This window comes from Lissotriton vulgaris, chromosome 1_1 (genome assembly GCF_964263255.1).
Source record: "Lissotriton vulgaris chromosome 1_1, aLisVul1.2, whole genome shotgun sequence".
NCBI lineage: Eukaryota > Metazoa > Chordata > Amphibia > Caudata > Salamandridae > Lissotriton > Lissotriton vulgaris.
Genome location: NC_141685.1, coordinates 163,226,095 through 163,370,273, shown reverse-complemented (window position 1 = coordinate 163,370,273; position 144,179 = coordinate 163,226,095). Strand labels below are relative to the sequence as shown.

The 144,179-nt window shown below is 48.0% G+C and overlaps 1 pseudogene; it reads right to left on the bottom strand.

Annotated features, from left to right (window-relative positions):
- Positions 1-54,772: 54,772 nt before the first annotated feature.
- On the bottom strand, positions 54,773-124,024 carry LOC147737982 (uncharacterized; annotated as a pseudogene).
- Between the last annotated feature and the right edge of the window lie 20,155 nt (positions 124,025-144,179).

The window sequence follows — 144,179 nt, the reverse complement described above, 5'->3', positions numbered from 1 at the left end:
GACTTTCGGACCACGACGACATACAGGGGTCAATGAAGTGGCAGGCCTTCCTCCAGAATTTTCACACGAAGCTCCTCACGATCATCAGGCTTTGGACCGGTACAGCTGAAATCGCCCCATGTTGGGCGCCAAATGGAAAACCGGGTTATTTAGAACCCAGCCGTGCCAGGGGACACACCCGAAATCTCCGGATTCACCTGTCTCAGAGTTACAGAAACGCGGCAACTTCTTGGTGACGTCAAAAATCAATTTATTAGCTGCAACCAGTAACAGAGGTCCACGAAGTACAATGGCTGTATATTCTTAGGCGACTGCTCAAACTTACAAAGCAAGTCATCCCTTATATACCAAATATTGTGCTTCAGGCAAACATTCCTTATTTACAGTTGACCAATCCCATGTGTACACGACAAAAGCATTGCATGACGAACCCACATTTCATTGTCCAGCCCACCATTAATTAATCGGCAAGACCCAACACTCTTCATCAGATAAACGGACGGACCCCTAATAAAAACGGGCACCTCCTCATCGTAACCAGGCCATAAAGAAAGGAGCAGAGACAGGTGTGAGTAAGATTAGCCATAGTTGTGTGCAATATTGGGTTTATGGTAGGCTGTGCCTTGATCCTCAATCTCGACCAGCTGCTGGTAAAGGAACTGGCCTAACAGGTTTGGCTTCGGGCAACGGAGTCAGCTTGCCCAGGTCACACAGAAGTCAGCTAAAGGTGTACGTGTCCCAAAGACTCGTTCGGCCTTAGTTATCGGCCTATGTGAGGGCAACCACAAATTCCTGTACATTTACATTTACATGGTGATCTCGTCACTCGAACATGACGAAAGCACTCGTATATATTATACTCGCCATTTTCGGTCTGCTGATACCAAAATCGTCATGATACGATGATGTTTATGAAACGGGTCCAGAATTCACGGAACCTCACAGGGGTCACACTTCCTCCACATCACCAACGTCTGCAGCATAATACCCCCGCAAGGGCGCTGGAGGGATTCAGATCACTGTTGAAGTAGCATGTAGGTGCTGGATGTCCCGCCGGCCGCCATCTTAGGGTCAGGCAAGTGGTGGATTGTGCACCACGTCCAAGAGTGGGCTCAAAACTGCACAGGACGCCCCAGCATACCTCCGGGCCCCCTCTGCTCACAAGGGAGAGTGCATACCGCCGTTGAGCTGACAATCAGCCGCCGTCGCCGCCGCTGTCACCACTCACCGGTCGTGCCTGCCGCCAACTTGCCTCCGGAGACCCGGCGATGACTGGAAGGGGAAAAAGCAAGTTAACGGGGCTTCGAGGACACTGTAGGAGCCCACCAAACTGTGCCCCTATATTTTGCCGGCTCGTGGAGGATCCCGGAGCTCCGCTCCACCCAGGATCGCCGTCAAAGGAGCTTCAGAAGCGCAGCGCGGACGGGGAGCCGAAGCAGGTCACGTCTGCTCGGCCATCTCGCCCGGCCACGCCCTCTGAGTGCCCGGCCACGCCCTCTGAGTGCCCGGCCACGCCCCCTGAGTGCCCGGCCACGCCCCCTGAGTTCTGGCAACGTTTTCCTGCCTGTTCTCATGCTTGTTTGTTATTAAAAAAAATTGTTATGGGAAAGCGGGACAAATAACGGGGGAGTGTATGTTGGAAAACAGTAATTTAATTAGAACACGAGCAGCGGACGGACACTAGGGGAGAATCAACAGATGCCAGATTCCAAGGGCAGACTGACGTGATGATTAGGTGATGTGCCGATACAAAATGGTGGTGGTGAATGATGATTAGTGCTCAGGTGGTGACAATATATGGTGTGGATTGGAGGTACGTTGTGGATTGTGGAGTTGAAACATGTTGTTTGGTGTGTAATTAAGCAGTGTGTTTTAGAAATGTGGAGTTGAAATGTGTGGCCTGGAACTGTGGTGTTGAGTGAAATTATGCTTAGGCAAATTGGGTCATGGTGTGGAGTGCATTTATGTTGACTGGTGGTATGTGGTGTAGAGTGCATTTATGTGGAGTGTATTTATGATGCATTGAGTACAGTGCAATTATATGGCGTGTAATTATTTGGCACTGAGTGGTATTATATGGAGTGTATTTATGTTGCATTGAGTAGAGTGTTATTATGTCGTGTAATTATGTGGCACTGAGTCGTATTATATGGAGTGTATTTATGTTGCATTGAGTAGATTGTTATTATGTGGCTTGTAATTATGTGGTACTGAGTGGTATGTGGAGTGTATTTATGTTGCATTGAGTAGTGTAATTATGGGCGTGTAATTATGTGGCACTGAGTGGTATTATGGGGAGTGTATGTTGTATTCAGTGGAGTGTAATTTTGTGGCATTAATTGGAGTGTATGTTGCATTGAGTGCAGTGTGATTATGTAGCATATAATTATGTGGCACTGAGTGGTATTGTTTGGAGTGCATGTTGCATTCAGTAGTGTAATTATGTGGTGTGTAATTATGTAGCACTGACTGGTATTATTTGAAGCATATGTTGCCTTGAGTGCAATTTAATTTGTAGCATATAAGTATGTGGCACTGTGTGGTATTATGTGGAGTGTATAAATGTTGCATTGAGTAGAGTATACATATGAGGCATGTTATTATGGCACTGAGTGGTATTATGTGGAGAGTTTTTATGTTGCATAGAGTAAAGTGTAATTATGTGGCGTGTAATTATGTGGCACCGAGTGGTATTATTTGGAGTGTATGTTGCATTGAGTGCAGTGTAATTATGTATCAAATAATTATGTGGCACTTTGTGGTATTATATGGAGTGTATGTATGTTGCATTGAGTGGAGTGTAAGTATGTGGTATGTAATTATATGGCACTGAGTGGTATTATGTGGCAGTGAGTGGTATTTTGGGGAGTGTATGTTGTATTCAGTAGAGTAAATATGTGGCGTGTAATTATGTGGCATTGAGTGGTAATATTTGGAGTGTATGTTGCATTAAGTGCAGTGTAATTATGTAGCATGTAATTATGTGGCACTGAGTGGTATTGTTTGGAGTGTATGTTGCATTCAGTAGAGTGTAATTATGTGGCACTGAGTGGTATTATTTGGAGCGTGTGTTGCATTGAGTACAGTGTGATCATGTAGCAAATCGTTATGTGGCACTGAGTGGTGTTGTGTGAGGTGTATGTTGCATTTAGTAGAGTGTAATTATGTGGTGTGTAATTATGTGGCACTGAGTAGTATTTGGAGTGTGTGCTGCATTGAGTGCAGTGTAATTATGTAGCATATAATAATGTGGCACTGAGTGGTATTATGTGGAGTGTATTTATGTTGCATTGAGTACAGTGCAATTATATGGCGTGTAATTATCTGTCACTGAGTGGTATTATATGGAGTGTATTTATGTTGCATTGAGTAGAGTGTTATTATGTCGTGTAATTATGTGGCACTGAGTCGTATTATATGGAGTGTATTTATGTTGCATTGAGTAGATTGTTATTATGTGGCTTGTAATTATGTGGTACTGAGTGGTATGTGGAGTGTATTTATGTTGCATTGAGTAGTGTAATTATGGGCGTGTAATTATGTGGCACTGAGTGGTATTATGGGGAGTGTATGTTGTATTCAGTGGAGTGTAATTTTGTGGCATTAACTGGAGTGTATGTTGCATTGAGTGCAGTGTAATTATGTAGCATATAATTATGTGGCACTGAGTGGTATTGTTTGGAGTGCATGTTGCATTCAGTAGTGTAATTATGTGGTGTGTAATTATGTAGCACTGACTGGTATTATTTGAAGCATATGTTGCCTTGAGTGCAATTTAATTTGTAGCATATAAGTATGTGGCACTGTGTGGTATTATGTGGAGTGTATAAATGTTGCATTGAGTAGAGTATAAATATGAGGCATGTTATTATGGCACTGAGTGGTATTATGTGGAGAGTTTTTATGTTGCATAGAGTAAAGTGTAATTATGTGGCGTGTAATTATGTGGCACCGAGTGGTATTATTTGGAGTGTATGTTGCATTGAGAGCAGTGTAATTATGTATCAAATAATTATGTGGCACTTTGTGGTATTATATGGAGTGTATGTATGTTGCATTGAGTGGAGTGTAAGTATGTGGTATGTAATTATATGGCACTGAGTGGTATTATGTGGCAGTGAGTGGTATTTTGGGGAGTGTATGTTGTATTCAGTAGAGTAAATATGTGGCGTGTAATTATGTGGCATTGAGTGGTAATATTTGGAGTGTATGTTGCATTAAGTGCAGTGTAATTATGTAGCATGTAATTATGTGGCACTGAGTGGTATTGTGTGGAGTGTATGTTGCATTCAGTAGAGTGTAATTATGTGGCACTGAGTGGTATTATTTGGAGCGTGTGTTGCATTGAGAACAGTGTGATCATGTAGCAAATCTTTATGTGGCACTGAGTGGTGTTGTGTGAGGTGTATGTTGCATTTAGTAGAGTGTAATTATGTGGTGTGTAATTATGTGGCACTGAGTAGTATTTGGAGTGTGTGCTGCATTGAGTGCAGTGTAATTATGTAGCATATAATAATGTGGCACTGAGTGGTATTATGTGGAGTGTATTTATGTTGCATTGAGTGGAGTGTAAGTATGTTGTGTGTAATTAAGTGGCATTGAGTGGTATTATTTGGAGTGTATGTTGCATTGAGAGAAGTGTTATTATGTAGCATATAATGATGTGGCAGTGAGTGGTATTATGTGGAGTGTTTGTTGCATTCAGTAGAGTGTGGTTATGTGGTGTGTAATTAAGTGGCACTGAGTGCTATTATTTGGAGTGTATGTTGCATTGAGTGAAGTGTTATTATGTAGCATATCATTATGTGGCACTGAGTGGCATTTGGAGTGTATGTTGCATTGAGTGCAGTGTAAATATGTAGCATATAATTATGTGGCACTGAGTGGTATTATGGGGAGTGTATGTTTTATTCAGCAGAGTGTAATTATGTGGCGTGTAATTATGTGGCATGTAATCATGTGGCACTAAGTGCTATTATTTGGAGTGTATGTTGCAATTATTGCAGTGTAATTATGTAGCATATAATTATGTGGTAATTATTGTGATACCCCAAAGCGGACTCCATCTATGCATGCACCCAGGATCTGGGGACAACACCCTTAATTCTGCTCGAGTTTAGCATAGTGCAGAACACAAGTCACCTTAAAAAATAACACTACATCACAATGCAGTAACAATAGACTTCTGTTCTGTTCCCTGAACCCAGACACCCCTCCGATCACTTATGGACTTTCCTTTACCTTTTTTTTTTATAAACTTTATTTTGACATTTTAAGGTACATTACATTGTTAAAGAGAGCATTGATGCGTACACAGGTCACAATCCACAGAGCAGGCATGTATCAGTTGGCTCATATCATAGAACGTTGTAAACAAAAAGGAATTATCTGAAGAACAGCAATTAGTCCGGCAGTATATGTGATAGTTGCGCATAATATATTCCAATTTCTCATATCAAGAACTCATTGACCCCAATGGGGACTTGACATCAGTGAACAGATCCAATGGGTGATGCCTGTTGCATTACCCCCCCAGGTCACACACCCCAGTAGAACAGTGAGAGCAGCATCCGCCTCTGCGGTATGTAGTTACATTTGCCTGGGAAAAGGGCATTCCGGGGTCTCATGCAACCAATAAGACTCACATGGTCAATCCCCGCTTACACCTCAGCGCACCAGTGGAAAGCTTCAGGTTGTTGTCTCAGCTGAGGCGCCATCATGCACCTGAGCTAAGTAGCATTGTACTGGGGCCCATATGTCCCTGGGCCGTGAGGCAAGTGGCAGCAGTTCAGAGTATGCATGAAGCTGTTCCTGGCAGTATGTAAGATCGTGAAGCCAATCCTTGAACTTAGGTGCTCTGCCTCTGCCCCATCGGCACGCCACTCTACGTTTGTATCAAGAGGGCTAGGGCAATAAATTTGCGGTATGTTGCTTGCAGGGGCTCCACATATCCCAACAAAGCTAAGACAGGAGAGGGGTCTAGTTCAACATGAATCATTTTAGATAAAGCTGCGAATACTTGACCCCAGCACCGCTGCACCTCCCCGCATCCCCACGCTAAATGTAGAAAATCAGCCCCTGGGGCGTTGCATCTATCACAGGTGTCAGTAGCACGAAGTTGGAATCTATGCATTCTAACCGGGGTGTAATATAGTCAGTGTATGTATTTATAATGGAGGATCCTAAACCTGCTGCTGGCAGAAATGCGCTCCGTCTGCTGGAGACAGAATCCCCATTGTTCGTCCGTTAGCGGAGTGTCTAATTCCTGATCCCATCTCAGCTCAGCAGCCAAAGTTGGGTAGTCTATGTGTGTGTGTACTGATCTATAGAGCGTAGATACAAGTTTAAAAGGGGTGTCATTTTGAAGTAAGAGCTGCAGTGGAGGGAATGTCGGGGGCTCGTTTGGGAAGTCAGGTGTGAGGGCTTCGAGACCCTGACGCAGTCTGATGTATAGGAAGACATCTAGTGGGGTCGGTTGCATGCTCTCATATAGGTGATCCATAGATCGGAATATGCCATTATGATATAGGCCCCCCCATGTTGTGACGTGTAGTTTAGATAGCAGTTTGCGAAAACCAGCTTCTTGTAGCAGGGGCAATCTCGGGTGGTAAACCAAAGGCAGCAGGGGTGCATATAGCATTTCTGCCTCCATCTTAGCAGTAAGACGAGACCACGCTGTGACTGTGCTCATTACTGTCGTAGGTGTCTTATCTCTGCCTGGTACCAGGGCGAAGAGTGTTCCTTCTATGGGAATAGGATGGACCAGCCAGTGTTCCTCAGCTAGTTGGGGCATATAACGAGGTTGGTGCACCCAGAAGTAGGCATAATGGGCTTGAGCTGCTTGGTAATACAATTCAAAATCCGGTACACGAAACCCACCCTGAGCATAGGGCCTAATCAAGGTTTCCCACTTTAGGCGAGGCGACTTCCCTCCCCACACAAGTCTAATGAGTTCCGACCGAAGTTGCTGGAAGAAATATCTGCCAGGGTAGAATAGGATATTAAAAAAAAGGTATAATAACTGGGGGAGAATCTCCATTTTAATTAAGGACGTCCTACCAGCTAAAGAAAGGGGTAACGTGATCCATCTCGTTATGATATCAGTGATGCGCATCATAGCTGTGCCATAGTTAGCTCTAATTAATTCATCCCTATTCTTCTCAATGCTGATGCCTAGATATTTAAAGTCTCCTTTGCACCAAGCAATAGGGTAGTCAAGCCCGAACTTAACCGTGGACGCCGTGAGTGGGAATATGCACGACTTACCCCAATTAATTTGAATTCCAGAGAGTCTGCCGAATCGTATAAACTCTCTGAGGATGGGGTTTAAATTGTCGTACGGATTACGCACATATAAGGTGATGTCGTCCGCATACATGGATATCAGCAGTTGACGCTGAAAACAACGCAGTCCCTTGTCTTTGTGATGTTGCCGCAATTTTGCAGCCAGGGGCTCTGTCGCTATGGCAAATAGAAGCGGCGACAGGGGGCACCCCTGTCTAGTTCCCCTGGTAACCGTGAATTCCGAAGAGAGTTTGCCATTAATAAGAACTCTAGCTACCGGTCGTTCATACAGGAGCCGAATCCATGAGATGAATATCGCTGGAAAACCCATCCTCTCAAGTACACGGAATACATAGTCCCATTCCAGGGAATCAAAGGCCTTAGTGGCATCGAGAAATACGGCAGCCATAGGTAGGTCCTCGTGGACCGAATCAAGGACAGAAAAAAAGGTACGCAAATTATGCGAAGTGGCCCTGCCAGGTACAAAACCACATTGGTCAGGCAAGATTAGGGCTGGGAGCAAAAGGCTGAAGCAAGTCGCTATAAGTTTTGCAAGAATTTTCACATCACAGTTCAGGAGGGAGAGGGGCCGATAAGAGTCACACTTAGTCGCAGGTTTCCCGGGCTTTAGCAGTGATGTTATAAGCGCCACACGCATAGAGGGTGGTAAGTGGCCAACCTCAAGAGCGTCTTCGTATACCTCCTTCAGCACAGGGGCCATAAAGTCTATGTAAGTCTTGTAAAAATCTATTGGGATTCCGTCTAGTCCCGTAGCTTTCCCGGACTGCATGCTCATGATAGCATCACGCACTTCATCCACCTCAAAAGGGGCACTTAAGAACGCTCTTTGTGCATCACTAAGCCACCCAAGGGAAACGTCAGCCAGATAGTCTTGCAAGCATAGGCTACCAGTTCTAGTGGAGGTATACAATGAGCTATAGTGCTCCACAAAGATATTGAGGATCCGAGCCGTGTCTATACACACTTCCCCGGTTGGGTCCTCGAGTTCTAGGATGATATTAGGTGTTTTGGCCAGTTTCATTGTCGCAGCCAAGGCCTTACCTGGCCTCTCGCCCTCGCCATAGCGCCTAGCGGCCCAGTATTTGCCTCTAAATTTTGTTTCTCTGGCAGCCTCGTCAGTATATTCAGAGACCTTTTCGCGGATAGTCAAGAGGGTAGCATTGTCAGCGTTCCTAGCCAATGACGCCACAAGGCGTGTAAGATCTGCCTCAAGCGACCTCAAACGTGTCAAGATACTCCTTAGAACTCCGGAGCCTTTGGCAATGCACAGCCCTCTCAAAGTTACTTTAAACGCGTCCCAAATGGTTGCAACGTCAGCGACCGAGTCTTTATTTCTCTGAAAAAAATCTAGGCATTCACAGTGTAATTCTTCCTGGAATACCCTGTAAGCAGCATCGTAGGTTGCATCCGCCATGCAGTTGTGGGGGGCCTAGCTCAGCTGAGCGTAACGTGAGTTTCACCGGCGAGTGGTCAGAGTACGTCCTGGGGAGATGCAGTGCTTTAGTAAGTGAAGTAGAAAGCTGCGGTGTCAAAAATATGTAGTCAAGCCGTTGCCAAGAGCGTGCCTGTGCCGTGAAGTGTGTACCTTCCCTGGAGCCCGCGTTTAAATGCCTCCAAGCGTCTACTAGACTATATTCAGTGAGCACCGATGATAGTGTCTCCCTTGCCTTAGTGTAATGGTGCGGAGAAGGAAGAGACCTATCAACTGTAGGATCTAGAGTAGTGTTGAAGTCACCTCCCCAAATAATGTGTTGAGGACCTGTCCCCACGACTGTTGCCCACAGCTCTGTGAAAAAGTGCGGGTCATCAACGTTGGGGCCGTAGCAGCATACCAGTGCATTGCCATGTGCCCCAATCTACCCCACATCATACAATATCGCCCCTGGCTATCCACTCTCACCCCGGTCATGGCAAAGGGTGTACCTCTTTTCACAAGTATCGCTGTACCCCTAGCATGAGTAGAGTAGGATGAGAACACCGTGTGTATTGCCCATCGGGAAGCAAAAGTGTGGGATGTGTGTGCCTTGAGGTGGGTTTCCTGGAGAAGGGCGATGTGCACCGAGTGACGATCTAAGTATGATAGTGTGTGACGTCGCTTCCTAGGGTCTCCCAACCCCCGCATTTTCCACGTTAAAACATTTAAATCAGCATCACCCATGGAGAGGCAATGTTTCAAAAATTAGCAATCGATGTGCTAGGAGCCAAAGGGTTGTCAGTCCGGGTCGTGAATGAATATACATGTCAATAGAGGCCCGTGGAATAATGCTCGTGTGTATACAATGCCGTGCGAGAGAACATTCCCGCAAACAATCCGCATAATATCCTGTCAGAATCAAACGCAAGAACACCTTGAAATTTTGGTCAGTTAATAACATACTCCAACTTGTAAACATCCCTCTCAACTTGCCCCGCCTAGGGATCGCCATCACCATATTAAAGTAAAGCATGTCAAGCATTTGAATAGAAACAATGCGGAGGCGATAAAATTGCTCCCTGTTCACATTGGTCCCAACCCACCGCCTCCCACTGAAGCAACCCAAACTTGCCAGAAATCCCGTCCCACCCACCTCACACACCAAAGAGTAACCATCCAAACAGCTGCAAGGCAGCAAACATATCCCAGGGGGTACACCCTATGGGGGTCATCAAGGGAGGCACAGAGCCACTCCCCACAACCGCGCCCTTCGTCCTGTACGGCCTGAGGCGGGCACGGTCAAGGAGGGGGGGTTGGTGCCTGAAGTATAGTACCACCAGCATACCAACACTCGTCCACTGTGCACCAGATCGACAGCAGTGTACATTGTGACGGAAAGTAGTTCACCAGTCTGAGGATGGCAGCAGCGGATCAACAAGGCACCAAGTCGATCGAGCCCGTAGATTAGCCATCTCCAGTCAGCGATTGGGCATCTTCCTGCGGTATACCGTCAGCACCCCTGTGACCGGAGCGCGCATGGCGCAGAGTTTTCAGAAAATCGTTCACTTGTTGTGGGGTTGTAAAAAAATGTTGCTTGGCTTGGAGAGTCACCCGTAGCTTGGCTGGGTACAACAAAGCATAATCAATTTGCAGGTCTCGCAGTTTCCGTTTGACATCAATGAAGTTACGACGTTGTTCTTGCACCACCGGCGTGAAATCTGGGTAAATAGAGAAGTTGACCCCCTCATATGATAAGGTGCAGTTGGTGCGTGCTGCCCTCAGTGCTGTGTCTCGATCTCGGTAGTTGAGAAGCCGCGCAATGATGGGTCGCGGGGGAGCTCCAGGTTTGGGCTGTGGGCCTAATGAGCGATGCGCTCTTCTACGATAAATTGCTTGGAGAATGCGTCAGGACCCACAGCCGCCACAAGCAACCGCTCCACGTACTCCTCCATGCGCCCTGTGTTGGTGGACTCCGGCACGCCCACCACGCGAATGTTATTTTGACGGTTTCGGGCTTCCAATTCCTCGTTCTTAGCCGCAATAACTCTAAGGACATTGTCCATTCTGGAGAGTTGCGCCTTGTGAGAAGCTGTGGTGTCATCAGTGGTGGAGATACGCCTCTCCGCTTCGGTGATGCGTTCCTCATGAACATCTATTTTCTGCGCGATGGCGTCCATCCTAGAGGAGATCCGATCTACCTTATCCACTATGGTGGCAATCCCTTGTCGCATCTCCTGCATCAGTTGATGCTTATCCGCTGGCGCCGAGGCAGAACCTGCACCAGATGTCGCAGCGCCGTGGGGATCTCCTGTGTCCGACGCATTTTTCAGTCCTTTCTTGGGGGCCGTAGAGTCGAAGGATAACTTAGATTGTTTGTTATCTGGCTTTCCCATGGCTGTTTTAGCACAATCACTCCCTGTAGCGGCAATAATTGTGTCCTAGCACAGCGCAAAACAGCAGGGTCTCCGTGCAAGCAATGTGAAGAGGGGTCCAGGCCAGGTACAGCCAGCGCAAAACGTCAGCACTGAGGGTGGGGAAGCCGTATATGTATATGCAGGGAGGCTTAGCCAGTCACAGCTATGTGAGGTGCAATAACGATATCAGTAGACAGAAGAAACCAGCGGGACAATAAGCAAAATGTGTCCCGGTGAGGCAGGTAGCAATGGAGTCCCCAGTAGTGCAGTGCAGGTCTCGCAGGGCCAGTAGGGTTAAACTCGGCTGGCACCCGCAGTAGCCTTGGATACGCACACAAGTATGAGGGGAGTGCAGGTCATGCACCGCAGGCCAAGAGGATCAGCGCAAGCCTCCAGCAGTCAACCCCAGCTCCAACAATAGTGACCGGCTCCAAAGCGCTCTCAATATAGAAAGCCCAGTTTGCACCTTTCAAGCGCACCAGGCTTCAGGCGAGCCGCACCTGCGTGATAGGCCAGGCCAGATATGCCGGTCCGTCGCGCAGCCCAATCAAGACGTGGAGGGCATAAGGATGACACCTAAGTGGCCCACAGCAGTGTAGAAGCAATAGCCCAGGTGATCTATGCGGGCACCGCTACAGTACTCAAAATGCAGTGGGCAATTACCGTGCAGGGAGTTGCAAGCTGTCACTCTCCAGTGGGCAAGGCAAGGGGTCTCGTCAAGGACGCGATGCGGCAGCAATGTTGGGTTTATTTCATTTACTGAACTGACTGTGTTTTTACAGAATACTAACTCTGGTGTGTGACTCCTTCTGCTGCGGCACAGTGACTGAATCGAATAATTTGACTCGATTTACAGTGAAATCAAACCAAATGCGTCTAATTAGTAAACGTGAGAACTAGAGAGAGAGGGGGGCTTAGTTCGAATAAAGGACAAGAGATGGGAAGAAATAAGAGAACATTATAAGGAACACAGAAGAGCAGGTTTAAGGAACAGGGTGGAAGAAAGGGTGAAACCAGGGTAAAAAAGATTGCCCCTTGAGCATCAGTTTCAGGAGCAAACTCAGAACTTTTAGAAGCTGCAGCGTCCCGCGAGTGGTGCGCGCGCTCGTGTGAAATCTGACACAAAACAGATGGCACACTGCGCGTCGCTGCTCGTAACCGCAAGCCGTAGGCCTTTTCACAAGCTTCCAGAGCGATTCCAAGGGGTTGTTTTTCTAGAGCAGCGCATGCACACATGGTTTCAAAGGTCAACGCACATCCACTGTGTCATGGTTGACAGGGTACCAGTGGATAGTTTAAAAACCAACAGCGTCAGTCCCAAAACCGGGAGTGATCCAGTAAGAATACTCCTACATTTATTCCCCTTTGCACATCACTGTTTGATACTTTAATTTAAGTAGGGAACAACATGAGATATCCCTGAACATAATGGTGCATATTACTCTGATGATCAAACGACCTGTGAAGGCGTGCTTGAAGCAACTTTTTCTGTCACACTCTACTGACTTTGAAAATAGTGAATAAGAAACACCTCAAACTCTAGGACGAAAACAAAGGATGTGACTGGCAACAAAATTTTTTCTAAAAAGAGAAAGGAATGAAGCACATTGGCTGCCACCAGGGCCTGATCTTATTCCATGCTCTTGGCTTATGGGCAACATCAGAGGAAGAAGCTCTGAAATACTTGATGGCCTAATGATGCCCGGACAATAACTTTCAAGTTTGTTAATCCAGCAAGCAGGACCGGAGGAAAGGGCAAGCAAAAATCACCCTCCACCAGACAAAGTGATAAGGGCAAATTAGTAAAAGAATGATTGGCCACCAGAGGATGAACGCCGACTCACTGTCCTGCCACATTTCCATTGACAGAAGGGACGGATAGCCTCTTCCACATCAGCACTTCAGACACTGTCCTGTTGTGTTTGTTTTCTTACGAGACTCTGGCTTAGGATGCCCTTTTAGTGAATTACATTTCAAAACTTCAGCTATTTGTTTAGTACGCTATAAAAACCACTAATAAAGTAAAAATCGGTATCAACCAAATACTCCCTTACAATGTATCCCTACACTTCAAATATACAATTTTAATTGATTTACAGTACAGAAAAGTGAAAGTCGTAGATGTTTGAAGTGGGGCACTTTCCTTTTTAGGTCTCACTTACCAGACATTGCTGTTGCGAGTCTATTGCGAGTAGTGCGCATGCGCTGATGTGAAAACTGACACAAAACAGATGGCACACTGTGCGCTGCCGCTCGTGACCGAAAGCGGTAGGCCTTTTCTCACGCACAAGGGCGAGAAAAGTCGACAGCAATTCCAAAAGGTCGTTTTCCTTGACCTAAAAAGGGTGCCCAGACATAGGCGGTGAGAGAAACCTAGATGCTGGAAGTGATAGCCAATCCTCAAATACATCATCTGGGAGTGACATACAGAAGACAGGGTCGGAAATCCCGTACACTAATAGGTTTCTATCACTGGTGGAGTTGCTGGAGGAGGACACCGAAACAAGGCCTAGGTGTCACCCCCCCACATCAAACACAGCATCTCGAGACATGTATCCTAGAACCAGATTGTAGATCTACCAATGTTCCCCAAGAAATACTTAGCCTTATTAATACTTTCAGACTAGAGGTCGAGGATATGGGAACCATGCTTGAGGGTCTTATTTCCCTGGTAAATCAGCTATTGAATAAGGACCCTTCCTGTCCCTCTCGCCCTGTACCCACTGACTCTACATCTCCTCAGGTGGTTTATCCAGAGTGGGAGATACCCACTGTAGGTAAAGCTCCCAAGTTGGCATCTTTATGCAAGCTAGCCCCTACAGCCATGCCACGTGTAGTGGTTCCAGCACCCTCCAGGACCGAATAATTAGCTCTGTAATTCGCGAAGACATCTCAAGGGCTTCCAGACTTACCTCCCGAACCCAATCACTAGATTGTATTGAGCTTACACTGAATGAGGTTGAAGTTGCGGAAAATCTTCTTTCCCTGGAATATCGTACTTGTCCCCAGAAGGTTCCTCGATCCAATTGAGACGGTTCTTACCAAGCAGTGCGTGCCACCAAACACTAGAAAATACACTCTCTGGGTTTAGAGGCGTTTCCTCTCTTGAGCATAATGATTGACTGCTTTGTAATACCCAGAACAAACTAGATGGTCTTTTTGCTCCCCATATGATTAAGGAATACCCTCTCTTACCCTTAGCTGGTACTCAACTTCCTTGTCTTCATCCAGGAAGGGAGGCTACTGCCTCTCGGGAAGCACCATCCTTACCTGTACGAGTATCGGGCCCAAATGATGCACTTATTGATGTTACAAGCGGACAGCGGCTACATTCACCTGCTACCCATGGGACATCCATGTTATCCTGGAATGTAGCAGGATTGAAGACGAAGACCGTCTCCCCTGATTGGTTCTCTTTTATTGATCAGTTTGATGTCTGTTGTTTTCAAGAAACCTGGGCAATAGACCCCCTATACTGCTTAGGTTTCTTAAATGACTATACCCCTGAAACATGTGTGGGTAAGGGTCGACCCTCAGGGGGATTGGTAATCTAGGTGCGCCAAGCTGGCGGTTTTAATATGGAGGTCCTTGAAACACAGAGTAATGATATCGGTGCGATCAGGTTGAAGTGGGGCCAACAAGGGTTGTGGACTTTTCTAACGTTTATGCCAGGGGCTCAAAGGGGAAGAAGTCGGACGTTATAGCGGCTTTGGACGACTTATTAGATCTACACTCCTGTGGTTCAAACATTCTGATCGCGGGGGATTTTAATGTGACTTTTGAGACCCTCACTCTTGAACATTGTTGTAGGAAGGTGTCATCTGACTGCTTGGTTGCCCCCACTTTTTACCTGGTGTTTTGCTGGTTTTTGACTTAGTTTGGCTGGGATCCTGCTATTCAGGATCCCAGCCTATCTGCTTTCTCCCTAAAATGGATTCCATGTACAATAGGTACACTCCAGTTTGGTTACTGGGATACCCTTGTGAGTCCCTAGTATATGGTACAATAGGTACTAAGGGCATAGGTACCCCAGAGGCCTACCAGGGGCTGCAGCATGTATTATCCCACCCCTGGGAAGCCTTCCAAAATTACACCACAGGACTGGTGGCGCAGCCTGGGTAAGGTGGTGCATGCACCCTGTACTGAGATATAGGTTACCTATATCTACTTTAAATCACTTCACATAGAGACCTATCAGTCATTCCTATGGCAGGCCTTATCAATCCTGAAGGTAGGGTGCTTGATTTCATGTGAGAGGGTGCCTATGCATGAGCAGAGCCCCTCTGTAGCCTCGTAACCTATTCTCTGGGGCTGTTCTGTGATGCAGCCTGACCATATACTCTTAAGTGCATTATATCCTCGCAGTAAATGCTAACTTTGGGTTGGCTGCACGGAAACATGTTGTGTTTGGTGTAAAACACTTTTGAATCCTACCTCCCCGCCAGTCCTGGCGGCGGGGGTAGAATTCCACCCTTTTAGAGGGAGAAATATGTACACACCGGTCTACCCGATAACCTGTTTAAAGAACCCTGGCATCACAAAATGGATGCTGCAGTCACATACACAAGTCTGGCCTCCTGCTGCTGACCGAAACTCTGGCAGGTGAGGCCGGGACAGTAGGTTTCCTGTCACAGGGAGGTGTAACCACCTCCCAGACAGGCCTTAGGGAATTAGGGTTGGGTGGGTGCACTCCAGGAGTACTTTGAAGTCTGCACTGGGGGCACATTTGGTGTCCCTGTGCATAGTCCAGTTCAAACCGGTTGCACGGGGCTATGAGCCCCTGCTCTGGCAAGAAACTGGACAAAGGAAATGGGTGTAGCCACCCCTCTTTCCAAACCCTCCCTTAGGTTGGTCCCCAAGAGTTAGTCCAACCCCTTTCTTACGTATAAGTAAGGAACCCCTGGTAACAGGACTTTAGATATCCCTGGATGAAACTCTGCAACTGAATCCTGGAACTTCGATGCTCTACTTAAGACTAGAGGACTGAAGAAATCTCCCTTGGGGTCAAGGAGTGACTCCCCTGCTTGGCAGGCACCAACGAAGCATTTGCCGGTCTGTATCTCCGAAGCTCCCGATGGACTCCGAAGTATCTGCAGCCCAGGAAGAGGATTTCCAGACTTCTCAGAGGTCGACCCCAGTCCCCAGCAAAGCCGAGACCTGCAGCCCTCGTGAGTGACGTGGAACCGGAACATCTGGACACCGTGCACATTTGCAAGTGCATTGACTTCTCGACATCTCTTGAAGTCGTGCTTTAGGTTACTTGTAGCCCTAGCCCCAAGCACCATCTGCACTGAAGATTGTGGGCCCACACTCCATGAGTGTTCCGTGGGCCTGCTTCTTGCATTTCTACTCGAGGCTCCTTTGCGATCCCTAGTCCGTTGACTGGTGGGTCCCTGTGAAGTCAACTCTGATTTTCCTTGGGCTTCTCTGATTGCTTTAGATGTTCCTTGACTCCCCACCAAGTGGTGAGTCCCTTGCACCTTGCTGGCCTGCACCAAGTATCTTTTTCCTTTCTGCGTGGGTTGCTGTTACCAAGACTTGTTGGGTCCAATCCGGGCACTGATACCGCACCACTCGACATACTTCATGGGACAGCACAAATTTAGCTCCTGGTTGTCGTTGACGCTGCTTGGTCCTCGTGGCTGAAGAGTCAAGCTTCACCTCCTTCACCTGAAATCACCCAACATCGGTGGGTATCTGCCTATCGTGCCCCTGGTCACTGGCTAGTGACCCAGACTCTGTCCCCTCTGCTTTCAGGTTCTTCTCATCTTCGATCCAGGCTTGGATCACTGCGGACACTTTCCACTTCGACTGCAGTAGTACTTTGCAGCAGATCACCATTGGAAACAGCGACGATTCCCGACACCTAAAGATACCTATGCACCCGGCTTCCCTGGGTGAGGTAACTCGAGTACTACATTGCTCCTGTGGGTGTTGGCTTTAGAACCCCTTAAGTCTAAAGGGGTTTGCTCAAAGTCCCCCTCTAAGTGTCCCTTTTCTTGAAATTTCCAACCACGACATTCCCCATTGAAGTTAACGGAGATCCGTGGCTGTGTTCAGACACTGCGCGTGATCCCTTTGGGTCCCCTGCATCACTACCTTGACTGGTTCCTGGTGGCCCCAGCACTTCTACAGGCTCTAGGCCTTGTGTCTATCAAAGTTGTGGTTCTTATACCACTTTATTGATATATGGTTTGGTACGCCCCTAGGGCTCAACATATATTGTGTTAATTTACTGTGTGCTATTAAGTTTTCTGTATGTACTTTTGCCTCTAGCCTCATAAAGAGACTAGAGGGATGTGTTTAGAATAAATACATATATTTTATATATATTCCTTGTGTGGTTCTCCTTTCATTTGGTCATTCACGAGATTATAGACTGGTAAAACAAGTTGCTTCACATTCCTCCAAGACTTAGCCTGAAGGCTGCTCTCCATAGCTACCACAAGGATAGCTTTCAATAAAGGTTGTCTGTAACCTATCATCAATAAGGGTTGTTTGGACTGGTGCAAGGTGCAAGAATAATGGATAGCTACCACAAGGATAGCTTTCAATAAAGGTTGTCTGTAACCTATCATCAATAAGGGTCGTTTGGAGTGGTGCAAGGTGCAAGAATAGTGGACAGAATATGCCAGGCCAACTTCTCACATATTAATTCAAGTCTTGTTAAAGCAGGCACAACAAAATGCACAGCATTGACGCCCTTCTTTTGTATTTGCAACAGCGTGCCATGCGCCCTTCCACTTTAATAATGCCTGTCGCTTATTTGAAATGCAGTCCACACAGCACTCGTGGGACGCCGCTTATTTGTATTTGCATCGCCATGCAGGATTTCTCTTTGGTAGCGGCTGCCGCCCCGCACAGCATGCGCTTCCTGCAAGTGCTGTGTGGGGCGGCGGCTGTTCTTGAAGTGGGAGCGCTCAGGGCCCGCTACAAATGCAAACAAGCGGGCACTATTGCCCAATTAATGGATAACTTATCCTACACCTTCGTCAGGACCTTAAGTATTGCTACTGCTCTCCTTCCCATTGGTCAATGTTAATTCACATCACATACACACTACTGCACTGCATTCACGATTCCCACATAATCGAGTACTCGCATCTAGAGGTCCAAATACAGTCAGATGCGTTCACCCAGTACTTCATTATCTGTGGACATGACCATACTGTATAGAAGAACATAGCCCATGCCAATGCATGTTTTCGCGACATGTTTGTCTTTCCTGGATCAGTCTTGTGTATTATTTTGAGTGTGCCATTAATGCAGTGAAATCATAACATGTTTGAGGGCAGTGTCCCGCTTGTATCTGTGACTTACAACCATAGTCCCTTCCTCATTCCCCCCTCACCATCAAAATAATTTTTGGCATGTCATCTTGTAGTGTTCTTTAGTGTCTTGAGACCGATCCGCTTGACATAGGCAGATCCAGTATGTCTGTGAGGGTGCTTGTGAACCAGGTGTCCCTCAATGCTTGTGGTTTTTCCTGCCTGTGACTGGAAGCATTTAACCTGTTCAATCCTGGGATTTGCAGTCCAAACTCTGTAGTTTTTCCCTTCCATTCCCCGTGACTATCAGTTTTTCCCTCTAAATGTCTCCTTTGCTCTGTGCTAAGACCAGCATGTTAAGCAGTGCACCCCCAGTGACCATTTTGTGATAACAAGTAAGTGAAACCAGCCCCCCTTCCCCCATGAGACAGCAGTAATCTGCCGTAAGATGTTTAAACTGTGTTTAATAGGGACTGTGCACTCGTTTTTTGGCCAGGAGAGGGAGTAAAGTTTTATACAAATAGTGTTGTTAGAGGACAAGTTTGTTAGGGCCTTACCTGTAGAAGTACAAAGTGTGGATTAAGCCTTTCTGTCTCCTAAGAGATTTCTGAATAGAGGAGCAGCTTCTAACTCCCTGGCCAGCAAACCTTGTCTGAGGTATCTGGGACCTAATATAGTCTGATAATGTTTGGTACATGTGTACACTGATTGGTGGTTGTATCTGATGTTTCTATTGGATTAGGGTTAGTGTCTTCATTGGTTGGGTATTTGAGGGTTCTGTTTGGTTTCTGGGTCTGTGATTCAATCAATATAGGGTTGGGGCTAGGGTTAGGATTTCTATTGGAAGTAGGGACTAGGGCTTCCTGTGTTATTTGTTGTTGGGACGGGGGCTAGGGTTAGGCCTTTAATTGGAAGTAGCGAATAGAGCTTCTGGTGTGATTGGTTCCTGGACTAGGTGTGGGACTAAGAGTAGGGTTAGGCTTTCTATTGAAAATATGAACTTGGGCTTCCTGTGCCATTTGTTGCTTGGACTAGGGTTGAGACTACTGGTAGGGCTAGGGCCTCTATTGGACGTAGAGATCAGGGTTTTCTAAACTGATTGGGTGCTTGGACTAGGGTCATGATTGGCTGGAAGGTCCTGGTCTCCAATTGGTTCTAGAGTTTAGAGTTAGTGATGTTATTGGATAGTGTTTGGGCTAGGGTTCCCAGTGGCTGAAGGGGTCACCTGACTACTAGGGCTATAAACGGCCAAGGCTTAGGGCATCTCCGCTTGGGAGTCGGAGCTAAGGATGAAGAGGACATGGGTGAGTGCCTGTTTAAACCTGTTAGAGACTGGCCGGGACCAGTGCCAGGAATGCTGGCCATTCATTAATATCCACCCTACGTATTTGTCACTCTGTATATATACATTTATTTTCACTATAGATATGTGCCTATCTTTGTGTATTGCTTTGTATAAACATGTACAATATTTATGTTATAAAACAACAAAAAAGACAAAAATCATCTTTGGTCTACATGTACTTGCTTCCATTGTGCATCTATGTACCTCCATGTACTTGGATCTATGTGTCTGTTACTTTTCTCCTTAAAAAGCATATCCAATGCACTACCCTATTTCTCAACCTGTACCTCTATCAATATCTTTAATCTGCATATACTTACCTCCTTTATGCATCTATATACTTTCAATTTACTTATGTATCTATATATTTATCACTTTCTTCTAATTTAGCATATCCAATGCACTACCCTATTTCTCAGCCTATACTTCTCTCAATATATCTTCTAGCCCAACTTTCTGACTCATTTCAAACTTCTTTCTACTACTCTTTCCAATTCACTACCCTATGTCTCACCCAATACATCTATCAATATATCCTCTACACCCACTCTCTTTTATCCTGATAGAAGGGGCGATCTCAGAGGGCCAGGTTGTGCTCACCTGACCACCCCAGGACCCACCTCTCCCACAGATATTGCTGAGTCTTATCGTGGGGCCCTCGGGGGCTGGCTGTGCGTTCTCAGGGTTCACCCTCTCGGGGGTGGCCACCCGGGCGGCCATGGACCGAGTGCTCATACAGGCCCATTCGGGCAGGCCCACCATCTCCAGGTGGGTTCTTCGTTCTACCCGCTTCCACGGGGAGCTCTCCAGATCGCTGCCGAGCAGGCAGTCCACGGGCATGCCGGTGCGGACCGCTACTCGTAACTCCCCGGAGACGTCCCCCCCACTCGAACGGGACTTGAGCTATCCGGCAGGTGCAGACGGAGTTGTCAGCTGCGATCACCCTGCAGGAGATGTGGGGAACAATTTGGGCTTTGGTGACCAAGTGACATTTTACTGCGGTGATACTGGCCCCGGTGTCTCGGAGCGCCCCTATGCGGTGGCCATTGACGGTCACCTGTTGTCGGTACTTCTGCGTGTTGTCTGGCAGGGGGGCTCCCGGGACCATTTTCCTATCACCCAGGGAGACTAACATCATTGCGGCGGGGTCACCCCCCTCGAAATCCTCCTCCCCTTCCTCTTCTAGGGCTACAGAGGCTATCTGGCGCGCTGGGGGACCTGCAGAGGCGGGCTTCTTGAACAAAGGGCATCGGGGTCATTGGCGTAATGCCCTGGCTGTTGGCAATGGAAGAAGGCTTGGCTGACTCGGGGTCCTGGCTTGGCTGGAGGGAACCCTGCGCGCGCTGTGGGAGGGGAGGTGCCGGGCTGGTGTCTGGGGGGACTGCGCGGGGACTCTACCTGGGACCCCCTCTGTCTACTCTGACCCCCCTCCCCTCTGGCGGGAAGATCCCTGTTCGTTTTGACCAGAGTCTCCCCCGGGCCCCCGGGGGACTCTGGTGCTCACCCAGCGATCGGCCTCGACAGCCAGGTTCCGGGGGTCAGCCAACTTGCTGTCCAGGAGGTGCTGTCGGAGTTCCACAAAGCAATTTGTGGACAAATGTTCATAAGCAATGAGGTCGATGAGCCCCTCGAAGGTGGACACTTTGCTGCCCTTGATCCACCCTTCCAGGGCCCGGCTGTAGAAATTCACGTATTCTACCCACGTGGTGCCGGGGATCTTTTTGCAGTCTCGAAACCTTTGTCGGTACATTTCTGGGGTGAGCCCGTACCTTGTGAGGAGGGCCTCCTTCATGTGGCTGTAGGATGTTTGCTCGGAGGATGGTAGGTCGAGTAGGGTGTCTCTCCCCTCGCTCAGAAATCGATCCCACAGCCCGGCTCCCCAATCCGTCCGCGGAACATGGTGGGAGGCCATGGTGACCTTGTAGGCCTTGAACCATTGCTGGATGTCATCGTTCTTATAGTACTCTTTGACCACATCCTTGGAGATGTGGACCTTGGGTTCCACCAGGGGAGCGGCCTCTCGGGCCCCCGATGTTCGGTTGTCTTCGCTCCGGGCCTTCAGTTCGATCTACTTCAGGCCACGCTCGTGCTCCAGCTGGAGTCTTTTCCCTTCGTGTTTTCTCTGGAGTTTCTTCTCCTCCAGCTCTCCTTGCAGCCGCAACTGCTCGATGGCTAGCTTCTTCTCGGCCAGCTTGAGTTCTCCGTCTATCTTCAGATGGGCTAGTTCCAGCTCGTGGTTTTGATCGCGTTCTCGGTCTGTCATCTCCTCTGGTGACAGACCCCTCTCCGTGCTGAGACTCCGCGTCGGGGACTCTGCTCTCTCATGCTCTGGGGCGCGGGTTTCGGTCAGTGGCCCTCCCTCTCCGCCGTCTTCTGTCGGCGGGGGAGGATGTGCTCCGGCCTCCACCCAGGCTGTCAGGGCTTCTTGAAAGTCTTCTTTGGTGCTTAATCCCGTTGTCGGGATATGGAGATCTTTGCAAAATTGCTTCAGTTCCCGGTGCGTATAGTCTTCCAGAAGCTCCATCTAGAAGGTGGTCTTGTCGTTCGTGAGGCTCATGGTTGTTCTTCTTTCGGGTAGTGTGTCAGTACTGTACGATCCCTAGACGTAGGTTCTTATCGCGACGCTGCCACCAATGTTAGAAGGGGCGATCTCAGAGGGCCAGGTTGTGCTCACCTGACCACCCCAGGACCCACCTCTCCCACAGATATTGCTGAGTCTTATCGTGAGGTCCCCACCGGGGAGGACTTCGAGTCTAGGATCGTACCCACTGAGCTCACACCACACTTATGAACGGACACCACAACGTTGAATGGCAGTAACAAGTTCTTTATAAGCAGTAAAAAGAAAGTAGCACTCTTATGTACAAATGATCGAGGGATCACAAAGTCTTTGAGGATTCGGGAAGAGGGAAGCGGGACAGTCTTTAGCCTTTGGGCCAGTACGAAGCGTACCCTGCGCACAGCTCTCAATCCTCGAGCCGGGGGATACGGGAGATGATGAACGTACTGGCTGCTTCACTCACGTCGAGACGGGTCAGGTCGTGATGGTAGCGTCGATGGTCCAGCCGGACCAGAGTACTCCTCGAGCCGCGACTAGGTCAGCAGGGCTCGATCCGGAGAAGTTCGTGAGGAGCCGCGACAGCGTCAGCAGGGCTCAGATGGTTACAGGTTCAAGCTCGAGCCGGGACAGCATCAGCAGGGCTCCGAGGTCTTTGCAAGGTCGAGCCGCGACAGCGTCAGCAGGGCTCCGATGGTTACAGGTTCAAGCTCGAGCCGCAACAGCGTCAGCAGGGCTCCGAGGTTTTTAGCTAGGACGAGCCGCAACAGCGTCAGCAGGGCTCCGAGGTCTTTGCAAGGTCGAGCCGCGACAGCTTCAGCAGGGCTCCGAGGTCTTAGAGAGGGCGAGCAGGGACAGCGTCAGCAGGGCTCAGGTGGTTCAGTTCCTTGTTGCGAAGAGGGAGCCGCGACAGCGTCAGCAGGGCTCGGTGAGGCAAGGTTGAGTTCTTCTTAGGATCAGCCGCGATCAGATCAGCAGGGCTTCCAGGTCCAAGATACAACTGCCTGCTAGTTGTCGGGCGGGCCCTGATATAGTCCATTGGCCCTTTGATGTCCGGACCCTCGCAGGCGGAGGTCTCATACCTTGGGGGCTGGTCGTTGGCGAGGTCCGGCGGTTGGCTCTTTGATCTCTTTGGAAGATGCAACCGGGGATTCCCAGACGCCAGCGTGTCTGGAGCCAGCCCTCGGGTAGGCCAGAGGGGCAATCGAAACTGGCCCACAGGGGGAGGCCAAAGGTGTGATAGATACCAGTCTCTCAGGGGAGGCCGGAGGTGCCATCGAAACTCCCTGGCTTATCTCACTCGGGGAGCCCTTTACCCCCCAGTCGGGACTGGCGCGCCTTTGGAGTCTGGGTTTTGCTGGGGCCGGGGTCACGCTAGGCCCATGGAGTCAGGGATCTCGGGAAGGGAAAATGGCTGCCGGGCCTTGTGGGGCATGCAGGTTTAGGCGCTCGGAGCCGGGAGTGGGACGGGATAAGCGGGGCTGGTCGCCGGTTACAGAGTCTGGGCGTACAGGGAGCAGGGGGTGCTGCGCAGGGAACTCAGGGGGCAGGGCTACGCTAACAGGGTGCGGAGGAACAGGGCCGGACCACACCACGAGGCCGGGTCCAACATATCCCAAACCCCATACCACTACTATGTTTCACACAATAATCCTCTCTCCTACTCTATCTCACCTTGTATCAACAGACACCTCTTTTACTATACCGATCCCCCAAAAGAAACCTTTCTAAACTCTCCCCTCTGACTCTTCTCCTCTAAAACACGTTTTACTCATCCAAAAGCCTCCTCCTACTGCTATGACCTAAAAAAAGAAATCCTTCACTCTTCTATCCCTCCACTATCCTTTTCAATCAAAATAACAGACTAACATGTTCACTTCTCTAATTCCATATTCCACCATATTAATTCACCACTAATCCTTTATGTGTTCCAGAGTAGTGTGCTACTGGCCATCAAAGCGTTTCAACACCTCATCAGGCTTACAAGCGCTATATAAATGCAAACAATTTTTCCTTTTTTACCTCTCCCCAACCCTTCTCAATCCAAATAACTGACTAACATATCCACCACTCAAATTACTTCATATTTCACTATACTAATTTTCAACACTAATCCTTTATGGGTTCCTGAGTAGCCTGCTACTCGCCAGAAAAACGATTTAACACCCCATCAGGGGTAACAGGCACTATATGAATGCAACCCTTTCTTTCCCTTCTATCCCTCCGCTATCCTTCGCACTCCCAATAACTGACTAATATCCACCACTCAAATTACTTTCATGTTTCACCATACTAATTCACCACTAATCCTTCATGACTTTCCGGAATAGCATGCTACCCGCCAAAAAAAGCGCTTCAACACCCCCATCAGGGGTTAGAAGCGCTATATAAATACAAACCTTCTTTCCTCTTCTATCCTTCTGCTATCCTTCCGAATCCAAATAACTGACTAACATATCCACCACTTAAAAGTTACTTGCATGTTTTACTATACCAATTCAGCACTAATCCTCTATAGATCCTGGAGTAGCTTGCTACTCGCTGAAAAAGCGCTTCGACGCCTCGTCAGGGGTAGTAAGCGCTATACAAATGCAATTACAATACAATACAATACAATATTGTGATTTTATTCAGATGCTGATGAGCAATGGGAGATCTTAAAGTTAGAACTGCCACCAATTAAAAAATGGTCTGACATGGCAATCTAAATCAATGTCACTTATCTAGAGAAGGGACCACAGCCGGCGAATGTCAGATCCACATCCGATAGGCATGGAGCAAATACTTTCAACAATGGCAATTGAGCTAGTCGCATAGACTACTTATTAATCAATCTGCGACTGTGGCATCCCTTAAGGGATATGGTAGTAAGAGAGCGACCAGAGAGTGACCACAACTCCCTGTGTGCAACTCTTGATGTGTTACCACAACGGGAACACACGCGATCAGAGAATAATTTGCTCACAAGGATGTGGTTCCATCAAACGACATGAGACGCCTAAAATGGGCAAATATACTCAAGCACCCCGAAGCTTTAGCTTCAATATCCCTAGACGTTGAAGGGCTGATTTCAGAGTTGGAAGTATGCATGCTAAACTCAGCGGCTCTTGACCCGGTGATCGGTACCCATGTTAGCTTTTTTGCAAAGCTACGCACTTATTTCATTAGATGCCATAAGGCTAAGGGAGTCTATCCTAGGAAAGGCCCACAGTGGTTCAATATGGAATGTAAAGAGGTGCTTAGACAACTAGGAGCTGCAATTAAAGAGTGAAATCCCAGTGCTGTACGGCAACTAAGGTATAATTACCGAAGAGCACAAGTTAAGGCAGAAAAATCATGGGATGAGGATAGATGGCAGGAACTCAAATTAGCGTGCGTAAACAAAAATCCCAAACAGTTTTGGAACATAGCTAAGTGGGACAGGGGTGGCCTGCCAACCTAGCCGCAAAACCACGTTTCACAGGAGCATTGGGTCACTCACTTTAAGCCTCAATATGCACGTAGCTTAGGGGAAGGGACAGTAGAGAAGCCCCCATGCCGGTACTAAACAGGCACAGTTTCTGAAGATGCTGAAGTTAGTCTGGCTCTGGGGGCAGTAACAGGAGGTAAAGCACCGGGCCCAGATGGCATTCTGCCAGACATATTTCGGTATGAAAAATCTAAATGGTGCCACTACAACGCGATGGTGGCTAACGCAATTGCGCAGGGTGCCCCAGTTACTGATTTGTGGAAAGGGGTGGAGATTATCCCCGTTTTTAAAAAGGGGGATAAATCCCTGCCAGGCAACTACGGGCTTATCAGCCTGAGAGACTCACTCCAAAAGATAATTCTGCATCTAGTTTTGAACAAACTGCAGGATTGGGTGGGAGAGACAGATAGCTTATCTCCTCTACAGGCAGGCTTTAGGGCGTGTACTAGTACCATTGATCAGGTATTTCCTTTTATTATGCTCTACTGGAAGACTGGTCTTGAACAAGGGTAGCCTTTATGCTGCCTTTGTGGATCTTAAATCGGCTGCATGCTGAAGTGCAACGGAGGGCAAGAACAAGAAGGTTGGGCTTGGATGTGTCCCAGAGTAATTACCAGTGGCAGAGATGAACTCAAACGTTCCACCCATCATTTTCCGTATTCATAAATATGCCAGGTGTTCCCAGATGTGGGTCCCGTGCTCGCTGCAATGCTGGAATCAATCCGCACCCTATAGTCAGGACCCAGATGTGGGTCCTGTGCTCGCTGCATCACTGGAATGAAGCCGCGCCCTATAGTCAGGACCCAGATGCGGGTTCAGTGCTCGCTGCACCGCTGAAATCAAGCCGCACCATACAGTCAAGGCCCAGATAGGCTGAAACCGGTCTTGGGTTGGTTGAGTTCCGGTTCAGAAAAGATCTGCATTGGCTCTTCAGGCTGGACTGCTTCTATTGGAAGGAGTCTAAAGCTGATTTCCTGTTTGAGGTGGCATTCTGGGCCAACAACCAATTGATCTCCCTCTTCTGCTTGGCCTGGGGAGGACCTGGACGTAAGCCGGAGTCTAGTGAGGATGAGGATGTGATAAGTGCCTGGTATGGACCAGGACATGACCCCGGGGCTTGTGAGGACCAGAACCTGAGCTGGGCCTTGTGAGGAGCAGAATGTGAGCCAGGGCCTTGTCTGGACCTAGACATGAGCTGGGGCCTTGTGAGGACCTAGACGTTAGCCGGGGCCTTGTGGGGACCCGGACGTGAGCCGGAGCCTGGTGGACCAGTACGTGAGCCAGGGCCTTGCGAGGACCAGGACATGAGCCGGGCCTGGTGGACCAGTACGTGAGCCAGGGCCTTGCGAGGACCAGGACATGAGCCGGGCCTGGTGGACCAGGTCGTGAGTTGGGCCTGGTGGACCAGGACATGACCTGGGGCCTGGTGGACCAGGTCGTGAGCCGGGCTGGTGGACCAGGTCGTGAGCCGGGCCTGGTGGACCAGGGCCTTGTGAGGACCAGGATGTGAACCGTGGCCTGGTGAGGACCTGTTATGTTCCATATAGGTACCCATATATAGGTCCGGGTAATATCATATACTTCACCTTTTAGGATTGAACCTTTACCTAGTTCAAGTTCTGGGTGCAGCAGGAGGGTTTTTCCCTGAACAATAGCCTCCTATAACTTCATCAATGGACTCATACAGTATGAATGAATATTCATGAGGGTTCTTGGAAACCAGGTAGAAGCTACACCACCTGCATAATATCTATGTACAAGGTTCATCCCCTACGTCATGCTCAAATTAAAAAATGGCTAATACAAGGGACAAAGAAACACTAGATAATTTTTGTATAAATACAGCACATCTTACTGAGTTAAGAGAGAGGAGATCAGGACTTCCATGCCGACACACTGCCGCGAGAAGCTGAGGTTCCTGCATGCAGACACTCCAGCTCGCAGTGGTCTGAACATCCCTTGCGGGTTGTCCAGTTTGAGACCAGAACGGGGGTCCCACCCTCTCTCAATTCAGGTAATGGGGTTTGACTTATCGTAGGAGGATTCTTGGCTCAACACCTACACACATGCAAGGTACACTTAGGTACATCTAGATAGGATTGCATCGTAGGACTACACATTTTACTGTCCTGTAATTTAAATACTTGTATGCATTCGTGATTTTAGCAGAATGGTAGGAATCTATCATCCTTTTACGTTTCTAGTGCTTCTAGTTATATATATCCTCTACTGTCTATTGATTGTCTCAGCACATCTATTTTACACTAGAATAACGACTGTTCATAAAATACATATTGAAAACATCCCAACCGTTTATTCTGTGTATCTATCTGAGAGGATCAGAGTTGTCATGTTTGATAGTTGCCAGAAACTCTTCCCTCCTTGGTAAGAGGAGTTTCCATTGGCACTGTGAGCTAGCTGGTATCACGCGAACAAACCAGATAGAGGTGTCCAGAATCAGTCTGACACCAATCCTATAGTCTATGCTGTCTAAACGCACAGAACCCATGTGACAAGCCAGGACAGGCCTCTATGCCTACACCCCTGGACAGACCTCACCTCTGCACCCCTGGACAGACCTCCCCTCCTCTGCACCACTGGACAGGCGTCACCTCCTCTGCACCCCTGGACAGGCCTCACCTCCTCTGCACCCCTGGACAGGCCTCACCTCCTCTGCACCCCTGGACAGGCCTCACCTCCTTTGCACCCCTGGACAGACCTCACCTCCTCTGCACCCCTGTACAGGCCTCCCCTCCTCTGCACCACTGGACAGGCGTCACCTCCTCTGCGCCCCTGGACAGACCTCACCTCCTCTGCACCCCTGGACAGGCCTCCCCTCCTCTATACCCCTGGACAGGCTTCACCTCCTCTGCACCCCTGGACAGGCCCCACCTCCTCTGCACCACTGGACAGGCCTCACCTCCTCTGCACCCCTCTGGACAGGCCACACCTCCTCTGCACCCCTGGACAGGTCTCCCCTCCTCTGCACCACTGGACAGGTGTCACCTCCTCTCCTCCCCCTGGACAAGCCTCACCTCCTCTGCTCCCCTGGACCGGCCTCAGCTCCTCTGCACCCCTGGACAGGCCTCACCTCCTCTGCACCCCTGGACAGACCTCACCTCCTCTGCAACCCTGGACAAGCCTCACCTCCTCTGCACCCCTGGACAGGCCTCAGCTCCTCTCCTCCCCCTGGACAAGCCTCACCTCCTCTGCACCCCTGGACAGGCCTCTCCTCCTCTGCACCCCTGGACAGGCCTCACCTCCTCTGCACCCCTGGACAGACCTCATCTCCTCTGCACCCCTGGACAGGCCTCACCTCCTCTGCACCCCTGGACAGACCTCACCTCCTCTCCTCCCCTGGAAAAGCCTCGCCTCCTCTGCACCCGTGGACAGGCCTCTCATCCTCTGCCCCCAGGACAGGCCTCACCTCCTCTGCACCCCAGGACTGGCCTCGCCTCCTCTGCACTCCTCTGGACAGGCCTCTTCTCCTCTGCACCCCTTGGACAGGCCTCGACTCCTCTGCACCCCCAGGAGAGGCCTCACCTCCTCTGCACCCCTGGAGAGGCCTCACCTCCTCTGCACCCCTGGACAGGCCTCTCCTCCTCTGCACCCCTGGACTGGCCTCGCCTCCTCTGCACTCCTCTGGACAGGCCTCTCCTCCTCTGTACCCCCTGGACAGGCCTTACCTCCTCTGTACCCCTGGACAGGCCTCTCCTCCTCAGCACCCCTGGACAGGCATCGCCTCCTCTGCACCCCTGGACAGGCCTCACCTCCTCTGAACCCCTGGACAGGCCTCACCTCCTCTGCACCCCTGGACTGGCCTCACCTCCTCTGCACTCCCCTGGACAGGTCTTTCCTCCTCTGCACCCCTGGACAGGCCTCGTCTCCTCTGCACCCCTGGACATGCCTTGCCTCCTCTGCACCCCTGGACAGGCCTCGCATCCTCTGCACCCCTGGACAAGCCTCTCCTCCTCGGCACTCCTGGACAGGCCTCTCCTTCTCTGCATGCATCCCTGGACAGGCCTCACCTCCTCTGCTCCTCTGGACAGGTCTTACCTCTTCTGCACTCACTGGACAGGCCTCACCTCCTCTGCACCCCTGGACAGGCCTCACCTCCTCCTCACGCCTCTGGACAGGCCTCACCTCCTCTGCCCCCTGGACAGGTCTCACCTCCTCTGCACCCCTGGACAGGCCTCTCCTCCTCTGCACCCCTGGACAGGCCTCTCCTCCTCTGCACCCCTGGACAGACCTCACCTCTGCTGCACCCCTGGACAGGCCTCTCGGTGAAGGATTTTCATTAAGGACAGAGGAGCCTAGAGTTCATTCCACCCCATACAGCGCCTCTGACTCCGCCCTGAGCCTCGGGGCGCTATGCACAGGCCCCGAAGAGAGACACTGCTCCCCTGAACAGGCCTTTCCTCCTTTGCACCCCTGGACAGGCCTTGCCTCCTCTGCACTCCTCTGGACAGGCCTCTCCTCATCAGCACCCCTGGACAGGCCTCTCCTCCTCTGCACCCCTGGACAGGCCTCACCTCTGCTGCACCCCTGGACAGGCCTTGCCTCCTCTGCACTCCTCTGGACAGGCCTCTCCTCCTCTGCACCCCTGGACAGGCCTCGCCTCCCCTGCACCCCTGGAAAGGCCTCTCCTCCTCTGCCCACTGGACAGGCCTCACCATGAATGCCAGGGGGAGGGGGTGGGGGTGATGGGGGGGAAATCTGATCCATGGATTGATAAATTGCAGCCAAGTGAGTTAGCAGCTCTCCTACCTGAGCAGAAACCTGTCCAGGCCCTCTCCTCCTCCTGTGGGCTGAGGGGGAGGACTGGAGGGGCAGAACTGGGGTCTGTAGATGAAGGTCGCTGCGGACAGACAGGGCTCCTCCCTCCTCTGCAGCAGGCTGGACACACCAGGAGAGGCCGGAGGGATGTCAGCCCCGCTGCTGGTGCTGTCTCTGCCGCCGCTGACCCGGAAAAGGAAACCCTTCCGCTTTCATACAATGTACAGCTCAGTGGGTTTTATCAGCATGCGAGGAGCGCCCTCTGGTGGCCACAGACGGAACCACCGCCTCCAGGTTGCAGCAGGGAAACAAGCTTTGGTGACTGTAAAGACCTGTGTTTTTAAATGTCACAGAGGTGTGGACACACACAGACCATGTAAATAACAAGGACCCCCTGTTCAGAAACTTAATTCACGGTACAGGGAAATAGACAGTGTAAACAAATTGGCAGATTATCAACATAAATCAAGGGAGAAAAGTAAGGAAGACACCAAACTAAGTCATTAAAAAAGTATAAAGTCTCATTTAATTAATAAACAAATGTTCATATTTAAAAACAATTAATAAAATGCATAGATTATACACAGTGAATCTGTTACAAAAACAACTAAATAATACAGAACACAATATATCCCATAAAAAATTCCTATAACATAACATATATTTGTGGCAAACAGATGGTATTGTTCAAACAATACCATCTGTTTGCCACACTGTCTTCCTTACTTTTCTCTCTTGATTTATGTTGATAATCTGCCAATTTGTTTACACTGGCACTCACAGTCCATGACAGGGTCTTGTATGGGAAACAAGCATTGGCGCCTGCAAAGGAACAGACATGACATTCATGAGTGAATTTAAATGACGACTTGTATTTCATTCAATGTGTGCAATGTAGACACAGCTGCTGCAATGAGACTGGGCAGCATTTCTAAGGCTCCTGTTCCTGGGGGTGATTTTTTATATTTGACAGGGCCGTGAATCCCCAAACTTAATCATAGCTGCCAAGGCTTCAGATTGCTGTGGGTGACATTTTCATCATTTCCGTGAAATTATGAGTGACATTTCAATGACTATGAGTGACACTGTCTTGCAGCGTGCAAAATCAAGAAATGAAGATTAGAGAAACAGATAAATATCAGAAATTACCACCATTTGAGCAACAAGAAACTCTAACAAAGTCCTAAAACTGCAGCAAAGCACCAGAAATGGAAGGAAGGGCACTAACCGGAGACAGACTGCATGACTGCAGCTCTCAGAGACAGACTGCATGACTGCAGCTCTCAGAGACAGACTGCATGACTGCAGCTCTCAGAGACAGCAGCATGACTGCAGCTCTCAGAGACAGACTGCATGACTGCAGCTCTCAGAGACAGACTGCATGACTGCAGCACTCAGAGACAGACTGCATGACTACAGCTCTCAGAGACAGACTGCATGACTGCAGCTCTCAGAGACAGCAGCATGACTGCAGCTCTCATAGACAGACTGCATGACTGCAGCTCTCAGAGACAGACTGCATGACTGCAGCTCTCAGAGACAGACTGCATGACTGCAGCTCTCAGAGACAGACTGCATGACTGCAGCTCTCAGAGACAGACTGCATGACTGCAGCTCTCAGAGACAGACTGCATGACTGCAGCTCTCAGAGACAGCAGCATGACTGCAGCTCTCAGAGACAGACTGCATGACTGCAGCTCTCAGAGACAGACTGCATGACTGCAGCACTCAGAGACAGACTGCATGACTACAGCTCTCAGAGACAGACTGCATGACTGCAGCTCTCAGAGACAGCAGCATGACTGCAGCTCTCATAGACAGACTGCATGACTGCAGCTCTCAGAGACAGCAGCATGACCGCAGCTCTCAGTGACAGAGACATTTTCCCCCTGAAATAAAACCAAACACATAAGTCCATGGAAAAAGCGAAATATCAGAAATTACTACGCCCTTTAAAACAGTAATAAGCTTTAGAAAGACGTTCAAGCTTCTACAAAGCCCCTGAATTGCAAACTTACTAACCTACAGCCCCTTTCTAAGATGAATGTTACTGGAAGGGGGCCTGCTAGCAAAAGGCATATGTTTTAAAACTCACTATTCACAGGGGAGAGGGTCAAAGAAATGATACAACCCCACCACCCCGAACCCCCTAAGGCAAAGTATACACACAAGAAGGGGTGGAGAGATTAGAGTACACGTGTAACAACACGAGACAGAAAAAAGAAATCTGTTTTGAAAACTGCCCTCACCCACACACAAAAGTGTGTGACATGCTTCATCATCGAGTCTGCTTTCAAAACGCCCTGGTGTAGCCACACTCAGGCCGAAGCATAAGGGAAGGGGAAAAACTAATAATGTTTTGAGAACCTAGTCTTCTCTTCTAACACGACCCATCCTCATTCTTTTTAATCCTGGTTGTGGAACCTATAAATAAAGGTTTCATTGGTATCCACAAACCAGTTTTAAAGCACTTTCCCATTAACTGCACTTTGTCTTATCACCGTTCCCAGTCACAGGGTGATATTCACTGTTCTATCACTCGGTTTGTTACATTTGTGTTGTGTCTTGTCATTTCTCAATATTTTATTATATTTTATCCCCTTCCCTTATGCTCCACCCTGAGTGTGGCTACACCAGGGCGTTTTGTCAGCATGTTTTAAAACTTCATGGGATATAAATTGCACACAGATGATCAATCATGGTAATTAAGAAATCATTTTTAGAAGCATTAAATGTGAACTGTAACTCATCCAAGCATGTTTTTGTTTTTAAGAGACCACTTCTCCCTTTTCCTTCTTCATACTGCTTTTCAATAAAGGTTTTCGTTTTGGCATTTATAAAAACAGAAGAGTTCAGGTCTTACAAGCATTATTCTGCTCAGGCCGCATGTGGAGAGCAGTGCACGTGCACACTCCAGTACGGATGACAGCGCTAGGTCAGGTGTAACATGAAAACAAAGTACAGAACTCCCATGATCGCTTTTAGGTGACCTCGAGACGCCACAATGTACTAAAGAAACAGCCCATGGAAAATAAAATGCAATAGTTTTGACAAAAACGCAGTCATGTAGCTAAGAACCAGAGTATGTGCAAAACAAGAGAGGTTCTGTATTAAATACACTCGTATCACTGCTAAACAATTCCCAAGCAGGCCTCTGCAACAGGTTATGAAATAATTGCATAACATTATGATGTGAATGCAGAGCCCGCACACTGCCCAGGTGAACAGAAGGGCCCTGCACACATTTGTTTTCAAAAGTTGGTGTCAAGGAGAGCTACTACATAGAAACTGTGCACATGAGCTGCGCTGAATTAAGTTTGCTAGAAGAAACCAAGAGAACCCGTTTACTAAATAGATTAATTCAGTCTAAAAACAAAGCTACATTGGCACAACTTAGCTGAATAGCTTAGACAATTGGGACAAATGAGGCCTCTGTCTTTACAACAACGGAATAAAACACCTGCAATGTATTCGCATGTCTTGTAAAAAAAAAAAGCTCTGTCACACACGCTAGTTACATGATGAAAGAGAGCGCACAACGGGAACGTCGTACCACACATAAATCAAGGACAATTAGCAACTAAAGACATTTTTACTTTTTAAGGACGCTACAAATTGAAGATCTTTTCCATTCTTATTGAACGATGCCACTCCAGTAAGCAAAAACATAGCCGGGACTGCATAGAAGAGTGATTCGCTGTGAATAAGCAGCACAACTTTTTACTATTTAGTACAAACAATTCAGGTCACAAACTGGCACTGAACGTATTAGGAACGGCAGCACTGGCAGCGCGCTAGCGCTATTAATAAAATGTAAAGTACATTTCGAAGAAAACATACCTCTCAAGGAGCAGCAATTGTACGGGCCGGACCTCGCCGCAATGACTACCTCCGACAATCAACTCTCTCCCGCTGCTTTGCACCACATCAGGGTTTGCATTTCTCTGCTGCTTTCTTGTTCACCTCCCCTTTCAGGGGCTCACTCATAAAACAAGGAAAGAAGCAGGTTGTAGTCACAATAAAGTCATGAGACAGAACCATCGGGTGTGACCCACACATGGGTCTCTGACTCAGTGGATGGGGTCTGATGGAGGGGGTATTTCACCCACACAGAGCTCTCTCACTCAGTGGATGGAGTCTGATGGAGAGGGTATTTCACCCACACAGGAGTCTCTCACTCATTGGATGGGGTCTGATGGAGGGGGTATTTCACCCATACAGGGGTCTCTCACTCAGTGGATGAAGTCTGATGGAGAGGGTAATTCACCCACACAGGGGTCTCTCCCTCAGTGAATGGTGTCTGATGAAGAGGGTATTTCACCCACACAGGGGTCTCTCACTCAGTGGATGGGGTCTGAGGACAGAGGGGGTATTTCACCCACACAGGGGTCTCCCACTCAGTGGATGGGATCTGATGGAGGGGGTATTTCACCCACAAAGGGGTCTCTTACTCTGTGGATGGGGTCGGAGGATGGAGGGGGTATATCACCCACACAGGGGTCTCTGACTCAGTGGATGGGGTCCGAGGATGGAGGGGTATTTCACCCACACAGGGGTCTCTCACTCAGTGGATAGGGTCTGATGGAGGGGGTATTTCACCCACAAAGGGGTCTCTTACTCTGTGGATGGGGTCGGAGGATGGAGGGGGTATATCACCCACACAGGGGTCTCTGACTCAGTGGATGGGGTCCGAGGATGGAGGGGTATTTCACCCACACAGGGGTCTCTCACTCAGTGAATGGGGTCTGAGGACGGAGGGGGTATTACACACACACAGGGGTCTCTTACTCAGTGGATGGGGTCTGAGAATGGAGGGGGTATTTCACCCATACAGGGGTCTCTCACTCAGTGAACGGGGTCTGAGGATGTAGGGGGTATTTCACCCACACAGGTGTCTCTCACTCAGTGGATGGGGTCTGAGGACTTAGGGGGTATTTCACCCACACAGGGACGGTGTCGAGGGTGAGGTCAGCGGAGCTGAGCTGCAGTTCGGGGTGTAGAAGCTGAGTCGTCTGTTGAGGTACGCTGGTCCGGTGTTGTGGAGTGCATTGTATGCGTGGGTGAGGAGCTTGAAGGTGATCCTCTTGTTGATGGGGAGCCAGTGCAGGGCTCTCAGGTGGGATGTGATGTGGCTGTGGTGGGGGATGTCGAGGCTGAGGCATGCAGAGGCATTCTGTATGCGTTGAAGTCTTTTATGGAATTTGGCCGAGGTTCCTGCATAGAGGGCGTTGGCGTAGTCCTGCCTGCAGGTAACGAGGGCCTGGGTGACTGTCCTTCTGGTTCCGGTGGGGATCCATCTGTAGATCTTGCGGAGCATGTAGAGGGTGTTGAAGCAGGAGGAGGATACGGCGTTGACTTGCTGGGTCATTGACAGCGATGAGTCCAGGATGGACCCCAGATTGCTCGGGTGGTCAATGGGAGGCGATGAAGCTCCCAGTGTGGCCGGCCATCAGGTGTCGTCCCGGGCGGACAGGGTGCAGCCGTCTTATCCGAGTTCAGTTTCAGACGGCTGTTTTTTATTCATTCGGTGAGGGCCTTCATTCCTTCGTGGATGTTGGTTTTGGCAGTGGTGGGGGCCTTGGTGAGAGAGATGATCAGCTGGGTGTTGTCGGCATATGAGATGATGTTGAGGTCATGCGATCGGGCTATGTGGATGAGAGGTGCCATGTAGATGTTGAAGAGTGTCGGGCTGAGGGATGATCCTTGGGGTACGCCGCAGACGATATTGGTGGCTTTAGATCGGAACGGAGGGAGTCAGACACTCTGGGTTCTGCCAGTGCGGAAGGAGGTGGTCCAGTCCAGGGCTTTGTCGTAGATCCCTGCGTTGGGGAGGCATGTGCGTAGGGTGTGGTGGCAGACGGTGTTGAAGTCAGTCAAAAGGTTCAGGAGGATGAGGGCCGCAGTTTCTCCATTGTCCAGCAGGTTCCTGATGTCATTGGTGGCGGCGATGAAGGCAGTTTCGATGCGGTGGTTGCTGCGGAATCCAGATTGGGATGGGTCCAGGATGTTGTTCTCCTTGAGGAAGAGGGTCAGTTGCCTGTTGACAATCTTCACAAATGACTTTTGCTGGGAACGGGAGTAGGGAGATGGGACAGAAGTATTTGAGGTCCTTAGGGTTCGCCTTGGATTTCTTGAGTAGGGCGTTGATCTCTGCGTCCTTCCAGCTCTCCGGTAAGGTGGCGGTCTCAAAGGAGTTGTTGATGATCATGCCGGAGATGGGGTGCAATGGTGGAGCTTGCTTTTGTTGAAGATGTGGTGCCGGCAGGGGTCTGATGGTAAGCCGGAGTGGATGGTGTTCATGATTTTGATGGTGTTGTCGTCGTTGACATGGGTACAGGAGAGCAGGGGGTTGGTGTGGCTGGGGGCGGTGAGTTGGAGGTGTCAGTAGCTGTTGAGGGGGCCTGGTTGTTGAAGCTGTTGTGGATGTCTGCGATCTTACAGTGGAAGAAGGTGGCTAGGGAGTCGCATAGGTCTTACGATGGCACGATGTTGTCAGGATGTTGTTGGAGTTGGAGCTGGGGTTGGAGAGTTCCTTCATGATGTTGAAGAGCTCTTTGCTGTTGTGTGCGTTGTTGTAAAGCGTTCCTTGAAAGAAGTCCTTTTGGCAGTTCAAATGAGTTGGTGGTGTCTGCGGATGGCACTCTTTTGGGCTGCATTGCTGTCCGGTGTCTGTTCGAGGTGCCACTTCATCTTGACCCTTCAACAGGTCTGCTTGGATGCCTGGAGGTCGGCGGTGAACCAGATGGCTTTTTTGTTGGTGCATCTGTTTGAGGGTTTCTTGATCGGGGCGAGAGTGTTGGGACAGTTGTCAATCTATTGCCTGAGGTTGCGGGTAGCAGTATTGGTGTCGGTTTAAACAACAAAAAAGAATCAAGGGTACAAGGCAATATGACCGCACCTATCTACAATTTGGTCTCTTGTGTACAATGAGTATGGGTGCAAGAACCTGAAGCCACATACCCCTAGGCTTCCCAGGGCATTCAGCCCAAATTTCACAACAAAACACAATGGTTCAGCACTCCACAGTGAATAATAATGAGCCAATAAATTTTGAAGAATCCGTTCAGTAGGGCTTAAAAAATTATTTTATTCTTATTTCTTCATGCAAAGCGTAGCCAACGCGTTTCGTCCCGAGGACTTCTTCAGGGCTACAAAATTAAATATACAGAAATATACATATTACAAACCACTATTTACAGATAAAAAACAGATATTTTAATACTTCAATACACCATAACTTCAAAATACATGATTACTTAGTACAAGTTAAAAAAATGAGACTTTTGCATTGTAAGCGGAATAGAGTCACCTACTAGACGGATTTCCTTACATGTTCATATTCGTTTTACAAAACACATCAGAGCACAGTGATATTTCAGAATTTAACAGAAGGAGAGAAAGAGAGCCTATTTACATATTTCTTTGTCTTTACATTTCCAATGGGAAGCAGCTAATCATACATATGTATGTTATGTTTACTTATCAAGTAGATACTATGTTGAATTTTCTAAGTTATTCTAATTTCAGATTTTTAAAACATTGCTTACCAAAGGTAGTGAATAGATGTCAACTGTTGATTTTAACGACCAATAGGTGCATTCACGGATGTAATGGTTCAGAGACGCAAAAGTGTGCAGGGATGGCCACCTAGTGTATAGAGAGGAATGTTCTTCTTACTCATACTGATATTTTATGGACATTATGATTGTCCCAGTATTCAACACTAAGGTTTCTACATACCGTGTCAATATGTTATTTGTACGTCCTTCGATTATTTGCTTCAATATGTTTAGCAACAACGGGTTCCTGGGATTGTTCAAGGTTTCTCAACCAGTCATTGTGGCGCTTGTAATCCCCCTTTGTAAAAGGATAAATAAATAAAGTCGTGTATAGACTTGTTTGCATTATATGTCCTACACATATTTATGTTAAAAGCATAGAGAAGGACTGAGCCACCAAACGTGTGTTGTTACCCATCACGTAATGATAAGGATCAGGAAATACCAGATGTAGGGTGCACTGCTCCTTCGTGCATCCATGGACAGTCCCAAGAGCCCAAGAAACCCGCGATCAAACAAGGGTCCCACCAGCGGCCACAGAGCATATTACGTGCTCCACAGCCGCCGGCGGGCGGACCCGCATCAAAACATGGGCAACCAAGCTCCAGGAGATCCCCGGGTGCACCAATTCGCACCGCCCTCAACTAGTATTTCACTGGTCATGTTTTCAATTCCAGAATGGCCGCGACTTACAAAACGATCATAAAATATAAGAAGCCCGTGCTCAAACAACCACTTATAAAAGTGGTCCAAATCAGTGGGAACACTCAGTGTTAACAGAGTTGTGTTCCAAGACATATCGCTTTGCTGTGAATCAAGCTCCGTTCGTAGTGACATTGGTTCTAATTTGTAACCCCGAACCTGCACATAAATGCACGTTAAAGTCAATTCTAGATAAAAAATAGAGTACCAAAGGAAGCAACTATTTAAACAGGACCGTTGGATTCCAAAGCAATAGGGACACCCAACAATGAAGCAAAGTGCTCCCAAGATTGGTTCTATTTCGTAATATATAATGCTCATGGCAAAGTTAAAGACTAGTCTACTATAAGTGGAGCCTGTTTTAAGTCAAAATACATCCCAACCCTTAAGGTCCTCACTTACTTAAAAATAGTGTCATCATCCTTCGCACGTCACCGCTTTCAGGAAAAGTCGATACACACTCATCTCAGTATCGCAGGTTTAAATATCCCGCAATTTGCACTCAGCTGTGATTGATCAACTTCCAAGTGGTAACGAGACCACTCGATTAGAGTCGCCATCTTGAAGTCGACATATATACATGTAGTACGATTAAGGCACACAAAATAGATGTCATTTAAAGAGGTTAAAGGGAACGGTTCATCAAGATTAAGTACTTTTCTAAGTTAGGAATCAAGGCATGTCCGTTGTATACAAAGGGAAATGAACGTGTAACTAAGTCCAATTTATAGCGCCGTTTTGGAACGGTCAATCATTCTCTGTATTAGGAAAAATAAGGAATAAGGAAAAATTCTTCAAAATGTATTGGCTCATTATTATTCACTGTGGAGTGCTGAACCATTGTGTTTTGTTTAGTATTGGTGTCGGTGGTGTCAGTTGGTGGGTTTCGGGCAAGGGTGGCGATTAGCTGGTCTTTGGTGACTTTTGCTCCAGCTGCAGCGTGGGGTCCGTTGTGTGTGGTGGTGCATGGTGGGTTTCTTGAAGGTGAAGTGGATGCAGCGGTGGTCGGTCCAGTCGAGTTTGGTGGTGTGGTTGAAGGTGACATAGTTGCTGGCGGACAAGATGCTGTTGAGCATGTGTCCGGCGGAGTGGGTGGGAGTCGTGACTAGCCGTTTGAGTCCGAGGTTGTCGAGGTTGTCGAGCAGGGTGGTAGAGCTGCTGTTGAGGTGGAAGTTCAGGTCTTCGAGGCGGATGTAGTCCGTGGATGCAAGGGCATGCGTGCTGACGAAGTCGGGGATGGAGTCGCTGCACTGTGGCCGGGGTGCCTGTTGGCGAGGGTTCCTCTGATGGTGGTATTGGGGTCGATGTGGATCTGGAAGTGCTGGTGTTTGGCGGCCCTGAGAGTGTCGGCGGTGCTGGTCAAGATTCTGAGGGTGTTCCTGTGGATGATGGTGATTCCTCCTCCTTATCTGTTGGTACGGTCCCTGCGGGTGATCTAGTAGCCGTCCGGGATGGCTATGGCGATGACGGGTGAAGGGGAGGGGTTCATCCAGGTCTCCGTCAGGTAGGTATTGTCCGTAGAGAATGAGTCAGGTAGGTCCCAGAGTGCAATGGCATGCTTGCGGAGCGGGTGTTGAGTAGTATGCATCTGAGGTGGTGGCGTATTGAAGGCTGGTGAAGCTGCAGCTCCGGCAGGAGAAGGATCCTTGGGTGCGCATTGGGGTGGCCAGGAAGCAGGTGTATAATCGATCGATGTTGAGTGCATGGAGGGTGCTGGTGTTGTAGTGGCGTTCGGGGGTTGCCAGGTGGTCTGGCGCTGGGTGCGGTCCAGCGCAGGCAGGTTTACATTTGGCATGCTTTCGGTACGGCCGCCATTAGAAGGGGAGGTGGGAGGGAATAGCAGGGGAGTAGCAGGGGACGCATCGGCGGGAAGGGGAGAGGAAGGCTGGAATGCTGGAGAGCTATAGAGCGAAAAATGGGGACAGAAGCAAAGAATACAAAAAAAAGGAATACAACAGTGGGCACAAAATAATACAGCAGCAGAATACAAAAAAGTAATACAACAGTGGGTAACAGATACCGCAAAAATTAATACAACAGCAGACAAATAACAGGGAAAAAGGAACAGAGCGAACACACAGATACTTACGGCTCACCACTGGGCCACCAGGGATGAGGGGAAGGTGGGAGCCTGCGGGTGGAGGAGGATCTTGAACTCGCAGCAGAAGCGAGATCAGGGACATGGGCACAGACAGGTAGAGCTGTGCGGCGTGGGGAGCGACCTGCCTGGATCAGGGTCAAGGGTCGCTCTTTTATCTCACTCTTGATTCATGGCTCTTTAATCCACCACTAGCCACTCTCGGCTCCTTTATCTCACTCTTGATTCCACCTCGTGGCTCTTTAATCCACCCCCAGACACTAACGGCGCCTTTATCTCGATCTTGATTCCACCTCATGGCTCTTTATTCCACCCCCAGACACTCTCGGCTCCTTTATCTCACTCTTGATTCCACCTCATGGGTCTTTAATCCACCGCAAGACACTCTCGGCTCCTTTATCTCACTCTTGATTCCACCTCGTGGCTCTTAAATCCACCCCCAGACACTCTCGGCTTCTTTATCTCACTCTTGATTCCACCTCATGGGTCTTTAATCCACCCCCAGACACTCTCGGCTCCTTTATCTCACTCTTGATTCCACCTCATGGCTCTTTAATCCACCCCCAGACAATCTCGGCACCTTCATCTCACTCTTGATTCCACCTCTTGGCTCTTTAGTCCACCACTGACACTCTCTTCATCTTTATCTCACTCCTGTAGGTCCCTGCATTCTCGCTTTGGCACTTTTTTCATCTTTCTCTTCCTCTTTCTTCCCGCTTGTGTGTTTTTCACTCCCTCGTTATGGGTCAAAGTCTGATGAGGGAAAATAAGTGCCGGCCTCCAAAACGAGAGTGCAGATGGGCCCCACCTGCGACCACCGGCTCAAATTAAGCTTTAATCAACATCTTACCCCTTGGTTGATAAATGAAAGAATTTAGGGCAATCGGGCGGGGTAAGGGGAAGAAGAAAAACAGGCAGGAAGGAGAAGAATGAAAGGAAAGAAAACACAAAAAAGAGAATGCTGAGGAAGAGAATACACGCGAGTCACTCCATGACCACATCTCCTCGACCCGCCACTGTGGACTTCAGATACAGCGAACGTCTGCGTCTTAGCTGTTGCTTCTTGCTCAAACGCAATGGAGGTCTCATGATCCTACGGGTGGGGTAATTTGGCCTGGCTCATGGTGGTCTAATGATCCTACGGGTGGATTCCTCCGGTCTTGCTCATGGTGGTCTCATGATCCTACGATGGGGGGGGGGGGGTAATCAGGTCTCGCTCATTGTGGTCTCATGATCCTACAGGTGGGTGGGATAATCTGCTAAATTCTGTGAATAGATTGAATCAAGTGTGATTGTTCGATCTTTGCTTTTTAACTGTATTTTCCAAATTGTCGAAGTCGTGTCAGCAAATGTCAAAACTGTACATTTCTGGTTAATGAACCGTTCGTGGAGAGCGGCGGCATCCACACAGTCAGAGTTGGTATTTTTCAGAAATCAGTCTACAGCGAAGCATTGTTTCTGGTTACCTGCTGTTCCCCCAGGTCCCTGGTCTACTAGTTTGGGCATACCTCTGTACTCTGGATAGCATCACTTTGTTTACTGTGCGGTAACATGGACTTCCCTCCTCCACACCTCCACTAAGCGCTATTGCATGGATTCAGAGGAAAGGAGGGATGGCCAGTTCAGATGTTCAGTGCTTCAGGGTCTTTAACAGCTTTATTTAGCACCGTAATGACTCTTGGTTTGGTTCCAGAACCATGCAAGTCTTCCATATCTATGGTGATTCACGAGAAAGGGGGGCAAGATGACCCCTCCAACTATCAGCTAATTTCCTTCCTAGACAACATCAGGAAAATCTTTGGGAAACTCTTACAGTCACGACTCGAGACCTGGACAGAGGAGAACTATATTCTCTTTAAACTTCAGGCCGGATCCTGAAAAGGCCAAAGTAGAATCGACCCGGCTCTGAGGTTGTACATGATCTGTATGAAGTACGTGTCCCTGGAAACTCCCCGCTCTTCGTGGTCTTTGGAGACCTAAAAATAGGATTCTATTCTGAAGCCGCTCCATCCTTCGGAGTCTTCTGGAGGAAGGAAGTTCCCAAGCAACTATTTGAGTATCCGAAAGGATCTGCCCCGCGGCAATCATTCCAGAGTAAGATTCAGTGTAAAAGGAGAATGCACAGAGAAGTTTGAAATAAACATTGGCGTTGGACAGGGTTGTGTACTTGCCCCAGCTTTATTCAACATTCACATCAATGGAACTGATTCTCTCAGGAATCTTGGTCTCCATGTTCCGATATTGGAGAAGGAGAATATTCCGATCCGCTGGTTGCAGATGATACAGTAATATTAGCGCATACTGAAAAATCAATGCATCAACTTTTGGAAGGCTTTGAGCTATTCTCTAAAGTACAGAAGTTAATAATCAATAAAGAGAAAAATATATGATCATTAATCCTAAATCAAAGTTATTGTTGACATTCAGGATTGATAGTAAACCAACTTAGCTAATTAAAACATGGCTACCTCGGCATACGAATGGATGACCATTTATATTGGAAAGCTCATCTGGCGAAGCCGGAAACAAACTTGTCGCCACGATTCTACATTTTGCTAACTCAAGCAGCAAGAGATCAATAAAACTAGCACTGACACATTCAAGACAAATGCACGGGTGGCCTGCTCTTATGGTGCTAACAGTGGGATTTTACGAAGGTTCACGCTGTTCAAAAACTGTGAAACATCTTCTTGTTACGTGTACTGATCCTGGGTTCTGGCACCCCAATGGCAGTATTAAGAGCTGAGCTGGGGTTCACCAGAGGATCTCTTCCCGTAAGACACCGGGTGCGAGTGTGGTCGACTCCAGCTCTTCCCTCATATAGAATGGAGCTGAAAGAACTGCGACGATGCAGGATTACAATAGTTTACCCTGGTTCGAGTACGTTACGAATGTTCTAACATACACTAGTTGAGTAGAGCAATAGAATAACCTGGAACTGATGAATAAGGCAACCATAGAACTGGTCTAAAAGAAATATTGGCCATTCATGTGGTGCCAGCAAGAAGCCAGGAAAGGCATCCTTCCGACTAATTACCAGAAAGTAAAATGTGAACCGTGCTGGGGGCCGCTCTTGGACCTGCTGTTCCCTCCTGAGAAAAGGGCTTTATATCTCATGTTCAGATTAGGGACTCTTCAGGTGGGGGCCTTTGCTAAATCATGGGTAAAGCCCCTGGAGGCGGATCTAACATGTGTACCAGTACATAAGGGGGCCCTTATTCATTTATGTGTTTTATGCTGCTGCGTGATATGTCGCTTAAAATCCAAAAGGTACTACCTATGTCCTCTTCTTCTAAAACGTAATCTGAGATGCTGCAGTGCAGCACTTTTCTTATGTTATAGAACTGATCGTATGGAGATTTGCCAGGCAGTTGCTTCGCATATGCAGACCTACTACAAACAGCAGCGAAGGAAGTGGGTGCAAACCATAAACCAACTGTAGTGATGGCTTTGCCATTTTCCGAGTTGTCTCTGGAGGCTGTGGTCATCCTTTGATATATCTGCCCTGATAAACTGGAGTGTGGCTCGACTCCGGTATTAAAGGCACTAGGGCAAAAAGGACGACCAGGAGCCCCTTATCGACTGGACAGAGCATCGAGAGGTATTGTTGCACATTTCTACTTGCACCTGCACTTTAGAAAATGCTCGCTTAGGTGTTGGACGTCTATTGGCCCATATCTAAGGGTTAATTTCCATCGGGCTGTCAGCAAAACTGTAATTATTTGGTCAAATCCTCGTTTTTGTAACATAATAGATAACGTATGTGCAGCAGGCTTGTGATCTTGTTTTATTTCTGTTTATAAGACAGCTTTCAGGCTTCCTATTAGGTTTACTTGCTCTGAGTAGGCAACAAGCAGACGGAGACGCCGGTATCTGCACCTTGGTACGCGCTTGTGAGCTGGGACACTTTGTAAGTTCTAATGACCGCTCTATCTAATTGATTGGTTTTAATAGTGATGTATGTCATCCGTTTAGACTTGCACTTCACGTCAGATCATGGATTATGCGCAAAGTGTAGTATTTATATGAACCGTGCTTAAGTCATTTTAAATTAACAAGAATTGTGATTGTTTTATTACGTGCTGTAAATATCAATGTTTTAGGCGTTATGGCATAAACCGCTGACAATAAACCTTTGCCATCAAGTACCACACATGCAGGAATGCTCAGTGGGTTGTGCGCTGCTAGATTTAACATGGATGTCTGTGGAAGCGTGTCCCTCCAGAAAGCAGAGTAGATCATACGGGGGTCAAGAAAGGTTTATTTAAGTATCACAGCTACAGAGACCCCATCCTTCATCAAGCTGAGACCGAATGTCAAATGTAGAGTATCATGACACAGGACGACACACCTTCTCCCCCTCACACATTCTAAACTTAAAGAAAATAAAAGGAGACTTAACTATGAATGCAAAGGATACAAAGAACATAAAAGAGAATGCATGTAGGATCTTTGAAGAACTCAACAAAGCGATTTCATAGGCAAAGAGAAAACTGTGGTGCATGGCAAATGGGGAAGAGCTCACTTTAATAAACACAACCGTGCAAAACATCGGGGAATACATTTCAAGTGAAGTGGCCCAGAGCTCCTTTCTCCTGCAACAGGGTCTTCCACCTCAGAGCCCGAATCAGGCTCACTCGTCTTTATTGCATTTTTGATAACCTTAAACGGAAGACTGAATTTGGATTTGGGAGACTTGATCTTGACCAATCTCCCACGTCGACCACTGTTCTCTTCACAGCCCTCCTTTTATCATACAAGATCTGTATTTTTTTCATCACCTCTTTCTCTCTTTCCAGTCCTCAATACTGCCCACTGTTAGACCTGGTAGCATTGGCATGAGACTCCCTTCAACTTCTAGTACTGCCATGTCGACTTGGTAAGTGCACCCACTGACCAGTCCCTAAACCTTTCCTTTTCTACACGGTAGCCACCCCTAAGGTAGGCCATAGGGCAGGGTGCATTGTATGTGAGCACTGTGCCATTGCTATTCAGTGCCACAGTGCAAGTGCTCCCTATGTTAATTTGATGTCATGGATTAATGACTCCATGATTGGCTTATTTGGTTTACATGTCAGACCGTAGTACAGTGCACTGCGTGTGCCCAGGGCCTGTAAGTCAAATGCTGCTGGTGGGCTTGCAGCACTGATTGTACCACCCAAAGAAACAGCTTGTAAAGTGTGTCTCAGGCCTGCCATTGCAGAGCCTGTATGCAGTCTAGTACTGCCATGTGGACTTGGTAAGTGCACCCACTCACAGAATTACGTTCATTATTTCTCACAGGGGTTCATTGGGCACATATACACAATAGTAAGCATGGTTATTTTGTCTCACTATCACTTGTGTCACCACTTTTTTTGTGGTTCTCGAAAAGGAGAACAAACACTGTTTTTTCCTTTCTTTTCTCTACTTCTTACACACTCAGAGAGAGAGTTACAGATGATGAGAAGTGGGTAAGCTGGCGATTGTTAGTCAGCAACCCCGTTGGCGGTTCTATCATGAGGTACTCTCTACCTTCTCTCACATTTTTTCACTGCTGGAAGGGGGGGGAGTCTGGATGGTAGCAGTTGTTGTTTTTAGTGAGACACTGTGACAAACAAGAGTAGTTGAACTGTACACACTCGAGTAGTTGAACTGTACACACTCGAGGGAATTGAGAAGAGTATTGAAAACCCTGGATTTGTTATTTACGTTAGGACTAAGTGTCTTTTAGGTGAGGCCTTATGTTGTTTATAAAGTGCACCGACAGACCAGTCTCTAAACCGTCCCTTTTCTACATGTTAGCCACCCATAAGGTAGGCCCTAGGGCAGGGTGCATTGTATGTGAAAGGTAGAATGTGCACTGGTGTGTGTAGCATGTCCTGGTAGTGAATTACAGCCAATTTTGTTTTTCACTACTGCAAGGCTACCTGTCCCCACAGGCCAGAATGACAGTTTGGTTATAACACCTTATAATCTTAATTATCCCAGGGAACATGGTAGAAACGCGAATTTAATATGCCTGAACTCAGAATGATAAAATACATCTTTTAGTGAAGTTGGTTTTAAACATTCTGTGTTTGAAACTACTACTTTTAGAAATAGGTATTTTCTTGCCTAACCATCCAAGCCTGCTTCTGCAAGGCTGTGTATTCCATGTCTGGTTTGTGAGTGACAGGGGTTGAGGGGGCTCCAGGAGACAGGGTGATTCAGCACTGGGCTGAATAAACCTATCTGCATGTAGAGTGGTGGGGGGAGTAGCACCTGGGCCTGAATAGGGCTGTGCCTGCCTTCCACAATGCTGGCTCCACCTCCTGTGGTGCGTCTGAAGACCCTGGCCCACACTGACAAAGGAAGAAGTTGTGCACTGGCAGGATGCACCCAGAACTGGTTAAGACTAGGTACAGATACTCTCTGCCTTCAGAGACAAAGGATTTGTGTGTATAAAAAGGGGGAACCAGACCCCAGAACTTTAGATCACTTCTGGGAATCAAGGAGAAGAACAAGAGAATAAGCAGGAGTTTTTGACTATCCCTATACCAGTGTGTTGTTTGCTGGGGATGGCCTGCAGTGGTTTCTTTATTGCCAAGGAAAGGAGAAAAGACTTTTATTGAAACTTTCCTCATCTTACAGAAAATCTCCAAGGTCTAGAATTTGAGCTTGCCTCCTGTCTGAAGTCTCAGGGATACAAAGACTTCACCCCATCTGCTTGCCTGCATCTGGAACTTGCTTTTCTGGCTGCTACAGAAGGAAATTGCAAAACCGACGCCGGCGAGCAAAGCCATAATCTGCATCGAAGCCGTGAGCGCTGCTCTGACTTACAACGTAGACCCGACGCCGGCCGCCGTGCCATATCGACGCCAACAAGCGACTTCATAACCTGCCACAAGCCCTGAGCACTGCACCGACTTTGTGACGTAGGCCCGATGCCAGCTGCTATGCTGCATCGTCTCCAAAGTCGACATCATTGTGGAGCCGATCCTCGACGTGGGTGGTCAAGAATCCATCAACATCGTGACATTGTACAGAACCTGGGTTTCGGCGCTATCGTAAGGAAACAACACCTCCCCTGCTTTGTGCAAGCATCGAGGACCTGACGCGTAGCCTCCCCTGAAGCAAGGAACCGACACAGCACAGCGGCAACTACGCTGCGAGCTGTCTTTGTTTTCACTTTTCCAAGGTACGGTTCGTGGGGGTCTGTTTTGACTACGCGCTCCAAGCCGCGCACCTCACGGTCGGCGCCGTACTTTGGGATTTCTTTGACCTCAACGTCGTGATAAGAACAGTTGGAGTTATCTGTTGCTAAAAACTGCGTTTAAGTGAATAACCTATTTTTGAGCTACTTCTACCATCTTATTTCTGCTTACAGTATTGTGGATTTTTGTTGTTTGAGTCTTGTGTTAAGTCTATATTAAGAATACTTATTTTTATAAAATCTGTGTGGTGTACATCTGTAGTGTTTTCCCTGTATTACTCTAAGTGTTCACAAATGCTTCACACACTGCCTCTGAGATAAACCTTCCTGCTCGTGCCAAGCTACCACAGGGTTGAGCAGGGGTTATTTTAGGAGTGTCACCCCCTTACTCTGTCTAGAATCAAGGGTCCCAATTTGGACAAAGGTGCAAGCCATTGCCGACTAGAGACCCCCAGTTCTAAAACCCACCTTTTCATCCACTAAGGTTCTTTTGGATATTACCCACAGCAGAGTGAACTCCATGTTGGGGACCCTTCCTTTAAATAAACGAAAGGGAGTTTCATCAGTGGACGAACAAGAAGTGAACCTATACTCGCTAATCTACTTCCTCATGGCCAACTCCCAACTTTCACCACAGACAACAGCTTGTTGCAGAGTCTCTTTAACAACCTTGACCTTTCCACCACTCCATTGCTTTGTGGATGGTACAGGGACGCCTTCTTATGCTTGATCCCCCTGGAACTCCGAAACTCTTCCATGACTAAGGTTGTGAACTGAACACCATTGTCTGACAAGAGTGTTAACTGGAAACCCTCACATTCAAATAACTCTTCTAGAAACTCAATCACTTCACCAGACTCAACGGAATAAATCACCTTTGATATCAGGCCAATGGGAAAACATATCAATACACACGATCAAATAGAGATCCTGAGTCTTCAACTTCACAGGTCCCAAAATATCTATAGAAGTGTCCACCACGGACCAGTAGCCTGTTCCCTAATAACCATGGGTTGAGTCCTGCACTTCAATATCCTGTCATAACACACACATTCAGCACATTCATGCACCAACCTCTCTACATGTACATCCATGGCAGGCCACCAATATTCTTACCTGATACTTTGCTTTGTCTTGGCAATGCCTATGTGCGAGGTGTGAGCACGCTTTACTAGCTTATCCCTTAGTGCAAGGGGTGCAACCAATTTACTACCACACACGAGGAGACCATCCTCGCCCGCCAGATCTTCCCTAACTTGCCAAAAGCCTTCGAGGACCTCCTCACAGTCCTTCTTCTCACACTAACCACCTGTGACCATGGTGAGGACTTTCTGCAAGTCTAAATCGATCATGTGATGTTCCCTCCACTCTCTCTCTGAAATCAACCCTTCGCTAATCACACACAAATGAATTCCTTCCTCCAATTATTCACCTCCAAACCTCTCAACATCATCTGTCGTTTCACACTCCATACCACGAGTTTTGACAGACAGTGTGCCAGAACTGTAGAGCCACAACCCACTTCCGTATCCTATGGGAGACAGAGTCAATGCCTTTCTTGGAGAATACCTCCCTAAGAGGTTTGTGGCCAGTACGAATTCTGAACCTTTTCCCCCACAAATCCTTTCTCAGCTTGCGCACTGGCCAGGAAAAACCCAGAGCTTCTTTCTCCACAACAGAACAGTTGCATTCAGCACCCCTCAAGGGCCAAGAGAGGAAAATAATTGTTTTAACCTCCCCATCAACCTTTTGCAAAATAACTGCTCCTAACCCCTTTGAGCTGGCATCAGTGATGAGATAAGATTCCTTTGTGGGGTCAAAACTTCCTAGACAAGGTGCTTTATTCAGATGTATCTTAATGCACTCAAACTCTTCCTCACAGCCCTTGGACCAAACAAATGTGCCTCCCTTCTTGAGGAGTAACCTCAAACAAGAGGTTTTCCCTGCAAAGTTCGGAACAAACTTGTGATAAAATTCAGCCATTCTTAGAAACTTTGCAAACTCTTCTTTGTTCAAAGGGTTGTGCAAATTACAAATGGTGCTTACCAATGAGTGTTTAGGTTTGATGCCTGCAGCGGACACAAAATGCCCAAGGTACTCTAATCCTTTGACATCAAATTTGCACTGGTCAGCAATAAGGGTGAGGTCAGCATCACATAACTTCTTCAATACTGACCTCAGCCTCCCATTATGTTCCTCAAGATCCACACCAAAGATGAGCACATCATCTTGGTACACCTTGACACCCTGAAGGTTTCCAAGAATGCCCTCCATCGCCCTCTGAAAAACTGAGGCCACAGAAATCAGTCGAAAGGCATTCTTAGAAACCTAAAGGTACCAAAGGGTGTTACCCAGGAGGTAAGGTCCTGGGAAGAGGAGTGAATGCTCTGAATGTTCTGAATAGGAGTGAAGGCTGGCCTGGTGATAGGCGGAGGTCAAGTCCAAGGAAGAAAAATACCTTGCCCACTCAAGAGAACACAGCATTTTAGTTATGTGGGTGAAAGCATAATGATCAACAATAACTGCTTTGTTGAGCTCCCTCAAGCTGACACAGAGCCTGGCCTCCCCATTGGCTTTGCGGGCCATCACAACAGGAGAGACCAACTCCGTTGCTTCAACTTCTTGAATGATAAACTTGGCTAAGAGATTGCCTAATTCAACTTTCATGCTCTCTCTTACTTACAGAGGTACATTTTTGACCTTAGCCCATTTTGGAACAGAGTTAAATTTGACCTTTATCCAAACACAGTCCACCAGCAAAGACCTTAAGGAATTCCTTGATCCAGTCTCAATTAGCATTACTAACAACCCTAACTGGTGGTAATTCGTTTAGGCAGACAGATCTCATTGGGATAAAGGCAGCTATGTAGATCACGTTGATGGAAGCAACTTATGAGAGAGTCCCGCTTCATCGACACATAGATTTTACCAGGGATGACTCTCCCCTTGAAGTCAATTGTGCCCCAGAAATAACCCAGCAACTCAATAGTCACCATACCTTAACCTTTTGGTCTAATGTCTGGCTTCAACATGGTGGCCTTGCTCAGCAGATTACACTCATAAAATGTTTTGGGGACTAGCGGTATCTTGGCCCCAAAGTCGAAGAGCAAGCTCACTGGAGCATCAGTGATCAAAACTAGCTCCTGAGGGCCATCTCTAGCATCCCCTGTGACAGGGAGAACATGGATTCCTTCCAAATCTTCTTCATAAAGATCAACTTCCTTGACTTTTTTATGCCCGTGGCCCGTTCTGCAGCTCTTTGAGACGTGACCTTTTCTCTCACAAGTTTTGCACATGGCCTTACAGCCTGGGCAGTCTTTAACCCGTTGACTGTGGTGCGAATTTCACCGCTGTGCGGGCATATTAATGAGTGGGTGGAGTTCGGACAGCCCCTAGTCGTTCTCCGCACATGCCCACTGTGACGTTAGGGGGCCGTCCGACGCACGCAACGGGTTAAAGTTGGCGATATGGACAGAGTTGCCACACCTGAAGCACTTCCTCTGAAAATTCTTTGTGTTAAACGGCTTTGAAGTAGTGTTCAATTTGGGTTTAACAAATCTATCCACCACCACCTTGACATTAATGTTCTCCTTTTTATCACCTGTACTGTCTTTGCGTATAATGTCAACACACACTTTTGAATGCCCATGACTTTTGGCTATGGTCAGCACTTCTTGAAGCGATGGTGTGTCTTTTTGCCACAGGGCATGTCTCGTTTTGTAGAGGGCGCATCCTAACATGAACTAATCTCTTAAGCGATCCTCTAAAGCGGCGGCAAAATTGCACGTGGAAACCAATTTGCGCAAGGATGTTATGTACTGTTTGACCGACTCATCCTGCCTTTGCATCCTTCTCCCGAAGTGATATAGTTCAAGGACAGTACTCACTTTGGGGAGGTGGTGCAAGTCCAACTTTTTGAAGCAGATCTCGTATTCATTAAGAGTGTCAGAGTCACTATCAGAGAGTTCAGGAAGGTGTTCAAAGAATTCTTGTCCCTCAGAGCCCAAACAATGCATTAACCATGAGGCTTTCCTCTGCAATTAAGGAAGTGCCACAGATACGAGCATAATGTGTGAAAACCTTCTTCCACTTCAGCCACGAGAGAGGAGGAACTCCTGGAGATGCCAACAAGAAGGGAGGGGCAGTGACATTACGTATGATGTACGTACAATGTTTTGACTTAGTTACTACTTAAGGGTGAACTTCAGTGATCTGCTTACAGTGAGCGATATCCACAAGCCTTATAAACTGTGCGCATCAGCGAAACAGCTTGCAATGTCAGCAATTAAAATTTAGGCCAATGAGCGCAATCCCAGAAACTTCATTTGCTGTACGCATCAGCGGAACCATCAGCCCGATTACTGATGGCACATATTTATACAGTGAGGAGTCACTTTAGTCTGGTGCTCAATTACATGTGTAGATGTGAGTCTGGTGATGCCTGATAACTGAAAGGCACATATTTGTTTACCTACAATTTCATATATGTCCGATTTATTATTCCTATTACAGTGCCTTCTACCTTGAGAAGGCCCGTCGTAGACCAGTGTGTGGACAAAACCCATGCAGACAAATCAAGGACAAAGGGATTGGGACATGGTCTAGGGACACTGACAACATATCCTACATCAAACCTAATGTTTAACTGATGGAGCGCTATGAGCGACCTGAAGCGTAATACTGAGAAAAAGTAATCTGGAGAATTGCTGCAAATTCAAGTAAATTAAAAAAAACTAATAAAGAACTACATAATCACAACTGTGTGACCCGGAAGGCGATTATTTCTCAAAATAGCCCTTCTTTGCGATCACCTTACAGTGCTCAAATTATCATCCGCGCTAGAATAAATGGGAGTTTGGGGTGTCTGGTCACAGAAGCTCATTTACATACAAAAGGGGGTGACAGCCTGTTCACAACGCACAGCACAACTTGTTTACGTAAAATGCTTGTACACAGGGTAAAGTCTTGTGTTTTTTTTCATTTTCTTTAATATATCCTGCACCTCGCTCTCTTCTTCTCTTTCTCTCATTTCATCATAAATTACTCAATTTCACTATTGCTTTATCAGCACGGCACAAGCCGGGGGGGGGGGGTAGCCACAGTTTAAGGGGTCCCCCCACTATTATCTAGAAACGGGACTCAGTTCCACCTAGATCCTTAGTCTGCAACTGGTAATTGTTACTTTGTGCCCCAGCACTGCAGACACAGGCCTCTGAGTGTTTGTTTGTGTGAGTGTTGCAAGAGAGGAACAGAGAACTTGACAAAATTAGCCCTTCTATTGCTTAATACATTGTAAATGTGAAACAGTTTGGGGCTTAAGGTCTGGATAAAGAATAACGTCAGGAAACAAACGTAAATTAAAAGCACATTTTATTTATTCACTGAAAACGGTTTAAAAATGTAATTTCCAAGTTCCACATCTCTGTTTAAAAATATTTACACTTTCAGTCAATTCCGAGTTTAGTTACAAACTGATAGTGGGAAACACATATGATGTATAAAAACTATAACCAAAACATTATTTTTACATTATTTTATATTTCTTGTTTTGAAACTGAGTCTGCTGCTTACAGTGGCTCAATTCTGGTAAAAAGTAGAGTTTGGCGAGTCACAAAATGAATAGGGAGAGCCAAGTCGGAGAGGAGCCAAGGGTCGCACTTAGTAATAAGGCCTGAATCACGAGCTGATCCATCAACCGATAACAGTGTGTAAAAGATGCAGCAAACGTTACTTAAAACAAGGTATATGCTCTTTTATATCTGAAAATAGGTTATTTCTTGAACACCTGTGCTTCGCTTTAGTTCATTACAGATACTGCAGTGGCATTTGTTAATAGTAATACATACATTTTACTAATGAAGCTTCCATCTCCAGAGCTCTGACAACATGTCCACTCTGGGTGTGTTGGGTTTATACGTTTTATCACTAATCTGACAAGTTAGCTGAAAATACACCTGTTAGTCCCAGTATTGTTCAGTGTTGCTTTTACAGGTAGTGTGATCAGGTGCGATTGAACGTTTTTCTTTGTATCTCTTCTTCACCAAATAAAAATCTTTTAATCCACATTGTGCTCGTCTCCCACTGTGTATCCTGGTACATCATGTCACTCTTCTATGTGTACGGAAGTGAACAATCACTGGAAACAAGCACTTTTATAATTCTGCAAATACTGTTATCTGTTTTTCTTCTTTACTGCTATTCAGGTCTTCTATCATTGGTATTTCAAAGTCCCACATAATTTGAATTTTATATTTTTCCGTAATTCATTCCTCTCACAATAACTGCACTGTTCTGCTCTTGTCTATGTCCTCAGATGGGTTAATATTATTTTTGATGCTCTTAAATTCTTTCCGGAATCTCTGCATCTCTAGCATTATTTCCATGTAAGTTAAATGAAGGAGTGTATTCACTGAGGGCTGTGTGGGATCGACAATTGACAAAAGGCCTTCTCACTTTCATTGCCCTTCTATGTTTTCCCCCTGTGTGTGTGTTCGCTGATGACTTTGAAGGTGTGATAACCGACTAAAGCACTTTGCTCATTCACTGCACTTGAATGGTATTTCCCCTGTGTATGTTCGCTGATGTCTCTGAAGGTGTGATAACCAACTAAAGTACTTTGCACATTCACTGCACTTGAATGGTTTTTCCCCCCGTGTGTATTCGCTGATGACTTTTTAGCTTTGATAATCGACTAAAGCTCTTCCCACATTCATTGCACTTGAATGGTTTTTCCCCTGTGTGTGTTCGCTGATGTCTTTGAAGGTGTGATAATTGACTAAAGCTCTTCACACATTCACTGCACTTGAATGGTTTTTCCCCTGTGTGTGTTCGCTGATGCCTTTGAAGGTGTGATAACAGACTAAAGCACTTTGCACATTCACTGCACTTGAATGGTTTTTCCCCTGTGTGTGTTCGCTGATGTCTCTGAAGGTGTGATAACCGACTAAAGCACTTTGTACATTCACTGCACTTGAATGGTTTTTCTCCTGTGTGTATTCGCTGATGACTTTTTAGTTTTGATAATTGACTAAAGCTCTTCCCACATTCATTGCACTTGAATGGTTTTTCCCCTGTGCGTGTTCGCTGATGACGCCTTAATGCTGAAGAGCTGCAAAGACTACTGTCACATTCACTGCACTTGAATGGTTTTTCCCCCGTGTGTGTTCGAATATGACTTTTTAGGTCTGATAACTGGCTAAAGCACTTTGCACATTCACTGCACTTGAATGGTTTTTCCCCTGTGTGTGTTCGCTGATGTCTTTGAAGGTGGGATAACAGACTAAAGCACTTTGCACATTCATTGCACTTGAATGGTTTTTCTCCTGTGTGAGTTCGCTGATGATACCTTAATGCTGAAGAGTCGCAAAAACTACTGTCACATTCACTACAATGATACGGTTTTTCCCCTGTGTGTGTTCGCTGATGTGTTTGAAAGCTTGATAATTGACTAAAGCTCTTCACACATTCACTGCACTTGAATGGCTTTTCTCCTGTGTGTGTTCGCTGATGCATTTGAAGGCTTGATAACTGACTAAAGCACTTTGTACATTCACTGCACTTGAATGGTTTTTCCCCCGTGTGTGTTCTCTGATGTCTTTGAAGGTGTGATACCCGACTAAAGCACTTTGTACATTCACAGCACTTGAATGGTTTTTCTCCTGTGTGAGTTCGCTGATGATACCTTAATGAAGACGAGACGCGAAAACTACTGTCACATTCACTACAATGATAGAGTTTTCCCCCGTGTGTGTTCGCTGATGTCTTTGAAGGCGTGATAACCGACTAAAGCTCTTCACACATTCACTGCATTTAAAAGGCTTTTCCACTATGTGTGTTTGCTGATGACTTTGAAGGTATGATAAATGACTAAAGCACTTTTCACATTCATTGCACTTGAATGTAAATGTAAATGTACATGTATTTATATAGCGCAAATCGCCCACATCGCAGGCATCTATGCGCTTGCTTAGGGAACCCGTCCTGGTATTCCCCTGTGAGATACCCCGGCAGGGTATCCACAAGGTGAAAGCCAGGCATCCCGCCGCGAGGGGCCGTTGTGGAGATTAAGCAAGCTATTGCCCAGAGTCGCAGAGTGTGAACCCGTGAGTCGAGTAGGCACCGGAGCGAGAATTATCGAGTCCGTGGAATTATTGAGCCCAACCCCCGTCGGGGCGGGGAATTGAACCCTGGTCCAGGGCCGATCTCAGCTTCCGGGTCTGCCGCCTCTAACCCCTGAGCCACACTTTTCTCCTGTGTGTGTTCGCTGATGTTTTCGAAGGCTTGATAACTCACTAAAGCACTTTGCACATTCACTGCACTTGAATGGTTTTTCCCCTGTGTGTATTCGCTGATGTCTTTGTAGCTCTGATAATCGACTAAAGCACTTTGCACATTCACTGCACTTGAATGGTTTTTGTCCTGTGTACGTGTGCTGATGAAGCTTGAGTAGTGATGACAAACTAAAGCTTGTGCTGCATGTGTATGATTCTTCTTTCTTGATTAGTGTCTCTGGGTCGGGTATATATTTGTCTACATCCCATGACTGCATTTCCTGATGGGCCAACATGGCTGATAAAGCACTTGTGTTTTTCTCACACATTTAATATGTGTGCAGTATTTTACACGTTTGATTTCTGTTTTAACAATAAAATGCAATAGCCACCAAATATTTGCCACACTCCTAATACGTAAAATGTGTCTTTGTAGGCGATTGTGCCTTTAGATTGGATTATGGCTATGCACGCTTGCGGGTAAAGATGTATCTTCCTTCTGGACGGTGCAAATTGGGACAGTCTGTTGTATTATAGATACAAGAACTCCTCTTTCCTTTACCCGTCAATTGTCAGGCTCCGCTCTGTTGTGCTTTTCTCTAGCTACTGTGGTTTAGCCAGAAAGAGTTTACAATTCTCCTAGAGCACGGAATGATGGCTTGTCATCAATTTAGAAAACAGAGCACTGTGGTTATCACATCATACCGATCCCATGATCAAAGCTGGTGTTAGGCACTTGTTTATACAGGAGGTGGTTTGTTATTATTGTTGCCTTAATTTTCCTAAGGTCATTTCTTCGTCTTGTGGCGTGGAGGTGCACAGCTCAGACTCTTACAATCACTGAACTGCCCTTGATACTTCATCCAGGATCTGTCAGTTTGTGTGCAGGTTCCCCTGTCGCCGACTGCGCTGATGTTTTCCTGAATACTGTAGCTCAATATTACTGCTATTATTGAAGATTTACAGCATTAGCTTCATTATAGATGGTCATTTCATACATTCAAGGCTTGTTTTCTGTTGGATGTAAAGATATTTAAAATTACTGAATTGAAACATAATGGAATGAGAATTCACAATATTTAACTGGTTGTAAAAGACATTTCGGGGGAGATTTAGCAAATCTCCACACATTGCAGCGCAGCCCCCCCCCCCGCGCGAGGCTGCGCTGCGTGGCTCGGCGCGGCAGGAAGAGAACAGGAGAGCACCATATTTTCAAAGATATGGCTCTCTCCCTCACTTCCCTTGCGTCGGCACTGATTACAGCGGCCCTGCATCAAGCACACACCTTAGCACCAGAGCGCTAGGGTGTGTATGTGTGAGTCCAGCATCGGTTTTGTACAGGAAGGACACCCTAGGTTTCCTCCTTCAGACCGATGCGTCTGATCAAGGTTTGGGGGCTGTTCTGTCCCAACGCGACCACAATGGGGACGAACGACCCATCCTGTTTCTAAGCCGCAAGTTGTTTCCAAGGGAGATGAACTACGCGGTGGTAGAAAAAAAGGCGCTGGCCATTAAATGGGCAATAGAAAGCCTCCGCTACTATCTAGATGGATGGGAATTCATCCTGTATACCGATCACGCCCCATTGGAATGGATGGCCTGCAACAAAGGACATAATGACCGGGTGTTATGTTGGTTTTTGTCCCTCCAACCCTATAGATTCAAGACATTGCACCGGAAAGGCGTTGAACAGGGTAACGCCGACTACCTATCCAGATACCCTCACCCTGCACCCCGAACAGGAAGGACAGCTAGGGGAAGGGGATGTGAACAGACGGCAGTCCCTACCTTGAGTGACCCGACGCTTCCCTCGAGGTCCAGAGCCTCGCGGACCGATCCGACGACGTCCCTGGCAACCCGGACACCATTGTTTTCTTCCTCATTGCAGGACCCAATCCGGAAGGACGGAAAACCGGAAGGACTCCCGAGTGACCCTGGAAGTCCCACCCCCTACCCGGCGACGGATGAAGGAAAGGAAGGAAACGATGGCGGCGGTGTGTGCAGAGAGTTCGACTCGTGGCAGAAGACGGACGGCGGCACCCCTGTGGAGCGGAACGAAGAAGGAGATGAGGACGAGGTCTGGAGGGAGGACTGGTGGAGTCCTGTGGAGGACGCTGGAGAGCGGCCGTAGCTCGCGGGACAGCTACGGCGGGGGCATTTGAGTAACAAACCCCTCCTGTGTAATTAGTCTGTGAATAACCCTAGTGTAAACTGCCCCACAACCCCCTCTGGGACTTACTGACCACTGTATATATTATAAAGCCACCCTGACCACTGTATTTAGCGTAAAGCAATTCTTCACGATCACCGGCACCTGTATGATACGCCTTGCACTGACTCTATCCTCCAACACCCTCCTCTTCTTCCCGACCGTATACTCCCCTCCCCACCTCCCTCACTGTCCGCTTCTTCTTACGCACTCCCGGTGTCGGTATTAGGTACCCGTACCGTTTGGAACGGTCAGACTAACGGCCCTTTTTTTCTCTCTCTCCTTGCCCGCCTCCGAGGAACCCCCACCCGGGGAAGGAGCCGGATCGCCCTGGTGGACGACGCCCCACTCTACGTCCACCCGTGTTACCAACCACATCCTGGAGCCATCATTGGGACCTTCAACCAAGGACCTTCCGTGTCGGGGCTACCCCTACCAGACTGTTGTCTATCCTTGACTTTGTACATAACCAAATAAACAGACATAGCCCACTATATACGGCCTCCACGCCTGTTTTTCTGGCCCGCACTCGCCCCACGACAACAGTGCTTAATCAGGATGGGAGTTGCCTACAGTGCAAATTTTTTTTTCTCTTATGATGTGTAAATAATGGATGTTTCCTTCTGGCTCTGCCAAATAAAAAAAAAAAAAAATAAAAAAAAAAACACAGGCCAGGCACTAGAAGAGTCTGATGCAAACAATGCAATAACACGGGCCCGGCACTAGAAAAATCTGATGAAAATAATGCAATAACATAGGCCAAGCATTATGAGAATCTGATGCAAACAGTGCAATTACACCGGCCGGGCATTAGGAGAGTCTGATATAAACAATGCAATAACACGGGCCAAGCACTAAGAGAATCTGATATAAACAATGCAATAACACGGACCAGGCACTTGGATTTAAGCAAATAATGCAATACCAGAGGCCAAGCACTAGGAGAATCTGATGTACACAATGCAATAACAGAGGCAAGGACCCCTGGACTTGCCCCCACTGCCCACACTGCCTGTGCATTTACACCTGTGACCCCTGGACTCGCCCCCACTGCCCACGCCGCCTGTGCATTTACACCTGTGACCCCTGGACTCGCCCCTACCTGCCCACGCTGCCTGTGCATTTACACCCGTGACCCCTGGACTCGCCCCCACGCTGCCTGTGCATTTATACCCATAAACTCTGGACTCGCCCCCACTGCCCACGCTGCCTGTGCATTTATACCTGTGACCCCTGGACTCGCCCCCACTGCCCACGCTGCCCTTGCATTTACACCCGTGACCCCTGGACTCGCCCCCACTGCCCAAGCTGCCTGTGCATTTACACCCGTGACCCCTGGACTCGCCCCCAAGCTGCCTGTGCATTTACACCTATGACCCCTGGACTCGCCCCCACGCTGCCTGTGCATTTACACCTATGACCCCTGGACTCGCCCCCACGCTACCTGTGCATTTACACCTATGACCCCTGGACTCACCCCCATGCTGCCTGTGTATTTACACCTATGACCCCTGGACTCGCCCCCACGTTGCCTGTGCATTTATACCTGTGACCCCTGGACTCGCCCCCATGCTGCCTGTGCATTTACACCTGCGACCCCTGGACTCACCCCTACGCTGCCTGTGCATTTACACCCATGACCCCTGGACTCGCCCCCACGCTGCCTGTGCATTTACACCTGTGACCCCTGGACTCGCCCCCACGCTGCCTGTGCATTTACACCTGTGTCCCCTGGACTCACCCCTACGCTGCCTGTGCATTTACACCCATGACCCCTGGACTCGCCCCCACTGCTCATACTGCCTGCGCATTTACACCCATGACCCCTGGACTCGACCCCACGCTGCCTGTGCATTTACACCTGTGACCTCTGGACTCTCCCCCAAGCTTCCTGTGAATTTAAACCTGTGGCCCCTGGACTCGCCCCACCTGCCAATGCTGCCTGTGCATTTACACCCGTGACCCCTGGACTCGCCTCCACTGCCCACGCTGCCTGTGCATTTACACCAATGACCCCTGGACTCACCCCCACTGCCCACGCTGCCTGTGCATTTACACTTGTGACCCCTGGACTCGGCCCCACTGCCCACTCTGCCTGTGCATTTACACCTGTGACCTCTGGATTTGCCCCCACTGCCCACGCTGCCTGTGCATTTACACCTGTGACCTCTGGATTTGCCCCCACTGCCCTCGCTGCCAGTGCATTTACACCTGTGACCCCTGGACTCGCCCCCACTACCCACGCTGCCTGTGCATTTACACCAGTGACCCCTGGACTCGCCCCCACTGCCCACGCTGCCTGTGCATTTACACCCGTGACCCCTGGACTCGCCCCCACGCTGCCTGTGCATTTACACCCGTGACCCCTGTACTCACCCCCACTACCCACGCTGCCTGTGCATTTACACCTGTGACCCTTGGACTCGCCCCCACTGCCCACGCTGCCAGTGCATTTACACCCGTGACCCCTGGACTCGCCCCCTCTGCCCCCGCTGCCTGTGCATGTACACTTGTGACCCCTGGACTCGCCCCCACTGCCCACGCTGCCCTTGCATTTACACCTGTGACCCTTGGACTCGCCCACGCTGCCTGTGCATTTACACCCATGACCCCTGGACTAGCCCCCATGCTGCCTGTGCATTTACATCTGTGACCTCTGGACCCACCCCACCTGCCCACGCTGCCTGTGCATTTACACCCGTGACATCTTGACTCGCCTTCACTGCCCATGCTGCTTGTGCATTTACACCTGTGACCCCTGGACACGCCCCCAACGCCCACGCTGCCTGTGCATTTACACCCATGATCCCTGGACTCGCCCCACCTGCCCACGCTGCCAGTGCATTTACACCCGTGACCTCTGGACTCTCCCCACGCTGCCTTTGCATTTACACCCATGACCTCTTGACTTGCCCCCACTGCCCACGCTGCCTGTGCATTTACACCCATGACCCTTGGACTCGCCCCACTGCCTACGCTGCCTGCGCATTTACACCTATGACCCCTGGTCTCGCCCCCACTGCCCATGCTGCCTGTGCGTTTACATCCGTGACCCCTGGCCTCACCCCCACTGCCCAAGCTGCCTATGCATTTACACCTGTGACCCCTGGACTCGCCCCCACTGCCCATGCTGCCTGTGCATTTACTCCCCTGACCCCTGGACTCGCCCCCACTGCCCATGCTGCCTGTGCGTTTACATCCATGACCCCTGACCTCGCCCCCACTGCCCACGCTGCCTATGCATTTACACCATTGACCCCTGGACTTGCCCCCACTGCCCACGCTCCTGTGCATTTACACCCGTGACCCCTGGACTCGCCCCCACTGCCCACGCTGCCTGTGCATTTACACCTGTGACCACTGGACTTGCCCCCACTGCCCACAATGCCTGTGCATTTACACCGGTGACCCCCTGGACTCGCCCCCACTGCCCACGCATTTACACCGGTGACCCCTGGACTCGTCCCCACTGCCTGTGCATTTACACCTGTGACCCCTGGACTCGCCCCCACTGCCCCCGCTGCCTGTGCATTTACACCGGTGACCCCTGGACTCGCCCTCACTGCCTGTGCATTTACATCCGTGACCCCTGGACTCGCCCCCACTGCTCAGGCTGCCTGTGCATTTACACCCGTGACCCCTGGACTCACCCCCACTGCCTGTGCATTTACACCTTTGACCCCTGGACTCGCCCCCACTGCCCACGCTGCCTGTGCATTTACACCCGTGACCCCTGTACTCACCCCCACTACCCACGCTGCCTGTGCATTTACACCTGTGACCCTTGGACTCGCCCCCACTGCCCACGCTGCCAGTGCATTTACACCCGTGACCCCTGGACTCGCCCCCTCTGCCCCCGCTGCCTGTGCATGTACACTTGTGACCCCTGGACTCGCCCCCACTGCCCACGCTGCCCTTGCATTTACACCTGTGACCCTTGGACTCGCCCACGCTGCCTGTGCATTTACACCCATGACCCCTGGACTAGCCCCCATGCTGCCTGTGCATTTACATCTGTGACCTCTGGACCCACCCCACCTGCCCACGCTGCCTGTGCATTTACACCCGTGACATCTTGACTCGCCTTCACTGCCCATGCTGCTTGTGCATTTACACCTGTGACCCCTGGACACGCCCCCAACGCCCACGCTGCCTGTGCATTTACACCCATGATCCCTGGACTCGCCCCACCTGCCCACGCTGCCAGTGCATTTACACCCGTGACCTCTGGACTCTCCCCACGCTGCCTTTGCATTTACACCCATGACCTCTTGACTTGCCCCCACTGCCCACGCTGCCTGTGCATTTACACCCATGACCCTTGGACTCGCCCCACTGCCTACGCTGCCTGCGCATTTACACCTATGACCCCTGGTCTCGCCCCCACTGCCCATGCTGCCTGTGCGTTTACATCCGTGACCCCTGGCCTCACCCCCACTGCCCAAGCTGCCTATGCATTTACACCTGTGACCCCTGGACTCGCCCCCACTGCCCATGCTGCCTGTGCATTTACTCCCCTGACCCCTGGACTCGCCCCCACTGCCCATGCTGCCTGTGCGTTTACATCCATGACCCCTGACCTCGCCCCCACTGCCCACGCTGCCTATGCATTTACACCATTGACCCCTGGACTTGCCCCCACTGCCCACGCTCCTGTGCATTTACACCCGTGACCCCTGGACTCGCCCCCACTGCCCACGCTGCCTGTGCATTTACACCTGTGACCACTGGACTTGCCCCCACTGCCCACAATGCCTGTGCATTTACACCGGTGACCCCCTGGACTCGCCCCCACTGCCCACGCATTTACACCGGTGACCCCTGGACTCGTCCCCACTGCCTGTGCATTTACACCTGTGACCCCTGGACTCGCCCCCACTGCCCCCGCTGCCTGTGCATTTACACCGGTGACCCCTGGACTCGCCCTCACTGCCTGTGCATTTACATCCGTGACCCCTGGACTCGCCCCCACTGCTCAGGCTGCCTGTGCATTTACACCCGTGACCCCTGGACTCACCCCCACTGCCTGTGCATTTACACCTTTGACCCCTGGACTCGCCCCCACTGCCCACGCTGCCTGTGCATTTACACCCGTGACCCCTGGACTTGCCCCCACTGCCCACGCTGCCTGTGCATTTACACACGTGACCCCTGGACTCGCCCTCACTCCGCCTGTGCATTTACACCTGTGACCCCTGGACTTGCCCTCACTGCTCACGCTGCCTGTGCATTTACACCGGTGAACCCTGGACTCACCCCTACTGCCCACGCCGCCTGTGCATTTACACCCGTGACCCCTGGACTCGCACCCACTGCCCACGCTGCCTGTGCATTTACACCTGGGACCCCTGGACTCGCCCCCACTGCCCACGCTGCTGGTGCATTTATACCCGTGACCCCTGGACTCGCCCCCACTGCCTGTGCATTTACACCTGTGACCGCTGGACTCGCCCCCACTGCTCAGGCTGCCTGTGCATTTATACCTGTGACCCCTGGACTCACCCCCACTGCCCACGCTGCCTGTGCATTTACAGCCGTGACCCCTGGACTCGCCCTCACTCTGCCTGTGCATTTACACCTGTGACCCCTGGACTCGCCCCCACTGCTCAGGCTGCCTGTGCATTTACACCTGTGACCCTTGGACTCGCCCCCACTGCCCACGCTGTCTGTGCATTTACACCCATGACCCCTGGACTCGCCCCCACTGCCCACGCTGTCTGTGCATTTACACCCGTGACCCCTGGACTCGACCCCGCTGCCCACGCTGTCTGTGCATTTACACCCGTGACCCCTGGACTCACCCCAACTGCCCACGCTACCTGTGCATTTACACCAATGACCACTGGGCTCGCCCCCACTGCCCACGCTGCCTGTGCATTTACACCTGTGACCCCTGGACTTGTCCCCACTGCCCCCGCTGCATGTGCATTTACACCCGTGACCCCTGGACTCACCCCTACGCTGCCTGTGCATTTACACCTGTGACCCCTGGACTCGCCCCCACTGCCCACGCTGCCTGTGCATTTACACCAATGACCACTGGACTCGTCCCCACTGCCCACGCTGCCTGTGCATTTACACCAATGACCACTGGACTCGCCCTCACTGCCCACGCTGCCTGTGCATTTACACCCGTGACCCATGGACTTGCCCCCACTGCCCCCGCTGCCAGTGCATTTACACCCGTGACCCCTGGACTCGCCCCTAAGCTGCCTGTGCATTTACGCCCATGACCCCTGGACTCGCCCCATCTGCCCACGCTGCCTGTGCATTTACACCCGTGACCCCTGGACTCGCCCCCACTGCCCCCGCTGCCTGTGCATTTACACCTGTGACCCCTGAACTCACCCCCACTGCCCACGCTGCCTGTGCATTTACACCCATGACCCCTGAACTCACCCCCACTGCCCTCGCCGTCTGTGCATTTACACCTGTGACCCCTGGACTCGCCCCCACTGCCCACGTTGCCTGTGCATTTACACCCATGACCCCTGAACTCACCCCCACTGCCCTCGCCGCCTGTGCATTTACACCTGTGACCCCTGGACTCGCCCCGCCTGCCCACGCTGCCTGTGCATTTATACCCGTGACCCCGGGACTCGTCCCCACGCCGCCTGTGCATTTATACCCTTGACCTCTGGACTCGCCCCCACGCTGCCTGTGCATTTACACCCTTGACGTCTGGACTCTCCTCCACGCTGCATGTGCATTTACACCAGTGACCCCTGGACTCGCCCCCACTGCCCACGCTGCCTGTGCATTTACACCTGTGACCCCTGGACTCAGCCCCACTGCCCACGCTGCCTGTGCATTTACACCCATGACCCCTGGAATCGCCCCACCTGCCCACGCTGCCTGTGCATGCATACCCTTGACCTCTGGACTCTCCCCCACGCTGCCTGTGCATTTACACCCATGACCCCTGGACAAGTCTCCGCTGCCCACGCTGCCTGTGCATTTACACCCGTGACCCCTGGACTCGCCCCCACTGCCCACGCTGCCTGTGCCTACCTGCTCTTGCCAGGCTACCCCCGGGGAACTTGTGACCCCAGTTCCTACATAATGCATTTCAACAGTCACGTCTTCCTCAGATGCCGCCGCCACACTGAAAACAGCCCCACGCCTCCGTTTTAAAATCAGTCTGCAGTTCTCCCTGGTTAAGAAGGACACACCTCCCCTATCATGTGCTCATTCACCTGCTGCATTCCGGTAAGTCCTACAGCTCCCAGAATGCATCTTTTCTGGGCTGATGGCACGAGGGGATACTTGAAAAAATGAAATCCTTGTGGAAATGGTGTGTTGCAGAACAGGGCGCGCTGTCTCCTGTGTAAATTATTTCCTCCGGCCTCCTCGAGTCCCCGCATACATTCCAACCTCCGTGGCACAGCTCGGCAGGGTCATGGGCTGACTACAATGAACCCAGCCACCTCGTGAAGTCACGAGCTGCCTACTGGCAGTGTCCCTTGCTTGGCCAGTGCTTGAAGAGGTGGGCTGGAGCAATCCGATACCTCGGGAGAAGAAACAAAAACCTGCTTGCGCAAACACCAGTGAAATCTCCCGCCAGCTTTGTATATATACATATATTGGAGAATCCAGATACAATCCGGTTCAGTTCATGAATGGACACTGCACCAAGGAACATGAACTAATACTCGCCAAAAGGCAGAAAACCAGTGGCAGTTGGACAGGACTTTCCTGTAGTAACAACTGGGACATTGATATAATATAATATCAAATAAAATATAAAAAAATATATGGAGAAAGGATATGGAAAATGATGATTTCACGTGTATATACAGGCAAGCCTCCAAGATAACATCAAACAATGTATTTATGTACCTTTAATACAGTTATAAGAGAATACCATGTAAATGGAATGTCCTGAACTACCAGACCCATAATGCATCATAAAATGCTAACAGGTATTTCTGGTATAAAATGAAGAAATGAATGTAGGACAAATGTTTTACACTGTGACCAAGACCTGTCAGTCGAAACGCGTAGGTGTGGAGAGAGCAGTCGATGGCAGAAGCCGTGAAAATAAACCTTTAATGAAATAACCTATCTGGGAGAGTGTGAGCGTATTCTGTTTGGTGGCTAATTGAATTCGGGGAAGGTCCGTCCCACCACTTGCACCAGCTGTAAGAAGCGCGCCCTCCATGTCTGGCCGAAATTGGTGATTAAATATATTTAGATGTATATAGATAGCTCAATACAAAAGATGTTGTCCTATCCTCAATGAGCTTTCATTCTCCTTCTTGAGTGGGGACAGTATTAGTTGTACGTAGGGTGGGAAAACCCTCGCCTCCGTGACATTAATAGAGTTTCATTTTCTTTCATGATAGCTCGGACATATTACATTCCTTGTTAGTACCGTAGACTCTGATTATGCAAGTTTAACGCTTATTTACCACCAATGATGCCACCCCCATCACTGGTTTGAAGCAGAATTTCTTAAAAGGTGGAGTCCAAGGACCAGGCTGCCGCCCTCAAACCATACTCAAGACGGATACCCAAGGTATAGGCCTTTGATGCCATCGAACCCCTCCCCGAGTGCAACCAAAAGATGGAGACACGGATTCCATCCTTAGTCATAATCCACCAAAACCATTGTGCACTGGTTGCTGGGGGAACCGGCTTGAATGGTTTCTTGATTGCAGTGAGCAGCTGTTTTGTCTCAGGGAGTCTCATCTCCACTGTTATGGTTTCATAACCACATAAACAACTTACTACACACAATTTAGGATTGTCTGGCAATGCCAGATATTCAAATATCCTAGTGTGAGATTTGGAATTTCTGGACACTGTGAAAGTAACTCCTTCCAGTGTGTACACTCTGAAAGAAATGTTCATGGCTCTGACATCAGAGACCTGTTTACCTAATAAAAGACAGGACAAACTAGTTATTTTACTCAACAATTCCTTTCTGGAAAGAAATTGGATTGTCCTGCCAAGATTCCAAGAAGTGCAGAACCACATTCATGTCCTACAATTGTGAATATCGAGGTTTGGGAGGAATTAAAAGTCTGATTTCTCTGAGAAGTCTACATACCAGAGGATGCATCCCACGTAACCTTCCTTCCCATGAAGTGGAGATTGACCTTCTCTATCAAGAGGTGGCAGTTTCCATGGACATCCCTGTGAATGTTTTGAGTCTGGGGAACACGTCTTGGAGAATCCAAAGAAAGTTCAAGAAGAACTGGAAACCAAGCTTGCAATATCCGAACCAGTGTCCATAACAACAGGTTCACCTTCTGTCTTCTTACCTGTGCCATAAGCTTCACGATCATGTACAATAGGGGACATGCATAATTGAGTGCCTGCCTCTAGTCCTGAAAGAACACATCAATCGCCACTACTAAAGGGTCTGGTCAGCAGCTTAAAATCGAGGAACAGGTGATCCAGTCTTGATGATAATAGGCCTATGCGGCATGGTCTCCACCTGGTCATTATCAAGTGATCAAAATACAGAGGGCTGAGTTACCAGGAACTGAATTTTTTTACGTTTCAGTCTGTGATTACATGGAGTCTCAATGGGAGAGGCTCCAATGTCACCGAGGCTTTCCTCTCCAAGCAGAATTAGCAGCATTGTCTGGCCAAGTCTGCTAGGACCTTCGACCTGGTCCCGCTAGACGATTTATGTATTGGACCACTGATACGTTGTCCATCCGCCGAACACCTCCACTTCCAGATCCACACCGACCCCAAGACCACACTCAGAGGCACCCTCCTCTACCGGCCTCCAGGACCCCGGGCACATTTCAGTGACGACATCGCTGACTTTATCACCCCACACGCCCTCCCCTCCGAGGACTACATTCTATTGGGAGACCTCAATTTTCACCTGGAAAAGAGCAATGACAGCAGCACCACCACCCTTCTGGACAATCTCGCCAACCTCGGACTCAAACAACTTGTCACTACCCCCACCCACATTGCAGGTCACACACTCGACCCTATCTTCACCTCCAGCAAACATGTCTCATTCAGTCACACCACAGCTCTTCATTGGACGGACCACAGCTGCGTTCACTTTATCTACAATAAGACCACAATCCACAACCATCCTCAACCCACCCTGCGAAGAAACTGGAACAAAATGACCATCGACCAGATCTCCTCATCGCTTCTTCTAAACCCCCCCGCCCACTCCTCAAACCCCGACCAAGCAGCCATTAACCTCACCCAATGGCTATCCAACAGCGCCGACATCCTAGCACCGTTGAAAAAACGTCAAATCAAACTAGGCAACAAAAACGCCTCCTGGTTCAACGATGATCTTAAGAAATCGAAGAAACTCTGTCGCTCCCTCGAGAAGGCTTGGAAAAATGACCCAAACAACAGCACCAGGGATGCCTTCAAAAACGCCACCCGCATACACCACCAACTAATCCGGTCTGCCAAGAAAGCCGCATTCAAAGACCGACTAGATAACAACGCCCACAACAGCAAGGAATTATTCAATATCGTCAAAGAATTTACCAACCCATCAGCCAACTCCAACGACATCACCCCCTCCCAAGCCCTCTGCGACTCCCTAGCTTCCTTCTTTCACAACAAAATCGCAGACATCCACAACAGCTTCAACAACCGACCCGGAGACCAACCAACCCAACCTTCTGCAGGACCTTCACCCCCCTTGAACATCCTTAACGACTGGAACCCAATCCCAACTGAGGACACTATCCGCCTGATGAACTCCATCCACTCAGGATCCCCAACTGACCCATGCCCTCACCACATCTTCAACAAAGCAGACTCCATCATAGCACCACACCTCCGAGATGTCATCAACTGCTCCCTCAACTCCACCACCTTCCCGGAAAGCTGGAAACACGCAGAACTCAGCGCCCTTCTGAAAAAACCCATAGCGGACCCCACCGAACTCAAAAACTACCGCCCCATCTCGCTCCTTCCCTTCCCGGCCAAAGTTATCGAGAAAGCTGTCAACAACCAGCTCGCCGCCTTCCTCGAAACCAACAAATCCCTCGACTCCTCACAGTCCGGCTTCCGAGCCAAACACAGCACTGAGACCGCACTTATCGCAGCAACAGACGACATTAGATCTCTACTGGACAGTGGAGACACAGTCGCCCTCATCCTCCTCGACCTCTCCGCTGCCTTCGACACAGTCTGTCATAGCACCCTTCTACAGCGCCTCAGAAACGTCGGAATCCAAGGAAAAGCACTGGAATGGATCACCTCGTTCCTCACCGGAAGAACCCAGAGAGTCCGCCTCCCACCATTCAAGTCAGAGGCCTCTGACGTCATCTGCGGCGTACCCCAAGGGTCCTCACTCAGTCCCACCCTCTTCAACGTATACATGAGCCCCCTCGCGGCCATCGCACGCCAACACAACCTCAACATCATCTCCTACGCTGACGACACTCAACTGATCCTCTCACTCACCAAAGACCCTAACACCGCCAAAACCAACTTACATGAAGGAATGAAAGAAGTAGCCGAGTGGATGAAGCACAGCCGTCTGAAACTGAACTCAGACAAAAGAGAAGTCCTCATCCTAGGCACCTCCCCCTCCGCCTGGGATGACTCTTGGTGGCCGGAGGCCCTTGGAAAAGCACCCATCCCGACAGACCACGCACGGAACCTGGGCGTCATCCTGGACTCCTCACTCTCGATGACCAGACAAGTCAATGCCGTTTCATCATCTTGCTTCAACATTCTTCGCATGCTCAAAAAAACATTTCGCTGGATCCCCACCGAAACTAGAAAAACGGTCACCCACGCACTGGTCACGAGCCGCCTGGACTACGAAAACACCCTATACGCCGGTACCACTACAAAACTCCAGAAAAAGCTCCAACGCATCCAGAACGCCTCAGCCAGGCTCATACTAGACATCCCGCGTAAAGAACACATCTCTGGTCACCTGAAAAACCTCCACTGGCTCCCCGTAAATAAGAGGATTACTTTCCGCCTCCTAACCCACGCACACAAAGCACTCTACGAAATCGGACCCGAATGCCTCAACACACGACTGTCCTTCTACACCCCCTCCCGCCAGCTACGATCAGCCAACCAGGCCCTTGCCACTGTACCCCGCATCAACAAAACCACCATGGGAGGTAGATCCTTCTCCTACCTGGCAGCTAAAACCTGGAATTCACTTCCCACTTACCTTCGCCTTACTCAGAACCACCTAGCATTCAGAAAGCAACTTAAAACTTGGATATTCGACATGTAATTCCCCACCCTTCCTCAAGCGCCTTGAGACCCTATGGGTATGTAGCGCGCTATATAAATCTTTTTGACTTGACTTGACTTGAGTACAAGGTTTCCAAAGAGACCTTCTCAGGACTCCAGTACAGTGCAGGTCCCTGATGGTGATTTCACAGATGAAACAAGCCCTGAAAACCAAGAGGTTAAGGCTGTCCTGGACAAATGGGCTGTTTGAACAACAAGACTACATCTGCCAGGTTTCCGAAGCAAGTTCTTTCTGATACAGAAAGTAGACACGGGTGACTGACTGGGCATCAACCTGAGAGAAGACAGAGTGTGGGTTGCATACCATCATCTCAAGAGATTAGCATATCTATACCCTCATAATTTTCTCCAAGCTAGAGCCTAATAAAAATGTTTTGGGCAGCACTGAGCCCCTGACTGAGTGTGCCCAAATGTACTCACGTCTCCCCCGTCTTCTGCCATGAAATGCCCAACCCATCCGACCAGATCAGCTGATCTGACAGGACAAAACGGCTTTTGGCAATCAACAAATGGCCTTCAGCATCTGGCTTGAGTCCCACTGAGCAAAGCTCATCCGCTTTGCAACATTGTACAACATTGTACAACATTTAGAGTCATTAGGAAAACCTAAATATGAATCATTGAGAAGAGGTGATATTCTGTCCAGAAATGTGGACAGACATCCCTTCAGGTGAACAAACCTCTGAGATCTAAAGCTCTTATCACCAAAGATCTGCTGTATGACACCCAGCATAGAAGCACCGCAAGTCTGAACCACAATCAAGAGCCCCTCTGCCTCTGAGTGCATGGAGGCAAGAATAATGACCCCTGGACTCACCTTGAAGCCCCCACTGCCCTCTGGTGTCCCCTCCCCTCCCCCGTGGACTCACCTCAAAGCCCCCACTGGCCTCTGGTGTCCCCTCCCCTTCCCCCCTGGACTCACCTCGAAGCCCCCACTGCCCTCTGGTGTCCCCTCCCCCTCCCTCCTGGATTCACCTCGAAGCCCCCCTGTCCTCTGGTGTCCCCTCCCCTCCCCCCTGGACTCACCTCGAAGCCCCCACTGCCCTCTGGTGTCCCCTCCTCCCGGACTCACCTCGAAGCCCCCACAGCCCTCTGGTGTCCCCTCCCCCCTGGACTCACCTCGAAGCCCCCAGGGCCCTCTGGTGTCCCCTCCCCTCCCCCCTGGACTCACCTCGAAGCCCCCACTGCCCTCTGGTGTCCCCTCCCCCTCGCCCCTGGACTCACCTCGAAGCTCCCACTGCCCTCTGGTGTCCCCTCCCCCAGGACTCACCTCGAAGCCCCAATGCCCTCTGGTGTCCCCTCCCCCCATGACTCATCTCGAAGCCCCAACTGCCCTCTGGTTTCCCCTCCCCCCTGAACTCACCTCGAAGCCCCCACTGCCCTCTGGTGTCCCCTCCCCTCACCCCTGGACTCACCTCGAAGCCCCCACTGCCCTCTGGTGTCCCCTCCCCCTCCCTCCTGGATTCACCTCGAAGCCCCCCTGTCCTCTGGTGTCCCCTCCCCTCCCCCCTGGACTCACCTCGAAGCCCCCACTGCCCTCTGGTGTCCCCTCCTCCTGGACTCACCTCGAAGCCCCCACTGCCCTCTGGTGTCCCCTCCCCCCTGGACTCACCTCGAAGCCCCCACTGCCCTCTAGTGTACCCTCCCCTCCCCCTGGACTCACCTCGAAGCCCCCACTGCCCTCGGGTGTCCCCTCCTCCCTGGACTCACCTCAAAGCCCCCATTGCCCTCTGGTGTCCCCTCCCCCCTGGACTCACCTCGAAGCCCCCACTTTTTTTATTTATTTATTTTATTTATGCAATTTTATATAGCGCGGACTTTACCCGAAGGTGTCAGAGCGCTTCACAATAGGAACAGAAAAATACAAACTGAGAACATTACACGAGCAACAGATTGCAGAGGCATACATTACGTTACATACGGTAAAGTGATAATTGTGAGCAACCAAGAATACATGAGGTAGTAAAAATTGTGAGAAACCAAAAATACATGAGGTAGACAAAGTAATTGTGACACTTGTGAGCAAACAAAATACATGAGGTAGTAAAAATGTGGGCTACCAGAAATACATGAGGTAGTAAAAAGTGCACAGGAGGAAAAAGTGACAAGTGTGCAGGCTACAAGAGAAAATAGAGTATAATTTGTGGTATAATACTGCAATATATGTTACACACTCAGGCACAAGAACAAACGATTACGTAGGCAAAAGTGGCACTTGTGCAAGTATCAAAGGTAAAAAACATGTGAGAGGAAGCAAACCGTGTGTTACAGGGGCAAAGTGGTGAGTGCAAGTTGCAAGAGGGTACCAAACACAAGTACATGGATAATACTGCAATAAAAGGCAAACACTCTAACCGCAAGAACACACTGGGAAGGCACATCCATGGACATGAGAAGTAGAAATTATCAGTAGTGGGAGATCTTCCTTCAGACAAAAGAGAGTTACTTTTGGAGGTGTCTCTGGAGGAGGAGAACTTTGAGGTCCCTTTTGAAGGCCTGGGAGGAGGCGGTGGTCCGGAGCTGAGGCGGAAGGGAGTTCCAGATTCTCACTGCGTTGCCTGAAAAGGATTGGGCCATCGTTCTTTCCTTCTTGAAAGTGGGAGGTTCAAGCAGTAGATTCTCCGCATTGCGTGAAGGTCTAGAACCTCCAGAGAGTTTCAGTTTATTCGCCAGGTAGAGAGGAGAAGAGGAGTGCAGGGCTTTGTGGGTGATACAAGCGGTCTTGTAGATAGCTCTAGCCTCAAAGGGAAGCCAGCGGAGGGTAGATAACATCGGTGTGATGTGATCGCTTCTTTTGGCCCCATAAATGAAACGAGTTGCTGAGTGGAAAACAGACTTAAGTGGGGACAAGTGGGATTTGGGGAGGCCAGTAAGAAGAGAATTGCAGTAGTCGAGTCTGGAGAGGACCAGTGCTTGCACCAGGGTTATAAGGTCCCGCTCCGCGAAGAAGCGATGGATTCCCCAAAGAAGGCGCAGTTGGTATCGAGCTGATTTCGCAATGGAATTGATGTGGGGAATTAGATTAAGTTTTTTGTCTAGTATGACACCAAGGGATTTGGCGCTGTCGACAATGATGGGTTTATTGTTTAGTAGATTCATCTGATCCATCCATGATTGAACCGGGGGAGGAGAGAGTGAGGAGGAGAAGAGGAGGAATTCAGTTTTGGAGGGATTCAGAATCAGTTGATGAGTTGACATCCAGTTTTGAATGGAGTCGAGAGTGGAGCTTAGGATGGAAAGATCGTGAGTAGAGGCAATCTTGAGGTAGAGTTGAGTGTCGTCAGCATAAAGATGATAGTGAATCCCGGATTTACTTAGGAGATTTCCCAGTGGTTCTAAATAGAGATTGAACAGTGTGGGAGCAAGTATCGAGCCTTGGGGAACACCTTGACCCACCGCCACAGGAGACGAAAGACTGTTCGCTATTTTGATCATTTGAGATCTGTCAGAGAGGAAGGATGCAAACCATTTAAGCACAGTGCCCTCCATGCCCATTCTCTGTTGAAGAATATTGAGGAGGGTATTGTGATTGACAGTGTCAAAGGCTGCTGAAAGGTCAAGGAGAATTAGCAGACAGGACCCCCCTGAATCGAGTATCCTCAACGCGCCATCAACCACTTGCAGTAGGGCTGTTTCAGTGCTGCAGTTTTGGATGAAGCCGGACTGACAGTGGTCTAGAAGGTCATTGCCCTCTGGTGTCCCCTCCCCTCCCCCTGGACTCACCTCGAAGCCCCCACTGCCCTCTGGTTTCCCCTCATCCTCCCCCTGGACTCACCTCGAAGCCCCCACTGCCCCCTGGACTCACCTCCCCTCTACTCTTCCTCTGCTCTCCTCTGCAACGCTGTAACAGATCCACTTCCGGGTGACCGGAGGCAGCGGCAGCTCCGAGCGGAGGTTGTTTAAAGCATCTCTGTTTTCTGAGACAAATGGCTGCTTCCGGGTCAGCACAGGCAGAGTCTCCCCTTTACTGGACGCTAATTGCTCCTTAGGCCGGAGAGTTGAACAGTGTCCGGGTCACCGGGGGCAGAGACAGCACCAGCAGTGGAGGCGGAATGAAGCCTCCTGTCAGGATAACATAAACCCCGCCCCCGCACTCTCACCGGTGTCTGCTTCCGGGTCAGCGGGGGCAGAGTCAGCATCAGCAGCCCCCTCTCTTCCAGTGAGCCCTGGCTGCAGGCACCTTCACTTACAGCTGACAGCCGAGGTAAGTGAGCCTCTCACAACCATCTGCAACCTAAGGAGTGTGAATGACCTCACACCCAGTATCACGCATCAGACGTGACACTAACGCATTTCAGTGTGGTACTCCGCATTACCGCACTGAAATGCATTGACACGCATACCCATGTGGCTCAGCTGAGCTGTAACTGTCACTGAAAGTGCTCCCTAAAACTATGAAATGCTGCAGAGCGGCGCCGCCCGTGGTGTGCGCGCTGCTCCTGCAGCCAGCTCGGGGCTCCCAGCAGCTGGCAATCAACAAATGGCCTTCAGCATCTGGCTTGAGTCCCACTGAGCAAAGCTCATCCGCTTTGCAACATTGTACAACATTTAGAGTCATTAGGAAAACCTAAATATGAATCATTGAGAAGAGGTGATATTCTGTCCAGAAATGTGGACAGACCTCTCTTCAGGCGAACAAACCTCTGAGATCTAAAGCTCTTATCACCAAAGATCTGCTGCATGACACCCAGCATAGAAGCACCGCCAGTCTGAACCACAATCAAGAGCCCCTCTGCCTCTGAGTGCATGGAGGCAAGAATAATGACCCCTGGATTCACCTCGAAGCCCCCACTTCCCTCTGGTGTCCCCTCCCCCTTGGACTCACCTCGAAGCCCCCACTGCCCTCTGGTGTCCCCTCCCCTCCTCCCTAGACTCACCTCGAAGCCTCCACTGCCCTCTGGTGTCCCCTCCCCCCTGGACTCACCTCGAAGCCCCCACTGCCCTCTGGTGTCCCCTCCTTCATGGACTCACCTCGAAGCCCCCACTGCCCTCTGGTGTCCCCTCCCCTCCTCCCTAGACTCACCTCGAAGCCTCCACTGCCCTCTGGTGTCCCCTCCCCCCTGGACTCACCTCGAAGCCCCCACTGCCCTCTGGTGTCCCCTCCTTCATGGACTCACCTCGAAGCCCCCACTGCCCTCTGGTGTCCCCTCCACTCACCCCTGGACTCACCTCGAAGCCCCCACTGCCCTCTGGTGTCCCCTCCACTCACCCCTGGACTCACCTCGAAGCCCCCACTGCCCTCTGGTGTCCCCTCCCCCCTGGACTCACCTCGAAGCCCCCACTGCCCTCTGGTGTCCCCTCCCCCTCCCTCCTGGACTCACCTCGAAGCCCCCCTGTCCTCTGGTGTCCCCTCCCCTCCCCCCTGGACTCACCTCGAAGCCCTCTCTGCCCTCTGGTGTCCTTCCCCCTGGACTCACCTCAAAGCGTGTCCCCTCCCCCTGGACTCACCTCGAGGCCCCCACTGCCCTCGGGTGTCCCTCCACCCTGGACTCACCTCGAAGCCCCCACTGCCCTCTGATGTCCCTCCCCCCTGGACTCACCTCGAAGCCCCCACTGCCCTCTTGTGCCTCCTCCCCCCTTTACTCACCTCGAAGCCCCCACTGCCCTCTGGTGTCCCCTCCCCCCTTTACTCACCTCGAAGCCCCCACTGCCCTCTGGTGTCCCCTCCCTCCTGGACTCACCTCGAAGCCCCCACTGCCCTCTGGTGCCCCCTCCCCCCTGGACTCACCTCGAAGCCCCCACTGCCCTCTGGTGTCCCCTCCCCCCTGGACTCACCTCGAAGCCCCCACTGCCCTCTGGTGTCCCCTCCCACTGGACTCATCTCGAAGCCCCCACTGCCCTCTGGTGTACCCTCCCCCCTGGACTCACCTCGAAGCCCCCACTGCCCTCTGGTGTCCCCTCCCCTCCCTTCTGGACTCACCTCGAAGCCCCCACTGCCCTCTGGTGTCCCCTCCCCTCTGGACTCACCTCAAAGCCCCCACTGCCCTCTGGTGTCCTCTCCCTCCTCCCTCCCCGCTGGACTCACCTTGAAGCCCCCACTGCCCTCTAGTGTCCTCTCCCCTCCCCCCTGGACTCACCTCGAGTCGCCCACTGCCCTCTGGTGTCCCCTCCCCTCCCCCCTGGACTCACCTCGAAGCCCCCACTGCCCTCTGGTGTCCCCTCCCCTCCCCTCCCCTCCCCCCTGGACTCACCTCGAAGCCCCCACTGCCCTCTGGTGTCCCCTCCCCCCTGGACTCACCTCGAAGCCCCCACTGCCCGCTGGTGTCCCCTCCCCCCTGGACTCACCTCGAAGCCCCCACTGCCCTCTGGTGTCCCCTCCCCCCTGGACTCACCTCGAAGCCCCCACTGCCCGCTGGTGTCCCCTCCCCCCTGGACTCACCTCGAAGCCCCCACTGCCCTCTGGTGTCCCCTCCCCCCTGGACTCACCTCGAGGCCCCCACTGCCCTCTGGTGTCCCCTCCCCTCCCCTCCCCTCCCCCCTGGACTCACCTCGAAGCCCCCACTGCCCTCTGGTGTCCCCTCCCCTCCCCCCTGGACTCACCTTAAAGCCCCCACTGCCCTCTGGTGTTCCCTCCCCCCTGGACTCACCTCCCCTCTAAACTGCCTCTGCTCTCTTCTGTAACTCCCGAACAGATCCACTTCCGGGTGACCGGAGGCAGCGGCAGCTCCGAGCGGAGGTTGTTTAAAGCATCTCTGTTTTCTGAGACAAATGGCTGCTTCCGGGTCAGCACCGGCAGAGTCTCCCCTTTACTGGACGCTAATTGCTCCTTAGGCCGGAGAGTTGAACAGTGTCCGGGTCACCGGGGGCAGAGACAGCACCAGCAGTGGAGGCGGAATGAAGCCTCCTGTCAGGATAACATAAGCCCCGCTCCGCACTCTCACCAGTGTCTGCTTCCGGGTCAGCGGGGGCAGAGTCAGCATCAGCAGCCCCCTCTCTTCCAGTGAGCCCTGGCTGCAGGCACCTTATTAAAATGATGAGTGATCAGGATCTTATATAAAAGATAAATATTTAATGAATAGCTTAAGAAAGGCACAGCACGACTGAAGCATAGAAAATCTAGAGGCAAACAGTCAAACATAGAATCTGGAACACCAGATGTAAGATGCTGGCACGCATCACAGAATCCAGAGCACAGTATAATAGAAACAAAAGAAAGAAAAGCATATACAGAATATAACACATTTCACCCCTTAACAGAAGAAGCTTAATCCAAAAATCTACTAGGTACATTCCTAGGTCTAACACTAGCCTTAACTCTAGAGGCAACAGAAAGATGTTCAGATTGAGTCTGATGCAGAGGACGCCCAGCAAAACCCATAACGGAACTCTCCTGGTCACAAACAGAATCAGAAAAACAAGAATCAGAACCAGTCACACTCCTGCAATCATTGCCACACCTAGCCACTCTGCAAACATTCCATACTCTACCATCCTGAGTAGCTACACTGTTTTTAAAAACTCTAACCACCTTGACAGGAGGAAAGAATTTTGAAAAACCCTTGACTAAAAACCCAGGCTTCTTGATACGCACCCACTCTCCTACCACAAAATTAGGAATTTTAGCTTTCATATTGGAGTCAAAAGATGTCTTCATTTTTTCCGGACTAATCTCAACACGTTTTGCAACAGACTGAAGATCAACCCTAGAGTCATTCCCGTTAATTTTCTTGATCCACCAGGGACAAATATGGGAAGAAGGGTCCCTACCTTTAAGGAGCTTAAAGGACTCACACCAGTAACGGAATGAGGCGTAATACGGTAAGTCCACAGTCTCTTTCTCACTACATCCAACCAATCATCACCAGAAGTATGTACACCAGCAATACAATCTTTAAGAACACAATTAAATTGCTCAACTTGACCATTTTCTCTAGGCTCATACAAAGAAGTAGTGTAATGCTTAATGTTGCAACCCTTGAGAAAGTCTTCCACTTCAACAGAAACCAGTTGTGTGCCATTGTCAGACACAAAAGTCTCCGGGAAACCCTCTCTAGCAAAAACCTCTTTTAAGAAACCAATAACAACCAAAGAGGAGACACCACTCACAAACTTCACTTCAGGCCACTTTGAGTGATAATCTATTAGAACAAGAGCATAGCGAGCACAAAAAGGAAGATGTTTGAAAGGCCCAGAAATATCAAAAGCAACCTTTTGCCAAGCAAAGTCAGGCCAACTAACTGGCTTCAAAGGAGCAGAAGACAAATGTAGCATCTTGTCACTGCTAATACATTCAGGGCAGTCCCTAACCAACCTGTCCACCATTTTATCCACCCCAGGCCACCAATAAATTTCCCTGACAAAACGTTTCATAGTGGACATACCAATGTGTCCCTGATGTGAAAGAGACAAAATCTTTTTTTTGCAAAACATAAGGAGGAATCAGTTTGCCCGCTTTAAATAACAGACCAGAAAAAGCTTCAATTTCTGAGGAAACTTGAGAATATGGAGCCAAATCTGCAGAAACAGACCTACTACCTGGCCAACCATTACTAACAAAATTCAAAATTTGCTGACAAATAACATCCTTGCTCAACTCATCTAACCACTGCTCTTCACTTAAACCTAAAAATTCCTGAGAAAGACAATCACTAACCGAGGCAATGACATCTACATCCTCTTCAACACAAGCCACATTCTCATCATTACAAGGCAGTCTAGACAAAAAATCAGCCGTAACATTGCTTTTACCAGGCACATAAATAATTTCAAAATCATACTCCTGTAGACATGAAGTCAAACGTGCAATTCTGGCAGTCGAGTTCCACCCACCACCAGGAGACAAGATTCCAACCAAAGGTTTATGATCTGTACGTAAAGTGAAGCGGCTACCCCACACAAAGTTCCTAAAAAGTTCCACTGCCCAAGTGCAAGCAAGCAGCTCTTTCTCAATGACAGAGTATCTTCTCTCTGTAGAAGATAGAGTCCTAGAGGCAAACGCCACACACCATTCCTCTTTTCCTGCACTCTGGCTCAAAACAGCTCCAATACCATACAAGCTGGCATCCACCGTAATAATGCATTTTTTATTTATACAAAAGGACTTCAACGTGGGAGCACTAACAATGTCACTCTTAATCTGTTTAAAAGCTAACTCCTGTCTCTCAGTCCAAGCAAATTTCACTGAGCTTCTAGTAAGCTCCCTAAGAGGCTCCATCTTGTTTGCAAAATTATAGATGAACTTACTATAATATTCGCAAAGGCCCGCAAAAGAAAGAAGCTTCTCTTTACTGCCAGGAGCAGGAGCTTTCATGATAGCATCAACAAGATTCTTTTTCGGAACCACCCCATCACCAGAAAGCGAATGACCAAGATAATCCACACTCTTGCAGAAGAACTTGCATTTGCTAGCTTTAATGGTCAACCCAAACTTTTCTAATTTACCACACACCTCCTTGAGATGGTTATGATGATCTGAAACATTCTTCGAAAACACTAAGATATCGTCCTGAAAGCATTTGACAAAAACAGCAAGATCCTTAAAGATGTGGTACATGGCTCTTTGGAATACGGACGCTGCCGAAGCCAAACCAAATGGCATCCTTTTGAACTGAAAAAGACCATGAGGTGTAATAAAAGCTGTAAATTGTCTAGAATCCTCAGTGAGCTGTATCTGGTGATATGCAGACCTAAGGTCCAGGGTGGAAAAAACACAGCCCCCATCCAACATGCACAACATTTCATTTATATTAGGAAGTGGGTGACAATCCGTAACCAAACACTTATTGAGAGCTCTCAAATCCACACATAGCCTAATAGATTTATCAGGTTTAATTGCTAAAACTATGGGGGAAACCCACTCAGATGATTCAACCTCCTCAATTATATTCTCCTTTACCATTGAATCTAATAAAATCCTCAGCTCATCTCTAATACTGATTGGAACACCTCTGAGTTTTTGCTTTACAGGTACAGTGTTAGGCTTGACCTTAAGCTTGTGTTTAAAATCATTCAATTTACCTATTTCATCAGAAAAAACTTTAGGAAAATCCATAGCAATTTGAGCAGACATAACAGATGTATCAGCCTCCCCATCAGTTAGTGCAAGAACAGAAACAGGATCCTTCAACCTTGGATTCAAGGTTACACCTAACTTTGCCTGGTCTCGCCAGCCCAAGACATTCACACCCTTACAAGCAATGTACATCTTGATCAAAGCAGAATTATTCTTAATAGAGATGAGGACTTCCTTAAACCCAATGAAATTAATGGGAGATTCAAAAAAGGGACAGCACGACTGAAGCATAGAAAATCTAGAGGCAAACAGTCATACATAGAATCTGGAACACCAGATGTAAGATGCTGGCACGCATCACAGAATCCAGAGCCCAGTATAATAGAATCAAAAGAAAGAAAAGCATATACAGAATATAACGCACCTTCACTTACAGCCGACAGCCGAGGTAAGTGAGCCTCTCACAACCATCTGCAACCTAAGGAGTGTGAATGACCTCACACCCAGTCCTGCCAAGTATCACGCATCAGACGTGACACTAACGCATTTCAGTGTGGTACTCCGCATTACCGCACTGAAATGCATTGTCACGCATACCCATGTGGCTCAGCTGAGCTGTAACTGTCACTGAAAGTGCTCCCTAAAACCGTGAAATGCTGCAGAGCGGCGCGGTCCGTGGTGTGCGCGCTGCTCATGCAGCCAGCTCGGGGCTCCCAGCAGTGTTAAGACTGCTGCCAGGGTCACTCTCATACTCTCATTCAACTGTAAAAAAAAAATGTAAATTACGTGCTTATATAGCGCACGACTACCCGGAGGCATCTCGGCGCTTGCTTAGGGAACCCGTCCTGGTATTCCCCTGCGAGATAACCCAACAGGGCATCCGCAGGGTGAAAGCCAGGCATCCCGCCGCGAGGGGCCGTCGTGGAGATTAAGCAAGCTATTGCCCAGAGCTGCAGAGTGTGAACTCATGAAGTAGTGTGGCTCACTGGTTAGAGGCGGCAGACCTGAGAGCAGAGGACAGCCCGGGACCAGGGTTCGAATCCCGGCGCGGCAGGTTTCTGAACCAGGGTCAGCGGACTCGATAATTCTCTCGCCTCGGTGCCCACTCTGATCAGCGATCACACTCGGCAACTCTGGGCATTAGCTTGCCTCATCTTCACTAACGGCCCCACCAGACCGCCGGGGATGCCTGGTCTCACCCTGGAGATACCCATTAAGGGACCATCTCTCAGGGAAGCCAGGAAGGGTTTCGCATCGGTCGAAGCGCCTTGGGACCCTCCGGGTAAGTAGTGCGCTATATAAATGCATATACATTTACATTACATACATACATACAAGTAGGCACCAAAGCGAGAATTATCAAGTCCATGGACATATTGACTCAAGACCCTGCCGAGTCGGGAATTGAACCCTGGTCCCAGGCTGACCCTCTGCTTCAGGGTATGCCTCCTCTAACCAGTGAGCCACACTTCTCCATTGTGCTACAATGTAGCACAATGTATTGCGATTCCCGGCGGGGCACGGCTTCCATTGCCTGTCAAACTGACGTCATCGAGGTAGTGTGTCCAATGACTGGCTATCATTGGACGGCTCCTCCGCTCGGGACTCACAGGAGTCCGGACCGTCTGGATTATTTATCACCGGAGGCAGGGCTGGGCGGCAAAACCGAATTGCCATGGCTCTAGGTGTTTTACGGCCTGAGCCTGCTGCAACCAGCCTCGCAGAGTAGAGTCGCTGCCTGCAAGTATGGAGTTCCACCCACCACAGCTTCGAGGCCGGACTGAATTTCATCTGCGGCCCAAGTAGGTACTATGTCTGTGTGTGGTAATTGCAAATACCGACACCGGTTGACTCTAGGCTCTGTGGTCACCACTTTAATTCCCAAAGCAGATTTTATTTCTGCGCCAGCCCTCATATTAGACGAAGGTAAATTAACTCACCCGACCCCCACAGGTACCCAGCAGAACGGAAGCCTCTCCGAGATGCAAACGGCCATTGCAGCCCCTGCCTCGTGACCAGGGCCCAGCCTCTAGTGCTTCCCTCGTAAGTCACTGCCTGTCTGTTTATGTAAAGGCCGAAGTCGGCCTCAGGGAAGTCCGAGGCCTGTTGGCCCTGAGAGCCCATTGATGCCTGTACATTTTTACGGTTTAGTCCTTTCGAGCAGATAATTGGGGTTTAAATTGAGCACAAAAATAGTGACATATTTGGTCTCAATATGATTTGTGGGTGATGTTGACACATTCACATGATATACTATACGCTGCACATGGTTTTATTTTTATCACTGAACATGTTTAAGAATCATTTATGGTTGCTGATGGGTTGTTTTTAATTTAAAGTTACCACTGACGAAGGGCTTGTTGCCCGAAATGCTTTGGGAGAATATTTGTATTGCTAACCGAGATGAAATGTGATCTACCCTGCTGTTGTAAAAAGCCTGGATGGGCAATCCTTAAGCATTAAAAGTTTGGAATCATTTTGCCTCTGTGTGAACTTTGTATCATGGAAAACTACTGGAATTAAAGTGGATAATAAAAAGGATTACAGGAATAAATATTGGACTGTTTTTTGCAACTGTTGCCTACATGGCTGTATGGCTTGAAACTGGAGCAACGAGGCACCAGGCACTTTTTGAATTTCATATTTGTGCTAGTGGGACAGAGCATGCGTCAAGCCTGCATGCAAAAAATGCCAAAAATCTCATCATCACACAGAAAAGAGTTGAACATATGGAAGGGAAGGTGTGCAGTCTACCTCTCGTTCTGATATTTTCCTACTTTAGCCATTTGGTGCCTGCTGCCTGTCTCTATTCACGTATCTGGGGTGGGTGACAAATGGGGTTTGTGTATTCCCCTTAGACAGCCACACACAATAGGAGCTTAGGTGTGACTTGATGGCCATCCTGGGAGATGGGAGGGTGGAGCTGCACAAAGCCTCACTTAAACCTGAATAGGCTGGGTTCTGACACCATACAAAGGGCTGCATAATCCTCTGTAGTGAGTCTGGAGCTAGGGAAGGAATGGCAGGACCTCTGTGCGCTCAAAAGGCTTGCTCGGAAGTCCCTCCCACTGCAAAGGCCCAACTGGGTATAAGTACTAGACCTCTGACACCACCTACTCAGTAAGAAGAAACCCTGCCGTGCAGCTGAAGGGCTGCCACACTGCTGGAGTGATACTTTGATGGATTCCTTTCTCGCTGTGCTGTCCTGCTGCTTATTATTTCCCTGCCTGGGTGAGAAGGACTAAGCCTGCATCACTTGAACTCAGAGTGACTCCAAGGTCTAGCTGGGTGGCCTGCTGAAATGAAGTTTCTTGGACAAAAAAGACTTCCAGCCACCGTGCTCCTGCACCTGGCATCTGCCATCTCAGAGCCTACCCAGCCAAGTGCTGCCACCCCAGTCGAGGACCCTTAGGAAGTGGGCATAAGGTGTTTGTTCCAGCGGCCAAACGCATCCTCTATGCGGGAGCAGAACCAACGCATTGTCGCTGTTGCATGGAAGAGAACCGGCGCATGACCACTACTGCGTGAGTTAGAACCAATGCAGCAGACTGGCGGTGTTGCATCTTGGGACTAGTGAGTCATCGCTTTCGAAACCGCCACTGTGCACCGCTTTTCCTGATGCCAGATCCTTGCATCCCTCGTTGACCGCAGCCTAGACGAGGCTACAGGACCGCATCACAGCTTCATCCCTCATCGGAACAAACGCATCCTGACACTGCCCTTCTTATTGTAAGCCCTCTTCTCATCAACACCACAACAGGACCTAGCACCGCAACATCAATGCAACACGTAACTTACACATCGCTTCAACTGCAAAACGTATCTGTCTTTCAGATGCAATGCTCCGCAACCAGGATTTAAAGGTACTTTGGTTCACAGGCCTAACTAGGTCCTTGTAGCTGGCCTGCGCACAATCGTGGTCGGCCTGAACTTTTGAGTTTGTTCCAGTCCGGCACAACCAGATATTCTAGGTTGGCATTTCTTACTTTTCAGCACTATTTTAAAGTTTATTCTTTACAAATAAATAACTACATTTCTACTTATTGGATCTTTGTCGAATTGGTCTTGTTTTATTTATTAAATTCAGTTTTATCTTTATTAACTGATGTGGCATCTTTTTGTGTGGTGTTTCAAGTGGTTTACTGTATGAATTGTTGCACAAATACTTAACACATTGCCTTTAACTTAAGACTGACTGCTCTATGGCAAGCTAACAGAGGGTGGGCAAAGGTTAATTTAGTGTTTGCCTGACATTTACCCTAACCAGGATTGTGGATGCTGTTTGACTAAGGTTTACACCCAGTCAACCAAGAACCCCATTTCTAACAGGATGGCAACAAGTTTATTTAGACAGTCAGAGGGGAAGAGAATGTACTGGTCACTTACATTGAAGCTGACATCTTTCACCTATGTGAGGAGCTTGGACTAGAGAGGGTGACTCCTTAGATTCCAGGCAACAAACCTGCAGCGAGCAGCCGAATGCCAAACATTCAAACCTGGAATGCCTTTTCAGAACACTATTGTAGGAACTGGGGTCACCAGTTCCACGGGGGGTAGCTTGGCGCGAGCAGGCAGGCACCTGAAAGCTTAGGTGTAAAGTGACCATACAGCACACACATCCACTGAGGGCGGAAACGCATGCAATGACTGACACCACACCAGTAAGTTTGAGTAAAAATCATGTAGCTTTTATCTAGATCAAGGTTCAGGGTGATCAATAATCAAGGCATCAATATCTCATCAAGTATTTCATCAAGGGAGTGAAGGGAGCAGTTCAATTATCAATGTAGCATATCGCAATAACCATTTCATTAAAGGAATAGCATTTCATCACTTAGCAATACACATTTCATCGAGTCAGGAATCAGCATGTCATTAAACAAGAGCAAAACATTTCATGAGGCTGGAGTAAAACAACTCAGTAATCTGAAGTAAACCCTTCAGTAATCACTTTGCACAGAAATAAACACTTCCTCATGCCAGGGTAAACATCTCCTTAATCAAGAAGAAACATTTCATTGTGAATAACCATTTTAGCAGGAAATCATAACCATTTCATTACTCAGCACTAAATATTTAATTAGGCACTAATACGCAAGGCATTAGGCCAGGGTGGTGATTTCAGTAGGCAAGGATAAACCATACATCCAGCTAAAATGAGCATTTCAGGGATCCATGGTACCCCATGCATAAAGCAACAGTGTTGGGCATTCAGCTTTACCCCAGGCAGGGGTTAACTCAACTAATAGGGCAGTCCCTGAATCCTCTTCGAGGGTTCCTCAGTCAACACAGGGCTCCTGCTCAGTTCCAGAAACCTTGCATGCAGGCACCACAGGGGCCAACAGGGCCCAACAATAGTCTCCAGCGGGGAGGGGCGATCTTGGGGCCTCCCCGGGGGTTTACCTTTCTTCTTCGGCCCCCTCAGGGCCCTTGCGGAGGTTTCAGCATGCCGGCAGAGGGAGGGGGGCTCACGCTGACTCTGGAGCCCCCGCGCCGGTATTTCCAGCCGGGGCGGTGTGCAGGCCGCTCAGGGGAGGACCGCACACTCTAGCTCTCTTCTCGTGGGTCTTGCCGGCTGGGAGGAGGGCCCGGCTTCTCTCAGGGCCCTCCCGTGAGTGGTGAGCTGGTCGGGGGTAGGCCCTCGCTGAGGCGCTCCCGCAGGCGCCATAGGCAGGGCGGCCTGCGGGGGCGCGGCAGCAGTGCCCAATCACAGTGCGACGGGGGCGGAGTCTCTTCCGACGCCCCCGTCACGTGAGTCGGGCAGGGGCTTCAAGCTTCGTCGGGCCTAGTGCAGCCCAGTGTCAAGAGTCTGCGGCCCTCTCCTGGCTCCCGGGGGCCGCCGAGCGGGTGATGAGGTCGGCGCTTCAGGGCCGGCTGTGGCTGTGTCCGGCATCTGCTGCCCTGGTGAGGCGGCAAGGGCCGTAACGGTGAGTGGGGCCGCTAGCGCTTCTCAGGCATAGCGCGGGGAGTTGCAGGGCTCCGAGGCCCACCACAGCGCGGTGCAGGCAGCTGGCTGGTGATCATACCGCCACAAGAGGCACAGTGCTCGCGCTTCAGTGGCAACGGGATGCAGGGAGCCAGCGCTTCCCCAGGGCACAGAGGGGAGTGCTGGGGGGGTGCACCATTCGGTTGAGCAGGACAATCAGTCCAGATGGCCAGGCAGTTCAGGAGGCTAGCGCTAGGAAGGATGAGCGCTTAGCAGTACAGGCCGTTTAGCCAGGGGGAGTTAGGCACGACAGCGCAGGGGTCCAGGTGAAGTCAGAGGGGTATAGGAGTAGCACAGCCCGGTACCTGGTTGATCCCCAGTAGTCCTGGGCCAGGCTGTAGTCCTTCTTGGCGCTTGTTGGTTCCTGCGCCCTTAGGAGACAGTTTCTTGAGGGGGGGTTGAGTTGAAGGCTGATGACAGGATACTCTCAGCAGGTCACTGCAGGTGGTCCCTGGGTTCACCTCCCGCCGGGCCCGATCAGTGGGCTAATTCAGTGTTCCTCACACAGCTTGGAAGGCAGCACCTCAGCCCTGTCACTCCCAGTGGTATAGGTTCTTGACTAGGCCCTACCGCCTAAGTCTCCTGCGTAGGTTCCCCCAGGTCAGTGGTGCCCCAACTGACTAAAAAGTTTCCCTCCTTCCTTTATATATCAATCAACAATGCTTTATTTTGATATAAAATATCATAGAAGCATTTTTACAATTTAAACCACATTTCATAATAAATACCTTAAAAGAAAAAATTTCATCTAAAAATCATTTTTACAATGATGTGTTAAAAAATGTATTAAACTATAACATCTTTGATGAGGTTTAGAATAGTTCATTATACAAATTCATCATTTAGCCTTCAGTCTTATCAACCAAGCCCAGCTTAAAAATGTTGCCACCCCGCAGGCCAAGGTTGTACTGGCATCAGCATGGAGTATTCTAAGAGCAACAGAATGGTTCCTAGTCTCAAGCTGTAGGCATACAGGTTTAAAGCCACTACAGTCTATGTTTGGTGTAAGCTGGGCATACAAAAAAAAGGTGAGGAATATTTTCAGTAACACCTACACAATTTGGGCACTCCGAGGGCGTTTGGTGCGGGCTTCCATTTACTTGTACGATCACGAAGAGGAAGGGTACCCATTCTAAACTGGATAAAGAGAGCCCTGTCTCTCGGCTTCTGGATGAAATCTAGATAAGGCTCTAGACGAGGCACTTGCTTGTGCTGATGAAATGCGTCAGTCAGCCTGCCCAGATTAGGGTCCCTATGTTCCTGTTTATCAACCCATGCCCAAAAGGCTCTCTTGGTTTCTGCCTTGGTCATCGCAACCCCAGACTCCCATGTAGTTTTGAGGCCAGAATCCAGAAGGAGCTTTTTTACATTTACTAGCCAGCCAATCTTGTGGGATCCTTGAAGGTTCATTGCCTCTCTTAGGCCGTCGGTATATCTGGCTAGCTCTGGGGTGCGCCATAGCCGAGCCCAGTATAAAAGAGGTCACAACATAATTAGGTCCTTGATTGAACGATGCCCCAAATCACTCAGAAGTGGCTTAGTTGGAGTGCCCCTAGGGAGCGAAACAAGCTCCCTAAAAAACGTGTTTTCTGCAGTGACTAGCACGTCTACACAACCAAAACCCCAGAGTTCGGCTCCATATAAGGCACAGCCTACAGCCTTTGCAGCATAAATTTCCAAGGCAGGGGCAATGGGCCTAGTGTTTGAGGCCCGATGTTCCCACCCTAACACCCCCACTACCCGCTTATGATTTAAAGCCATTTTATCAATCTGTGGCTGCCATTTGAACTTGTCGGAGATTCTAATTCCCAAGTAGTCAAACTCTTTGACACGTTCTAGAGGCACCCCATCAAGAACCAGCATGGATTTAGTCGATCTGCTAGGATTAAAATAAAGAAGCTTCGTTTTGGAAGTGTTAATGACTAAGCCCCTCGTTTTACAAAACAGGCAGAAACGATCCAGCAGCTTCTGTAATCCTGCAGGAGTTTTTGATACTAGCAATGTATCGTCCGCAAAGAGTAAGGCGGGGACTTTGTCACCCGCCAAAACTGGAGCGTCAGCGTTAATTTCAAGCAAAAAGGAAACTACCCCATTCACGAAAAGCGTGAATAGGGTAGGCGCCAATACGCATCCCTGACGGACACGTCTATTTACAGGGATTTTATCTGTTTTTTGTTCCTGCGTACCCCATCTAATGCGGGCATAATTTCCATCATGCAAGCGTGCCAGGAGGTTCAAGATAGGTAGGGGAAACCCCATCTCCTGCAAGACCAGCCATGGCCGGTCTCGGTGGACCAAGTCAAAGGCGGTCTTTAGATCGATAAATGCTAAATAAAGACCGCCCTTGGCTATGGTAACCACCTTCCAGTGTAAAAGTGCCATCCTAAATACCTGGTCTATAGTGCTTGTACAAGCCCTGAAGCCTGACTAGCAGACATATAAGACTTATTGGCCGATAGTTGGCCGGGTCCCCCCTGGACACTTTCTTGTAAATAGGAATTACTTCGCCCCTTTCCAGGAGTTTGGAACCGGGGATCCTTCCAGCAGAGCATTAATAAGGAATACAAAATAAGTGGCCCATTCCTCAGCATTAGCCCGGAATAAGTCACCCGGTATACCATCTTGTCCCAGGGCTTTAGCAGGTACAATCTTATTTATAGCAGCCTAGAGGGCCCTGATCTACCGCTAGCCTCATCTCCTACATATAGTTTCCTAAAGTGTTCAAACCACTCCCAATCAGTTATATGGTTAGGAATTTGGTCTGAGTCACGACCATTGGATCTTCTCACCAAAGCCCAAAAAAGCTCGCCGTTCTTGGACTGGCTCGCTTCCTTTAGGCTGTCCCAATGTGATTCTTCCCATATCCTCTTCTCGCCTATACTGTAATCTCGCCAACAGAACCTCAACAGAATTATTGGATTTGATGGCAAGTATCAAACCGTTTTTTTTCATTCTACGGTCTTTGTCAAACCACTTCTCAACTGGCTTGCCGCTCGTAGGGCACTTTTTCATCGATGAAGGCTCTACAAATAGAGAGCCAATCATGTCTATTGTATCAACATGAATTGATTCCACAGCTGGGGGCCCAACCTCGTTCTTACAGGCTGCAGAAAGCCTAAGAGTCTGATCTCTTATGATTTCCGCTAAGGTTCTTAATCTTTGAACATTAAAAACGAATTTTGGCCATTTAAGGAACCTGTTGCAATTAGATGGTATGATTGCCTTTGCTAACATCCTAGGTCTAGTAATGGGAGTGGGATCCTTCTTTTCCCACATTTCCGTCATTGTAAGGGATAAGGGGTTATGATCACTGTCCATAGATGGTATAATGATCATGTCATTCACGAACTTCCAGGACCTCTTGTCCACCAATATGTAATCAATTCTACTCTGACAAGAAACCCCGTTATATGTGGAGAAGTGTGGCTCACTGGTTAGAGGAGGCAGACCCGGCCGCTGAGATCAGACCCGGGACCAGGGTTCAATTCCCGATGCGGCAGGGTCTTGAGCCCAAAATGTCCACGGACTCGGTAATTCTTGCTTCGGTGCCTACTCAAATCACAGGTTCACACTCTGCAACTCTGGGCAATAGCTTGCTTAATCTCCACTACGGCCCCCTGCAGCGGGATGCCTGGCTTTCACCTTGGGGATACCCAGTAGGGGCTATCTCACAGGGAAAAACCAGGACGGGTTCCCAATGCAAAGCGCTTTGAGACCTGGCGGTGATATTGCGCTATATAAAAACCTGTCCATCCATCCATGTATTTTCTCCCATTACATCAGAGGACGTACGTCCATTAACCACTCTTAGCCCAAATTCCAACATTAGGGCATTCAATTGAATGACCACCGGCGACCATTTCTTCACTGGCATAATTGACAAAGATGGTATGCCCCATCTGAAATCCTCATCATAAATTCCCAAAATATCATCTGCCGCCAAAGGTTCAAATGAACAATTTAGGTCACCGCCGACCAGAACAAAGGAATCTGATGGAAAAGAGAGAAGCACTTCAGAGAGAATGGAAATAGTTGAAGATTTAGCCCCCCCCCCGGGTGCCTCTAGCATAGATATTAAATAGTTTCCAGGTGTTATTGCCCTTCAAGCCCTTAATGGAGAGTCTCGTTAGATCTGGTGTTGGACAGAGATGGTGGGTAATCTTACAATTAAGAGCTGCCTTGACCCAAACCATGAGCCTCCAGATGGGCGTCCTCGACCAGAGGAAGTAGCTGGTAAATGGAAGCAAGAGTAACCAGGCTTACACAAAGGTTCCAGGCTCCATGTTTCCTGGAATAAACACAAATCATAACCATCAATAAAAGTATTCCAGTCCGGTAATGAGAGCTTATTACATAAACCCGCTACATTCCATGAAACAAGTTTAAAATTACCAGTTGAACCATCACAGGGGGTTAGGGTGCCTTGAAATAAATCAGGACCCCAGCCAATCGAATTATTGTCCCTCAAGGATACAAGAACAGAAATTGATAATTCTGGACCAGGAGACTGGAGCGGACCAGGAGGACTAGCAATACAGCTACCAGGGGGAGAAATAAAGCTAGTTAGTGCCCCTTCATGAGCCTGAAGTCAGTCAACGGCCTTCAGACTACTGAACCAGTTTTGAATAGGAGTTTGGCTCGAAACTGGCAAAGACTCGGGCCAGCCCCCATGGATCAGCCCCCTCCCATTCCGCTGTACAAGTGTCCACCCATCCGATACTGATGCAAAGTGACCAGGGGGGGTAAAAATAGAACAGAGGGAGAGAACGAATAGAAATTCCTGGGCTAGAGTGTCTCCAGTTACAAATATACTCAACTGTCCTTGGGTCTTTAAAGTTAACTAGCACACAATCCCCCCTTATATCCTTGGCCAGATGTCCCACCCAGGACACCCCCGCATCATAAGTATTTTGCTCACTATATGTATTGGCAGCGGTCTATTTTTATTTAGCCAATAGGCAACCTTATTCCTCAGGGCCGTGGGAGATTCATCTTTATGCTTACTCAGTTTGGGAACCCCCGCTAAAACTACCAGGTAAGGGCTTACTTCTGGGGGCAGGTTGATGTTAATTTCCCCCCTGGAAGCCTGGGCTATAGGAACCCCGCCACCCTCATTCGGTTGAATGGGATTATACTGGCATGATTTATTAACAGCAGGCGTGGCTGGAACCTTACAAGGAGGTCAGCTGTGGGCTGTGGAGCTGCAATCGTGGCTGGCGAGACCCTCAAATCTATAGGGGCATTTTCCCCTCTGGTTTTAATTAGCGGTAGAGCAACCCTAGGTGTGTTTCCCTTTTTTAAGATCTCAACACTTCCCTTAGAGTCAAGCTCGATCTTGTTTAGATGCTTTTCAATCTTGGTTAGTCTATCCTCTACTGGACGGAGAAGGAGTCTAATTACATCATCCGGGGATCCTCCACCTCCACCCTTTCACCTTGAGGTTTCCCCCTGTTTTCAGCCTGGGGTACCGTTCTAATGGGTATTGGGTCTTCTATAGGTGAGGCTATAATTTCTGGGGCATCCACAACTGCCTGCTCCCTTGTGGTAGTGGTTGCTCTAGTGTTTTTTGGCACCTTCCCTTTCTTCCCTCCGTTTTCACTGGCCAGCCCTTGCTTATACTTAGGAATAGCCCCTTGGCGTCTCTCATGTAGTTGCCTGATATTATGCTCCTTCACTGGGCTAGTCATAGAGGGAAGCTTGTGGGGGGATAATAGTAGAGATTCGGAGACCGTAGACTGATCCCCAAAGGAGACATGGTCTACATCATGAGATGCTAGATGTGTATTCGGGGATTCTATGATCGCTAGTGCACCTATACCACTACTTTGTCCTTTTGTTCAGGGGTCCGTGCGTTGGCAATAAGCCCTATGGATGATCTTCTAGCGATAGCTAAATCCTGTAAGACTTGTCGCTCCATCAACGTGATCCCCTCGTCTATTACAGAATTGACCCTGGTAATGAACTTGTCCATTGTTCCTGTGAGGTTTACATTGTCTGCCCTACTTCTAGCCTCCTTCGAAGCCATGGTAAAACAGGTATGTCAATAAGGCAAAATGAGTACTTACAAATCAAAAGTCCCGCAACAAGATTGAAAGAAGGGTGGTCCGTCCCGTCCTTGATCGGGATTAAACGGGCCCGCCCTTGGCGTGACCCATGCACGATCCCGCAACGCGGGGGCTCTCCTCTCTTATGTAGCGCCTCCGGGCGCAGTGTAGGTGGTGGCGGCTTCCGCCGCTGAGGCTCCTGGTCGTTGTGGTCCCCTCACTCCTCGCTGAGCTGATGAGGAAAGTGCAGCAGCGGAAGGGAGACCGGCAGCGGCACAGCGGGACACCAACAAAGGACTCCGCAATCAGTATTGCCCCCGAAATGCAATTAACAGAGGCCAGCTCAGGTGACCACACTCTAAGGCGGCAAAAGCAGATCCCGCCCCTATTCTAGAACGTCCAGGAGCTTCCCCACTCTAGCTATGGGAGAAAAAGGCGGGCTGGTGTTGCAACAATGTTTGGGGTCCCAGCCAGATCCTGGCAACTAGGGTGCTACTGAAAAGACCACTCCGCAGTAGCAGGGGCCTGTGGCAGCCATATTGGGAGAAGAGAGCACCTGCACCTTAGCATTGATTAGCAATGGGAAGGCGCCCGGAGACTTAAGGCCAACAAAAAAAAGAGGTGGGAAAAATGAGGCAAGGGCAAAACAAACAGGGAAAGACCATCCTAGGGCTGACAGATCTAACAACTATCATATGCTTTGCAGTTTTCCCATTTCTGTGCTCCACATTTTATTCAGTATAAACAGACAGTGGTCCGAGACCTATTATTTTAAACGTGGAAAAATCACAATTAAATGAATCAGAGGGCGTATGTTATTTTAACCACCCAGGATCAATTGATGAAGAAAGATAGAGAATAGGCAACAGCGACAAACTCAAAAATGTATGCACAATATTTTAATCTATTGTCAGGAAACACAAATTGCAATATTTCAAACTATTGTCAAAGCAGAATTCACAATGTTAAATACTTTTTTACTTTTTTATGCATTGTCCCGTATTCAGAGCGTGCAGTAGAACAAAAAAAGGGGTGTCAAAGGCAAGTGAGCGTGATAGAGTGAACGGAAAAGAATCACACAGGTTTAAGAAATAATATTCCAATTAATTCACAAGAAACACCAGCCAGAGAAGGCCGGTACCGTATAACCTGGCCACTTCCATTAATCAGCACAAATTCCTTAATTTTTTACTAGACAACAGATGGCAAAATATGTCTGCACTACATCCACAAGGGTGATGCAGTTAGTGGTCCAGGTTGGTTAAATGAAATGTCGACGTTTCGACTCGACTAGCGGCCATGCGGTCGTTTTACTCCTGGGCCATGCGAGTCTTCTTCAGGACAGGTGGGGACGGGACAAAAGGGTTCCCTTTTGGTGACCCTATGAGGAATATAAAAAACCCATTAGGGTTTGGGCTGTTGCCTAGTTGCTTAAAAACAAGGGCAGAATTCCAAAGACGCTTACCCTACTAGGAGATAATGGTCATGGTTCCCACTCCACATATACTCAGTCTTTAAGTGTCCGGGAAAGTTGTCCAAGTGGTCTAGAAAATCAAAATGGAGCCTATTTGTAAAACCATATAATAACCTAGTTTACAATACAGGCGGAAGATATTGTAAATAAATTACCTCTGTGTTCTGGTTAGAATTTCCTATCCAGTAGGTGAACATGTGGCACTACATGTCTAAATTACTGGTCCCAATCCTTGGTATTGGGTATTCTTAAAATCAGGCACCTCCTCAAGAGTTAATCAAAAGCCTGCAACACATAGAACCAAGCAGTGAATGGGGCATCCGAAAATAATGGCAGGTATGCAGACAATCATGTAGTCAAGGGATTCAATTTACCTGAATAACAATGTCTCAGATAGAGGTCGGAGGGTAGTTTGCAGAATCAGGGCCTCCGAAAGGGCAGAACCCCGGAAAGTGGGGTCGATTTAAACGTATGCTGATTCGGGCCTCTGAAAAGAGAACTCCGTGTTAGTGATCGGCGTCTACACAAGATCAATATGTATAACGCGTGGGGCACGAGCACCTTGACAGGCTTACCGCATTGAGGTCTGCGAGCGTTTGAGGAGGAAGCGCGTCTCTCCAGGGTCTCGACGGCAATGCTCGGCGAGTGAGCCTGAGCGTTGCCTAGCGACCCCGTTATGTGTGAACCGGTTGCCTCGCTATTGATGGAAACCAAGGGCGGACTCACCCGTTGCATGTAGAGGCAGCGTGTTTAATTATTCATAGCACCTGAATGCAGCATTGGGAGGCATCTAAAGGCATTTCACCATTCTGTAGAGCAATGTATCGACAATGTGGCCAAGATTATTTGGACCTCGTTATAAAAATTATAAAAATTACGAGGGCATGAGAATTAATTTGTAATACGCATAGTCCCCGACTGATTACTTGCTTAGCCCCGTGGGATGTGTTTTGACCCTCAAAGAGTGCATGATTGACTCTGCCTTAATAGAGAATGGCGGCCATCTTAGGTTGGGACGGCCGGTGACTAAGCCGAAAGCCCAATAGAGTATATAAAGTGTTACATGGGTTAAAAGACAACCTTATTTACATAGTCAGTACTCATGTGGTCTTGCATCATATTTACAACATAAATTAGACAGACAAGCAATAACTAAGTGTTACATATAACCAAACAATATGGTACATATTTACAAAGTGAGACAGAAAGAACAACAAAACATTATTACAGTATTTCTTTACAGTCAATTAATTCAGTATGGTAGGAGGACCAACATCAGAGGATGGCAACCTGTCTATTGATCTCCTCCAGCTCGTTAAGCCCCTTATGTGCCGTGTTTAGAAGGTAAATCCACCGGCACTCTCTTCTGCTTAGAATGCTCTGCAGTTCACCTCCTCGTGGGTTTACATGTACCTTTTCCACAACCCACCATCTGATACTGTCCGGTGGGTGTTGGAATGTCGTGAAATGTTCTACCAGTGGGGCTCCCACTGTTTTACATCGTATCCGACTAACATGTTGGAGAATCCTGCACTTGACTCGCTGTATGGTCTGTCCCACATACATGAACCCACAAGGGCACAGAATCGCATAAATTACCCCTGTGGTATTGCAGTTGCTATGTGTCTGCAGTGTGTGTGTCTGGTCATTATGCGAGAAGCTCGTGCATTCGATGGTCAAAGGGCAAGCTTTACAATTCCCACATTTTTTGTGTCCCAGTACTGGTGGTAATCCCCATAGTGTAGTTTGTGATGGGGTTGATGTCAAAGGGAGGAGTGATTTAACTAGGTGGTCCCTGATACTCTTCCCTTTTCTGAAGGCATGTAAGGGTGTTGGAAGACCTCCTACCTCATCTTGCACTAAATGCCAATGTCGGTTAATCACTTTCTTGATTTGGTTGCTCTTGGTGTTAAATGTAGTGACACAGACTAATCTTTCTTCCCTGTTGTCCTTGTCATGTACCACGAGTAATTGATCCCTGTGGTTATGCCAGGCTCGCTTACGTGCTTTTTTAAGTAAGCGTAAGGGATAACCTCTCTCGGTTAGTCTGGCTATCAGGAGTGACGATTCGTCAAAGAAATCCTCCTTCTTGGTACAGTTCCTGCGGAGCCTCAGGAATTGCCCAAATGGGAGGTTATCCCTGAGGTTCCGAGGATGGTGGCTTGAATACCTAAGTAAAGGGGGCTAAGCAAGTAATCAGTCGGGGACTATGCGTATTACAAATTAATTCTCATGCCCTCGTAATTTTTATAATTTTTATAACGAGGTCCAAATAATCTTGGCCACATTGTCGATACATTGCTCTACAGAATGGTGAAATGCCTTTAGATGCCTCCCAATGCTGCATTCAGGTGCTATGAATAATTAAACACGCTGCCTCTACATGCAACGGGTGAGTCCGCCCTTGGTTTCCATCAATAGCGAGGCAACCGGTTCACACATAACGGGGTCGCTAGGCAACGCTCAGGCTCACTCGCCGAGCATTGCCGTCGAGACCCTGGAGAGACGCGCTTCCTCCTCAAACGCTCGCAGACCTCAATGCGGTAAGCCTGTCAAGGTGCTCGTGCCCCACGCGTTATACGTATTGATCTTGTGTAGACGCCGATCACTAACACGGAGTTCTCTTTTCAGAGGCCCGAATCAGCATACGTTTAAATCGACCCCACTTTCCGGGGTTCTGCCCTTTCGGAGGCCCTGATTCTGCAAACTACCCTCCGACCTCTATCTGAGACATTGTTATTCAGGTAAATTGAATCCCTTGACTACATGATTGTCTGCATACCTGCCATTATTTTCGGATGCCCCATTCACTGCTTGGTTCTATGTGTTGCAGGCTTTTGATTAACTCTTGAGGAGGTGCCTGATTTTAAGAATACCCAATACCAAGGATTGGGACCAGTAATTTAGACATGTAGTGCCACATGTTCACCTACTGGATAGGAAATTCTAACCAGAACACAGAGGTAATTTATTTACAATATCTTCCGCCTGTATTGTAAACTAGGTTATTATATGGTTTTACAAATAGGCTCCATTTTGATTTTCTAGACCACTTGGACAACTTTCCCGGACACTTAAAGACTGAGTATATGTGGAGTGGGAACCATGACCATTATCTCCTAGTAGGGTAAGCGTCTTTGGAATTCTGCCCTTGTTTTTAAGCAACTAGGCAACAGCCCAAACCCTAATGGGTTTTTTATATTCCTCATAGGGTCACCAAAAGGGAACCCTTTTGTCCCGTCCCCACCTGTCCTGAAGAAGACTCGCATGGCCCAGGAGTAAAACGACCGCATGGCCGCTAGTCGAGTCGAAACGTCGACATTTCATTTAACCAACCTGGACCACTAACTGCATCACCCTTGTGGATGTAGTGCAGACATATTTTGCCATCTGTTGTCTAGTAAAAAATTAAGGAATTTGTGCTGATTAATGGAAGTGGCCAGGTTATACGGTACCGGCCTTCTCTGGCTGGTGTTTCTTGTGAATTAATTGGAATATTATTTCTTAAACCTGTGTGATTCTTTTCCGTTCACTCTATCACGCTCACTTGCCTTTGACACCCCTTTTTTTGTTCTACTGCACGCTCTGAATACGGGACAATGCATAAAAAAGTAAAAAAGTATTTAACATTGTGAATTCTGCTTTGACAATAGATTGAAATATTGCAATTTGTGCTTCCTGACAATAGATTAAAATATTGTGCATACATTTTTGAGTTTGTCGCTGTTGCCTATTCTCTATCTTTCTTCATCAATTGATCCTGGGTGGTTAAAACAACATACGCCCTCTGATTCATTTAATTGTGATTTTTCCACGTTTAAAATAATAATTTCTCGGACCACTGTCTGTTTATACTAATACGTTACCCAGGTCCAGTACCGTTTAGGGTTACCCCATTTCTTTAATGGATTACCTTGTGCAGTTTTTCTGCGAGGGTTGTACTGTTTAAATGTGTAGGAGTTACATTGTGTATATGTGTACAAACGTTTTGTTGATGTTTGTATTGTTTAAATGTGTAGGAGTTATATTTGATACATGTGTATAACATTTTTTGTTGATGATGTATTTCGGCTATGGTCAATGAGACTTTCCCAATCTGAGTTTATCGACCATACGATGTCTGAAAAGGAGACTTTATCCTATAGTGAGGAGTATATAGACAAACTCCTATTAGAAGAAGGGAATGGTACCTTCCTTGCCGACACCAATACGACCAATGATCTAACATTGAATAAAAAAATTACTACATTGGAACGCCTGGAGAAGAAGCTGATACGCACTAGGTTGCATGGACACACTCTGGCCAAATACCTGCGATCTAACGTCATCCCCATAGGTCTTCAAGTCCGGAATGAACCGGCCATCTTTCTAGAGAACCCTAAGTTCAAGGAGGGGTTTAGTTTCATATCCAATACATGCTCAAGACATTGGATGGTCTTGGGCATTGAGACTGCGGTAGCTGAAGTAGAAAGACTCACTAGGGAGATAGCTATCCTGAAAAAGGAAATTATTGATGACAAAGCCTTAGTCAATGCCAAAGAGGCCCTGGAAAGGTTAGAAAAAACCATCAAGGAATTTGATATTTACACACAAGGAAAAAAATTAGAAAAAGTGGCTAAGGACATTAAGGCATATGACAAGAAAGTGACATACCCTTATCTACTGGAGGGATATTACACGCAGGACCAGAGAGGTGGTTTCTCCAGCCGAGGCCGTGGTGGATATAGAAGGTATAATACCTTCTCGGGCTCATCAGTCAGCAGTGGCTCTGACAACGAATCAGACCACCCTAGCACCAGTGCAGGGTCCAACTCTTCGGCTCAGATTTTTCAAGATCAACAACCTTTTTTAGGCGAGGAACAATGGTGGGGACCACGAGGCAGAGGCCGTCCCTGGGGACGACCCAGGGGAACACTGGGTGTTACGTGGAACCGAGGCACAGGCAGGGGCAAGAAACCATTCCAGTCGGACTCCCATGGCGAGATCCAGACAAGACGACAGCACTACAGGTGGTAGCCCATAGACCAGAAAATCCGGTCATCAATTTGTCGGACTATATTTTGACTCAGGATGAACAAAATGTGCTCTCAAAGGGTCTCTCTTTTGTCCCGACAGCCATGCCCAACGACTTCAATCTCAAGATTGAATTACAACAATTTTTTAGGAAAGTTCGTTTAAAACATTACTTCCAGAAAGTCCCCCACAACCCAAGTTTCTCAGCCAGTGGATTGAGACCCCCATCAAAATTTAATCCACCCTCACATATGGTCGATAACAAGATCCTAACCTATGAACAGGTGGTCACACGGGATGTGGAACAGATTTTGAAAACTAGACAATATGTACCCTACAATATGACCAAACAGGAGAAGTCGGCCCTATACAGTTTGAAAACCAATACCAACATTGTAGTGAAGCCCGCTGACAAGGGGGGGGCGATCGTAATTCAAAACGTGGACAAATACAAAAGTGAGATACTATCTCAATTGCAGGTTGCTGGTAACTACAAACTCATTAAGAGGGACCCGACCAAAATAATTTGTCAAACAGTGGGCACCGTAACCAGCCAGGCTTTACAGGAAGGTTACATCACTAAACAGGAATTTGACTACCTCAACAATAAATATCCACGTATGCCAACGATTTACACGCTCCCGAAGGTGCACAAACGCCTTAATGATCCGCCTGGGAGACCAATTATATCAGGGTGTGGCTCTGTCTTAGAACCACTTTGTAAATATATCGTTATATTCCTGAAACCCATTGCAATCGCTACCCCCACTTATCTACGCGATACAACGGCAACTATAAACTTGGTAGATGGGCTTCAATATGATCCTGAAAACAATTTACTTGCTACAATGGACATCACTGCCCTGTACACTAATATTCCACAGCAGGCGGCATTGGATTGCATTGAAGCAGTTCTGAATCAAAGACCAGCTCCACATAGGGTCCCGACGGACTTTATCCTCAAACTTTTGACTATAGCAATGACTCAAAATTTTTTCTACTTTCAAGGTCACTTCTATGTACAGACTAAGGGGGTGGCTATGGGGGCGAGCTTTGCACCGAACCTAGCCATCATCTTCATGAACGAATACGAACATTTGTTTGTGCTGAGCCAACGAAACCCTTATAGGGATCACATCCAGCTTTGGGCCAGGTACATCGATGATGTCCTTCTCATTTGGAATGGGGAAAAATCATCGCTAACTGAGTTTCATAAGTGGCTCAATCAACAAATGACCGATATTCAGTTCACTTTGGAGTGTGACAACCATATGATTAATTTTTTGGACATTCAAATAAGGTCAGAACAGGGAACCCTGTATACTACTTTGTATAGGAAGAGCAGCGAGCGTAACACTTTACTTAGGTATTCAAGCCACCATCCTCGGAACCTCAGGGATAACCTCCCATTTGGGCAATTCCTGAGGCTCCGCAGGAACTGTACCAAGAAGGAGGATTTCTTTGACGAATCGTCACTCCTGATAGCCAGACTAACCGAGAGAGGTTATCCCTTACGCTTACTTAAAAAAGCACGTAAGCGAGCCTGGCATAACCACAGGGATCAATTACTCGTGGTACATGACAAGGACAACAGGGAAGAAAGATTAGTCTGTGTCACTACATTTAACACCAAGAGCAACCAAATCAAGAAAGTGATTAACCGACATTGGCATTTAGTGCAAGATGAGGTAGGAGGTCTTCCAACACCCTTACATGCCTTCAGAAAAGGGAAGAGTATCAGGGACCACCTAGTTAAATCACTCCTCCCTTTGACATCAACCCCATCACAAACTACACTATGGGGATTACCACCAGTACTGGGACACAAAAAATGTGGGAATTGTAAAGCTTGCCCTTTGACCATCGAATGCACGAGCTTCTCGCATAATGACCAGACACACACACTGCAGACACATAGCAACTGCAATACCACAGGGGTAATTTATGCGATTCTGTGCCCTTGTGGGTTCATGTATGTGGGACAGACCATACAGCGAGTCAAGTGCAGGATTCTCCAACATGTTAGTCGGATACGATGTAAAACAGTGGGAGCCCCACTGGTAGAACATTTCACGACATTCCAACACCCACCGGACAGTATCAGATGGTGGGTTGTGGAAAAGGTACATGTAAACCCACGAGGAGGTGAACTGCAGAGCATTCTAAGCAGAAGAGAGTGCCGGTGGATTTACCTTCTAAACACGGCACATAAGGGGCTTAACGAGCTGGAGGAGATCAATAGACAGGTTGCCATCCTCTGATGTTGGTCCTCCTACCATACTGAATTAATTGACTGTAAAGAAATACTGTAATAATGTTTTGTTGTTCTTTCTGTCTCACTTTGTAAATATGTACCATATTGTTTGGTTATATGTAACACTTAGTTATTGCTTGTCTGTCTAATTTATGTTGTAAATATGATGCAAGACCACATGAGTACTGACTATGTAAATAAGGTTGTCTTTTAACCCATGTAACACTTTATATACTCTATTGGGCTTTCGGCTTAGTCACCGGCCGTCCCAACCTAAGATGGCCGCCATTCTCTATTAAGGCAGAGTCAATCATGCACTCTTTGAGGGTCAAAACACATCCCACGGGGCTAAGCAAGTAATCAGTCGGGGACTATGCGTATTACAAATTAATTCTCATGCCCTCGTAATTTTTATAATTTTTATAACGAGGTCCAAATAATCTTGGCCACATTGTCGATACATTGCTCTACAGAATGGTGAAATGCCTTTAGATGCCTCCCAATGCTGCATTCAGGTGCTATGAATAATTAAACACGCTGCCTCTACATGCAACGGGTGAGTCCGCCCTTGGTTTCCATCAATAGCGAGGCAACCGGTTCACACATAACGGGGTCGCTAGGCAACGCTCAGGCTCACTCGCCGAGCATTGCCGTCGAGACCCTGGAGAGACGCGCTTCCTCCTCAAACGCTCGCAGACCTCAATGCGGTAAGCCTGTCAAGTTGCTCGTGCCCCACGCGTTATACGTATTGATCTTGTGTAGACGCCGATCACTAACGCGGAGTTCTCTTTTCAGAGGCCCGAATCAGCATACGTTTAAATCGACCCCACTTTCCGGGGTTCTGCCCTTTCGGAGGCCCTAATTCTGCAAACTACCCTCCGACCTCTATCTGAGACATTGTTATTCAGGTAAATTGAATCCCTTGACTACATGATTGTCTGCATACCTGCCATTATTTTCGGATGCCCCATTCACTGCTTGGTTCTATGTGTTGCAGGCTTTTGATTAACTCTTGAGGAGGTGCCTGATTTTAAGAATACCCAATACCAAGGATTGGGACCAGTAATTTAGACATGTAGTGCCACATGTTCACCTACTGGATAGGAAATTCTAACCAGAACACAGAGGTAATTTATTTACAATATCTTCCGCCTGTATTGTAAACTAGGTTATTATATGGTTTTACAAATAGGCTCCATTTTGATTTTCTAGACCACTTGGACAACTTTCCCGGACACTTAAAGACTGAGTATATGTGGAGTGGGAACCATGACCATTATCTCCTAGTAGGGTAAGCGTCTTTGGAATTCTGCCCTTGTTTTTAAGCAACTAGGCAACAGCCCAAACCCTAATGGGTTTTTTATATTCCTCATAGGGTCACCAAAAGGTAACCCTTTTGTCCCGTCCCCACCTGTCCTGAAGAAGACTCGCATGGCCCAGGAGTAAAACGACCGCATGGCCGCTAGTCGAGTCGAAACGTCGACATTTCATTTAACCAACCTGGACCACTAACTGCATCACCCTTGTGGATGTAGTGCAGACATATTTTGCCATCTGTTGTCTAGTAAAAAATTAAGGAATTTGTGCTGATTAATGGAAGTGGCCAGGTTATACGGTACCGGCCTTCTCTGGCTGGTGTTTCTTGTGAATTAATTGGAATATTATTTCTTAAACCTGTGTGATTCTTTTCCGTTCACTCTATCACGCTCACTTGCCTTTGACACCCCTTTTTTTGTTCTACTGCACGCTCTGAATACGGGACAATGCATAAAAAAGTAAAAAAGTATTTAACATTGTGAATTCTGCTTTGACAATAGATTGAAATATTGCAATTTGTGCTTCCTGACAATAGATTAAAATATTGTGCATACATTTTTGAGTTTGTCGCTGTTGCCTATTCTCTATCTTTCTTCATCAATTGATCCTGGGTGGTTAAAACAACATACGCCCTCTGATTCATTTAATTGTGATTTTTCCACGTTTAAAATAATAGGTCTCGGACCACTGTCTGTTTATACTAATACGTTACCCAGGTCCAGTACCGTTTAGGGTTACCCCATTTCTTTAATGGACCACATTTTATTCAAGCATGCATTCATTCATAGATTATTTCACTACAAATAAAGGTTTTTGTGCAACTGAATTCATATGCCAATTTGTGCATTTGACATCCTAAAACATGAGTTTAGACTCTAAGATAATGTTTGAAGTGTATTTAACCTCAATGCACAGGCATTCATTAAAGAGGACATCTTCAGATTTCAAGGGAGAATAAGGCGTGTGATGCAAACATCTCAGTCCTGAGGGCCACGGACATCTAGCTCAGTAACACTCCATCTATCCACTCTTGGAGTATGGAATCCCAAAGAAAGCATTTCTTTCATCCACAGGGCACAGCAACTGCAGTTCTTTGTGACAGCACCTGCACTTCTGTCATTCACAGGGGACGACACCTGCACTTCTTTCATCCACAAGGGACAGCACCTGCACTTCTATCATTCACAAGTGACAGCACCTGCACTTCTTTGTGACAGCAACTGCACTTCTGTCATTCACAGGGGACGACACCTGCACTTCTTTCATTCACAGGGGACAGCACCTGCTCTTCTATCTCTCAAAAGGGACAGCACCTGCACTTCTTTCATTCACAAGGGACGGCACCTGCACTTCTTTCATTCACAAGGGACAGCACCTGCACTTCTTTCATTCACAGGGGACATCACCTGCTCTTCTATCTCTCAAAAAGGACAGCACCTGCACTTCTATCATTCACAAGGGACAGCACCTGCACTTCTTTCATTCACAAGGGACAGCACCTGCACTTCTTTCATTCACAAGGGAGGGCACCTGCACTTCTTTCATTCACAAGGGACAGCACCTGCACTTCTTTCATTCACAAGGGACGGCACATGCACTTCTTTCATTCACAAGGGAGACACCTGCACTTCTTTCATTCACAGGGGACAGCACCTGCACTTCTTTCATTCACAAGGGGCAGCACCTGCACTTCTGTCATTCACAGGGGACGACACCTGCACTTCTTTCATTCACAGGGGACAGCACCTGCACTTCTTTGTGACAGCACCTGCACTTCTGTCATTCACAGGGGACGACACCTGCACTTCTTTCATTCACAGGGGACAGCACCTGCATTCTTTCATTCACAGGGGACAGCACCTGCATTCTTTCATTCATAGGGGACAGCACCTGCATTCTTTCATTCACAAGGGACAGCACCTGCGCTTCTTTCATTCACAAGGGACCGCACCTGCACTTCTTTCATTCACAAGGGACAGCACCTGCGCTTCTTTCATTCACAAGGGACAGCACCTGCGCTTCTTTCATTCACAAGGGACCGCACCTGCACTTCTTTCATTCACAAGGGACAGCACCTGCGCTTCTTTCATTCACATGGGACAGCACCTGCGCTTCTTTCATTCACAAGGGACCGCACCTGCACTTCTTTCATTCACAGGGGACGGCACCTGCATTCTTTCATTCACAGGGGACAGCACCTGCGCTTCTTTCATTCACAAGGGACAGCACCTGCGCTTCTTTCATTCACAAGGGACAGCACCTGCGCTTCTTTCATTCACAAGGGACCGCACCTGCGCTTCTTTCATTCACAGGGGACAGCACCTGCATTCTTTCATTCACAGGGGACAGCACCTACACTTCTGTCATTCACATGGGACAGCTCCTGCACTTCTGTCATTCACATGGGACAGCACCTGCGCTTCTTTCATTCACAAGGGGCAGCACCTGCACTTCTGTCATTCACAGGGGACAGCAACTACACTTTTTTGTAACAGCACCTGCACTTCTGGCATTCACAGGGGACGACACCTGCACTTCTTTGTGACAGCACCCGCACTTCTGTCATTCACAGGGGACGACACCTGCGCTTCTTTCATTCACGCGGACAACACCTGCACTTATTTCATTCACAGGGGACAGCACCTGCACTTCTTTGTGACAGCACCTGCACTTCTTTCATTCACAGGGTACAGCACCTGCACTTCTTCCATTCACAAGGGACAGCACCTACACTTCTTTGTGACAGCACCTGCACTTCTGTCATTCACAGGGGAGGACACCTGCACTTCTTTCATTCACAGGGGACAGCACCTGCATTCTTTCATTCACAGGGTACAGCACCTGCACTTCTTTCATTCACAAAGGACGGCACATGCACTTCTTTCATTCACAGGGGACAGCACCTACACTTCTTTCATTCACAAGGGGCAGCACCTGCACTTCTGTCATTCACGCGGACAACACCTGCACTTCTTTCATTCACAGGGGACAGCAACTACACTTTTTTGTAACAGCACCGGCACTTCTGGCATTCACAGGGGACAGCACCCGTCACTTTTTTGTAACACCACCTGCACTTCTGGCATTCACAGGGGACGGCACCTGCTCTTCTATCTCTCACAAGGGACAACCCCTGCACTTCTTTCATTTACAGGGGACAACACCTGCATTTGTGTCATTCACAGGGGACAGCACGTGCAATTCTTTGTGACAGCACCTCCACTTCCTTCATAGCACCTGCACTTCTTTCATTCACAAGGACCAACGCCTGCACTTCTTTCATTCACAAGAGACAGCACCTGCACTTTTTTCATTCACAGGGGACAGCACCAGCACTTCTTACATTCACGAAGGAAAGCACCTGCACTTCTTACATTCACAAGAGAAAGCACCTGCACTTCTTTCATTCACAACGGACAGCACCTGCACTTCTTTCATTCACAACGAACAGCACCTGCACTTCTTTCATTCACAACAGACAGCACCTGCACTTCTTCCATTCACAAGGGACAGTAACTGCACTTCTTTCATTCACAAGGGACAGCACCTGCACTTCTCACATTCACAAGGGAACGCACCTGCACTTCTTTCATTCACAGGGGACAGCACCTGCACTTCTTTCATTCACAAGGGACACACCTGCACTTCTTACATTCACAAAGGAATGCACCTGCACTTCTTTCATTCACAACGGACAGCACCTGCACTTCTTTCATTCACAGGGGACAGCACCTGCACTTCTTTCATTCACAAGGGAGACACCTGCACTTCTTTTATTCACAACTCTGGCCGAACTGGAGGAGAAGCAGAAGACACCAAATTGCTCTCTGGAGAGCTTCAAGTTGGTCACCTTTGAGGAGGTCCTAAAAGGCTTAGCCTTGAGAAAATCAGGGTCTCCAAATGATTCATGCCCCCCAAACATCATGGCTCCCAGAGCTGTGCCCCAGCAATTCGTGACATCTTCAATTGCTCTATATCTACAGGTATATTTCCACCCCCCTGGAAAGAAGCAGTGGTCCGCCCTATTCTTACGAAACCTACAGCGGACCCTGCAACCCTTAGCAATTTTCGGCCTATTTCCCTTTTATCTCTCTTGGGGAAACTCCTGGAAAATATCATAAACCATCAACTTAGTTCCTATTTGCAACAGAATGCAATCCTGGATCCTTCACAGTCGGGCTTTCGCCCAGGCTTTAGTACAGAAACCGCCATTCTGGAGGTTACCGACTCATTAAGACAGACTATAGACTCAGGCGGTTCCGCGATACTGATGCTTTTAGATCTCTCCCCAGCTTTTGACACTATCTTTCATACTAAGCTAGCGGAGAGACTATCTGATTGCAGTAACAAAGGAACAGCCTTAAAATGGCTACAACACTTTTTGTCGGAGAGAACACAAATGGTTACCTTGGGTCCTGATTCCTCGGCCAAAATGCCCTTAGAGAAGGGGGTACCACAGGGTTCCTGTCTGAGTCCTACCCTCATTAATATATACATGGCCCCTCTGGCTCATATTGTGGAACAGCTGGGCGTTGAAATCATCTCATATGCATATGATACTCAGCTTATGTTCACTATCGGGAAATGTCCAGAGTTAGAAAAAACACGCTTCGCCAATGAAGCTGATCTCAGAATGGATGACTGGGAATTACCTGCAATTGAATCCAGGGAAGACGGAGATCATGTTAATGGGAAAAGCTCCGGACATCTGGTCAGACGACTGGTGGCCAGACCAATTGGGCTCTGCTCCCTCCCCCAAACTTTCTGTAAGGAACTTAGGAATAAAAATTGACCGCTCCCTGTCCATGAAAGACCATATTGCGACCACAACTAGCACATGCTATTACGGTCTCAGACTCCTCTGGAAAATACTTCCGTTTATACCTACCTCCCATCGTAGGACTTTAGTTCATACAATGGTAACTAGTCATTTAGACTATGGCAATGCCCTGCTGGCAGAAGTGGGTGAGACTATCCTGGCCAAATTACAGATTGTTCAGAACACAGCCGCAAGGATGATCTTAAATCGCCCGGCAGGCTCTTCGTCAACCCTGATGCTTAGAGAACTGCACTGGCTCAATGTGAAAAAAAGATCTTTTTTCAAAATCTGCTGCCTAACCCACAACGCTCTTAACGATAAAGGCCCCCGCTGCTTGCAACTTAAACTGATTAAATACTGCCCCTGTAGGTGGCTTAGATCCAGTACACAGGGACTGTTACAAGTTCCTCGAATCTGTCTCACCCGGACAGGAGGGAGAGCCCTTTTTCTATCTGGCCCCCAGATATTGGAACCAGCTCCCACAGGCTCTACGAGCCATCTCGAGTTATGGCACTTTTAGGAAACATCTGAAAGCTTTCCTATTCTAAGTAATGCCCTGGTCTGGCTCCACTCTAGCAGAAGTCCAGTCTCTAGTCAGCGCCGAGATGGACCAGGGTGATTTGAGCGCTTAATACTTAACCTAACCTTAACCTAACAATGGACTGCCCTGCACGTCTTTCATTCACAGGGGACAGCACCTGCACTTTTTTCATTCACAAGGGACAGCACCTGCACTTCTTTCATTCACAGGTGACAGCACCTGCACTTCTTCCATTCACAAGGGACAGCACCTGCACTTTTTTCATTCACAAGGGACAGCACCTGCACTTCTTTCATTCACAGGTGACAGCACCTGCACTTCTTCCATTCACAAGGGACAGCACCTACACTTCTTTGGGACAGCACCTGCACTTCTGTCATTCACAGGGGATGACACCTGCAAATCTTTCATTCACAGGGGTCAGAACCTGCACTTCTTTCATTCACAATGGAGACACCTGCACTTTTTTCATTCACAAGGGAGACACCTGCACATTTTTCATTTACAGGGGACAGCACCAGCACTTCTTACATTCACAAGGGACAGCACCTGCACTTCTTTGTGACTGCACCTCCACTTCTTTCATAGCACCTGCACTTCTTTCATTCACAAGGACGAGTGCCTGCACTTCTTTCATTCACAAGAGACAGCACCTGCACTTTTTTCATTCACAGGGGACAGCACCAGCACTTCTTACATTCACAAGGGAAAGCACCTGCACTTCTTTCATTCACAAGGTACAGCACCTGCACTTCTTTCATTCACAAGGACATCACCTGCACTTCTTTCATTCACAAGGGACAGCATCTGCACTTCTTTCATTCATAGGGGACAGCACCTGCACTTCTTACATTCACAGGGGACAGCACCTGCACTTCTTTCATTCACAAGGGACAGCACCTGCACTTCTTTCATTCACAAAGGACCGCACCTGCACTTCTTTCATTCACAGGGGACAGCACCTGCACTTCTTTCATTCAGAAGGGGCAGCACCTGCACTTCTTTTATTCAAAAGGGACATCACCTGCACTTCTTTGATTCACAGGGGACAGCACCTGCACTTCTTTGATTCACAGGGGACAGCACCTGCACTTCTTTCATTCACAGGGGACGGCACCTGCACTTCTTTCATTCATAAGGGAAAGCACCTGCACTTCTTTCATTCACAGGAGACAGCACCTGCACTTCTTTCATTCACAAGGGACAGCACCTGCACTTCTTTCATTCACAAAGGACCGCAACTGCACTTCTTTCATTCACAGGGGACAGCACCTGCACTTCTTTCATTCAGAAGGGGCAGCACCTGCACTTCTTTGATTCACAGGGTACAGCACCTGCACTTCTTTCATTCAGAAGGGACAGCACCTGCACTTCTTTCATTCACAGGGAACAGCACCTGCACTTCTTACATTCACAAGGGACAGCACCTGCACTTCTTTCATTCACAGGGGACGGCACCTGCACTTCTTTCATTCATAAGGGATAGCACCTGCACACTTCTTTCATTCACAAGGGACAGCACCTGCACTTCTTTCATTCACAAGGGACAGCACCTCCACTTCTTTCATTCACAAGCAATAGCACCTACACACTTCTTGTATTCACAAGGGACAGCACCTGCACTTCATTCATTCACAAGGGTCAGCACCAGCACTTCATTCATTCACAAGGGACAGAACCTGCACTTCCTTACTTCACAAGGGAGACATCTGCACCTCTTCCATTCACAAGGGAGAGCACCTGCACGTCTCAGTACTGGTAGGATACCTGTAATGGGAGAGTACGGCACTTCTGAGCAGCAAGCAGGTACGCTGGAGAGTAAGTACCTGCAGTTCTGTAGTTCCCTTGAAAGCACTGCCAATAGAGGCAGCAACCTGATAGCATCAGAAACATGGCTCTGCACTTTGAAGAATGAATGCCTTGGACGGAGCTGGAGACCAGTAAAAAGAAAAGAGCAAATGTTGTGAAGGGAGTGACACAACTAGGGCCACCGGGGTCACTCCCGACCTCCTCTAAACTTCAAAGAATGAAGAGTTAATGACACAGTACAGAATAGAAGCAAACTAGTTTATTCACAAAGTACCCTGCACTGGAAATCAATCTGACCATCCTCCTATGATGGCTGACGCGGGACTGACTCTTACAGTCATAAAGTTACATTATGTATGATTCGGAGCCCACAAAGACCTGCCTATTATGGAAAAACACTGGTAGCCGTCATAATACAATGGGGGTACAGAACATACGTTTCGATTCCACAGCCTGGCACAAGTTATCTACTGCCCAAGGTCGTCTATCTTATCCTCCCCACTAGACAGGTGGGAGAAGGCCTCTATGTAACAGAAAAGGCATGCATTAACAAGCAAGTTTCAACCTTTGAGAAACAAAACTTACCAAGGACCATTTCTGGTAAAGGTTTCAAGTAAAAGTTTGGATTATAATACAAAATGGCGTCTTCGAAAGCTAAAATGGTGGAACAGATGTCAACCTACCTAACGTAACATCTGTACTTACTAATTGCATATGCATACAGCAAGAATATATTACGAAATAGCTACTTAAATGCTAACATAATATCAGGTAAAATAGGAGTAATATGGGAGTAATACATTTCAACTCTAACAGACCCTCCTTTTAGCATTTATTAGCTAACACGGACATCTTTATTCTTGCTATCAGGTAAAGGTCGTTACAAATATAAAAAAAGGGACAATAGATGAATACAGGCGATAACATGTCAAGTACGAATATAAGAATATATGCATAGCAAACGAGTGGAAGAAAAGGACACTAAACATCAGTAGTGCGAGTAACATCAGGAACAGAACCTGCAAGAGAAGTAGTTGAACCAAAAACACTCATCTATTTGCATAATAGTATCAAGCTCCTTTTGAAGCATTATAGTTGAATTAATATCATGAACTGAAATCCTTTTGGGAGAGAAATATGTAGCACAGTATGAACAGCTTAAGGGAAGACACTGAATCAAGACACAGCAACAAATTAAAAGAACAATTAAATATATCACCTTTTCTAGAATCCAACCCCAACCACCAAATAAAGACCAACTCAAATTACCGCTCTCCAATCCTCGAACATTTTACAAAATGTCTAAAATATGCTGAGTGATATTCCTTTCCTTATTCGGGATACCGACCACACACTGCTCTCCTATTATTGCGCAAGCACCACCGCTCTTAGCTAGAATAAAATTGACCGCATATCTTGTTTGCTCAGAGTATATGTGTTGGACTTGGCCCTTCTGGCAGGTTCACCCCAAAACTTTTTGCTTTTAATTGTGACTTGTGTTAGTGATTTTTGGCTTCTGCACACTTTGCCACTGTGTCCCAGGGTAAAGTGCGTGCGTGTAGTGAGGTTGGCCTGCCCTCCCGTAGGAATGCATGGGGAATGTATGTGTCCATGTTAGTTCCTGATGTGTGGAGAGTGCAGGGTCGAGTTTGGTATGTACGGACTCGTGATATTAAATGCTGCGCGATGATGTGTGCAGCGTTATTGTGTCTAGTGTGGAAGTGCCACTTCTAGAAGTTAATTGCAAACACAACAGTGATGGACAGAATGTGGATCAATGTCACACATTCACCCCAGTCAAAAGATCTGGGCCCAGAACGGAATCAAGCATCCGAGGACCGGCCCGGTTTCTTTGGTCTCGGGTGAATGTGTGACATTGATCCACATTCTGTCCATCATTGTTGTGTTTGCAATTACCGCTCTAAGTGTACTGGGGATGCTCAGACGTGAGTCCCAGGCACTCCACACCACTTGAATCAAGCTAGCCGGGCTGACGAGAGGTGTTACCTCGAAACCGGGCCGGTCCTCGGATGCTTGTTTCCGTTCTGGGAAGGACATGGCTTTTGTAGTTCGGACTGGACTGTTCCCATGGGGCACAGGGTCAGCGCTGATTTGCATATCGCCATTGTCTAACCCAGGGTGGTGTGGAGTGGAAAAACGATGGATTTGGGCCCAGATCTTTGGACTGGGGTGAATGTGTGACATTGATCCACATTCTGTCCATCATTGTTGTGTTTGCAATTACCGCTCTAAGTGTACTGGGGATGCTCAGACGTGAGTCCCAGGCACTCCACACCACTGGAATCAAGCTAGGCGGGCTGACGAGAGGTGTTATCTCGAAACCGGGCCGGTCCTCGGATGCTTGTTTCCGTTCTGGGAAGGACATGGCTTTTGTAGTTTGGACTGGACTGTTCCCATGGGGCACAGGGTCAGCGCTGATTTGCATATCGCCATTGTCTAACCCAGGGTGGTGTGGAGTGGAAAAACGATGGATTTGGGCCCAGATCTTTGGACTGGGGTGAATGTGTGACATTGATCCACATTCTGTCCATCATTGTTGTGTTTGCAATTACCGCTCTAAGTGTACTGGGGATGGTCAGACGTGAGTCCCAGGCACTCCACACCACTGGAATCAAGCTAGCCGGGCTGACGAGAGGTGTTACCTCAAAACCGGGCCGGTCCTCGGATGCTTGTTTCCGTTCTGGGAAGGACATGGCTTTTGTAGTTCGGACTGGACTGTTCCCATGGGGCACAGGGTCAGCGCTGATTTGCATATCGCCATTGTCTAACCCAGGGTGGTGTGGAGTGGAAAAACGATGGATTTGGGCCCAGATCTTTGGACTGGGGTGAATGTGTGACATTGATCCACCTTCTGTCCATCATTGTTGTGTTTGCAATTACCGCTCTAAGTGTACTGGGGATGCTCAGACGTGAGTCCCAGGACCTCCACACCACTGGAATCAAGCTAGCTGGGATGACGAGAGGTGTTACCTCGAAACCGGGCAGGTCCTCGGATGCTTGTTTCCGTTCTGGGAAGGACATGGCTTTTGTAGTTCGGACTGGACTGTTCCCATGGGGCACAGGGTCAGCGCTGATTTGCATATCGCCATTGTCTAACCCAGGGTGGTGTGGAGTGGAAAAACAATGGATTTGGGCCCAGATCTTTGGACTGGGGTGAATGTGTGACATTGATCCACATTCTGTCCATCATTGTTGTGTTTGCAATTACTGCTCTAAGTGTACTGGGGATGCTCAGACGTGAGTCCCAGGCACTCCACACCACTAGAATCAAGCTAGCCGGGCTGACGAGAGGTGTTACCTCGAAACCGGGCCAGTCCTCGGATGCTTGTTTCCGTTCTGGGAAGGACATGGCTTTTGTAGTTCGGACTGGACTGTTCCCATGGGGCACAGGGTCAGCGCTGATTTGCATATCGCCATTATCTAACCCAGGGTGGTGTGGAGTGGAAAAACGATGGATTTGGGCCCAGATCTTTGGACTGGGGTGAATGTGTGACATTGATCCACCTTCTGTCCATCATTGTTGTGTTTGCAATTACCGCTCTAAGTGTACTGGGGATGCTCAGACGTGAGTCCCAGGCACTCCACACCACTGGAATCAAGCTAGCCGGGCTGACGAGAGGTGTTACCTCGAAACCGGGCCGGTCCTCGGATGCTTGTTTCCGTTCTGGGAAGGACATGGCTTTTGTAGTTCGGACTGGACTGTTCCCATGGGGCACAGGGTCAGCGCTGATTTGCATATCGCCATTGTCTAACCCAGGGTGCTGTGGAGTGGAAAAACGATGGATTTGGGCCCAGATCTTTGGACTGGGGTGAATGTGTGACATTGATCCACATTCTGCCCATCATTGTTGTGTTTGCAATTACCGCTCTAAGTGTACTGGGGATGCTCAGACGTGAGTCCCAGGCACTCCACACCACTGGAATCAAGCTAGCCGGGCTGACGAGAGGTGTTACCTCGAAACCGGGCCGGTCCTCGGATGCTTGTTTCCGTTCTGGGAAGGACATGGCTTTTGTAGTTCGGACTGGACTGTTCCCATGGGGCACAGGGTCAGCGCTGATTTGCATATCGCCATTGTCTAACCCAGGGTGGTGTGGAGTGGAAAAACAATGGATTTGGGCCCAGATCTTTGGACTGGGGTGAATGTGTGACATTGATCCACATTCTGTCCATCATTGTTGTGTTTGCAATTACCGCTCTTAGTGTACTGGGGATGCTTAGACGTGAGTCCCAGGCACTCCACACCACTGGAATCAAGCTAGCCGGGCTGACGAGAGGTGTTACCTCGAAACCGGGCCGGTCCTCGGATGCTTGTTTCCGTTCTGGGAAGGACATGGCTTTTGTAGTTCGGACTGGACTGTTCCCATGGGGCACAGGGTCAGCGCTGATTTGCATATCGCCATTGTCTAACCCAGGGTGGTGTGGAGTGGAAAAACAATGGATTTGGGCCCAGATCTTTGGACTGGGGTGAATGTGTGACATTGATCCACATTCTGTCCATCATTGTTGTGTTTGCAATTACCGCTCTAAGTGTACTGGGGATGCTCAGACGTGAGTCCCAGGCACTCCACACCACTGGAATCAAGCTAGCCGGGCTGACGAGAGGTGTTACCTCGAAACCGGTCCGGTCCTCGGATGCTTGTTTCCGTTCTGGGAAGGACATGGCTTTTGTAGTTCGGACTGGACTTTTCCCATGGGGCACAGGGTCAGCGCTGATTTTCACATCGCAATTGTCTAACCCAGGGTGGTGTGGAGTGGAAAAACGATGGATTTGGGCCCAGATCTTTGGACTGGGGTGAATGTGTGACATTGATCCACATTCTGTCCATCATTGTTGTGCTTGCAATTACCGCTCTAAGTGTACTGGGGATGCTCAGACGTGAGTCCCAGGCACTCCACACCACTGGAATCAAGCTAGCCGGGCTGACGAGAGGTGTTACCTCGAAACCGGGCCGGTCCTCGGATGCTTGTTTCCGTTCTGGGAAGGACATGGCTTTTGTAGTTCGGACTGGACTGTTCCCATGGGGCACAGGGTCAGCGCTGATTTGCATATCGCCATTGTCTAACCCAGGGTGGTGTGGAGTGGAAAAACAATGGATTTGGGCCCAGATCTTTGGACTGGGGTGAATGTGTGACATTGATCCACATTCTGTCCATCATTGTTGTGTTTGCAATTACCGCTCTTAGTGTTCTGGGGATGCTCAGACGTGAGTCCCAGGCACTCCACACCACTGGAATCAAGCTAGCCGGGCTGACGAGAGGTGTTACCTCGAAACCGGGCCGGTCCTCGGATGCTTGTTTCCGTTCTGGGAAGGACATGGCTTTTGTAGTTCGGACTGGACTGTTCCCATGGGGCACAGGGTCAGCGCTGATTTGCATATCGCCATTGTCTAAACCAGGGTGGTGTGGAGTGGAAAAACGATGGATTTGGGCCCAGATCTTTGGACTGGGGTGAATGTGTGACATTGTTCCACATTCTGTCCATCATTGTTGTGTTTGCAATTACCGCTCTAAGTGTACTGGGGATGCTCAGACGTGAGTCCCAGGCACTCCACACCACTGGAATCATGCTAGCCGGGCTGACGAGAGGTGTTACTTCGAAACCGGGCCGGTCCTCGGATGCTTGTTTCCGTTCTGGGAAGGACATGGCTTTTGTAGTTCGGACTGGACTGTTCCCATGGGGCACAGGGTCAGCGCTGATTTGCATATCGCCATTGTCTAACCCAGGGTGGTGTGGAATGGAAAAACGATGGATTTGGGCCCAGATCTTTGGACTGGGGTGAATGTGTGACATTGATCCACATTCTGTCCATCATTGTTGTGTTTGCAATTACCGCTCTAAGTGTACTGGGGATGCTCAGACGTGAGTCCCAGGCACTCCACACCACTGGAATCAAGCTAGCCGGGCTGACGAGAGGTGTTACCTCGAAACCGGGCCGGTCCTCGGATGCTTGTTTCCGTTCTGGGAAGGACATGGCTTTTGTAGTTCGGACTGGACTGTTCCCATGGGGCACAGGGTCAGCGCTGATTTGCATATCGCCATTGTCTAACCCAGGGTGGTGTGGAGTGGAAAAATGATGGATTTGGGCCCAGATCTTTGGACTGGGGTGAATGTGTGACATTGATCCACATTCTGTCCATCATTGTTGTGTTTGCAATTACCGCTCTAAGTGTACTGGGGATGCTCAGACGTGAGTCCCAGGCACTCCACACCACTGGAATCAAGCTAGCCGGGCTGACGAGAGGTGTTACCTCGAAACCGGACCGGTCCTCGGATGCTTGTTTCCGTTCTGGGGAGGACATGGCTTTTGTAGTTCGGACTGGACTGTTCCCATGGGGCACAGGGTCAGCGCTGATTTGCATATCGCCATTGTCTAACCCAGGGTGGTGTGGAGTGGAAAAACGATGGATTTGGGCCCAGATCTTTGGACTGGGGTGAATGTGTGACATTGATCCACATTCTGTCCATCATTGTTGTGTTTGCAATTACCGCTCTAAGTGTACTGGGGATGCTCAGACGTGAGTCCCAGGCACTCCACACCACTGGAATCAAGCTAGCCGGGCTGACGAGAGGTGTTACCTCGAAACCGTGCCGGTCCTCGGTGCTTGTTTCCGGTCTGGGAAGGACATGGCTTTTGTAGTTCGGACTGGACTGTTCCCATGGGGCACAGGGTCAGCGCTGATTTGCATATCGCCATTGTCTAACCCAGGGTGGTGTGGAGTGGGAAAACGATGGATTTGGGCCCAGATCTTTGGACTGGGGTGAATGTGTGACATTGATCCACATTCTGTCCATCATTGTTGTGTTTGCAATTACTTCTAGAAGTTGGCATGTCTGTGTAATTTATGTGTATTGGCTGTCTGGCTTGTGATTGGCTGGAGCTGGCTGGTGAACCTGGCTCCAGGAGTCAGGATGGGCCTGCCCCGGTGGTGAGTGGAGAGATCTGCATGATTGATGTGAGGGAGGAGTGCACTTGGGACCTGAATAGGGCTGGGATTTCCCCACACAATGCTGGCTCCGCCCCCTGTGGTGCAACTGATGACCCTAGCCTGACTAGTGAATGGTGGGAGGGGCTGAGCACACCAGAGTGCTCCAAAACCAGCTGCAACTGGTTTTCCCCCCACCCTGCAGACACAGACAAAGGATTTGTGTGTATAAAAAGGGGCTGTGACCCCTTGAAAAATGTTCTCTTGCCTGATCCTAAATTGGAGGGGGGCCTGCTGCTGCTGGGCGCCAGGATGAACCGCCACTGGGGACTGCCTCCCTGCCTGGAGGGCCCTGTGAGCTGGCCACTAGGTCCAGTCTTTGCCCCCCCACCTCATGAAAGACTGTTTGCTGAGCTTTGCCCTGGACTTGGGTCTTTGGTTCCTTTAGTGCCTGGGAGCACTGTGCTGCTTTCCTTGGTAGCCCTGAAAGAGAGAACCCCCTGTTGAGGGATTCCCTTGTGAGGGTAGTTGTTAGCAGCGTGGGAGCCTACCCCGCTTATTTTCCGATTTGTGGCTCCTTGATTGTCCCGGGTGCCACCCCGCCATTTTTGCTGAGTTTGTATCCCTCCTGACGGGTGCCCACGCGCCAGGGACTTTCTATTAATTGTAACGGGAGCCCACCCCGTGTTGAAATCACTGCCAGCGGCTCGGGAGCTGAGAGGGCCATTTCCCCCGTGGTTGCTGTCGTCCCGGGATCGCCGCGCTGGGATTGGCCACAGCGTTGGGCATCACCTAGCAACCCAGGGGCTCGACCCGGAAGTGTTTCCCCGAGAACCGGAAGCTGACGGGAGCCCACCCCGCGCTCTGGTGAGGAAATGAGAAGTGAGCCGAGCATCGAGCCCAGGCGGGAGACTTCCCCGCCTTGGACTCGGGTCACAGAAGCAGTAGAGCCCCGGAGGACATCCGGGGAAGGAGAATGGCTGCCGACGCCAGCAGGGGCTCCCGGGGCATGAGGAGAGCCTCGCATCACCATGGCAACCCAAGAGGAAGATGGCCGCGACGTCGGAGCCTCCCCGCAGCAGAGCCCGGTGAGTGTTGACGGGCGGGGGAGAGCTCCGGGCATGTCCATAGAGCCTCCACTAGCTCCTCATTAACTGAGAGCGGCCCCGGTTGGTAGAGAGCCGCTCCCCCAAAGTTGACGCACCTTTGTTTAGAGCCCACAAGGGCTCCGGGGGCCATTGTCTTTTGAGTCCCCCTGTGAGGGACTCCAACGTCGGGGGCACTCCTTTTGTTAGAGAGTGGACCCGGAAAGCAGCGGGCCGCTCCCCCTTTACTCTCGTTCCCGGGGGGGCATTGTTGTTCCGAGCCCCGTGGCTCCAAAGTTAGTGCCGGCATTTCTTCCGAGCCCAGCTCGGCGATCCCCGGATGACAGCAACCCCGGGGGAAATGTTCCTCTTTGCTCCCGGGCCGCCAGGGGTGGGCTCCTGTTACAATTAATAGAAAGTCCCTGGCGGGGTGGGCACCCGTCAGGAGGGATACAAACTCAGCAAAAATGGCGGGGTGCTACCCGGGACAATCAAGGAGCCACAAAGTGGCAAATAAGCGGGGTAGGCACCCACGCTGCCAACAACTACGCTCTCTTTCAAGGCCACCTCATGGGTGATGTGTTGGTCTACGCGCGTTTCAATGGCAACACCACCTTCTTCAGGACCAATACTTGTTATAAAATGAATTTCAAACAACAAACCAAATGGGTTAATCTATAGCTACCAAGCCAGTGGAGAAATAATTTCAAGTACGACAATAAGAACAGCCTTCGTGCAGCCTTTAGCAATGCCTCCAAATATTGTGCAGGGAAGCAAATTATTATCCTATAACAGGCCTTTTTGTGTAATTTCTTTTGCACAAATAGGAATAGACTCAAATGGCTGTATAAGTTGCGCATCCTCTCGCCAAGGTTCTATCCGTAAAAAAACTTTAACACCTCCACTGTGTTTATTACCACGGACAGCCGTCGGCAAAACTCCTACTAATGGGCTCTGTTCTGGTCCGGCATGCCGGTTTGAGCCCATTAGTCCCTTTTATTTTTTGTGTGAGTGATGCAAGAGAGGAATAGAGATCTAGACAAAATGAGCCTTTCTATTGCTTAATACACCGTAAATGTGAAACACTTTGGGGCTTAGAGGCTGGATAAAGAACAACATCAGGAAACAAACGCAAATTTAAAGCACATTTTATTTATTCACTAAAAAATGTTTAAAAATGTAATTTCCAAGTTCCATATATCTGTTTAAAAATATTTACACTTTCAGCCATTTCCGAGTTTAGTTACAAACTGATAGTGGGAAAAACACATGATGTATAAAAACTGATACCAAAACCTTTTTACATTATTTTATGTTTCTTGTTTTTAAATCAGGCCGTGGACCTTTCATGTGAAAATTATTATAAGGGCCTGATATCACTTCTTGTGATGAACTGCATGTGATGTCATGTTGATTTGCATATGATAATGGGCTCCTGCACTATTTTCCTTACTTGTGCCCTGTTTATTGGCACTAAGAGGAAGGGGTGTGAGTGTGATGTAATGAGAACAATTCAAAAAAATATTTACACAAACAATAAATGCATCCACATTGTTTTATTCACAATGGGACTAGGTATACTGAATATACTAGACAACAGATCAATAATTTTAAATGGTTGAACAGTGCCCCAGGGAGGGAAGGGGAGGTGATCAGGTGAGGATATTGCGATGGAAGGGAATTAGTGACAGTAAAATCAGCCTATTAACAAAACTGTATTGGCGAGCTATATACAAAACAAAGGACCATTGGTTCGAAGCTTAAATCAAAAGATATCATACTTCACATAATACAATAAATGTAAAAATGGTGGCGTGAAGTTGATGACCAAACAGGTAATTGTCGACGTTTCGACCCTCAAAAGTTCGCAGGGATTAGTTGTGCCCTTGCTGTGGGGTCTTCATCAGGACAAAAAGAGGGGCAGGCAACCTGATTAGTGTATATAAAATAGAGAAGAGTAATAATTATTGGTAGTGGGATATACATCACATTATGTACTCAAGACCAATAAACGCACACATAGCTAAACCAGAGAGTTTAGCGTTACGGTAATTGTGAATCCTTAACTAGGCAGGCGTAACCATTTGGTACTACCTGCATGGGGAGATTCTGAGATAGGTAGGGACAGTTATTTTTGGGGGTAGGTCAAAACCGTCATCATACATTTGAAAATTGAGAATATATCGGATTGGTTAAATCGAGCGTTTGGAGCTGCGAACTGGCCCGGGGAGCGGTGACTATGGCATTATCTAAAACAAGATGCTGAAACCACCAATTAATAGGGAATGCCTCATTGTCATTAGTCGCGGTTTACCTTGGTTGGTAAATAAATTGGCACGACATGGGTCTATAGCTATTAAAAATAAATTAATATAAATTCACAGGTATTCAGCCCATTTTTTCTGGTGATGTTACACATTGACATGTATTCGTCTGCTTCTTCTATTTTTAGGTGAATACAAATCAATTGCCGTTCCCCCTCCTTCCATTTCTTTCTTTTTCTCCCCCTTTCTTTGTCTCTCTCGCTTACTTTATCTCTCCTCTTCTCTATCTCCCACACACTCCTGTTAGCTTTAGCTTCATGAATATCACTGCCACTTCTGGCATTCATACAACAAATCCTTCAGAATATTTGAGACATAGGGGACAATCAGTGTGGAAGACGAGTTCCTGGGAGTGCAAATGATTGACCTAGCACATACATGCTTTTGATCTGAGATTTCACTATTTCACCACATTCTTCACAGAGAGTCTGCTGCTTACAGTGGCTCAATTCTGGCAAGTTTGGCAAGTCAGCAAATGAATAGGGAGAGCCAAGTCGGAGAGGAGCCAAGGGTCACACTTAGATATAAGGCCCGAGGCACAAGCTGATCCATCAACTGATAACAGTCTGTAAAAGATGCAGCAAACGTTACTGAAAAACAAGGTATATGCTCTGTTATATTGAAAAAAAATGTATTTGTTGAACACCTGTGCTTCGCTTTAGTTCATTACATATACTGCAGTGGCATTTGGTAACAGTAATACATACATATTACCAATGACGTTTACCATCTCCAGAACCCTGACAACATGTCCACTCTGGGTGCGTTGGGTTTACAGGTTTTAATCCGACAAGTTAGCTGAAAGTACAGTTGTTAGTCCCAGTATTGTTCAGCGTTGCTTTTACAGGAAGTGTGATCAGGTGCGATTGAATGTTTTACTTTGTATCTTATCTTCACCAAATAAAAATAAACAATGTTTCTTTTCATTTACTCCACAATGTGCTCGTCTCCCACTGTGTATCCTGATACATCATGTCGCTTTACTATGTGTTCGGATGTGAACAATCACTGGGCACTAACACTTTTATAATTCTGCAAATACTGTTATCTGTTTTTCTTCTTTACTGCTAGTCCGGTCTTTTATCATCTGGTATTTCAAGGTCCTACTTACTTTGAATTTGATCTTTTTCCATAATTCATTCCTCTTATAATAACTGCACTGTTCAGCTCTTGTCTATGTCCTCCCTCAGATGGGTCAATATTATTTTTGATGTTCTTAAGAACTTTTCAGAGTCTCTGCATCTCTAGGATTATTTCCATTGAGTTAAGTGAAGCAGTGTATTCACTGAGGGTTGTATGGGATTGAAAATTGATAAAAGCACTTCACACTTTCAGTGCCCTTCTGTCTTTTCCCCGTGTGTGTTTGCTGATGACTTTGTAGCTCTGATAATCGACTAAAACTCTTCCCACACTCCTGTGTGAGTTTGTTGATGATACCTTAATGCTGAAAAAATTAAAACTACTGTCACATTCACTACAATTATAGGCATTTTCTCCTGTGTGTATTCGCTGATGTGTTTGGAGGTGTGATAAGTGACTAAAGCAATTTGCACATTCACTGCACTTGAATGGCTATTCCCCTGTGTGTGTTCGCTGATGAATCATTAATGTTGAATTGAGTAATGACTAAAAATGCTTTCACATACATTGCAATGGTATGGTTTTTCTCCTGTGTGTGTTCGCTGATGATTCCTTAATACTGAAGAGAAGCGAAAACTACTGTCACATTCACTGCAATGATAGGGTTTTTCCCAAGTGTGTGTTCGCTGATGACTATTTAGGTCTGATAACCTACTAAAGCACTTTGCACATTCACAGCACTTGAATTGTTTTTCCCCTGTGTGTGTTCGCTGATGACTATTTAGGTCTGATAACCTACTAAAGCACTTTGCACATTCACAGCACTTGAATTGTTTTTCCCCTGTGTGTGTTCGCTGATGACTATTTAGGTCTGATAACCTACTAAAGCACTTTGCACATTCACAGCACTTGAATGTTTTTTCCCCTGTGTGTGTTCGCTGATGACTATATAGGTTTGATAATTGACTAAAGCTCTTCACACATTCACTGCACTTGAATGGTTTTTCCCCTGAGTGTGTTTGATTATGTCTTTGAAGGTGTGATAACCGACTAAAGTTCTTTGCACACTCACTGCACTTGAATGGTTTTTCCCCTGTGTGTATTCGCTGATGTATTTGGAGGTTTAATAAGCGACTAAAGCTCTTCACACATTCACTGCACTTGAATGGTTTTTCCCCTGTGTGTGTTCGTTGATGTCTTTGTAGGTCTGATAACTGACTAAAGCTCTTTTCACATTCACTGCACATGAATGGTTTTCCTCCTGAGTGTGTTTGATTATGTCTTTGAAGGTGTGATAACTGACTAAAGTTCTTTGCACACTCACTGCACTTGAATGGTTTTTCCCCTGTGTGTATTCGCTGATGTTTTTGGAGGTTTGATAAGTGACTAAAGCTCTTCACACATTCACTGCACTTGAATGGTTTTTCCCCTGTGTGGGTTCGTTGATGTCTTTGTAGGTCTAATAACTGACTAAAGCTCTTTTCACATTCACTGCAAATGAATGGTTTTTCCCCTGAGTGTGTTTGATTATGTCTTTGAAGGTGTGATAACTGACTAAAGTTCTTTGCACACTCACTGCACTTGAATGGTTTTTCCCCTGTGTGGGTTCGTTGATGTCTTCGTAGGTCTGATAACTGACTAAAGCTCTTGACACATTCACTGCACTTGAATGGTTTTTCTCCTGTGTGTGTTTGAATATGTCTTTGAAGGCTTGATAACCGACTAAAGTTCTTTACACATTCACTGCACTTGAATGGTTTTTCTCCTGTGTGAGTTTGCTGATGTCTTTGTAGTTCTGATAACCTACTAAAGCTCTTGACACATTCACTGCACTTGAATGTTTTTTGTCCTGTGTGCGGGTGCTGATGAAGCTCGAGAAGTGATGAAAAACTAAAGCTCTCGCTGCAGGTGTATGATTCTTCTTTCTTAGTTAGTGTCTGTGGGTCGGGTATATATTTGTCTACATCCCATGACTGCATTTCCTGATGGGCCGACATGTTTGATAAAGCACTTGGGTTTTTCTCACACACTTTATATGTGTGCAGTATTTTGCACGTTTGATTTCTGTTTTAACAATAAAATGCGATAGCCACCAAATATTTGCCACTCTCCTCATATGTAGAAGGTGTCTTTGTAGGTGATTGTGCCTTTAGATTGGATTATGGCTATGCACGATTGCGGGTAAAGATGTATCTTCCTTCTGGCCAGTGCAAATAGGGACAGTCTATTGTATTGTAGATATAAGAACTCCTCTTTCCTTTACCCGTCAGTTGTCTGGCTCCGCTCTGTTGTGCTCTTCTCTGGTTACTGTGGTTCGGCTAGAAAGAGTTTACTATTCACCTAGAGCACGGAATGATGGCTTGTCATCATATTAGAAAACGGAGCACTGCGGTAATCTCACCATACAGATCCCATGATCAAAGTTGCTATTGGACACTTGTTTATACAGGAGGCGGTTTGTTATTGTAGTTGCCTTAATTTTAGCAAGGTCATTTCTTCGTCTTGTGGCGTGGAGGTGCACAGCTCAGACTCTTACAATCACTGAACTGCCCTTGATGCTTCACCGGGATCTGTCAGTTTGTGTGCAGGTTCCTCTGTCGCCGACTGCGCTGATGTTTTCCTGAATATTGGAGCTCATTATTTCTGCTATTATTGAAGAGTTACAGCCTTCGCTTCATTATTGATGGTCAATTCACACATTCAAGGCTTGTTTTCTGTTGGATGTAAAGATATTTAAAATTACTAAATGGAAACATAATGGAATGAGAATTCAGAATGTTTAACTGGTTGTAAAAGAAACTCCACACAATGCAGCACAGCCCTCCCCCCGCGAGGCTACGCTACGTGGCGCAACAGTAAGGGAACAGGAGAGCACCATATTTTCAGAGATACGGCTCTGTCCTTTCCTTTCCCTTGCGCCGGCACTGATTACAGAGCGCCTGCGCCATGCACACACCTTAGCACCAGAGCACTAGGGTGTGTGGGTCTGTGAGTACAGCATGGGTTTTGTACAGGAAGGACACCCTTCCTGTACAAATTGCTATGCCTCGACACGAGGGAAAGCTTTTACCATTTTTCATACGTGTTGCATAGTGCAGCACACATGCAAAGTCAGAAACGGAAGAAGAAATGAAAGCATTTCTCCTTCCTTGCACCTAGTTTTGTGGTTGCACGAGAACACCCATGCACCCCCTTTGGCAGGCCCCCATGGCACAAAGTAATGCGAAACAATGCTATGCACAGTGTCACATTACTTTAACAATATTTCCAGTGCTAAACAAGTTTAGCGCTGGAAAGTAAATTAGGAAAAAAGATTTTGCGCCATTTTGTTCCTCTTTTGTCACGCAAACACAGTGCAAAATCTTAGTAAGTCTCCCCCTTCTTCTTTATTGCTTTTGAAACTTAGCAAGGAATATTTCATCATACACAGATATTTAACTAAATGTTCTGTTGATCAGGTGACATCTTATTAATGTCTGGAAAAGAGGTGATTTACCAATGTTTACAGAGTAACTGAGCAAAGTAAGGGCGCTCACGTAGCACCCAAGTGCTTGAGGTATAGCTTAAGATAGAGGCGCATGTTCAAGATTTAATTTAAACAACAGTAGAGTATAGAAAAAGAGATGGATGAGGCTGGGCTGTAAAATTTCCCTTAACTCTTTACGAAGTATACAACAGAAGTAACTCCATTTACACACTTTTTCTCATTCTTTCCGATTCACTTAAGATCATCTCAAATACCAACTCCTGTCTTTACCTCGCTGTTCAAAAGTCACCTTTGACACTTTCAACAGCTCCCTTGGTTCAAGCATTTCTGGTTTCTTCTAACCTGGAAGATTGGAACATTATTGTGGGTTGAGTGGGGTTTCCTATCGCCATAACATCTGTCCATCTCCCTGAAACTAGTGTAGCTTACAGCACCCGTTTCTAGCCCTGAAGGACAACTTTAAAAAGCAAGTCTTTAGTTCTTCCTAAGTTAGATAAAGTTCTGTAAGATGCAACTCCTTCTAGGGTTTTTGTGTAAAACAGAGCGAGGTGTTCACTGTAAGGCCCGTCCTTTACATTATAAGCGCAGATAAGGCAAACAAACGTTGAGTCATATAATTTAATATGCAACGATATCAGTCATTTACTACGTATAGAGAATCCATCACAACCAATAATTTACCTGACATATCCCCACAGCAGATGTGTGCCTATTACTCTTTTCCCCCCTTTTCCAACATTACATGGCATCTGGCATGATGTTGTCCTTTTGGGGCCCAGGATGCCATTTGTGACCGGATGGGCATTTTGAAGAGTGGCAGGAGGTGTCAGTTATCCACAGGTGATGCGGCATTTCTACCTTTCCATATTTCTCATATTCAAGTTTACCTTATTGTATGTCCTTCGGCCACCCTACTGCCCTCTGGCTGCACACTCACTCTGTGGGGTTCATCAGAAGTTCTTCCTCGTTCTTCGCCTCGTTCTTCCACAGCAAGATCGCAGACATACACAACAGCTTCAGCACACAGCCGACGCACCTTATGACCCCACCAATGCCCCCCACCACCACCATCCACGCCTGGACCCTGGTCAGCACCGAAGACACCATCCGCACGATGAACACCATCCACTCCGGATCACCAACCGACCCCTGCCCTCGCCACGTCTTCAACAAGGCCGACTCCATCATTGCACCCCACCTCCGAGACATCTTCAACACCTCCTTTGACACCGCCACCTTCCCAGAGAGCTGAAAGCACGCCGAACTCAGTGCCCTACTGAAGAAACCATCAGCGGACCCCACCGACCTAAAAAACTATCCTTCCCATCTCGCTCCTTCCTTTCCCTGCCAAAGTCATCGAGAAGACAGTCAACAGACAGCTGGCCGCCTTCCTCGAGACGAATGGATCCCTCGACCACTCGCAGTCCGGTTTCAGAGCCAACCACAGCACCGAGACCACCCTCATCGCAGCCACTGACGACATCCGAGCCCTGCTCGACAACGGGGAAACAGCGGCACTCATCCTCCTGGACCTCTCCGCAGCGCTCGACACTGTCTTCCACCGCACCCTAGTGCAGCGCCTTATCGACATCGGAATCCAGGAGAAGGCACTGGAGTGGATCATCTCCTTCCTCACCGGAAGAACACAGAGAGTCCGCCTCCCCCCGTTCAGATCCGAGGCCACCAAAGTCATCTGCAGCGTACCACAAGGATCATCGCTCAGCCCTACCCTCTTCAACGTCTACATGAGTCCCCTCGCGGCCATCGCACGCCAACACAACCTCAACATCATCTCCTACGCTGACAACACTCAGTTGATCCTCTTCCTCACCAACGACCCCGCCACCGCCAGAACCAACCTACACGAAGGGATGAAAGACGTAGCCGAGTAGATGACGAACAGCCACCTGAAACTGAACTCAGATAAGACGGAATTCCTCATCCAGGGATCATCACCCTCCGCCTGGGACGACTCCTGGTGGCCCCCGGCCATGGGCAGCGCACCCAAACCAACGGACCACGCACGCAACCTGGGCTTCATCCTAGACTCCTCCCTCTCGATGACCAGACAAGTCAACGCCGTCTCCTCGTCATGCTTCAACATCCTACACATGCTACGCAAGATCTTCCGGTGGCTCCCCACATAAAACGGGTTCCCATGAGGCACAGGGTCAGACTGATTTGCATATAGCCGTGTCTGAACTGGGGTGGCAGAGTGGGCTAAAGAACGGTGATGGATTAAACCCAGATCTTTTGACTGGGTGTGAGTGTTTGATTGATTCAGATGCTCCGTCCATCACCACCCCCTTTTGTACTGCAACTCAAGACCTGGCTGTTCGAGCAGTAGCAGACACCCCTCCCCCAAGCGCCTTGAGACCCTCCGGGTGAGTAGCGCGCTATACAAATGCTATGATTGATTGATTGATTGATTGATAGAAGTCATATAACTGTCTCATACTCACAAGGACATGGATCTCACTACTACAACACTTATTGCAGACAAAGGGCCTAGTTAGGAGTTTGTCCAACAGATTATTGCCTCAAAACTAGGGTTAGGTGAAGAATTACGCTCTGCCGGCAGACCTCGAAAAGTTTTGCCCACTCCGCACTCTGTGCGGAGTTGGTCCAAAAAACTCCATGCAGAACGGAATTCTTTTCTCAAGCGGTTCGCCACCGGTAAGGTGGCAAGCACTTGTGATAAAATATAACACGCTAGACCTCCTCCTTGCGAGATTTCTCATTGCGGTACGTCGCGGCAGGTCGCGACCACTCAGAGTGTTAAAATCTGCCATTCTCGTTGATGAAGCTGCCATTCGATTAGAATATCAATTAGAGTGGCAGAAAGCAGCATCGCCCTCCGACACGACGCGTAGTGCTGTTCGTGCTGATTTTACAGTGGGGGTTAAACTCCTGGCACTAAAAATCAGTGAGAGCAGCGCAACTTAACAAACTCTGCCACTAGCAGAAGTCTGCAGAGTGCGGCGGAGTTTCCCTGGCACTTCGTGGAGTTCCGCTGAGTAAAACTCTGCAAACTACATCAAGGCATTATCAAAACGTGACAGATATCCTGTCTGCCTTATTATAATTGCCACAGGATCTAATGCATTTTTAATGGGTCGGGCAGGATACCTGTCACACTGAAGTACTAGGCCAACCTCCCGAGCCAAAAGAATGCGTTAAAAATCTGGGAGTCTGGGTGGACTCTGCACTGAAGTTCACTCATCATACTAAAAAAGTGGCTGCCACTTGCTTCGGCATTTTACGTAACATCAGACCTATTGTGAAGTTCTTTGACTGCCGCACTCGCCAGCTAATTGTTCAGGCGACCATTCTTACTAGACTGGATTATGCCAGCTCTCTCTTACTGGGGGCAAATCTCACCGAAACCACCAGACTGCAGAGAGTCCAGAATGCGGCAGCCAGGGCCCTGGTAGGTCTCCCCCGCCATTCCTCGGTATCCGGAGCCTTGAAAAAATTGTATTGGCTTCCGGTGGGTAAAAGGATCCAGTTTAAGGCACTGTGTCTAGCTTTTAAAATCCTTAAAACCGCCTCCCCCCCAATGTTGTGCCCCCTCCTGTCAGAATACATTCCGAGGAGGTCGCTCCGCTCAGAGGGACAACACCTCGCGATTATCCCCCGCACCAAACTGGCCAGAGTAGGCGGCCGATCCTTTAGCTTCCTAGCTGCCAAGCTATGGAATAGCCTTCCCGAAGCTATCCGTGGTATGCAGGACCTTTTTGCCTTCAGAAAGGCTGTCAAAACTCATCTCTTCCTATAATTTTTTTTCTTCTCTCTGCACCTCCAACTCTCTTCATTCTGTCTGCTTGCAGCGCCGGGACGCCCCTTGGCTGGGGCAGCCGCGCGCTATACAAATCACTATAACATTAACATTAACATTAACATTTGTGATGGAATAAACAATCCGCTGAAATCTAAATCAGGCCTTTAATGTACATTGCGTCCAGTCTGGCTAGCTGGGCTTCAAGGATCTTGTGGTTTGTGGGTCTCTCACTGCTTTGAGGTCACCACCAGGCAGACCTTCCGTCAGCTGTGCCCTGTGCAGATCTTCATTCCAGGCAAGACCTCTGTCAGCTGCGCCTTGTGCGAATCTTCCTTTCTAGACAGGTCTTCTCTCAGCTGTGCCCTGTGCAGATCTTTCTCCCAGGCAGGGTCTTCTGTCAGCTGCGTCTTGAGCGGATCTTCCTTCCAGGCAAGACCTCCGTCAGCTGCGTCTTGAGCGGATCTTCCTTCCAGGTGGGGCTTCTGTCAGCTGCGTCTTGAGCGGATCTTCCTTCCAGGCAGGACCTTTGTCAGCTGTGCCCTGTGCAGATCTTCCTTCCAGGCGGGGGCTTATGTCAACTGTGCCTTGTGCAGATCTTTCTTTCTAGACAGGACGTCAGTCAGCTGCACCTTTTGCAGATCTTCCTTCCAGACGGGGGCTTCTGTCAGCTGTGCCTTGTGCAGATCTTCCTTCCAGGCAGGGCTTCGGTCAGCTGTGCCTTGTGCAGATCTTCCTTCCAGGCAGGCAATGATCAATTCAAAGGTCGGGAGAGGTAGAACTGGTCCAGGTCATCTTCTTTATTGCAGTTCAACTGGTCAAGCCCCAGAGGTCGAGCTCTGTGATGAAGGAGAGTCTGAATTTTCTGAGCTCCGTAGAGCATTGAGACATTGGGCATCCACCACACACTACAAGACTCCAAGAGTCAACGCTACAAGTGCTGCTCCGAGGTTTGATTCAACCACTGTATCTGAACATCCCCTGGCAAATGCCAACTAGAGAATAAACAGCCAGCCTGCACCAGCAGAGTGCAGAACGCTTTTCAAGCACCTCGAGGTAAATGGACTTTCCCTATCTGTCGTAACTGAAGATGTTGATCCTTGGTAACATCTATCCGCTTTGGACAAGGTCCTCCATTTTGCTATCAGAATGTAACTCATCCTGCGCAGACACAAACCCTCTAGTCCGTAGTGCATGAAGCTGGGTCGTTCTCACCCAAAAGAGGGCCCTCCACAAATTGCTGACATTTTCTTACACCCCCTGGACAGCTGTGGCAACACACAGACCAACTATACCCCCTCAGGGATCACCAGTCCATCTGCCAGGATCAAGACTCAGATCTTTCAACCTTCTCTGTTACCGTCTTTGGAACGGCCTGTCTCTGAGATTCGTGGAAGCTCCACACTCAGTGAGCTCAGAGTTCCCTTGTAAAACCATCTCATGAGAGTGGAAGAAAAGAACATTAAGTGACACGCACTGCACAGACGTGTAAATAAATCTACCATTATCATTCCCTGAACCATTGTCCTACTGCTGATGTTTTGACATGGGTGTTTTGCCGTCTATCACAGCAGCTTCTTCATTTAAAATCTTACTCATCAGTTTGTTTTCCATCAAAACCTATTGTTGGACCCGGGCTCATGGCGTGGTCCTACCCCTCCCGCATGGCGGGCCCAGGACGACATCGGGCCTCCATCGAGCCACGGTCGCCCCCTTGGCACGACCCTACACGAACTACCGATGAGAGCAACCACCCTGGCCAACCACGGCTCTCCCCCCTGGAACACGGCGAACCCTGCACGTCCCAACACTGCCGGTCCGGCTGCCACTCCGGACCGCCCCTACAGGCCCGACTCCATCTGGGGCCCATCAAGTTCCGAGCACGAGGCCTCGCCCGACTCCATCTTGGGCCCATCACGTCCCGAGCACGTGGCCTCGGCCCCGGCCAAGGCCCCAGCGAAGCCCCGACATCGAGGCACCAAGATCCCCCCTGTTGGTAGAGTGGCCACTCAACGGATCCAAGAGGAGGAGAGTTTCGATGGCCCTCCAGCCGTCCCCGGACGCCTGGTATCGATCGCCCTCCGGCCTCACTGGGAGCTGGCTCTACCCCCCTGCTGGGTGTCTGGACACCTATAATGTAAACAACAAGGACCCCCTGTTAAAATTCGATAATTCATGGGACAGGAAAATAAACAGTGTGAATAATTTCTCATCAATAATACCAAGCCAGGGAGGAAACAGTTACCAAACAACGAAACCACATAGTTATTAAAAATTATATTCTTTTTAATGATATTTCTTTTAAAAGCATATTGCGAATGTACAAAATGTATATAAAAAAATCAATAAACAAATTATTACAATATTAAAAATAAATCATACAATTAAAAATAACCACAAGATGGAAAAGTGGCACTCAATATTTTCTGAAAAATAATACAGATTATTACAAACACAAAAGGAGAGAGTGGCAATCAATACTATCTCGACGCGCGTTTCGGCGCTTGAACCAACGCCTTCATCAGGAGCCACACATATATTTCTGAAATATATAATTAAATCAACATAAGAAATATATAAACATTCAATTATTTATAAAGACAACATAATTACACAAACATTACAAACCGTTTCATTATTTGGCATTTAATCACAATATACATAATTCAAACCTCCCTGCTAACTATAGCATATGGTATTCACTAAACAAGTTACAAAGCTTATATATATATATTTGAGCAGTTGCTATATCTATTCGAGAAAAGAGAATTCACACTGGTCTCATAAGCTATAAATTAGCTCTTTTAAATGTATGACATATGTGGATCCACAGTGATACTAACAGATAAATGTCTAGATTTCAGGGATAGCCGAAGATCGTTTATTTTCCAGAATATAATTCTAAGGAGAGTGAGCAGTCATTATATCACAATTCCTTGAGACCTATAAAAACTAAATGGTAGTATAAGCACTGTATTCCTTAATGTACTATCCATCAGGTCCATTATATCATAACGTTAGATATACTCGCCTAAGACTTAAAAACTATTATTCGACCATCAATAGTATGGTTACTCAATGCCTGCTTCCAGAACAAGCATCTAAAATTTCCACTGTATGTGTAATTTACGATTATCCTGGGTGAGGAAAAAAACGGTAACTGTCAGTACCTGTATTGAGTCCAATCTGACTATCCATTTAGAGGACACAGTACAGCTTCCCTAATGAAAAGAGAAATGCTTACCTATCGATAAAAGAGAGGATTCATAAAGCTGCTTGATATGCAACCAAATGGAATCGAAAGACGCTTTTCGTCTCGTAAAAAGCCCTTTTCCTTTTCTTCTTTTCCTTACGACAAACCTACAGATGCCAGGCAAAGGCCCCAAGACAAGGAAAGAAGATATTCATTATTGAACACGAACCGTATAACCTGAGCTACTCTTAACCGGTTGCTTAACGGAATAAAAGGCAACACTTACGGCTTAAACGTACACGTGGCATTTGTTTATTCTACCCGCACGATAATTATTCATGTAGGGGGACGCAAAGTTCGTCGGCTCGGCAAAGACTAATCTGTATCCTGCCTCTCGTTCCGTGTAATTCTGTATACAACAAAATTATATACAGCCAATAATTATCTCAAATAAGTATTCTATAAAATTAACTTAACGAACTCCATTTCAAACCGAATTACTCGGTTTCGAACAATTCTCTAAAGCGTTCCTTACCGATAGAAAGTAAATAGCAGGGCTCAGCCGGCGTTCTCGATAGTAACTGCCGAAGAGGCCAGTCAGCGTTCTGTGACCGTTAGAAAAATTCTCAACTGCGGTAGTAATTAGCTTCCTTTAAAACCACCTTGTAAATGGTCACATGATTCGCGACCTTGGATCTTTAAAGCGCCAGTGCGCTTAACATAATAATCGAGCGGATGGTCAAATCGAAGTAAGGAACTTGTTGTGAATTTATATAAACAAACTAAGACGTGAAAATAATTAAAATTATAAGAAATTTTTAACTCGAATCACCACACCAGAAATTAAATTAATAATAGCAAGAAAATAAGTAAAAGGCTATAGGGGTGCAGGGGGCAACAGATAACAATATAGTATTTCTATTTCTATTTTATAATTTTCCATCAAGTTGTCAGGGACTGTGTAATGTCTAGCTCATGGTCGAATTACTCGAGATTGCATAAACCCACGGTCAGTGAGGAGCAATCTGATGTATATAGCTGATCTAACAAAGAGTGGAGACAAGCTATGATATACTGTTCATAGTGCGATAAAATTACTTAAAATATCGCATTCTCCCACGGAATCTCATTGTTTAATCCCTGTTTAAAAGTATTAAGGACAAAAATCCAGAAGACTTCTCTTTTCTTTCTGATGGCGCATCCACCTTTACCATCCGGAGTTCTTATTTTTTCAAGGATGCGCCATTGGAAGTCATCTGAATTATGATTTTTGTAGAGAAAATGTTTCACCAAGGGTGCTGTCAGTTTTTTTGTTTTAATGGCTGATCTGTGTTCGGTCAAACGTGTCTGGATTGGCCTACAGGTTTCTCCGACATAACCAAGGCCACATGAACATAAAATGAAATAAACTACATTTGCCGTTTTGCAATTCCAGATATCCTTGGCCCTAGTAACAAAGCCATTATGTACGAATTCAGCACCTCCAATAATGTTATTACACGACTTATAAGAGGAACATTTAATTGTTCCACGTATCGGAACATTATTCAGCAAGGATCTCTGACTTAGACTGTTATTTGTCTGTGTTGTTCCAAATCTAGAATGTACAATTTTATCCTTTAAGTTTCTGTTCCTCTTGTGAGCAAACAGAGGCTTAACAAGGACATTCTCTGAGGTAGGGTTACAGTTTAAAATATCCAAGAGGAGGGGAGTTTCGATGGCCCTCCAGCCGTCCCCGGATGCCTGGTATAGATCGCCCTCCGTCCTCCCTCGGCGCTGGCTCCACCCCCTGCTGGGTGTCTGGACCCCACCATCCCGGCCCCTCTGACCCCCAGGCGCGAGGGTCTGGACATCAAAGGACTCCAGTCCTATATCTGGGCCAGACCTGGAGTAGGACACCAGTTGTATCCTGGAGTCAAGAGCCCTGCTGACGCTGTCGCGGCTGACCCCGAGAAGAACTCATTACCCTAATCCTGAAACTACCTTTGGAGCCTGCTGGCGCTGCCGCGGTCCATCTTCGCTGAACCATCTTTGGAGCCTACTGGCGCTGCCGCGATCCATCTTCGCTGAACCATATTTGGAGCCTGCTGGCGCTGCCGCGGTCCATCTTCGCTGAACCATCTTTGGAGCCTGCTGGCGCTGCCGCTGTCCATCTTCGCTGAACCATCTTTGGAGCCTGCTGGCGCTGCCGCGGTCCATCTTCGCTGAACCATCTTTGGAGCCTGCTGGCTCTGCCGCTGCCCATCTTTGCTGAAATCACCTAGGCCTGCTGGCGCTGCCGTGGCCCCCTCTTCATTAAAAGACCACCTGTCGAGTCCTGCTGGCGCTGCCGCGGCTCGACCTCTCGGAACCCCCCGGCTCGAGGATTGAGAGCTGTGCGCAGGGTATCCCTTCCTTCACCAGTACTGAGACTGTCCCGCTACCCTGTCCCTTATTTACGAGACTTTTCAGATCCCTCGATCTGCCTGTACATATCGCTGAAGACAAGCAACCGTTATTCTTGATAAAGCCTAAGAACTTATCCTCTTGTGTGGTGTCATTTGTAGTGGTGTGGTTACTCTGCTGTACGATTCTTGGAGAGGACCCTCACCCAGGAGGCCTCTCGATAACGCTCGGATACTTCTGGACGGAGGGGTGGACCTAGGGGTGGTCAGTCAGACATCTTCTGCCTCCCCCGGGATCGCCTTTCTAACACCTATTTACCAATGTACTGTTTCTGACCCTACGCCATCTCTGGTAGGCATGCTGTGCTGTCTGTTGCTACATAAATGGGAAGTAGATTGCTACTGCTGTAGCGTAGTTCCTATATTCCCAATAGGCTCTGTGCATTGGAATAATATATCCTGTAGATTAGTCGTAGGACTGAGGTCGACTAAGTCTCTATCGAATATACTAAACTTAATACTGAGTGCCAGCTAGCTCAGAGGTCACTAGAAACTTTCTCAAATTCACAAGAAGGGATTAGTTTCTGACAACCGCATAAACATGACAACTTTGTTTTCTAAGAATAAGAAACATATCTCTAAAGTGGCGGAAACAATAGATAAGTACTTCATTCAGTCAATCCTGCATGCTTCGTTTCAACAGAGTTTGTAGAGAAATGGAGAGACGGGCATTTCCAATAAAAAGGTTTTTTGAACAGTCTTCTTTCTCATACAAGAAAAGTGAACTGCTACAATTGTTAAGCAGACTGCAAAGTATAATGTGTACAGTGAGAATAGTATTATAAAATAATACTGTAAGAGCATTGTATGGTTTCCAAGCCATTTAAAAATACATACATAAATACACAGGCTAAAATACTCAACTGGTGCTTCTGAAATACGCCAAGTTCAATGTACCTGACCTAAGTCTAGTATGAGGGAAGAAGTAAGTATTGTGTAGCTAGGTTTCGTTTTCTTTGCCAAGAATCTATCCAAGATTTCTCTAGGTTCTAACCAGCTCCATACCTTAGTTAGAATGAAGGAGGTCTGGTATCTCTGTCTCGGGACTCGATTTCCCAACACCCCGCAAGGGGAGCTTGGAAACACTGGAGCTGGATTCTCAGCAGGAGAAGAGATAGCTTCCTGATCAGTGCGTCAGCTGGAGGGTCGGCTTCCGTCGGCACTTGCTGTAGCGAGCTCCGTCGGGCAAGTAGATAGTCGAACTGCTCCAAACCACTGTGTCTCGCTAGAGCAAGTGGAGGTATATTTACACCTTGAAGGTGTCTAGGAATGCCATAGTTTGACATTAAGTCGGGCATAATAACGTCAGGAAAGAACCCCTAGGGAATAGTTGTTCTTTGCAAAGTACATGAGTTCTTGGACAAATCAATATTCTAGCAAGGGGAAGTTCCCTAACTGCTTAAGCCGATTTTCCAAGAAATCGTTGTGACGTTTGGCATGAGTGGAAGTAGCCATGCCTGTATTTGGTCTGAATGGGGTATGTCTAAATAAGGACTTGATTTCTATGCCTATATAAGGGCAATGTGAATTGTACCTATATAAGGGCATGAATCGGGAAAATTCACTTGGACCCTAAAACGCCACACAACACCCACTCCACTTTATTATGTATGACATTACTAAGTTATAATCACATAAAAACATATCTAAACATGATGCTTTAAAACCCACACAAAATACATAAAAATGCATTGGCTGTACATGAAAAAGAGCATTTGTGCTGTATGCATTTCAAAGCAATGTTTCATACACAGCATATATTTTTGACATTTGAAAATGCTATCCGAATGAATCACGAAAATACATTTATGAAATGGCTCTTCAATACAGAAAAAAAGTCGAGCAGATTATATGAACTGTTTGTATGAGGACAAGGTCAATTATTGTCTCTTGGAAGTCTATCAAAGAAATCTAGTTCTCTATGAATAGTTCTACTTTAAGCAGATTACTTGGTGCCAAAAAATGAAAAAATAAGAATTTGGAAAAACAAAAATTAATCATAGGAAAAATAAAGTCCCAAAGTTAGAACTTTGTTTTGAAAAATGAAGGTCGAATTCAGAGTCTCTCAGCACACTGCGTGCCAAATCAAAAGTCAGTGTTAGGGCTTGGAGAAAACATCAAGTCTTCTAAGTCTGTAAAGAATGTGTCTACCATTGTAGGTAAAAGTTGGAGTACCTCGTTCAGCAGATTAACCGCACATAGATGTGAACCATCACCGTCAGTCGCATTAGCAATTTTCGAAGTAGATGGTACCTGTGCGCCTGTTGTTCCTCGTACCTCACCATTAGCATGTTGCGTCTGTGAGATGTCAATGAATGCCGTCATCAGGATTGGTAGCCGCAAGAGACAACACAGTGCATGAGACGTTACTGGTCAAGTATCAACTTCCATTGGCATGACTGATGGGAGTGTCAGACAGATGTCTAGCACTCATTCCTCTCCACATAGCAGGCATCATAGAACAGGTAAGATGCAATCTTGCCATATTGGTCTGAATGCTAGAAACCATGTGGTATTCAATTCTCTTAAACAAATTAATCTCAACATTTGGATTATGCGCTCACGACACCTCATCGCCAGAAGAGTGTTCTCCAAGGTGATCTGGGCGTCGTTGGTGAGTTGGCTTGCCATATCCGAGCAGAAGGAGCAAAAATAGTATCTCTGCTGCAAGCCCCAAAACGAGAGGCAGTCTGCCAAACACCGAGTGCACGAAGTTTGGAAATATGCCTAGGACTGCTTGAAAAGGTGCCCACAGTCCCGAAAAAACTGTCTTAAATACATGTACAATATCACTCATATCAGACATGTTTAAGATATGACCTAACATTTCCGATAAATGTTTAGGGCAGTTTGTTGTTAAAAGGGCATGTATCTCTGCAGAAGTCCTTGCAACTTGCAGATTATACGTCTCTTTGGCCGACGTCAGTGGCACTGTTTTCTGTAAAAGAATGGCTTTCAGTCTGCTTAAAGTATCAATTCGTATAGAAGAGATGTTCAGTGAAGGCTATAATGGCGACTCCCCGTCTGTCTTTTGTTTTAGGAAACAATACTTGCATATAGCAAGTGACCCTGGCTGACACAGTTACAAGATAGGCTATTCGTGGCAACATGCCGCAGCAGCTGTGATCATTCAACACAATATAACTTCCATTAGAAAGTTGCCTAAAAATTGGATCAATCACCGCAGCTGGTGAACCTTGCAGGTGGCAGGATAAGTTATATGTGGAACCATCGCAGGCCCTGTGTAAATTAATATCCCGACATATGAGTGAACCGCTTAGTGTGTTTTTCCAATTTGTACCACTAAGAAACACTACTTTCCCCCACTCCAAGATTTGTGTACATAAGGTAAATCCAAGGATGTCTTGATGTATTCTTTACTCAAAATTTCATATAGGCCTGCTGGTATATGTTTTAAGCAATACTGAAAATGGAAAATGGTCATAGGCAGAGTGATTGTAACATTTTTAAAGTAAAATGTTTCTGGATTTGAAACATTAAAACCTGAAAAGTACGGAAATTTGTTATAAAATGTCTTTGAGCTACTCTTTGGTGCCGTAGGGACAATATTCCCATTGGTTATAAGTTAATACATTTCTAGGATTTGCAGAATTATGCAAGAAATGATGACCAGAGTGATTATTACAATACATTTGTTTGTAATCCGATGAACCTATAAGTATTCATGAATCGTAAATTTTGCAGACATTTCAAAGTCTGACATCATATTATTAACAGTCTCAAAGTCCCAATCATCAGAAAAGGTACTAGATGAAACGAAGTCACACCTTGAATTGGTGTAGAATCTTCAACAGCTCTGCAGGACCAAGGATGTCATAATCAAGTCAAGTCAAGTCAAGTCAAAAAGGCTTTATTTCGATAAAATTTATCATAAAAGCTTCATAAAAAGTACACAAATTCATTAGAATATAATAGAAAATACAACAATTTAGTTATATCAAGCTTAAAATTTGTAGTATTCCAGTAAAATAAGCATATCAAAGATATTTAATTTAAAAGAGAATTAAACATTTTCTTTAAGCCTTTTGCATCTAATACACCAGGCCCAAGATAACAATTTTGAAAGGGTGCAAGCATACAGTGGACGTGGATCTGACATTAGAATGCGCAATGCCTCGGCATGGTGTCTAGTCCCCAGCAAGCGGCACAGTTGTTTAAGCCATTTTCGTCTTGGTCGGGCATACTCCTGGCACTCAAACATGAAATGTGCCACTGTCTCCTGAATGAGTGGGCACGAGGGGCAGAACTCTATAGTCTGAGCTGGCGGTTTCCACCGAGATGTAAAAGTATGCAGAGGAAGAGTTCCAGTTCTAAATTTGAAGTACAGAGACTTGTCAAATGGTTTCTCAATGATGTCTAAATAGAGTTCCCGAATTGGCAAGTCCTTGAATCTCAAGAAGGCCTCCGTCAGTCTGCCCAGTGTGCAATTGGTACTTCTTTTGCTCATAATCCAGTTCCAATACAGGGTCTTAAGTGTTGCCTTTGGTGGAGCTGTCTTGTTAGTCCAGGCTTCACTTAAGCCCAAATCATATAGGAGGGATTTCATGTCTCTTAACCACTTGATTTTATGCCATCCTGGTAAAGACATTATTTCAGAAAGGCCTTTCGCATAGTTGGCGAGCTCTGGGACTCGCCACAACCGGGCCCATAGAAGAAGGGGCCGGAACTTTGCTAGGTCTTCGATAGATCGCCAACCAAGATCGAGCATTAATGGAGTCATGGGAGTGCCTTGGGGAAGTGACATAATTGCCCTGCAAAACTTCCTCTCGGATCTTGTCACTTCATTGATTTTGCATGAGCCCCATAGCTCTGCCCCATACAGAGAGGAGCTAACTCCCCTTGCTGTATAGATGTCGAGGACAGAGGCTATAGGTCTTAAGGCACAAGATCGTTGTTCCTTCAAGAGGGCCCCAGTTACCCTCTTATGGGCTAACAACATTTTATCTAGGTGGGGAGCCCAGTGCATATTGTGCGACAAACCCAACCAAATCAAATACGTCAACCCTCCCCAAAGGTATACCATTCAACTTAGGGGGGCGTACAGTCTTTTTGGGGGGATTCATTACAAGATATTTAGTTTTATCGGTATTGATTACCAGGCCCCGTTCTACACAAAAGGTCTGGAAGTTGTTGAGAAGTTTTTGGAGACCCATTGGGGATTTGGACAGGAGGAGCTTATCATCAGCAAAGAGGAGGGTGGGGATACGCTCCCCGGTCAGGGATGGTTCATCAGAAGGGTCTTTCAGCAGGTGCTCAACCACTCCATTGATGTACAAAGAAAAGAGGGTGGGAGCTAGAACACATCCCTGGCGAACCCCTCTCTCCACTGGAATGCTGCTGGTTCCCCCCCCCCCCCCGGTGCCCCATCTAATTTGGGCAAAGCTATTGTCGTGGAGCCTAACAAGTAGCGATAGAATATAAGGCGGTATCCCCAAATCGACAAGAACTCTCCAAAGGGTCTCTCTAGGTACAAGGTCAAAGGCAGTCTTTAAATCGATGAATGCGAGATAAAGACTGCCCTTGCCTATAACCACCACCTTCCAGTACACTAGCATCAATCTAAATGCTTGTTCAATTGTGCCAGTACCAGCTCTAAATCCTGCCTGATAATCAGAGAGGATGTTATTGTCGTTAATCCAGTCCAATATTCTAATCAGCAGTATCTTTCCGACCACCTTTTGGCTTATATCCAACAAGCTTATAGGCCTATAGTTGGACTGGTCGTCCCTAGCGCCCTTTTTAAACATAGGGACGACCTCCGCCCCTTTCCAAGATGTGGGAATTGGTGCACCCCTACAGATGGCAATGAGTAGGCAGTGAATAAATTTCCCCCATGACGGGATGTCTGATCGCAAGAGATCCCCTGGAATGCCATCAGGACCAGGTGCCTTTTGGGGCATGATGGTACTAATGGCCTACTCTACTTCTTTTATCGAGAAGTCTGAATCTATTGGATCTGCATCCCAGGCTTTTTGGGTCTCAATAGGAGCTACTTCCCGTCCCTGGTCTTCCTTGGGAATGTCTAAAGTGTTATGGCCAGGTTGGCGGGTGTATAGTTTGGAAAAGTGGTTGACCCATGCTTGGCTGGTGATATTGCATGTTATAAGGTCACTATCTGGTCTGTTTCTGGTTCTGATTGTATCCCAGAATCACCTTGGATCTTTCTTAACACTTGCCTCTTTTAAGGTGCACCAGAACACTTCTTCCCACTCCTTTTTTGCTCTGGTCAATGTTCGCTTGTGCTTTTTCCTGGCTTCCTGTATCTTAGGTTGGGATTTGCCTTTGACAGCCTCAATCAATAGGGATTTGGCATGTCTGCATGCAGATGTATACCAATCATGCTTACCCCTAGAGCTACGGGATGCCATGTTCCTCCCCTCACACCCCTTTTTTAGGAATATATTCCCTATGGACCTAAGAGTGTTTTCAAAAATAGATGTCGCCCTTCCTGTTACCTGGGTTGGATCAATGGTATCCAGTTCCATTTGAGAAGTCGCAAGTAGTTTGTTTATTGTTTTAAGTTTGACTAAATCAGTGGAGATTTTATTCCACTTTAAACGTCTCCCCCAGGTAGAAACAGAAGTTTTGTAAGGATGTTTAGGGGGGTTTTCAGCTGGTTCATTGGGCCAAAGGTTTGTTAACGATAGAGAAAGCAAATTGTGATTGCTTTCTACTGTGGGTAAGACTACCATATCTTTAACTAGTCCCCATAGCTTGAGATCTAACAGGATGTAAGCGATCCTCGAGGTATGATTGACTCTATTATATGTATCAGCACCCGGGAGATCCGATGGTGTGCGGCCATTTGCAGCTCTTAGACCAAACTCCAATGTAAGAGCATTTAACTGGATCGCACTATGGGGCCATCTTTTGATCGGGGGAATAGTTAGGGCTGGAATGCCCCTTCTGATGTCATCCTCACCCAAATCCAGAATGTCATCTGATGAGAGTGGCTCATAGGTACAATTAAAGTCTCCCGCAACTAAGGTTTGAGCACCCTTAGTGTTTTCTCTTAGTTCTGTTTCAAGGATGGTTACAATCGGGGACATAGACCCATGTTTAGTGCCTCTGACATAAATATTGAACAAATCAAGTGTTGGCCCCCTGCACGAACCTTTTAGAGATAGTCCTAAGATATCTGGACAATTAATCTGCTTAGATTTTACGCAGCAATTGAGGGAGATGCTTACCCAGGTAAGCAAACCCCCCGAAGGGCGTCCCTTACCATTTTTATGTTTTTCCGCAGGCACAAAATATGTGACATAACCAACACGATGGAGTGGCTCTACGCTCCAGGTCTCCTGGAACAAGCAGATTTTATGCGCCTCCACCAAAGAGTTCCACTCGGGTGACCCCAATTTCCGGTGGATACCTGCTAGGTTCCAGCTAAGGATCGTTAGTGCACCCTTAGGATCATAGCTATTGTTATTGTTATTCCGGGGGTCCAGAGCTTCACTTGGAGGCATGGTCGCTGGAAAAGATTTGGCCAGGGCATTACTAGACTCTAATGTGGGGATAGGGGGGGGTGCATGCAGTTATAGTTTCCATTGGAATATTCCCTTCCATATCCAACCTCGGGTCCAATGGCGGAGTATTGGTTCCCTCAAATTTGAGTCAGTCCACCTCATCTAGTGTGCAGAACCTATTCCAGTGTGCGTACTGTGTTAGGAAAGGATCAAAATTGTGGATACCTTGCCAAGGGGATTGCCATTGTGGGAGCCTTTGTTGGGATACTTGCTGGTATCCTCTGCTCATGGGAATTCGATTTCTTGGTATTTGCCTTTGGTGTATAGTTGGATAAAAATATGAAAGGTGTAGAGGGTGGATCTGTGTATTAGTTCCAGAAGAGGGTGCATTGCATATATATTCCACCGCAGCCATGTCTCTAAAATTAACAGTTATTACATCCCCTGCTATAGTTTTAATACTTCTGCCTATCCATTCCCCTCGTCTGACCGTTAGTATTTCTCCAGAAATATTAGGGGGTAAGGGTCTGTTTAGCTGTAGCCATTGAACACATTTATTCTTTAGTTCAGTTTCTGTTTCCTTTTTCCCCTCCCTCATGGATGGCACACCGGTTAGTACAAGCACGAAGGGAAGGGCTTCAGGCGGAAGATTAATTGTCCTAAAGCGTGTCAATTTTGCCTTCTCTGCTTGGTTGTTTATTTGTGTAGTGTCTGTGATTGTACTTTTCTTGGGATGTTGGCCAGTTTTATCAGCTAGGGGTATAGCATTTCACAATCCAAGACCTTGCTGCGATTGGGCCTGTAGGGTGGGAGTAGGTGCACTAGGGTTCGAGGGCGCGAGGACTTTCTTCCCAGTCATAGTGTTAACTTGTATTGCATCCTTTGGTTTATTACCTTGGAGTTAAATAGCTGTTGTGACCTTATCATTTGAAGTGTTATTAACCGTGCCCCCTTGTGTTGCCCCTTTGTTTAATAAACCCTCATTTGCAACTTGCCTGGTAGGACCCATCCCTTTGTTGTTTATTAGGGACGTCAATCTGTCAATTTTTGTCATGAGTGGTTTAATATGGGCTATGATCGTATCTTCAAGGTCTGCCTTGAGGTCAGCTACCATATTTGTTACCCAGCAAGGTATTCCTGATGTCGAATTGGGGATTGGAGCAACTAAATTGTGGTTTGTCAAAGTGTTCGGTCCCCTTTTTTTTCCCTTTTCTTATGTGCGGAGGCATCACTAGTTTTTTTTGCCATTAAGCTGCTTGAGTTTGAGTTCAACCTCTCCCCATCCCGTAAAGTACTCAAGTTAGTCTGAGAGATTTCTATATCCCCTATTAGCTCAGTCGGGGCCTGGGCACAAGGGAGCTCAGCAAAGGAAGAGGTGACACCAAGGCTTAAGTCTAAATCATCAGTGGCATCTATGGTGGTTACCAGAGGATTAGTGGCTACATCTTGCGAGTCAAGGGCAAGTATTGTCGGTGGTAGGGACATCCTCCTTTCTGTGTTGGCTATTGCAGTTGAGACTGCCCCTATGGTTTGCTGCAACATTATATCAATTGCAGTGAGTGTAGGGACAGATTGAGGGGCAGCCGCCTTCAATTTAGTGTTTGACCTTAGATTGGGCATCCTGGTCGTTTTGGTGACCTTTCTCATGTTGCTCAAGATCAAAAAAAGGAATGGATTGCCCCTGGAAATTAGGTGATCTTTAGTTGATGCTGAGGATGGACCGGCCACATACAGTAGATAATGATTTGGATGTCAAATGGCTTCAGGTAAATACCTTCTTTGTTGTAGAGGTGCAGTTAGGGGGGTGGCCCAGCTCAGCCTCTTCTGGCCTCTGAGGGCCGTAGAGGGCCCGCCCTTTGCCCGGGCTTCGCCCGGTGCTCCCGCGACGCGGGTGTGGAGGCTTGTTTTTAAGCGCCGCCTGGCGCGCTGGTTCTCTGTCACCCTTCCGGTCCCGGTGCAAGGGCAGCTGGGAGCTGTGGTTTCGCACCCTCTCGCTCTCCCTCACTCGGCGGCTGCTGATGGTCTGCAGCGGCGGAGGGGGAGCGGAAAGCGCACACAGGTCCGGTGTCGAGATTCAAGTTCTGCAGGGCAGTGCAGCAATACGGTGAGTCCAAGGAAAGATATAGCCAGAATGCGTCCCTCGCTCCACCGATGTGGAGGCTTGTTCTTAAGCGCCGCCTGGCACGCTGGTTCTCTGTCACCCTTCCGGTCCCGGTGCAAGGGCAGCTGGGAGATGTGGTTTGGCGCCCTCTCGCTCTCCCTCACTCGGCGGCTGCTGATGGTCTGCAGCGGCGGAGGGGGAGCAGAAAGCGCACACAGGTCCGGGGTCGAGATTCAAGTTCTGCAGGGCAGTGCAGCAAT